This window comes from Bos javanicus, chromosome 12, assembly GCF_032452875.1.
Source record: "Bos javanicus breed banteng chromosome 12, ARS-OSU_banteng_1.0, whole genome shotgun sequence".
In the NCBI taxonomy this organism is placed as follows: Eukaryota; Metazoa; Chordata; class Mammalia; order Artiodactyla; family Bovidae; genus Bos; species Bos javanicus.
In genome coordinates, this window is record NC_083879.1 from 54,576,179 (window position 1) to 54,720,357 (window position 144,179).

A 144,179-nucleotide genomic window follows, 5' to 3' on the forward strand; every position below is an offset into this window, starting at 1 on the left:
TATTACAAGGTTAAGTAAAAAAGGATATAACATTGGATACAGAGAATCACTCACTACGTTTATTCCTCCTTGCCCCTCTAAAAAACTATATTTAGGGAAAAAGACCAGAAATAAATATTTTGTCTTTTTTGTATGTTCAAATTTTCCATAATAAGAAAAATGTTTATGAAAAAACTTTAGTTACTAAAATCATAAAGCATATTTAAAACTTCTTTATGGTCAATATTAATATTTGGTTTTAGAGGAAATCTAAATTGAGATTTTAGGAAAGCTTATTAAAAATTCTCTTGAAAATTTTAGCTATTTATTTTCCCAGATGCTCACTCTGAGAATTAGTTTTAGTTGACTCTGAAGATACTTTTATTTCTAATAAGTTATTAGGTCCACATTCCTTAAAGATATCACTTTACTTATTTATCTGCTAAACAAAATGAAACATTTTTTTTACCTAAAGAGACAAGTCTTTCTGCTAAGTCACTTCAGTCGTGTCCAACTCTGTGTGACCCCAGAGACCGCAGCCCACCAGGCTACCCCGTCCCTGGGATTCTCCAGGCAAGAACACTGGAGTGGGTTGCCATTTCCTTCTCCAAGACAAGTCTTTGGTAGTCCTTAAAATGGAACCCTTTGAACTGACATTTTAACCTCTCTGAGGCTGGCAAATAGATAGTGGGTAGAATAAAAAGTACATGTTTCACAAACTATTTGTCTTCCATTATTGATGTGAGTATTTTATAAGCCAAAAATACCTTTTGGATATGCCATATGTACATGACCTAAGATGACTTTTTCATAAAGGGGGACTACACTGCACACATTAGTCAGGACTTCTGAAATTTATGAAACAGACTTTTAAATTTCTGACTAGCAACATGAATCATTATGTTTCTAGCTGTCATTTATTGAACACTGACTATCTGGAAGGCAGTCTAGTCCAGTGAGATGAGTAATTTCATTTCCATTTTACAAATGAGAAAATTGATATGCAAAAGGGAAATTCAATGTGGCCAAGTCAGTTTCTGTATAAGTGACAGAGCCAACTTTGATATTCAGTTCCACCATGGGTGTTAATTCTGAAGATTAAATAAAAGAGCCCAGGAGAAAACAACCCAAACATCCACTGATGGATGAATGGATAAACTAAGTGTGGTATATACATATGTGTGCTGTGCTTAGTCACTCAGTTTTGCTGACCCCATGGACTGCAACTCGCCAGGCTCCTCTGCCCATGGGGATTCTCCAGGCAAGAATACTGGACTGGGTTGCCATGCCTTCCTCTTCCCAACCCAGGGATCAAACCCAGGTCTTCCACATTGCAGGTAGATTTTTTACCATCTGAGCCACCAGGGAAGCCCAGGAATACCGGAGTGAGCAGTGTATCTCTTCCCCAGGGAATCTTCCTGACCCAGGAATCAAACCAGGGTCTCCTGCATTGCAGGCAGATTCTTTACCAGCTGAGCTACCATGGAAGCCCGGTATACACATATAATGAATCATTGCTGCTAAGTCGCTTCAGTTGTGTCCGACTCTGTGTGACCCCATAGACCGCCCACCAGGCTCCCCCGTCCCTGGGATTCTCCAGGCAAGAACACTGGAGTGGGTTGTCATTTCCTTCTCCAATGCATGAAAGGGAAAAGTGAAAGTGAAGTCGCTCAGTCGTGTCCGACTCTTCACGACCCCATGGTCTGCAGCCTACCAGGCTCCTCTGTCCATGGGATTTTCCAGGCAAGAGTACTGGAGTGGGGTGCCATTGCCTTCTCCAATGAATCATTAATCAGTCTTAAAAAAGGAATGAAATACTGACATATATTACAACATGGATGCGCCTGAGGAAATAATGCTAAGTGTAATAAGCCAGACACAAGAGGACAAATATTGTATGGTCCACTTGTTTGAGGTACTCAAAATAGTCGAATATAGACAGCAAGTAGAATGATGGTGGCTAGGGGCTGGGGGGAAGGGAAAGGGGCATTAGGGTTTAATGGGTACAGTTTCCACCTGGGATTATAAAGAAGTTCTGGAAACGGATGGTGGTTATGATGGCATAACAAAGTATGATTGTATTAATGCCACTGAACTGCTCAGGTAACAATGTGCTGTGTTTAGTTGCTTCAGTGGTGTCCGACTCTTTAAGACCCCATGGACTGTAGCTCACCAGCCTCCTCTGTCCATGGGACTCTCCAGGTAAGAATACTGGAATGGGTTGCCATGCCCTCCTCCAGAGGATTTTCCCAACCCATGGATCAAACACATGTCTCTTATTATCTCCTGCATTGGCAGGTGGGTTCTTTACCACTAGTGCCACCTGGAAAGCCTCAGTTAAAATAATCAAATGGTAAATTTTACATTATTACACAATAAGAAGCAACTCATGAAGACTCTTTAGTAGAGTTCTAGCCTATTATGAGCTTCCCTGGTGTCTCAGAGGGTAAAGCATCTGCCTGCAATGCAGGAGACCCAGGTTCAATCCCTGAGTTGGGAAGATCCCCTGGAGAAGGAAATGGCAACCCACTCCAGTACACTTGCCTGGAAAATCCCATGGTTGGAGGAGCCTGGCACAGCCCACAGTCCATGGGGTTGCAAAGAGTCGGATATGACTGAGTGACTTCACTTTCAGTTTAGCCCGTTATACAACCAGACTGAGTGACTTCACTTTCACTTTAGCCCATTATACAACCAAGTCAAGATTGAGGATCATAAGAGACTCTAATCTATAAAAATAAACAGAAGTGGGAAGGAGATCATTAATGAGATGTCCTTTAAGTGGCCAGACCTAGTTCTATTTACATTTAGGATAAACCAGGGAAAATTTCATAGAGAACTATTAGAGATTTCCTAAATCTCATTTACAAAGTATGATATTTTGTTTTCCTTTTGGAGTATTTCTATGTTGATATTATAGATGGAGAAATATACCATGTTCATGGATCGGAAGAATCAATATAGTGAAAATGAGTATACTACCCAAAGCAATCTATAGATTCAATGCAATCCCTATCAAGCTACCAATGGTATTTTTCACAGAGCTAGAACAAATAATTTCACAATTTGTATGGAAATACAAAAAACCTCGAATAGCCAAAGCAATCTTGAGAAAGAAGAATGGAACTGGAGGAATCAACCTGCCTGACTTCAGGCTCTACTACAAAGCCACAGTCATCAAGACAGTATGGTACTGGCACAAAGACAGAAATATAGATCAATGGAACAAAATAGAAAGCCCAGAGATAAATCCATGCACCTATGGACACCTTATCTTTGACAAAGGAGGCAAGGATATACAATGGAAAAAAGACAAATCTCTTCAACAAGTGGTGCTGGGAAAACTGGTCAACCACTTGTAAAAGAATGAAACTAGAACACTTTCTAACACCATACACAAAAATAAACTCAAAATGGATTAAAGATCTCAACGTAAGACCAGAAACTATAAAACTCCTAGAGGAGAACATAGGCAAACACTCTCTGACAGAAATCACAGCAGGATCCTCTATGACCCACCTCTTAGAATATTGGAAATAAAAGCAAAAATAAACAAATGGGACCGAATTAAACTTAAAAGCTTCTGCACAACAAAAGAAACTATAAGCAAGGTGAAAAGACAGCCTTCAGAATGGGAGAAAATAATAGCAAATGAAGCAACTGACAAACAACTAATCTCAAAAATATACAAGCAACTCCTACAGCTCAATTCCAGAAAAATAAACGACCCAATCAAAAAATAAGCCAAAGAACCAAATAGACATTTCTCCAAAGAAGACATACAGATGGCTAACAAACACATGAAAAGATGCTCAGCATCACTCATTATCAGAGAAATGCAAATCAAAACCACAATGAGGTATCATTTCACGCCAGTCAGAATGGCTGCTATCCAAAAGTCTACAAGCAATAAATGCTGGAGAGGGTGTGGAGAAAAGGGAACCCTTTTACACTGTTGGTGGGAATGCAAACTAGTACAGCCACTATGGAGAACAGTGTGGAGATTCCTTAAAAAACTGGAAATAGAACTGCCTTATGACCCAGCAATCCCACTGCTGGTCATACACACTGAGGAAACCAGAATTGAAAGAGACACGTGTACCCCAATGTTCATCGCAGCACTCTTTATAATAGCCAGGACATGAAAGCAACCTAGATGTCCATCAGCAGATGAATGGATAAAGAAAGCTGTGGTACATATACACAATGGAGTATTACTCAGCCATTAAAAGAATTCATTTGAATCAGTTCTAATGAGGTGGATGAAACTGGAGCCTATTATACAGAGTGAAGTAAGCCAGAAAGAAAAACACCAATACAGTATACTAACACATACATATGGAATTTAGAAAGATGGTAATGATAACCCTGTATGTGAGATAGCAACAGAGACACAGATGTATAGAACAGTCTTTTGGACTCTGTGGGAGAGGGAGAGGGTGGGATGATTTGGGAGAATAGCATTGAAACATGTATAATATCATATATGAAACCAATCAACAGTCCAAGTTCGATGCAGGATACTGGTTGCTTGGGGCTGGTGCACTAGGATGACCCAGAGGGATGGTACAGGGAGGAAGGAGGGAGGGGGGTTCGGGATGGGGAACACGTGTATACCCATGGTGGATTCATGTTGATGTATGGCAAAACCAATACAATATTGTAAAGTAATTAACCCCCAATTAAAATAAATAAATTTATATTTAAAAAAAAGACAGCATCCTAAGAATGGATGCTATGCGTCTATTGAAAGAAGAAAGTATTAATCGCTCAGTGGTGTCTGACTCTTTCTGACCCTATGGACTGTAGCCCACCAGGCTCCTCTGTCCATGGGATTCTCCAGGCAAGAATACTGGAGTGCGTTGCCATTTCCTCCTCCAAGGGATCTTCCCAACCCAGGGATCGAATTCAGGTCTTCTGCAATGCAGGCAGATTTTTTACCTTCTGACCCTAGCCTTGAAACGGAGGCTTCAATCACTTATAGACAATAAATCAATAATCAGGGCCTACTTTGTGCAAGGTCCCATATTGGTTACTAAAAGTAGACACATCGTATCCTCTGCAGGTAGGGCCTGAAGGCAGGAGAAGTCAGTCTCATGGAAAGGTGTGAAAAAGAGAGGTGAGCAGGCCAAACGGCTAAGCCTTTTGAAGGTAATGTTGAAAGGAATAGACACTAAGATGGACAGTCTCATACTCACATGGACAAGCATGTACACTCTCACTCTCTGAAACTAAAGGTCAGATTTAAAAATATATTTAAATAGATGAGATGCCGATGGATAGTTCTGTACCAATGTATTCCTCCTAACCCGATTTTATTATTTATTTATTTATTTATTTGGCTGTGTCTTAGTTGCAGCACGTGGAATCTTTTGGGATCTTTAGTTGAGGCATGCAAACACTTAGCTGTGGCATGTGGGATCTAGTTCCCTGATCAGGGATCAAACCCAGCCCCAACCCCCGGATTGGGAGTGCTGAGTCTTAGCCACTGGACCCTCAGGGAAGTCACTCTTGACTCTAATTTGGAGTATGATTTCCCCACCCTATCCTTCGGCATTTTAAACACAAGCATAAGAGAAGGCGGGCTTCCCAGGTGGTGTGGTGGTAAAGAACCTGCCTGCCAATGCTGGAGACATAAGAGATGCAGGTTCAATCCCTGGGTTGGGACGATCCCTGGAGGACGAAATGGCAACCCACTCCAGTTTCTTATCTGGAAAATTCCATGGACAGAGGAGCCAGTGAGCCACTAGAAGCTAGGGGAGAAGTATGGGATAGATTCTTCTTCACATCCTCCCAAAGAAACAATCCTGCTGACATTTCATCTGTGATTTCTAGCCTCCAAAATTGTGACAAAATAAATTTTTGTTGCTTTAGCCTCTCAATTTGTGGTTCTTTATTACCACAGCACTAGGAAACTAATACAAGTCCCAAACTAGAAACAAACTGAATGCCAATTTACTCAGTAAACAGTTAAATAATGTATGGTATATTCACACAATGGAATACTGTACAACAGCAAAGTGAACTAACTACAACTACTCCAACAATATGAATAAATCAGGACTTCCCTGGTGGTTTAGTGGTTAAGACTTTGTGCTTCCAATGCAGGGGGCATGAGTTTGATCTCTAGTTGGGGAAATAAGATCCCACAAGCTGTGTGTTACAGCAAAAACAAAACCCCAAAACAAACAAACAAACAATAAAAAACAGTATGAATAAATTTTACAAACATAAAGTTAATCAAGACAATCAGACTTTCAGGGAACAAAAGGTACAATTCCATGCAGATAAAGTCAAAAGTTTGTATACAAATATTAAAAGTCAGGATTATGGTTAATATTTGTATAGGAGTAGAGACTGGGAGTGGGCCACGGGGTTTCCTGGGATTCTGGAAATATCCTAGTTCTTAATACGGGTGCTGTTCGCAGAGGCTCAGTTTGTGAAAAATCTTTGTGCTATTCACTTAGGAATTTCATGCTTTTGTGTATGTATGTTTGTTTCAGTTAAAAAAAATTGTTTAAAGTGAGAAAACTCAGCAAATCCCCTTTCCCTCACTTGATCTGTGACCTGTGGTAAATTCCTTAAGATTCTATATCTGTTTCCTGATATGTAAAATTATAATAACAACATGTAATAACTGCATGTGTTTGGTGTGAAATATGTTGCTCAGTCCTGTGCGACCCCATGGACTATAGCCCGCCAGGCTCCTCTGTCCATGGAATTCTCTAGGCCAGAATACTGAAGTGGGTTGCCATTCCCTTCTCCAGGGTTCTTCCCCACCCAGGGATTAAACCCAGGTCTCCTACACTGAAGGCAGATTCTTTACCACCTGAATACCAGGAAAGCCCTAAGTAAAAGCACTTAGTAAAACTGGCAGCTAATTTCAACAGTGTTATCCGTTATTACCACAATTATAAAGTCTGACAATATACTACGGAATAGTTTTACTCCTGGACAACAACAACTGACACATTTTCTACGGTTACACATGCTGTTTGTGGTTGCTGTTCAGTCATTAAGTTGGGTCCCCTTCTTTACATCCCCATGGAGTGCAGCACGTCAGGCTTCCCTGACCATTACCATCTCCCAGAGTTTGCTCAAATGCTTCATGTTCATTGAGTCGGTGATGCCATCCAACCATCTCATCGTCTGTTGCCCTCTTCTCCTCCTGCCTTCTATCTTTCCCAGCATCAGGGTCTTTTCTAATGGGTAGGCTCTTTGTCCAATACTTTGGCCATCAGGTGGTCAAAGTATTGGAGCTTCAGCTTCAACATCAGTCCTTCCAATAAATATTCAGGGTTGATGTTGATTTCCTTTAGGATTGACTGATTTGAGCTCCTTGCAGTCCAAGGGACTATCATGAGTCTTCTCCAGCACCACAATTTGAAAGCAGGAGTTATTATTGTATAATGACTTGTGTAGAGCATAAGTCCAGTCACTTGGGCTAGAAAAATAAGATGTGACCAAGTTGGGAGGCCTAACCAGCTTCTGTGTTTTTAGTCTTCATCTTCCCTACCTTGTGATATTTTAAAAAATATTTATTTATGCTATTTATTTGTCTATGCTGTGTCTTAGTTGTAGCATGTGTGATCTAGTTTCCTGGCCAGGAATGGAACTGTGCTCCCCTGCATTGGGAGTGTGGAGTCTTAGCCACTGGATCACCAAGGAAATCCCCGTATGTTGTAATATTTGTTCCACATGTTAGGTGTAAAAAGTGTTAAACATCACTTTTTTTCTGGCAGTCACTAGAAAATGCAAGAAGGGAAAAGGGCCTTCAGAAACAACAACCTGCTTTATTTGTATGGTTACATTTCCTGTGAACATCAAAACAATCTGTGAGACAGACAGGGAAGGAATTTTTAGTGTTCTGATTTTAAAGATGAACAAACAAGCTCAGCAGGTTAAGTGACCTACTCAGCAGCCTCACTGCTAAGATATGGCATAGTTGGGACATAAGCCATTAGAAAATTGTGTGGCTCATTCAGGAAGTAAATGAAGGAGATTAATTTAAGGTGAATAGTAAGAGAGTTTTTGAGCAATGGTGTCCAATGGAAACTTCAGTGAAGATGCAAATGTTTTTATCAGCACTGCCCAATATGGTAGCCACTAAACACCTGTGGCTAGTGGCAATGAGGAAGTAAAATTTTAATATTATTAATTTGAATTTAAACTGTCACATGTGGGTGCATTCTCAGTTGCTAAGTCCTGTCCATCTCTTTGATGCCCCATGGACTGTAGCCTGCCAGGTTTCTCTGTCCATAGGATTTTCCAAGAAAGAATATTGGAGTGGGTTGCCATTTCCTCCTCCAGGGGATCTTCCTGATCCAGGGATCGAATCCAAGTCTCCTCCATTTTGTATATTGGCAGGTGAATTCTTTACCAGTGAGCCACCTGGGAATCACTGGTTGCATGTAGCTAGGGGCTATTGCATGTATGTGTAGTTATATTGTTTCAGGAATCAAGGTCAAGTCCCAGGGTCGGTGTTGGAACTGGGCTAACTTTATATGGTTAGGTCATCTTCAACCTTACATGAACAGATATATAAGTATGTATGGGGTTGGGATTTTTTGATGTTTAAGCTTATACACATACAACTAATGTTAGGTACCTATTCTGTTTTCAAAGACTATATTTTTGAAGGACCTATTCATTTTATTTTAAAAAGATGTTTTACTTGTTCCAAAGCAGCAACCCCTGAGAGGATTAGCAACTATCTCAGAATTAATCCTTTTGTGGCAAAGCATTTGACCAACACTTCTTCCAAAGAAATTTTGATGTGTCGAGTTCTTGACATGTCAGAGTTCTAAATGTTTATTCTGATTTGTACTGTTTTGGAGGGTTATTTCTGGCTGGATGTGATGGGAACAGTCAGCAGAGTATTTTGGATTGTTTTATGAGTTACCACATTAGAACCAAGCTGAAAGTTGGGTGGTAGCTTTGCAGATAGCCCTTTAAGGTTGCCTTACCTCTCTGAGCCTCAGTTTCCATATTTTCAAAACCAAGGTGTCTGGGTGGGTGATCTGGAAAGTCCCTTCAAGTGCTAGAGTTTTTATAGCTCCATGAAAACAAACATTCCTCTTTTTTCCAAACAGGTGGATTCTAAGGAAATTTCAAGGGCCTGTAGTGAACCAAATCATCTGCCTCATTCAAACCAAGAATAAATTACATTCAATTTTCTACTCTATGTGTATCTCTGTGTGTGTTTTTGTAACACTGATGCTTTTCTTTTAAAAAGTCAATATCTGGATGGTATGGTGTGAATGTTTGTGTTCCCCTAGATTCAGCTGTTGAAACTCTAAAGCCCAGGTTGATGGCATTAAGAAGTGGGTCTTCAGGAGGTGATTAAGTCCAGAGATGGGGCTCTCATGAATGGGACTTAAGTAGCTATAAAAGAATCCCTAGAGGGATCCCTCACTGGCCCTTCTGCCCTGTGGGAACAATGAGAATTCCATACTCTGAAACCTACAAAGGGACTCTGGTGAAAACCAGACCATGCCACACTCTGATTTTGGACTTCCAACCCCCCAAACTTTGAGAAATAAATATCCATTGTTTATAAACCATCCAATCTGTGGTAATCTGTCATAGTATCCCCAAAAGACTAAGACACTGGATAAAGAAGAGGATTTGAACTTGATGTCTTCGTGCTTATTGGGGAAATAACATCAGATTTCTCAATGATCATTCTCTATAAGCATAATTTATATATATTTCATGGAAACTTTATTATTGACAGGTAAACTGGGATACATTATAAGTATTTTACTTATTCTAGAATAAAACTTCCAGATATAAAGGGAATTCCACCACCATCTCTTTTTTTTTCCCCATTATCTGGGCTTACATTGGCTCTGTTAAGCCCTTAGGTTTTTTCCCCCTATTTGAATCTTTTTTTTTTTTTTTTTTAATTTACTCATTTGGCTGCACCAGTTCTTAGTTGCAGCACGTGGGATCTCAGTTTCCTGACCAGGGATTGAATCTGGGCCCCCTGCATAGGACACTCAGAATCTCAGCCACTGGACCACCAGGGACGTCCCTCCCCAGTGTGAATCTTAAGGCTGGGTAATGGGTATGAATTTTTCCCTAGTTCTGTGTGATAAGTCACTCTAATTACTGACATCATTTTGTCCCTTCAGATTTTTTTTTTTAATCCGTGCCCTTTATCCTCAGTACTGAAATGAGACAACTTTGTTATATGGCGACCTTATTGTTAATGTTGTATTATGTTGTTCACAGTGAAGCAGCATACTGACTGCAGGCTACTTAACAAATGAAGCCTGGTGCCTCCCATGAAGAAAATGATGTTTAAAATGGGACGACCCAGAGGGATGGTATGGGGAGGGAGGAGGGAGGAGGGTTCAGGATGGGGAGCACATGTATACCTGTGATGGATTCATTTTGATATTTGGCAAAGCTAATACAATTATGTAAAGTTTAAAAATAAAATAAAATTAAAAAAAAATGTTAAGAACACTTTGATATGTAGAAGACACTTTTCTTTCTTGTATTTTTTACACCCCACCTCCCCCCCACATACAAATAGTGTTTATCTTCTTTTCTTACACGATCATCAAATGTAAGTCAAGGGAAAACTGAATAGGCAATATTAGTGCCAGCCCTGCTCTTCTGTGACGAAAGTGATTATCAGGCTTTCAGAGAAAAAAAGAACAACACAAAAAGTCATGCTTTAGTGTGGTTAAAGAATAGTCTTCCATATTCAAGGTAAAGCAAAGACCATTTTAATAACTTATAACTTGCGTGCTTAGTCGCTCAGTCACGTCCAACTCTTTGCGACCCCACTAGGATTGGTAGCCCACCAACTGGGGTTGGGATTGGTAGCCCACCAGTCTCCTCTGTCCAAGGGATTCTCCAGGCAAGAATACTAGAGTGGGTAGCTATTCCCATCTCCAGGGGATCTTCCTGACCCAGGGATGGAACCAGGTCTCCTGCATTGCAGGTGGATTCTTCACTGCCTGAGCTACCAGAGAAGCCCCAATAACTTATGACTTAGCCCAACTTAAAAAATATGTAATCCTGAAGGCAAAATGGCTGCTGATTTGCTTAGATTTGTTGCTCATGACCTAACAAAGAAAAAATAAAAATTTTAATAAAAAATATTGTTATCTGAAATGTAGCTTATCAAAATTCAAATGTTTTCTGATTGTTGCCTGTTGGTTCCTCTATATCCAACAGTACATGTATAAAATAAAGCTGAGAGGAAATATTTATTACGAAAATTTATTTTAAATCTGTAAGCTAATTCTCTGGTACTTCCTTTCTCTCTTCTGCTTTCCCTCTTCCCTTTATCCTTGATTATACAGAGACAATTTCTTTTTGTAGTGTTGGCAACCTACTCCAGTACTCTTGCCTGGAAAATCCCATGGATGGAGGAGCCTGGTGGGCTACAGTCCATAGGGTGGCAAAGAGTCGGACACGACTGAATGACTTCCCTTTCACTTTTCACTTCATGCATTGGAGAAGGAAAGGGCAACCCACTCCAGTGTTCTTGCCTGGAGAATCCCAGGGACGGGGGAGCCTGGTGGGCTGCTGTCTATGGGGTCACACAGAGTCGGACATGACTGAAGCGACTTAGCAGCAGCAGCAGCAGCAGCAGTGTTTAAAAAACTTGTGATAGTTTGCTTTGTCAACTTGCTTATGCTATAGTCCCAACTATTCAATGGAATACTAATCTAAGCATGCTGTGAACTTATCTTGTAGATATGATTAAAGTTCAAAAGGGGCTTCCCTGATAGCTCAGTTGGTAAAGAACCCATCTGTAATGCAGGAGACCCCGTTTTGATTCCTGGGTTGGACAGATCTGCTGGAGAAGGGATAGGCTGCCCACTCTAGTATTCTGGCCTTGAGAATTCCACAGACTGTATAGTCCATGGGGTTGCAAAGTGACTGAACGACATGACTGAGTGACTTTCACTTTCAAAGTTCAAAATAAGTTGATTTTAAGTAAAGGGGATTATCTTCTATAATCTGGGTAGGCTTTAAGAGCAGAATTGAGGCTTCTCAGAGGAAGAAGAAATTCTGTTTGTAGACAGCAGTTTCTAGAGTTCCAGTGGCCTGTGTGACAGATTTGGACTGGCCTAGCACTCCAGTACTCTTGCCTGGAGAATCCCATGGACGGAGGAGCCTGGAAAGCTGCAGTCCATGGGGTCGCTGAGGGTCGGACACGACTGAGCAACTTCACTTTCACTTTTCACCTTCATGCACTGGAGAAGGAAATGGCAACCCACTCCAGTGTTCTTGCCTGGAGAATCCCAGGGACGGGGGAGCCTGGTAGGCTGCCGTCTATGGGGTCGCACAGAGTCGGACACGACTGAAGTGACTTAGCAGCAGCAGCAGCAAGCCCCCAAAACAGTGTAAGACAATTCCTTGCAATAAATCTCTTTATGTACATCTTCTATTGGTTCTATCTCTTTGGTTGAGCTGACTGATAAAGAACATTAGCTGTGTTTTAGATTCTTCAAACATGCTGGGAAGAGAAGAAAGAGGCAAAGGAAGTAGATACCTGATTCGTCAAGTTGCTCATTTTACAAGATTTCCTCTCTAAAATTATAGAGCTGAACAGATGACAGGAATCTCAGAAACAGTTAAATAAGGAACACTTTGTGAAGCTAAATTGAGGTTCGTGCCTACAAACTGCTTAAGAGATCCACATACATGGTAACAGAGATAAAACTGCAGTAATAAGTATGCTTATTTTTATTTACTAAATGATAACAGTTGATTGTGTTTTCCAAAATCTACTTAAGAATTCATGTACTGAAAATAATGGCTAACGAATTTTTATTAGAGACATAGAAATCTGAAAATGTGTACTCCAGATAGAGAATGTGATTTTACCTCTTTTTGATACTTCTCTAGATAACGCTGTGGTCACACTAACCATCAATAGCTACTGAGGAGTAGTTCTACTGAGTTGGCCAAAAAGTTCATTTGGATTTTTCTGTAACATCATATGGAAAAACCTGAACGAACTTTTTTTCCAGCCCACTATGTTGTATGTTGTAGAGGAAGTGATATAAAAAAACTAAAAATCACCGAAGAAGTAAAATTTGGAGTTTTTCCTGCCTTGATTTAGGCCTCTGTAGATGGTCATCTGCCAGCAATGGCATGTCTACTGCTCTTTAACAGATGGGAATCTCAACAAAATTCCTGCATACCTTGTTAGAGATAAGAGGAGGATGTGGAGGGCTTCCCTGGTGGCTCAGACTGTAAAGAATCTGCTTACAATGCAGGAGGTCTGGGTTCAATCCCTGGGTCGGGAAGATCCTTTGGAGAAGGGAATGGCTACCCACTCCAGTATTCTTGCCTGGAGAATTTCATGGGCAGAGGAGTCTGGTGGGCTATAGTCCATGGGGTCGCCAAGAGTCAGACATGACTGAGTGGCTAACAATTTCACTTTCTTTCAAGGAGGATAAGAACTGGGCTGACTTCTGGAGGGAATTCCTCTGCTTCTGGAAGAATAAGAGGGATTCCCAGTGGGAAGTATGTCCAGGTAAAGGGGCCCTGTGACTTGGCCTGACAGCATCACTCTAAAGAACAAAATCAAAGTCATTCTTAACAGGAAGGCTATAGATACATTACGTCCCCATGAGAAAATGATCACAATGGAGGGTACTTAGGGTTATTCTGGAGATGAAATATCAGTTACGTGAAAGGACAGTTGCACAGTTTTGATAATAACAACGTTCAATTACTTAATTTTTTTAAATTATCTATTTTCTTCATTTATTTTCAGCTGTGCTGGGTCTTTGTGGCTATGTGCGGGCTTTCTCTAGTTTCAGTGAGTGGGGGCTACTCTCTAGTTGCAGTGTGTGGGCTTCTCAGTGCGATGGCTTCTCTTGTTGCAGAGCACAGGCTCTGGGTATGCATGCTTCAGTAGCTGTGGCTCGCGGGCTTGGTTGCTCCGCTGTATGTGGGATCTTCCCAGACCAAGGACTGAACCCATGTCACCTACAATGCAGGCAGATTCTTTACTGCTGGATCACCAGGGATGACCCATCATTTTCTATCTTATAAAAAAAAAAATGCTGACAACATTTCAGTTCTATAAGGATCAAGCCATTAGGCATCACATATCTTAGAGTGTGACCTGAAGGGAATTAAGGACGGAAAACATCAGAAAACATTCTTTGCTTTGGGTATACTGGCCCTTAGTTCAGAAGAACATCTAAGGAAAAATTTCAAAGGACCTCAGACTCTTTCATCTTCCCATACACAGTTAGGCAGACTAAAGATAATTTTAATGTGAGATAGCTGTTCTTTGCGATTAGCAGTAATCTTTTCAGGCTTGACTACGTATTTTTTTCCCAGCAAAAAAAGTTTATAGGTATCCTGGCTCCTCCCTTCCCTCTTCCGAGTAGCTCCTCAGAGCTATCTGACAAGCTGTTTCGGGACTGCAGCCTTCCAAAAGTTCCTCAGGTAAAATTTAACTTACAGCCATTTTGTGCGTTTTTTCTTTCGACTGACCATCTTGGTACTTGTCTAGGTTGGGCTCTCAAGGAAGCAGATACTGTAATGAAATTTTGAGTGCAGGAGCTTTATTAGAGAGTTAACATCTGTGAAAGCACAAAGGATGGGGTGCGGAGAGCTGTCACAACATACTGCAGAGCTGACAAAATCTCTGCTAGTTCAGCAGGGAACTCTGGAGCAGACAGCCCCTAAAAGGGCTCCAGTGTCAGGCAAAACAGTTAGACCTGTGCCCTGGCCTTGTTTAGTCAACAGCAGAGTGCCACCCTGAAAATAGCGGGACTTCAGAGTAAAAAGCTGAAGGAAACCCCAACAAAACTAACAGCTGGATGGCTCTAGGCAGAGGGCACTTTCATGACAGGGAATCCAGACATCTTATCTCCACATCTGCCCCAGTACTACTAATTAAATTTTTGCTGGCACTGTCTTTGGTGGTGAAGAGGTCTTAGTGAGGTGTACTCTAATTCTAAAATTCCACATGAGGGACTTCCCTGGTGGTTCAGCGGTTGAGAGTCCACCTTGCAATGCTGGGGACTTGGGCTCGATCCCTGGTCAGGGAAGTAGGATCCTACATGAATCGGAGCAGCTGGGCCTGTACGTTGCAGATACTGACACCAAGCACTGCAATGAAAAATCCCAGGTGACACAGCGAAGATCCCACATGCCACACCTAAGATCTAATGCAGCCAAATAAATAATAAAGCAAATAAATAAATATTTATAAAATTCCACTTGGGTTTATGGTGGTAGACCACCACCTTAGGTAACTAGATTTGTCACCACCAAAAGATTAAAGATGAAAAATATCAGATGTTGCTTAAGGCCTCTAAAATGATCAGAATATCATTACCCCCATGCCTTCGCCCAAAAGTTGCTCCTATGGGACAACTCTTCTGCTTGTGATCCATCAAAGATCCAGTCTGACTTCCTGAAATACCACCTCCTTGATCTGTGTGAGATCAGAGATTCTCATTGTCCTCTGGAGAGCCATTCTGAGCTCTTTCTGCCCATTTCACAATGAAGTGCAACAGTGGACAGAAAGAGAAAGGAGTTGGTTCGCTGGTTGGATGGTTCATTTTAAGGATGTATTGCAGCATGGTGCTTAACATAGTGGGGGCTCTGGAGTCTGTCACCACTTGTTAGCGATTGGCTTTGGAAAGTTCCTGAACCTCCCAGTGCCTTAGTTTCCTGATTTGTTAAACCTGGATGACAATCGTGCCTACATCATGGAGATGCTGTGAAGACAAAATAACATAGCTCAGGCAGTTCTTGGCTTGGGAAGGGGTCAACACATATCAGCTCTTCTCCTTTTCTTTCCCCTCTTTCTCTTCCTCCTCTTCACTGAAAAGACACTTTCCTGTTGAATTTTGTCACCTGCTCTCTAAATTACCAAACCATTCACAAAACTTGGGAGGAGAGTAAAACTGAAAGATCTGTTACTCTAACAAGATTTAGGATGTTTACTTTTGGTCAGGTCACTGGTTTTCACCATTATGTTCTCATTACTGTTCTGGGTGTGCTAGGTGTAAAAAATGGCCTCCATTCTGTGCAGCAGCTTGTTTGAAAGACAAATGGACATATAAATGATTAATGAAAGTGCAGCTGCATATAAAATTAAGTTCTAAAGGAATGGTATAGATCATAAGCGATGTAGGGCTCTAATTTCATTTTGCTGACACTGGTGGTTGTCTTGATTGTTGAAAGGTAATATCATTTGAGGTGAAATTGTGAGAGTGAGTTCCTGTACAGCTACACAATGAAATGTCATGTTTACTATCTTAGAACCGAAAATGCATTAAGTTACACCTGAAGAAAGCCTGGGCTTCCCCAGTGGCTCAGATGGTAAAGAATCTGCTTGCAATGTGGGAAACTTGGGTTCAATCCCTGGGTAGGGAAGATATCCTGGAGGAGGAAATAGTTACCCACTCCAGTATTCTTGCCTGGGAAATTCCAGGGACAGGAGCACAGCGGGCAAAAGTCCATGGGATCACAATAAGTGGGACAGGACTCAGCGACTGAGCAACTAAGCACAAAGAAAGGTTAAAGACATTTAAGTATGACATTATCGTTGCCTCTTATTGTATCAGCCTATTAATACTTTCCACCACTAGATGTGTCAAGATGGCAGAAATACCAAGAACTGGTCAATGCCTTGAATAAAACAACGGGGAAGGCTTACATTTTTCAGTTGCTCTCTCAATGAATGTCTCTCCTTGTTGTATTTTTGCTGTTTTTAACTAGGTGATGAGGCGCACCCACTAGCCTTTTTCATTGCAGGGAATCTCCTTTGGGGATTCAGGAGGGAAGTAAAATAGAAAAGACAACTGAGCCAAATCACGTGGGATCATAGTTTTCAGTGTATCGAAACTCTTTGGGTTAAAGAGTACGCCACCCCATCATATTCTTTTACTTGCTAGAGAAACATGCTTTGTGTCTGGTGGGAGATACACACGGTAGGTCAAGTGTGGTTAACCGGTTATTGAGATCGTCTTACTGCACACAAAGCGAATCTTTACTGTTAAACCCTTTGGAATTACTGATGTGAATATGACCCTAGAAGAGTCCTATATTATTTCATTATCTTCTTGTATCCTTTCAGTAACCTAGTGCTCTAGGGGCTCCTTTCCTAGGCGAGATACATGAGTATGGCTGAAGACTCCTTGTTGGACTCTTAAATCTCTTATTAGCAAGAAGGGGACAAACAAAACAACCTAAAATGATATCTCTTAACTCACTAATGGTTTTTGAATAAGTCTTTTAGGAGTGTCCTAGCATTGTTCTAGGCTGGGTGGATAACAAGACGTGTGAGGAAACACGGTGACCTGTCCTCAAGTGTTCCTGGAATGCGTCTCTTTTATCCTCGACAACGTGACTCTGCCTGCAAGCAACCCTTCGGACTGAAAAGACCAATCAAGGACGGTGATAATTTTTTTTCTCCGCTCCTTTAGCCACCACCCACTCCCGACAGGCTGACAACCTAGATCGCTCCCCGGGACTTGCCTGACTTTTCCATTTCATCCCACCCAGTGAAACCCCCCCTCGCGACGCGGATGGGACGCCGGAGGACCCAGCGAGCATGCGCGACCATCCCGAGCATGCTCAGTAGCGCGCACGGCGCCCCGGAGCTTCGCCCCCAAGCTGCGGCCGACGCGGAGGTTTCCGCGGCTTCTGCGGCAGCGACGGGAAGTGAGGCGGCCCGGCCGGGCGATCGCGGCCGCAGAAACAGAGGCGGAAGAGTCGCTGAGGCGACGACGTCGTTGAAGGGGGTGGCCGAGGGGGCTGAGTGCCGAGGGGACTCACCCACTCGGAAGCCGGACCCCGAGCCGGGCAGGATGGATCACCACCAGGCGGGGACTGGCCGCTACCAGGTGGTGAGTTTCTGTCCCCAGCCCCGGCCTCCTGCGCCTCCCGGAACCCCGGGATTGTCCCCCCACCCCTCCGCCCCCCGTGGATTCCAGAGCCCCTTTCCACCGGTTATCCCCGGTGGGGCATGTTGGATGATTTGTTTTTGGCTCTTCTGGCAGGACCGTGCTTCCTTCACATCTCTCGTATTGGAGCCTGCCTGTGGATCCTTTGAGACCCTTCTTTCTAGACCCAGGTCGTCTTTTAGGTCCTTATCCTTCCGCTGTTAGACATCGCCCCCCCCCCCCCCCCCGCCTCCTTTTAGAACTTATATCTCTTTTATTTCTCACTTTCTCGATCATTTCGTCATGCCCTGACCCAGTTACTTCAGAGATTTTCCAGTGGATTGTGTACTGGAAATGAGTTAACATACCTGCTGGGAAGGTGATCTTCGTCATAGATGGAGTGGGTGGGAAGGAGGGAGAGGTAAGCACTAGGTGGGGTGGGATGTGGATTTGGCTTAAAAAAAAAAAGTGTGGGTTTAAAAATTGCGCAACTGTAGAGAAAGTCGTGGGGCTGATCTATCTATTTCTTAGTCCTAGTTAACCTTGTCATTTTGGCCTTTTCTGTTTTTATTAGAAAAACGACTTTTTTTTTCCTATTTTTTTTTTTAATTGGTGGGAGGGGAAACAGGAAGTTTTCCTAAAAATGCTCATCGTGTTTGAAAAATTAATTTTCTTTAAGTACAAGGTTTTCCAGTTTAACCATATTAATCCTTTGTAAGTTGAAATGAGTGAAAAGTGCCCCTCTGTGTTTTCCCGTGTCCTTTTTTCTAGTATGTATTTTTCTTCTGACACTAATTCCGATGGTGTCATTGGAGAGTCCTAGGTAAACCCTGTTTAAAAATGGACTCAGCTATAGTTGACTATTTCCTTGCAGCTAGGTAGCATGTTATTCTGTAAACTTTGAGGTGGTAATTTAGTTAAGCCTATTTTCTGAGGGAAAGGAGAAAAACGTTAATTATGGAGCACCGATGGTACAATTGACAGTACTGTTTGTAAGATTTACAAATCTAGATATGTTAGTGCAGATTTCATATTTCAAATCTATTTACACAGGTGAGACTTATTGTGAACTAAGAATTTCTATTAATAAGTGTACTTTGACAAATATGAAGGGTCCTGAAAGTTAAAATCCCAATGTATGTAGTTTTGTGGTATATATATATGTATATTTTAAGATAAAAACTCATTATGCATCAGTTTCATCTGGTTTACATCCAGTAAAACCTCCAAATGTTGTATGTTCATTTGGAATTCTGTAAAATGGGGTGTGGGGGTATACCACAATAAAGTTATTGATCTGAATTCTGTAAAAATTCATCAGTATTTTCAGAATGGTTTGGAAAATATTGCTGCCAGTATGGGAAGACATTTTTCAAGTTGTTAGTGTGTACACTTTTGATGGTTTGTTTTCTTTTTTTAAGGCATATTCCTATTTTTGCAGATGTTAGTAAAAATAAAATATTGAATATTGTTACCAGTGGGTTTATTTCTTTTCTCTAATCACTTTTCTTTCATTTTCCTATTTGTTTCCCTTTAATAGTGTTAGCCGATTCAAATTCTTTCTCTTTGGGGTTTTGCTTATAAGAATCAACCATGTTCTCATATACAGATCTCTACTCAAAACATTATTAACTGACGTAACTATGCTTTAAAGTAATTTATTATAATGTCACATTTGCTTTCAGTAGCTATGGTTAATTGTTATTTTTAAGAATTCCTAAAACCAAAATGTTGGAAATTGCTTTGTGATCTTTAAGATACTTTTTCTCTACAACTCCTTTCAAAATAGTGGACAGTATGATATTTTATTGCCCTTTTTTTTCCCCTAGGTGGATATGTGCCCCACATAGACTTTGAATGGGTGGAGGCAATCTTTCAGAGCAGAGGGCAAAAATCTGCCCTTCTAAAGATACTTTTGATTCAAGTAGGTAGGATATCACCTTCCTTGTAAGGTGAAGTGTTTGAGAATCTTAGTACAATTAAGATTTTAATTCCAGTTCCTGTGTAATTACATGGTAATTTCATCTGTCTAGAGTAGCTCTTGGTTTTGTTGAGAATGGCCTGATCAATAACTTTATCTTGGTATATTCCCCACACCCCTGACCCCTCACCCCCCATTAGAGATGTGTCCTATGCAGACTTTGAATGGGTGGAGGTATTCCTTCAGAACAGAGGGCAAGGGAAAAAAAAAAAAAGGCAGCTGATTTGGTTGGCAGTAAGCTAGGGACCAGTCTACAGCTCTGGCTTGTGTAACTAACACAACTGTTGTGTGGCTGGCTTTTGTGAAAACTCTGGAATGATTAATAACAACGGAGCAATGAGCAGTTTCAGTTGTCAAATGTTTAGAGATGACTAAGTAGAAGACAGGAAAATATGCTTGGTGGCGAAATGGTATATACGATGTTAATTTTCCACTTATTCATAGAGTTAAAATTTAGTTTTCCGTATTGATAATTGGGGCTTCCCTGGTGGCTCAGATGGTAAAGAATCTGCCTGCTATTTGGGAGACTCAGGTTCCATCCTCCATCCTTGGGTCAGAAAGATCCTCTAGAAAAGGGGATGGCTACCCACTTCAGTATTCTTGCTTGGAGAATCCCATGAACAGATGAGTTAATGGTGATGCTTAGGACCATCAGAATGACTTACTGTCGTTAACGAATTCACAAGCTTTATGTGAAAACTACTTTTTCTGTGATCTCTGCTCCATCGTTAAGTGTCTAAATTTTGTTCAGTAAAACAGTGTTTACAATGTACAGAGCTAAACATATAAAAACCTTGCCTTGTTACCCTTCTAATTTCAGAAAAAGCCATGTAGTTCCATTGTGTTATGGGAAGCTGACTTTTGTTTGGTAGGAAATGGGCAGTGGTGCCAGACTGTGAAGTAGTTGACTTGGCTTGGAGCTGTTATGCCACATTCTGACTTTGATGTTCTCTATTTTAAAGGACTTGTGTACTTGAACCACCAAGCTGACTGCTAAGTTTTCAAAGGTATTCTGTGCACAAGTTAAATTGGCACTGTTGATTGCAGCAGTAGTTTTCCAAACTGGAGCGAGCATTCAGAATGAAGATAATAGATGGTTTTAGAAGAAATAGAATACATATTAGCATATGTGTGTGCTAAGTCGCTTCAGTTATGTCTGACTCTTTGTGACCCTATGGACTGTAGCCTGTGGGACTCCTCTGTCCATGGCATTCTCCAGGCAAGGGTTTTGGAGTAGGTTGCCATTGCCTTCTCCATGGGATCTTCCCTGACCCAGGGATCAAACCCCAGGCCTTTTAAATCTCCTGCATTGGCAGGCAGGTTCTTTACCATTAGCGTCACCTGGAAGAACATATATTTGTATATTAAAACTGTGAGAGCTTCTGCCCTGAAGACAATGGTTTGAATTTGTTTAACCTAGCTCTTCCTAAACCACAGATTTTTAGAGACAACTTTGATGAGAGACAACTTTGATTCTATTAACATTTCCAAAACGTTAGTTTTCTATAAGAATGAAGTATTCGTACTATGATATAGATGCTTTGCTCTAACATATGGTGAACTAGAGTTGCTCTTGATAAATCAGCTGGGAAGGAGGTTGACTATTAATGATTAAAGAAAACCCTCACATCTTTAATGTCATCTGAGCCTATAGTTAGGTTGTGTTGATTACAATTTGTGAGACCTTGGCTTAGTTATCTAACATCTTAAAGCCTCAGTTTCCTCATATTAGTACCTACCTCATTAGGATTATTATGAGAATTATATAATGTAATATATGTATAAAATATAGTGTAGAGATGGATATATAATAAATATTATGAATAATGCAAGGTAAATAAACTATAAAATGTTACATAAATTGTAGTTTTTGCTGGTGTCTGTGTTTTTGTCTCTTATTTAGCAACATGAAAATCAACTAGCTCTTTGTTGTCCATGTCAAGAACTCTGAAAAATCTTAAGATTTGATTTTGCCATATTTACAAGCTGACAATTAGTCTGTTAATGTTTCATGGTTGCTGGCAGACAAACAGGAGACTCCCAGGTCAGAAACAAGTGACATTACTAGTCACAGCACTGCATACTCATGAATGTCAGCCTGTTTGTGCTGTCTTTCCTTGTAACCAGGTCCCATGAGGATGATGGGTCTAGATGGATGCACATAGTAGATCACAGCTAAGGAGCTCAGGACCAAGGGGCCAGCACTTTTTTTTTTTAAGCAAGCTGCAGGCATTATAGCAAACAACAAACAAGCTAGTTTACGTCTCCCTGAGAGGCAGTTGTCAGCTGTGGTCACCTTGACCTTCTTTGTTGCCTGGGTGACTTATTAGAAGAATCCTCGCAGTATGGTGAAATGGACAAGCTTTGCAGACTGTCACACGCAGTAAAAATGTGCAAGGACAGTCAGACCCCCAGCTGGCTGCCTGAGCCAAGAGTACAGGTTCTGGGTGAGCTGTGGCTTTTAGGTGCAGCCATGTACTTTTGTTTCACATTTAAAAGAAATATTTCAGTCTTTTACTTTATGTTTCAGTTTTTCCTTCCTCTCTTGTCCTAGCCAGATTACTTGTCACTTGTTTGTTTCCTTTGAACTTACTAATATCTTTTATCTGATCTACATTCTTCCCACACCTCTTTTACATCATCAGGGTCCATTGCTTAATCTAGGTACTTTTCGTTCTTTTCATGCTTAAGTTCTTTTATGTTGACATTGTGAACTTTTCCTTGAAACTCCTTCCTCATTCCTGAAATGAAGGAGCTCTCTCCTCGGCCTGCAGTGCAGGAGGCAGAGGAGATGTAGGTTTGATCCCTGGGTCAGGAATATCCCCTGGAGGAGGATATGGTAACCCACACCAGTGTTCTTGCCTGGAAAATCCCATGGACAGAAGAGCCTGGTGGGCCACAGTCCATGGGGTCGCAAAGAGTTGGACGTGATTGAGCAACTAAGCACTGACTGCCCTGATTTTTCTTCTCTCCATGAACTCACTTTGTACTTACTCTTCAAATGTTGATATCTTCTATGGCATGGACTGTTGTAATAGCCTGCTTAGAACTTTCTTCCTTCATCTAATCATCCTTCAGTATATGCTTGCACTGCATGAATTGTAGAATATAAATTTGATTTTCATTTCCTTGCTTAAAAATCTTCAGTGGCCTCATTGAATCTCCCCCACTGCCCAGTTTAATATGAAAACTTTCAGGGAGTTCCCTGGTGGTCCATTGGTTAGGACTCTGTGATTCCACTTCTCGGGGCATGGGTTTGATGTCTGGTCAGTGAACTAAGATCCCACAGACCACACAATGCAGCCAAAAACAAAACAAAAACTTTCAAATATATTCAAAAGTTGAAAGAATTGTACAGCTAACTTCCATATACCACATACCAGTTGTTGGGCCTACATTTCTCAGTTCAATTCAGTTGCTCAGTCGTGTCCGACTCTTTGTGACACCATGATGTGCAGCCTGCCAGGCCTCCCTGTCCATCACCAACTCCCAGAGTCCACACAAACCCATGTCCATTGAGTCGGTGATGCCATCCAACCATCTCATCCTCTGTCATCCCCTTCTCCTGCACTCAATCTTTCCCAGCATCAGGGTATTTTCAAATGAGTCAGCTCTTTGCATCAGGTGGCCAAAGTATTTTAGTTTCAGCTTCAACATCAGTCCTTCCAATGAATATTCAGGACTGATTTCCTTTAGGATGGACTGGTTGGATCTCCTTGCAGTCCAAGGGACTCTCAAGAGTCTTCTCCAACACCACAGTTCAAAAGCATCAATTCTTCGGCCCTCAGCCTTCTTTATAGTCCAGCTCTCACATCCATACATGACCACTGGGAAAGCCGTAGCCTTGACTAGACGGACCTTTGTTGGCAAAGTAATGCCTCTGCTTTTTTAATATGCTGTCTAGGTTGGTCATAGCTTTCCTTCCAAGGAGTAAGCGTCTTTTAATTTCATGGCTGCAGTCACCATCTGCAGTGATTTTGAAGCCAAGAAAAATAAAGTCAGCCACCGTTTCTACTGTTTCCTCATCTATTTGCCATGAAGTGATGGCAAATTCAGTTTTCTAAATGTTGAGCTTTAAGCCCACTTTTTCACTCTCCTCTTTCACTTTCATCAAGAGGCTCTTTAGTTCTTCTTCACTTTCTGCCATAAGGGTGGTGCCATCTGCATATCTGAGGTTATTGATATTTTTCCCGGCAATCTTGATTCCAGTTTGTGCTTCTTCCAGTCCAGCATTTCTCATGATGTACTCTGCATAGAAGTTAAATAAGCAGGGTGACAATATACAGCCTTGACATACTCCTTTTCCTATTTGGAGCCAGTCTTGTTCCATGTCCAGTTCTAACTGTTGCTTCCTGACCTGCATATAGGTTTCTCAAGAGGCAAGTCAGGTGGTCTTTTATTCCCATCTCTTTCAGAATTTTCCACAGTTTATTGTGATCCATACAGTCAAAGGCTTTGGCATAGTCAATAAAGCAGAAATAGATATTTTCTGGAATTCTCTTGCTTTTTTGAGATCCAGCGGATGTTGGCAATTTAGTATTTGTGTTACTGTATCCATCTTATTTTTTGAGCTTTCAGAACAAGTTGCAGATATCGGTGTACCTCACTGAAAACCACATGCTTATCATTAGCCTACAGTTAACTGTTGCTTTTTGGTTTTTGTATAAAATTGACATATAGCGAAATGCACAGATCTTCCGTGGCCTATTAGATGAGTTTTGACAAGTACATACATATTTGTGTAACCCAAACCACTTTTAATATATAGAGCAGGGACCAGCAAACTACATTCTAACCCTTGTTTTGTAAAAAGTGTTATGGTAGTGCAGCTGTGTCATTCATTTACAGTGGCAGAATTGGCTTTTGAGGTAGAGCCCAGAAAGCCTGACATAATTGCCTTTCTGCCCTCTATGGCAAAAGTTTACTGACCATTGGGACAGAACATTGCTGTCATCATAGAAAAGTTCACTCGTGACTCTTCCCTGTTGATTCATACCCACCAGGTGATTGTTATGCTCTTTTGTTTTTCACTTCAAATTAGATTTCCCTAATTCTAGAATCACACAGCATATGGTCTACCAAGCTTCTTTCACTCTGCATGCTGTTCAGGAGCTTGATCCATGTTACTGTGTGTATTGGTGCATCCCTTTGTATTGTTGATGGTGTTTCATTGTATGGACATGTATGACTGTTTGTTTCTCCATTGCTCTGTTGATCGACATTTGGGTTGTTTCCAGTTTTTGGCTATTACAGTTAAAGCGGTTAGGAATCTTCTAATGCGATCTTTCTGTGGTTATATGTTTTCATTTCTCTTCGGTGAAATTACTGGGTAATAGGTAGATGTATGCTTAATTTTATGAGACATCACCAGACTTTTTTCCAAGTCTGTGTTCCATTTCCACGTGTACCATTTTACACTTAGACCACCAATGTATAGAAGCTTTGGCTGTTTCACCACCTTGCCAAAATTTTGATGTTTTCAGACTTTATACTTTTAGCCATTTTAGTAGGCTTACTGGATTTTGAAGTATAAATTTGTGTTCTTTTTTTAATAAGTCTTTTTAAAAAATTGCTTACTTTTGGTTGTGCAGGGTCTTTGTTAATATGTGGACTTTTCTCTAGTTGTGGTGCTCCAGCTTCTCACTGCAGTGGCTTCTCTCCTTGGGAGAACGGACTGTAGGCGCGTGAGCTTCAGTAGTTGTAGCACACGGGCTCAGTTACTCGGTGGCACGTGGGATCTTCCCAGACCAGGAATCGAATCCGTATCCCCTGCATTGGCAGGCAGACTCGTTACCACTGAACGACCAGGGAAGCCCCTAAATTTAGGTTTTTAACGTGCAGATTCCTTGACTAGACCTTGCCATACCTATACAGTGCTGCATCTTAGCAATCTCCCCCTCCCGCTTAATTTTTATGCAATAACCACTGAAGTCCGGCAGGACGTACTTCTTATTAGCTTCGACCCTAATATCTTCTCTCATGCTTCCCTGACTTCACATGTGTTTGTTTCTCATCTAAAGTTCTGTGCCGAAACCCTGTGGTTTCTTTTGCTCTATAAAATTCTGTTCCTAAATGTAAAAACTCCTATGAAATTATAATTGGAAGAGGAGGCAGGGTGAGTTTCATGGATATGTCATCTCTCCATCACGGCAGAAGGAAAGTTGAGAATCACAGTGTCAGAGAACTTGTTATTCTGAATCGTGTTTTTGTGCTTCTTTGTGTACCTTCTAAGGTGCTTCGGGGTTCTGGGAATGTCTGATTTTTATTGCCTCTTTAATATAGATTTTAAACTTAAAAAAAACCTGTGAGGAAATGCACACTCAGGTGTGTTTAAAACCAGGTTTAATTTGTGTTGCCAGGGTAGTTTGTTTTTGGACAGACCCCACATTAAAGTTTCTCTGGCTGTTTCTGTGCATGTAGCAATAGTGGCTAAGAGTGTGTCATTAGTTTGCTTGAGTACAACTCATTTAAAAAAATTATACAAACAAGTGAGCAACCTTAGAACGCCTGAACAATGCTGAATCAGATGCTAGCCATCACTTACGCATATTTGAGCATTCCATGAGCTAATAATGGTGTAGTGTTTGTGCAGTCACAAGTAATTGCATTGGGATTATGTCCTAAAAATAACATTATAGATAGCATATGTGCATGTTGTATGTTTTGAGCACCTCTTGTCAGATTAATACTTAAAGCATGGGAGCAGTTTTTAGATATCATTATTGATTAACTATGAAACCAAGGTCCTATAACTCATTTATTCAATATTAATTTTAAAGTATCTCTATCTGCCAAATTCTGTTTTAGGTACTGGTGAACAAGACAGTTCTTGTCTCATGGCTCATACTTTGTTGGAGGAAAGGCAGGTAAATAAGTAAGCATAATTTCAGATAGTAATAGGTGGTTTAAAGAAAGTGAAGCAGGATGCTGGAATAAATAATACATTTTATCAATAATGAAGTAGCAATAATATTTTAGAACAATAATATTTTTTTGTGTTATATCAAGAATATGCTGAGAACTCCGCTGTGTGCTTTTACACTTAAGAGCATGTTTATTCTTTAGAATAGTTCTGTGAAATAGATAACGTCATGATCCTCATTTTGCAGATGGAGAAAATCGAGACATAAAGAGGTTAAATAATAGGCATGTGTATGAATCCAGGTGTGATGGATCTGGTATTCAAATCTTGATGCTTTAGTTTTATATTGTTTCATAACAAACTACTCAAAACAAGCATTTTATTATGTTTCAGTTTGGCTGTGATCAGTAGAGTGGTTCTTCTGCTCCATGGGCTGTTAACTGGGGCTCCAGCCATTTGGGGACCTGATTGGATTGGAATATTCAAGATGACTCTTACTCCCTTCACTAGCCGTTGATGGTGCCTAATGACTGGAAGCTCAGCTTTGACCGTTGATCATTTCAGTTCTCCTCTGTGTGTGTCCTCTTCATGCTCCCTCCCAGTGTGACTGTGGCCTTTCACATCACAGAAGGGAAAACGAAGCTGCCATTCCTCTTAAGGCTTGGACTTAGAACTCCAGAATGTCATTTGTGCTGCATTCTGTTGGTTAAGAGACTTCCCTGGTGGCTCAGACGGTAAAGTGTCTGCATACAATTCAGGAGACCCGGGTTCAGTCCCTGGGTCAGGAAGATCTCCTGGAGAAGGAAATGGCAACCCACTCCAGTACCCTTGCCTGGAAAATCTGATGGACGGAGAAGCCTGGTAGGCTACAATCCATGGGGTTGCAAAGAGTCGGACACGACTGAGCGACTTCACTTTCACTTTCTTTCTATTGGTTAAAGCAGCCATAAATCCAGCCCAGATTCCTGTGGGAGCGTCTGTTGCACTTCACGGACTTGGGCTTCTGTAGTTGTGGCACACGGGCTCCCAATGCAGCTAAATAAAGAATGAAAGAAAGGAGGTTTTTTTCTTCTTAAAGAATTTAAAGGTGACCATGGAGCATTAAGCCCCAAGCATGAGGCTCTCCACTGGCTGGGTCCATGTGACTGCCCTGGTCACGTGCTCCTAAAGAGACCCCTGAAAGGCATTTTACTGTGAGGATAGTAGTGGTGGTGGTCTGGTCTAGCGGTCAGCACACGTTCTGTAAAGGACCAGATAGTAAGTATTTTAGGCTTTCCAGGTCATGTGGTTTCTGTCACAGTTGGGTACCAGATTGGCTGTTTCAGTGCAAAGTATCCAGCTTAATATATAAGCAAGTTAACATGGCTATGTTCTAAGAAAACTTTATTTACAAAAACAGATGGTAGGCTGAATTTGGCTTGCTAGCTGTAATTTGCCCACCCTCGATGTAGGTGAAAGAGGAATGTACCTCGTAAAGGCCTTAAGTTTGGGCATGTTGCAGGATGCTTCTGACAGATTATTATTTCATTCAGTCTTGAACTAAACCCTTAGGAACTGTGGTAAAGTTGTTTTGCATCACTTACTTCTTGTAACTGGTAATCAGGCAAGGACCTGGTCTATCACTAGAATTGGTGTGGAGACCCCAATTACAATATAACATTTCCTGTGAAAAAAGCAGAGACTAAGTTTCTCATGTCTCATAGAATCTTCATTCTGTTAGAATGGTCACATCATTGAGGCCATTTAAAACACAGGACCGCCTTCCCAGTACTCTCATTTTCTGTTTCATTTTTTTTCTGTGGTACTTGTCACCACCTGATATTTTCAAATATTTATTTGTTTAATTTCTGCCTCCCCCACCCCCACCGTGTATAAGCTTCAAAAGACAGATCTGTTTTGTTCATGGCCATGTCTGGCATCACTGACTCATGGCCATGAGTTTGAGTAAGCTCCGGGAGTTGGTGAAGAACAGGGAAACCTGGGGTGCTGCAGTCCGTGGGGTCGCAAAGAGTTGGACACGACTGAGCGACTGAACTGACTGACTGATATCTGTCAGTATCTGGCATACGGTAGGCAGTTAGGAAGTATCTGATAAGAATGACTGAGTGATTGGTGTTAGCTCAAGACCAGTTCCATAGATTCAAAACCTTGTGTCTGTGTTTTTATTCTGATTCTCATTTTTATAAGAATTCTTTTGTTTTTTTCATGCTGCTGAGACTTGGACTCTCTCAGGTTGTGTGTGTGTGTTTTGCATGACCTTCTAGCTTAACATATGCTGCTTAGTGTTACGTGTCTCTTTTCCTCTCCCTTCCCCCACTCCTTCTCTACATGCACACGTGCACACACACGCGATTGGTTAACATATGCTGCGTAGTGTTAGGTGTTTCTTTTCCTCTCCCTTCCCCCACTCCTTCTCTGCATGCACGCGTGCACACACACTCGATTGGCCCCCTAGGGTTGTTCAGTAAGGAACTCATGGAGCCGTGCGCAGTGGCTCTGCTTAGTACCTTCACTGACTGTGGAATAGTGGGTACTGCTTTTATTTTCCTTATCTGTCTTATATTGACTACTTACGGAGTATTTTCTTTTTATTCTTTCTTTAATGTCACATCTACATGCTAAAACACTGATTGTATGTGTATTAATAATATATTGTTTTAAAAGTTTATATATATTCTACATGCGGAGGCCTGACTTAAGCTTAAATAACTATGGAATACATTCTGCTGACCTTATTAAATGTAAATTTACTCAAAAGAGCATTGTAGTTAGGGCTAGCCTATCTATCATGTGATTATAAATCATCGTCTGTGTTTTCGTGTTACGGTTTCTTCCAAAAGTTTGGTCACTTAGCTGGAATTAAGGTGTGGGTAAGATTCTTGTTAAAGACATGCCAAGTGCAAGTTGGGAAATGCTGCAGTAGTCTGAGGTTTACTATCAGATTTATTTCAGGGTTTTGACTTGCCTGCTTTTAAGATTTGAACATCAGTACTTTAATATTTTAAAAGTTTAGGAATGTGCTGTGGTTTAGGTTCTCTGTGGTGTTTCTCCAGAATTACCCATTACATTATGTAAAGAAATTGGGCTGTTTGGCAGAGGCTTTGAGAATAAGGAAATAAACTGGATAGTTTTACTTCTTTATGAATTTTGAGGCTCTTGGGACTTGTGGCCTGTTGGATGCTAGACTGAAGAAACCCAGTAGTTTCAAAGCACATTTGTTCTCATTTGGGTAGAGTGTTCATTTATGTCGGGGTGACTTTTTGTGTGATTTCCCCAAAAGGGGAAGGATGAGCACTTGAAATAATACTCGACCCTTTAAAATTTTTGTTTGTAACCTTAGAGAACAGTATGAGTCCCTGTTAACTTCTGTCTGCTTTATTTGTTCCTGCACTGCACACGTGCGTGTTTTGAACGCTAATGTTTTTGTTTTCTTACCTTGCACCTTGCCGGCCACCACTCCACACCATGCTCCCCTTGCCTTCTGGCTTTGGAACATATTATTGCCCTTTTCTCTTTTCATTCTTCTTCTTCCAGGATGAATTTCTATTCTTTATCCAAATCTGTTTAGATGTTCTTTTCTCCAGAAAACCTTCCCTCTTCCTCTGCCTCCCCAGCTCCATTTCCTCCCTTTCCTACCAGATTCACTGTATGCTTTTAACACTGTGCTCTTATCACAGTCTTTGCTCCATGGTATGCATTTTATAAACTCAATGCGAATTAGGGCTTAGGTCTGTCTTATTTATAATAGTATATAGTGTAGTTCTGGGCCCATTATATAGTGCATTGTAAATGCTTATTGAAATAAACATGCTATTTCTGAATGAATTCAAGTATATCCATGAGATTACTGGTATATTTATAAAGTGAATAGATTTCCAGAGTTCTTTTATGTAAAAGTGACATTATATTGCCCAGCCCATACAGTGATATTTTGGATGTCCATAATTAGAGTATATACTTTGCTTTTAGAATAGTGCAGAGAAATCTGTTTAGATGAATTCTGGTAGTTTTACATAATTCCTCATCTGACTGGTGACTTGCATTTGAAAATAATTAACCATGGTTAGATTCTTTGGTTTACTTATGGACAGAAGGAAAATGTTTCCAGATATTGTGAAAGCAGGGATTATTTTCTTCAACCACCTCATTTTACAGAAGACTGCCCGAGGGAGGATCTGTTTAGGGGTTTTCAGCAAAGCTTGGAGGACAGATTTTATTCTCTTACGTATAAACATTATCAGCTGAGTTAAAAGCTGGGAAACAGAACTTTCATTATGGTTGCTTTCCTTTTATTGATGGCCATACCAGACATGGCGATACTGCTGGGCTTGACTGGTATAGGAAGAACCTGGTAGTCACTGGCCAGCCGATTGTCGATATCCCAAAACTGTGTAATCTTTCAGTGGGCTGGATTCAGCTTGTGAGTGAGTTTTCTTTGACCAGCATATGTTTTTTAAAATCAAAACAATGCAAGCATACAGTTTCAAAAGCTAGAGTAGAAAAAGACAATGAGGAACATCAGTCCTCCTTTCCCAGGCCTGGTCCTCCAAGCTTCTCCTCAAAAGAACACAGTCTTTAACTGTTTTAGCTGCTTTGGTTATTTAACTTTGTATTTTTAATGCAATGATATTAAGCTACTACTTGATTTGTTTGTTCTGCTTCGGTTTCTTCCATGACCTACTTTTTCTTCCCAGATCATCTCTGTAGTCTCACCTCATAGGTTCACATCTTGGCTTCTCCCTTAAAGCACTGTACCCTTGAGCTGATTACATAACTTCTCTGTGCCGCTTCCTCACCAGTAAAGTAAGGATATAGTGTAGCTACTTCCCTTACTAATAATAGATAGAATTATTGGGAAGAGCAAATGTGTGAAAGGCTCCTAACATTTGGTTAAGTCGATAATTAGTATTTACATTTTATGACTATGAAAGCATTGTTCACTAGTGAGTCAAAGTGGTGTGTTGTGTATAATTTTTAAAATTTTTCATAGGGTTGCCTAGTTTTTATGTCTTCATTGTTTATTTATTTTTATTGAGATGTAGTTAATTTACAGTACTGTGGTAGTTTTAAGTATACAGCAAGGTTATTTGGTTGTGTATATAGCTGCATTCAGGATATTGAGTATAGTTCCTTGTGCTATGCAATAGGTCCTTGCTGTTTACCTATTTTATGCATAGTAGTGTGTATGTGTTAATCCCAAGCTCCTCTCATTTATCCCTTACCCCCACCCCTTTGTGTATTTGTGGTTAATTCTTTACAGATCTTCTGTCATTTTTCAGAATTTGCTTTTCAGCTGTGTTTTTGGCTTGATCACATGGATTGGATAGGTATTAGTTCCTTTATTTTGTTCTTTGAAGACTTTCTTCCTAGAGCCCTCCATCCTCCAGTTTCTAACTATTAATATTTGTTCTTTTAGGCCTGGCACACAGCTGTCATACCAAGACTCTTCCTCACTTTGCTGTGTTGGATCGTCTGTATCTTGAATTCCATTTGATTTCCATTTATTTGGGATTTTCATATAGTCTTTATAAGATTTTCTAATTTTTTGTGTGTGTGTGTGTGGTAATAGACCACATTCACTGTGGTCTGATTCCTTTTAAATTTATTGAGACTTGTTTTATGGCCCAGTATATTACCTTGGTGATATATTATGTGCACTTGAAAAGAATGTGTATTCTTCAGTTGTTGGATATAGTGTTGTATAAATGTCAGATCTCAGCTTGTGGGATCTCAGCCCCCTAACCAGGATTTGAACCCAGGCCATGGCAGTGAAAGTGTGTGTTCCTAGCCACTAGGCCACCAGGGAACTCCCTATAGATACATATTTTGGGAACAGAAAATTCCTGACTGAGTTTGTTTTCTTTCAGCCCTTTGAGATTTTGTTCAATTTTCTTGCGATGATCGTGGTTTCTGATGACAAACCTGTAGTTATTTGAATCCTTGTTTCTCTGTATGTAATATATTGTTTTTCAGGCTGCTCCATTAATTTCTATCTTTGATTTTTTATTTATTTTTTTCGATTTTGGCTGCACCTTGCAGCATGTAGGGTATTAGTTCCCTGACCAGGGATGGAACTCTTGCCCCACTGCATTGGAAGTGGAGAGTCTTAACCACTGAACTGCCAGGAAAGTCCCTGTCTTTGATTTTTAGAAGTTCTATTATGATCTGTCTAGGTGTAATTTTCTTTGAATTTGTTCTGCTTTAGTCTCACTGAAGTTTAATTTGTTAATTTACTCCTTTTATTACTTTGATGAGTTATGGACATTATTTCTTCAGTTTCTTTTTCCTGTTTTTCTGTGAGTTTGAAGTTACTTGGTTTCTACACCTTTTAAAGGTTTAGAGTTCTTGTGACTCTGTTAGCATATTTATTTTTTCTATTCTTTTTCTTTTCTGTTCTTTAGAATGGATGAATTGTCTAAGTCAATTTAAATTCACTCTTTCTTTGTGCTGTGGATCCCATCCAGTGAATTTTTTGTTTCATGTATTTAATTTTTCCAGTCTAAAGTTTTTATTTGGTTCAATTTTTTGTTTTCTATTTATCTTCTGAGTTCAGTTCAGTTCAGTTCAGTCGCTCAGTCGTGTCTGACTCTTTGCGACCCCATGAATCGCAGCACGCCAGGCCTCCCTGTCCATCACCAACTTCCGGAGTCCACACAAACCCATGTGCACTGAGTTGGTGATGCCATCCAACCATCTCATCCTCTGTCGTCCCCTTCTCCTTCTGCCCTCAATCTTTCCCAGCATCAGGGTCTTTTCTAGTGAGTCAGCTCTTCGCATCATGTGGCCAAAGTAGTGGAGTTTCAGCTTCAACATCAGTCCTTCCAATGAACACCCAGGACTGATCTCCTTTAGGATGGACTGGTTGGATCTCCTCGCAGTCCAAGGGAGTTCTCAAGAGTCTTCTCTAACACCACAGTTCAAAAGCATCAATTCTTCAGCGCTCAGCCTTCTTTATAGTCCAACTCTCACATCCATACATGACCACTGGAAAAACTGTAGCCTTGACTAGACAGACCTTTGTTGGCAAAGTAATGTCTCTGCTTTTCAATATGCTATCTAGGTTGGTCATAACTTTCCTTCCAAGGAGTAAGCGTCTTTTAATTTCATGGCTGCAGTCACCATCTGCAGTGATTTTGGAGCCCAGAAAAATAAAGTCTGACACTGTTTCCACTGTTTGCCCATCTATTTCCCATGAAGTGATGGGACCAGATGCCATGATCTTCGTTTTCTGAATGTTGAGCTTTAAGCCAACTTTTTCACTCTCCTCTTTTACTTTCATCAGGAGGCTCTTTAGTTCTTCACTTTCTGCCATAAAGGTGGTGTCATCTACATATCTGAGGTTATTGTTATTTCTCCCGGCAGTCTTGATTCCAGCTTGTGCTTCCTCCAGCCCAGAATTTCTCATGATATACTCTGCATATAGGTTAAATAAGCAGGGTGACAATATACAGCCTTGACGTACTCCTTTTCCTATTTGGAACCAGTCTGTTGTTCCATGTCCAGTTCTAACTGTTGCTTCCTGACCTGCATACAGATTTCTCAAGAGGCAGATCAGGTGGTCTTTTATTCCCATCTCTTTCAGAATTTTCCACAGTTTATTGTGATCCACACAGTCAAAGGCTTTGGCATAGTCAGTAAAGCAGAAATAGAACCTTCTGAGATTCCCTGTCATTTTATTGGTTTCAAGGTGATATTGCTTTATTTCCCAAAACATAATTGTAATACCAGCTTTAAAATCTTTGTATGTGGTGCTAGTGGTAAAGAACCTACCTGCCAACATAGGTTAGATGTAAGAGATGCAGCTTTCATCCCTGGGTCAAGAAGATCCCCTGGAGGGGAGGGCATGGTAACCCAGTTCAGTATTCTCGCCTGGAGAATCCCCATGGACAGAGGAGCCTGATGGGCTGCAGTCCATAGGGTTGCATGGAGTCGGACACAACTGAAGTGACTTAGTGCACATGCACATAGTAACTATATAATCTGAATCATCCTGGGATTGGCATCTCTTGATTGTCGTTTCCCTGGAGAGTGATTTATATTCCTTAATATTTTTTATTTCTAGTAACTTTGGATTTTATCCTGGATCTTCTGAGTGTTTTGCTATGATCCTCTGGAAAACGTACGTATTTTGTTTTAGAAGCAGTCAGTCCAGCTTCAGATTTTAAGTACTGTCTCCCAGGCCCTCATTCATCTATTTTAGTTCAGTCCTGCACATGCATGGTTCGAAGAGTGGTGATTTCCCCTCATTTCCTGGCCTGCCTGGGCTCCATTTGTTCCTCACTTCCTCTGGATGGAAATAGCAAGGGTTCTATTGGGGGTTTAGTAGCCCCAGCCAAGGTGCCTCGCCACAACTGTGGTTCTGCCTCACAGCAAGGCTACAAAATGAACAGAAAGGAAACACTCTCCTTTGTGCAGGTTGCTTCTCCAAGGTTTAATTTCCCTCCAAATCCCTATTTTCCTTAGATTTCAGAATGTTCAGATAGTTCTTTTTTATACTTCAAGTTTGTAGTGCCTGTCCATGGGAGGGCTGTCCCGGAGGAGGCCTGCCATGCTGGAACTTGAGCCAACTATAGATTGTGAGGTTTTTGTTTTTCTACTCCCTGCGTTAACTTTTCTTCCTATTATTTTTGTTTGTTTTTCTTTCATGTGAGAGGTTTTCTTTAAATTTGGGTGTTCTTTCTTTGCTTATTTATATTCTATAAGCTGTGTTTGTGTTTCTTGACTTGTTCAACCAGGATTGTGTCATTTCTTGGTGAGCCAGCCTTTTCATTGGGGGGGTCTCCCAAGTGTCAGGGTCTGCCATTTAGTTAGGAAGCTATGGCAGTAGTTTAGGTAGGCAATCCTGGTAGCTTGGATTAGGTAATTAGATAATTAGTAGCATTAAAGAGAAGTAGATGGGTGGATTCAAAGATGTGTATGGTGTGGTGGTGGTGGAGTGTGTGTGTGTGTGTGTACTTGAATTAGAATCAGAAGTACTCATGAGGGTAATGCTGTGGCAGAGTAGATTACTACCTGTGAGTTTTTATTTGAGGCATTTTGAAATAGAAAATCTGAATTTAGAGACAGTAAAACCTGAGTCTGAATCTTGTCTTTGCCCCAACGAGGCGTGTCAGTTCAGTTGTTTAAAGTTTGTTCCAGTATACTCATCTCAGAGGGTTATTGTAGGAAGTAGGGTAGATGCTATAAGTAAAGTGCCTTTGTTTTGTTACGTTTTTTAAAAAGTAACATTTATTGGACCTTTACTATGTCAGGCTTTATTTTAAGTGTTTATAGGTGTTAACTTTTGTAATCCTATATGAAAGCTCTGTAAGAGAAATAGACTCCCATTTTGTAGATGATAAAAATGCCCAAGTAGGTCACAGAGTTGGTAAGTGTCGGAGCCTAGGTTTGAGTCTTAAAAAGTTGATTCCGAAGCCTTTGTACTTAACCAGTATGTTTCATATCCTTAGCCCAGTGTAGGTGGTTGAGGACAGTCTTAGAACTGTCTGTCCCAATTCGCTTTTTGGTACATGATGTTGTCCTACACAGTAATTTTTGTTGACTTATTAATTGAAAGCAAAATTACTGTAGTGTCTAGTGAAATATTTTAGGCCCATCTTTATCAATGTTTTACTTATGCTAACTCAGGTTTCTCTTTAAACCAAAATCTGGTCTTTCAAAAGGTAAAGTTAAAATTTTAGTTTACCAGAGGTTTTCCCCTCCAAAATAAATGGTGAGTTTTTTGTTTGTGTGCTGAGATGGCTTTGCTGACAGAATTTGTGTGCCATAAAGAATCACCTATCCAATTCCTCTTGGGATAGGATTTTCTCTCTGGTTTTTTTCAGTGGCACAATTTATAACGTATTTTGGTCTTGTACATCTTTGCAGTAATGAATTCATGTGTGTGTACATTTTTACTAGAAAATGTCAGTGTTGTGGAAAATCTTGTTGAAATAGTTTCTTCTCTTTTTTTAGTTGATAAATACCTTAGAACTGTAGCATTATAATAATCATTGTAATATGAGAATAAGTATCATTTACACAAATAAGGAATTATATAAGGTGAATCAGTTCAGGAGCACATAATTACCAACTTTTTGAGAGAGAGAGTATGTGTGTGTATGTGTTTGGCTTTTGATAGCATGAAGTTATTCAGATCACATATTCATATTTATCAGCCAGCTTTTGAGGCTTTGCTTTGGCAGGTAGCGCTTTAATGGATGAGTCCTTTTAGCTGTCTCTGGCAGTGGCATCTTGGCATTTGCTCTGCTTCCTGGATGACTCACCACCAGCAGCATGTCTAGGTAATTGATATTACTGTATTTAGTTTTGGCTGAGAGTTCTGCTATTAGTTTCTCTGTTTCAGTTGAGGAAAGAATGAAACTTGCTCTGAAGAAGGCTGGTATTTCAGGCCCGGTCCTTGCTGATCTTGGCTCCCTAATTTACCTGTGGTAGAATATGCAAACTTTTTATTTTAATGCCCTGTGTGGCTGCTCTGGTCATGTTGAATTATGCTCTTGTGTCAGAACTCCTAGTTGTTAGAAGTTCTAGGGACTGATGGGTTGGGATTTGCACATATTTCCTACATCCAGTTTAGTATCTCAGACATACTGTAGTAGGCATTTAGTAACTATTGGTTGAGTGACTAATAACTGAATGAAAATGAATGAATCACAGAAAGAAGGCAAGTCTAAAAAACCCAATCAGGATTATACAGGAGGTCGTAAATCTATATCTTAAATTTAGATTTTTTTCCCATCAGACTATCTTCCTCAGTGTGTAATAGGCAGTATCCACGGCTCTGGATTCAATTTTTGCTAAGACTCTTTAAAGTTGGCAGAAGAAAAATAAAGACCCTTAGAAAAGAAGCAGTGAATAGTCAAAGATAGGAGGAAAACCAGAGGAAATACTTCTCTAGAAGCCAGTTCAGTTCAGTTCAGTTCAGTCGCTCAGTCATGTCCGACTCTTTGTGACCCCATGAATCTCAGCACGCCAGGCCTCCATGTCCATCACCAGCTCCTGGAGTTCACTGAGACTCACGTCCATCGAGTCAGTGATGCCATCCAGCCATCTCATCCTCTGTTGTCCCCTTCTCCTCCTGCCCCCAATCCCTCCCAGCATCAGAGTCTTTTCCAATGAGTCAACTCTTCGCATGAGGTGGCCAAAGTACTGGAGTTTCAGCTTTAGCATCATTCCTTCCAAAGAAATCCCAGGGCTGATCTCCTGTCAAAGAAGAACCAATTAGAACTACACTCAACTGTGTTGAATGCACATAGTACCCCCTCCGTGTTCTTTGGTTCTGAAATCCTCAGATACGGAGGCTGGACTCTTATTGTGCCATTTTATGTAGGATTTGAGTATCTGCACCATGGGAGTGAGGATCCTGGAATACCAGGTTATCCAGGGACAGTTGTATTCAAGATTTTTGATAGAATGAGTGGGTTTTTGGACCTAACAATTAGGAAGAAGGTCATTGTTCTTAGCAAGAACTATTTGAGCAAAAGCCAGATGGTAATGGATTCAGGAGGAAATGAGAATTAGAAGTGCACCAAATTTTGTTTTTCTTATAGGATGTTTGTCACTAAAGGAAAAGAAGTATAAGATGGAAGTAGCTCAAAAAGCATGAGATAGAAATTTAAATTTTAGCTGGGAACAGGTTTTTTTCCTAAGTATGGTGTGAATAGAATATACATGTGGGCAGAGAGAAAGAAGTTAGTGGAGAAAAGGAAGAAGAGACATAATGTAAAAAAAAAACAAACCAATCCTTTGGGAGACAGGATCTTTTCTCTGTGGTAATCTCACATTTAGGAGTAAAGCATATAAACGGAAGCCATGTGCTAAATTTAGAGCTACATGGGAGAGAAATTGAAGGAGTTTTTGCTTGAAATCCTGTTTTCCTTTGTGAAGTAGGAAGCAAAAATTTTGACCAAGAGTTCCATGGTTGGAAGTGGGGGCTAGAAGAGTGGTGAGCTGAAACACCTGCCATGGTGATGACTAGTTCTGACGGCCTTGCTGGAATTGGAAACTAAATTTTTACGGTACCCATCTATACAGTTATGGGATTTGCTTCCCTCCTACCTGAAGATAGTAGACAGACTCACTTCAAATTGAGTCTCAGTGGGGTAGATGTGGCAGAGGATAGGGGAGCTAGGAAATTGAGGGTGAGTGTCATTCGAGTTTTCCACTTTATAGTCCAGGCTGCCACACGTAGGATAGAGAGTGAAACCAGGTGACGGTGAGTGGAGGGCCCAAGGAAGAAACTTAGTGGAAGTAAGGGAGTGAAAAAGGTAAAGGTCAGGAGGTTGTGACCAGTAATTAAGATGTAGAAATCTAGTATTTTCTAGTAGAAGCATTTTAGATGATCATTAGGTCAGGGAAGTAGAGAACTGATGGAGTTACTAGACCACGCAACTTTGAATATTATTACTTCCTGTTTCATAGCTCAAGTGTTAAGTTGGTTTAGCTGATGGCTCAGACAGGAAAGAATCTGTCTACAATGCAGGAGACCTGGATTCAACCCCTGGGTCGTGAAGATCCCCTAGAGAAGGGAATGACAACCCTCTCCAGTATTCTTGCCTGGAGAATTCCACGGACAGAGGATTTTGGTGGGCTACAGTCCATGGGGTCGCAAAGAGTTGAACGTGACTGAGTGACGAACTTAAACGTGCATACATCTTATGTTGTAGTAGGAATTAAGGTAGAGGAGACGGTATTGGAGGTGTAGGGGGCTGGCTTGTAAGTTTAACTCCCTGTGGAATTTTATATAAGAACAGGATTAGAGAAAGAAGTCTGGAGGACTGTGTGGAATTGTGAACTTCAGGAAAGATGCTTGATCTTGTATTGGCTATATCCAAGAACATTTTCTTTGTCTTCTTGTTTCCAGATAAGGGGGAGTGGGGTGAGGATTAACATTCTTGCTTGAGAGGCTTTGGAGAGATGTAATGCCATTCAGGGAAAATAGGGTTTTGATGAAATGTGGAGAAATCATTTTGAAAAGTGACCATATGATCATTTTAATGATTTTTAATCATTTTAATGATCATATAGGTTTCTAGTGATAGAGTGGAAATTAGAAGCTGGGATTGTAGAGTTTTAAATTAATCTGTTTATGGAATGTATTTTTTCTGTTTTCTTGTCCTATTGCATTTTGACTTTTAACTTTATTTTAAAATAATTTTAGACTTATAAGTATGGGAAATTAGTACAAAGGATTCCTGTATACCATTCATATAATTTCCTCAAATGTTGATATTACATATGCCTTGTGATATTTTGTTTGTATATATGTGTATATATACACACATGCTATATTTTTCTGAAACACTTGAAAGTAAATGCCAGATATGTTATCTGTTTACGTCTAAATATTTCAGTGTATGTTTTCTTAAAAAAAAAAAAAAAAGACATTCTTTTACAAGCTAATGTGCAGTTATCAAAGTCAGTGACATGAATGTGGTACTGTAATCTATAAATATATTTTACCAGCTTCCCTATTAATGTCTTTTATTGTGGAAAAAAACCCAGCAACTTATTTTTAGATTGGGATCTTAGTCCCTGATCAGCTGTTGTTCTTAGTTATTGTGTCTTTTGGTCTCCCTTAATCTGGAACAGTTCTTTAATCTTCTTTGTTACGGATTAGATTAATGTTTTGGAAAGATTCATGTGAAGTATTTTATAGTCTACCCTACAAAGGACCTTTAATTATACTTTGATGCATTGATTTTTAGAACTCCCTGGTTGTTATTATTGAAAGATTTACAGTGATGGTTGTCAAACGGTGATTTCTGAATTCTGTTGTTTCTTCTGCATTTATTCTGTAGAATTCTGTTAGGAAGAACATTTGTAGCCTCCAGTTTACTTATTCATCTCAGTTAGTACAAATTCATGGATTTTAACTTGGTTAATTATACTCACACTACCATCGTTGTGAGACTCAGATGATCTTAGAGTTGACCATCTGTTCCTATGTCCTTGTGACAAGTCCCCATCCTTTTTGCGCTTTCCTGCCATCAGCGGTTAGATGATGTGAACATACCTGATTTCTGCAGTTCAGTTTGGATGGGGGAAGCACCGTCTACACTTCATATGTAGGGCTGCAGTGGAAGAGCAGTGACTGACACAACCATTGTTGCCACAGTAGTTTACTGCTGGTATGCTGGGTGCTTAATGAGCATTTTCTCAGAGTCATTGGTGGAAAGTTTGTGGAGTTTTAGTTTTTTTTTCAGCTAGGCCATAGAATAAAGCAGTGGGAACGTTGGTGTTGTGCTGCTGACAGTGCTAGTGCCATCCTCACTGAAGCTCTGAGGAGTAGATAGTATTACTGTGGTGGCTCAGATGGTAAAGAGTCTACCTGCAGCATGGGAGACCAGGGTTTGATCCCTGGGTTGGGAAGCTCCCCGGGAGAAGATAATGGAAACCCACTCCAGTGTTCTTGCCTGGAGAATACCATGGACAGAGGAACCTGGTAGACTAAAGTCCATAGGGTCATATAGAGTTGGACACGACTGAGCAACTAACACATACACACAGATTATGTAGACAAATACATACGTGATTAACAACTATTTAAAGCCAGAGAGCACCCTGGAGAATACACTTGTCATAGGTGGGAAAGAGGAGAAGGCAATGGCATCCCACTCCAGTACTCTTGCCTGGAAAATCCCATGGACAGAGGAGCCTGGAAGGCTGCAGTCCATGGGGTCGTTGAGGGTCAGACACGACTGAGCGACTTCACTTTCACTTTTCCCTTTCATGCATTGGAGAAGGAAATGGCAAGCCACTCCAGTGTTCTTGCCTGGAGAATCCCAGGGACGGGGGAGCCTGGTGGGCCGTCTATGGGGTCACACAGAGTCAGACACGACTGAAGTGACTTAGCAATAGCAAATAGCAGTAAGTGGGAAAGAGACAAAGAAAAAGCTTCATGAATCACTTTGACCTCTAGAATGGGTTTCTTTAGAATATCATCACATTTATGGGATCGGGAGGGAAATGGGAGGGAGGCTCAGGATGAGGAACACATGTAAACCCATGGATGATTCATGTCAATGTATGACAAAAACCACTACAATACTGTAAAGTAATTAGCTTCCAATTAAATAAAGAAAAAAATAGAATATCATCACATTCAAATGGATACATGCTGATACTGCTTTATGTGTAGTACTGTTAACTGGTTGATGGACAATAACAAACATCATAGTATCTGGGTTTATGTATGTGACTTTCTTGTAAATACAGTAATGGGGTAATAATTATAAAAGTTTACTTAGTGGATGCAAAGTCTGTGGTGATTTTCTTTTTAGTATTATTGAGAAGTTTTACAAATGTCAGTTTTCTGACTTGTAGAAACTTGTTTCTTTAAAGTGTAGGTGGAAACCTTTTTAACGTATCACATGCTGTCCTACATTAAGAACAAAAAAAAATTGTTTCGTACTTTCTTTGATCTCTGTTCTAGAGAATTTAGAAAAAATACAGAAAAGTTAAAAAAAAAAAACCAAGAGAATAGTTTGCAAGCACCCATGCTAGCCATTTGTCTGTTAACAGTCATTTTGAAACTGCTAACATTTCATCTTACTTCAAATAAGATGAATAATATATGATTTACACACACACACAGTCTTGTTAATTCTTTAACACTGTATCATGAACATTTCCCGTTTCATCAAGTATCCTTTGGCCTCTCAGTCCTGTCTGATTCTTTGTAGCCTCATGAGATTTTCCAGGCAAGAATAGTGGCACGGGTTGCCATTTCCTCCTTCAGGGGATCTTCCTGACCCAGGGATTGAACCCGGGTCTCTTGTGTCGCCGGTGTTGGCAGCCGGGTTCTTTACCACTGCACCTCCTGGGAAGCCCCTTTGGAAGCACCATCTTAAATGGCTGTATTCTATTATGTTGATAACAGTGTTTATTCTTTGGATAAATAGTATGTTTATAGTTTTCCATTATTATAATACTGTGTTGAACAGCTTTATGAAGAAATATTGTTTCTGATTAGTTTCTTTGGATGTAGTCTTATAGTCTTAAAACTTTTCCCAATCACTGGGCTAAAGTATGTTTTTATAATAATTTTTTTATTTTCATAAAAAGGGATACATAACTATTTTTAAAAATACAGGCAGTATAAGTACAGAAAAAGAAGCAAGTTAGGCACCCAAATCTTACTAGCCAAAAATACCTTAAGTTGACATTTGGTGGACGTCTTTCCATTTGTGCTTATAGACAGGAATAATATAATAAGAAAGAGATCATACTATTGTTTTTTAAAAGGAGAGTACAAAATAATTTTGTTTGACTTTAATGGCAAGGAAAGAAATCCTTAAAGAACTGCTGAATTCTAGATAAAGGTTTCTTTCCACAGAGTTGTTAGGTTCTGTAGGATTTCACTAAAATTAAAAGAGTATAAAAAGTCAATAAATAGTGCTGCAAGGATTCTTCAATATTGCTATACTTTAATGTGGCTTTCCAGGTAGCTCAAGCTGTAAAGAATCCGCCTGCAATGTGGGAGACCTGGGTTCAGTCCCTGGAGTGGGGAGATCCCCTGGAGAAGAGCATGGCAGCCCACTCCAGTATTCTTGCCTAGAGAATTCCATGGATAGAGAATCCTGGTGGGCTACAGTCCATGGGGTTGCAAAGATTCAGACATGACTGAGCGGCTAACATACACACACACACACACTTTAATATCTGAGATTTAATTCTTTATTATGAAGTATGCTCCTTAGCCAGTTTGGTTGCTTGTACTTGACCTGGTACTGCATTTGCTGGCTTACTTTGGCACATGCAAATAAGTAACTCTTTGGAGAATCTATGGAAATGTTCTTATTTAATTTGATTATGTAAACAGAAGGGAACCTTTCATTGCATGCTGCCATTGTCACTATACTGATCATTGCTGACGCTGGATAGGATATGTTGACCGAAATAAACATGCACAATGTACATGTTGTGAGTTTGGGGACCTTACTGAGGACTGTAGCCTGAGAGAGGGCCCCTCAGCTTAGAGAAACTCCTCAAAGAGGAGAGGGTAAGGGAGGAACCAGAATGTATATAAGCTTTATTTGCTGGGAAAACCCTACAGTGAAGCATAAAAAGATTACTACTGTTCATCACAAAATCAGACATCTGAAGTGAGTGATTTTAGTACTTTTCTGTGGATAGGAATACGTAAGAATCTGAGATCATTTGAAATGTTTTCTTAGATGAGTATCTTCACTGTCTAAGGGCTATACATCCAAAGCACAGAAAGTTCCCCATCTTTCACCATCCTGAATTCCCCTCAGAGTGCGCGGCCCTTGGGCCACCGCAGTAGCTAATGGCTTGATCCTTGTAGAACTGGAATGGCAGGCCACATTCATTTCTTTACAAATACTGGTATGTTAGCTTGTAAAAATCGAAGCATGAAGCTATTTTGAAAGCTCAGAATTTGAATAGTTTTGTAAGTTTAAAGATCATCATTAAAAATTTCTTTTGCTTATAAAAAATGTGTAGCAGTACTTTCTCCTTTGGGGTTTCTAAATTACGGTTCTCAAACTACTTAAGGGAATCGTAAATCCTGAAATTGCTCTGTATTATTATTTCCACAGCAGTTTTCTATGTTCTCTAAGTGGATAATCTTTGCTTATTTTATTGCCCACCTTTGACCCAGGCACCCTGCCCAGGAGGAGGGCGAGGTTGGTTGGGAAACAGTTGCTGTGCCAAAGGAGTTGCTGTACCCTGACTGATATAGAGTGTCAGGGTATAGTCTTGGAATATGGTGGCTTCAGCCTCACCCAAGGTATTGTAAGGTATCTGTAATGAAAGAGTGATGGACAGGATTTTAGGGGGACAGTCCCATGTCTGCCATAGATAACCTAATTGCTTAAGACTACAGCATAGTCATTAATAAGTATACCTCAAAATGCTGCTTGCATTGTAGAGAGACAAAAACCCAAGTTAGTGACCAGATTTGGAAAATGAGGTTTTTTTTTTTTTTTTTAAGTAAACTTAAACATATTTTATGTTATATAACACATATTTTGGTACAAAACCATGGCAGGCAGGGCTGAAACTACCATCTTCCTGTGATGAAATATATAGACATTTATGGTCTTTTCATGCTGAGTTAATGTGAGCTAGATTGAGAGATTATGGGGAGACTGAGAAGGTACATGGAGGCTGAGAGGCAGCAGTGCTATATAGACAGACAACTTTAGATGTAACAAAGTATGAGAAGCTGCCAGTCCAGTTGGTACACAGATTTTTTCCTCCTTTCTTTTTGTCTTTTCTCTCTTTTTCCCCCTTGATCTATGATAATCTGTTGGTAATCTGTGTTACAGAGAAGGCAATGGCACCCCACTTCAGTACTCTTGCCTGGAAAATCCCATGGACGGAGGAGCCTGGTGGGCTGCAGTCCATGGGGTCGCTAAGAGTCGGACACGACTGAGCGACTTCACTTTCACTTTTCACTTTCATGCATTGGAGGAGGAAATGGCAACGCACTCCAGTGTTCTTGCCTGGAGAATCCCAGGGACGGGGAGCCTGGTGGGCTGCCGTCTATGGGGTCACACAGAGTCGGACACGACTGAAGAGACTTAGCTGTAGCAGCAGCAATCTGTGTTAAGATCATATCTATTTGTTGCTAAAGAGGCATAATTGTAGGGCAGATTTGTAAATACGTGTTTTCTTAGGTAAGGTCTGAGAAAGCCAAATAGAACTTGAGAAAACTATCTTTCTGTTGACATAAGCATTTAAGAATAAGGTCAGGTACTTGTAATTTGAACTTCCCTGGTGGCTCAGATGGTGAAGAATCTGCCTGCAATGCTGGAAACCAGGGATCTATCCCTGGGTTGCGAAGATTCCCTGGAGAAGGGAATGACGACCCTCTCCAATATTCTTGCCTGGAGAATTCCATGGACTGAAGAGCCTGGCAGGCTACAGACCCATTAATTAAAGGATTATGAACACGACTAATGAGTGTAGTATATAGAGAATTTTGTATTCAAAGAGAATAATCTTAGAATCTAGTGTATTTAGGTTGCAGTTTTGGCATATAAAAAGGAATTTAACGGGAGCCTAAATTCTTTTAAAAATAGAAATTTATGTAAGATCTTTATCCCATCTGTTTGGTTTCTTTGTTCGTTGGAGGTCTTTGGGATGTGAATATACTCTTTCTCCTTTAACTTTCTAATGCAATAACTAGCTGTTAGAGACTTCAGGATCGGTTCCTGAGCCTGCAATTGCAGCCTGGATCTCAGCTTCCCTGGTGGCTCAGATGGTAAAGAGTCTGCCTGCAGTGTGGGAGACCTGGGTTCAATTCCTGGGTCTGGAAAATCCCCTGGAGAAGGAAATGACAACCCACTCCAGTATTCTTGCCTGGAAAATGCTATGGGAAGAGGAGCCTGGCAGGCTGCAGTCTATGGGGTTGCAAAGAGTTGGACAAGACTGAGTGACTTCACTCTCTCAGAGACTTCAGAGTACTTGGGTTATAGCAAGGTTATTTCTCCAGTCTTTCCATTTTATACTATTGTGCTGAGTGACTTACATTGCATTTTCTTTTCCTTTTAATCAAGGCTGATTCCAAATACTTTGGAGCTTATTTTCATAGTGTTCAACAAGACAGACATAACATTCAGTTTTGTAGAGCTCTTACTTTAGCTGGGAAAAGAGATTGTAAGTGAATGATTACATAAATACTTTCTATTGTGATAAGAGCTGAGAAGAACAGGATGCTTTAACATTGTGTTGTTTTGTTGTTGTTCAGTCGGAAATCATGTCCAGCTCTGCGACCTCATGGACTGCAGCATGGCAGACTTCCTTGTCCTTCACCATCTCCCAGAGTTTGCTCAAACTCATGTCCATTGAGTCTGTGATGCCATGTAACCATCTCATCCTCTGTCATCCCCTTCTCCTCCTGCCTTCAGTATTTCCCAGCATCAGGGTCTTTTCCAGTGAGTTGGCTCTTCACATGGCCAAAGGGAGGCCAAAGCTTTGGAGCTTCAGCTTCAGTATCAGTCCTTCCAATGAACATTTAGGACTGATTTCCTTTAAGATTGACTGGTTTGATCTTGCAGTCCAAGGGATTCTTAAGAGTCTTCTCCAGCACAGTTCAGAAGCATCAGCTCTTCAGTGCTCAGCCTTCTTTATGGTCCATCTCTTGCATCCATAAATGACTACTGGAAAAACCACAGCTTTGACTATACTGACCTTTGTCAGCAAAGTGATGTCTCTATTCTTTAATATGCTGTCTAGTTTTATCATAGCTTTTCTTCCAAGAAGCAAGTGTCTTTTAATTTCATGGCTTCAGTCACCATCTGCAGTGATTTTGGAGCCCAAGAAAATGAAGTCTGTCACTGTTTCCAGTTTTCCCCCATCTATTTGCCATGAAGTGATAGGACTGGATCCCATAATCTTAGTTTTTTTAATCACAAGCTGGAATCAAGATTGCCGGGAGAAATACCAGTAACTTCAGATGTACAGATGACATCACCCTAATGGCAGAAAGTGAAGAGGACTAAAGAACCTCTTGATGAAGGTAAAAGAGGAGAGTGAAAAAACTGGCCTAAAAAATTGTGTTAGAGTCCTCATCTACTTTTGAGAGATAGGAAAGATTTTCTTGAGAACTTGATTTTAAGCTAAGATCTGAACTGTATGTAAAAGTCAACTAGGCAGTGCAGTATGTGTGTTATTTAACAGAGCCTAGAGCCCCTTTTTGGCCTTTGCTGATGGCTCAGCAGGTCAGGAATCTGCCTGCAATTCAGGAGACACAGGAGATGCTGGTTGGATCCCTGGGTCGGGAAGATCCCCTGGAGGAGGAAAATGGCAATCTAGTCCAGTATTCTTGACTGAAAAAAAATCCAATGGACAGAGGAGCCTGGCAGGCTGTAGGGTCACAGAGTTGGACACAACTGAGTGACTAATGTAGAACCCCTTTGTAGTATGTGATTATGCTTAATTTTAAGAAGTGAATTTAATGAGTGGATATTTAGGTCAGCAGCCCAGAACTGTCCAGTGTGACCATATAAAACTAGTCTTGTATTCTTTAATCACTCTGTTGCTGTTAATTATGCCTCTCCCTCTTTTTTCTTTTCAAAAAACAGATACAGTTGCTCATTTGTTCTTCACATATATTTTTTTGTGGTTACAGTTTCAGATTGTGTCATTTTCTACAGAAGATTGTACATACAGAAACTCAAAGGGGAACTGTTACAATATTGTGATGGTATTTTATGTGGAAAAAGCTTTTTTTATCCTAGGATATCGTGTTTACTTTAATGTTGTTGCTTCTGAGACATGCCAAACCAGAAATTAGAGGATTTTTGCATTTTGGTTTTACTTACTAAAATTTAAAAATTCAAATTAATTTATGTTTAGGGTGAAAAGTCAAATAGTAGAGGATGATGAAATCTCTTCCCTGCCTGCAGCTCTTTGTAGTTTCTTCTGTATCTTTCCAGAAATCTTGATTGCCTATATATATTATACAGATAATCTTTTTCTCTTCTTTAGGGGGAGGGGAAGTTTGTCGGAAATAGCTTTTAAAAATATTTTGTTGATATACAGTTGACTTGCGATGTTGTGTTTCTTCTTATTTAAAAAATTCAGTTATACTTTACATAATTTTTTATACCTTTCTTTCAGTTGACAGATCATGAGCAGACAGTAGTGGTTTACAAATAAAATAAAAGTCCTGTTTATTTAAAAGACAATTGTGTCTTGATAAAATATCTGTTGATTCTTGGCTTTAAGCGTTTGTTTTGCAGACTCCTTCAGGTCAAGGAGACTCTGAAGCCCATGGTGTTACTTGTGGAGCACCATGAAATAATGATATTCTCTCATATGAGCAAGAAAGGTTTTGACCAGCAGAAATGATATTCTCTCATATGAGCAAGAAAGGTTTTGACCAGCAGAAATATGCCTGTATTATATTATGAAATATAAAACTGCAACCAAACTTCTGTATTTTCAAAAGAAGAAGCTAAAAATTAGGCATGCTGCTGCTGCTAAGTCGCTTCAGTGGTGTCCGACTCTGTGCAACCCCATAGACAGAAGCCCACCAGGCTCCACCGTCCCTGGGATTCTCTAGGCAAGAACACTGGAGTGGGTTGCCATTTCTTTCTCCAATGCATGAAAGTGAGAAGTGAAAGTGAAGTCGCTCAGTCGTATCCGACACTTAGCAACCCCATGGACTACAACCCACCAGGCTCCTCCATCCATGGGATTTTCCAGGCAAGAGTAGTGGAGTGGGGTGCCATTGCTTATTTTCCCATTAATATTTACTTGTTGCTTATGCACTCTTTTCTAATAATTTGCATCATTTCCTGATCACTGCTTTATTGTAGGTTCTCTCTCATTAACGGAAAGGTATGCAGACACTGCAGAAGTTTAGTGGGAAAAATTTGGTGGGGAAATAAACCTAAAATTAAGAAGATTCTGTTAATTTGTTTAATGGTGCATGTGTGCATGAGGAAGACTGCTGAAATTCACTTTTATTGGTACAAAAATCTAGTTCCATTTGCTAAGCATCAGTGTCTTGTGTGACTGTTTTCTGAGCTACTGGTTTTAACACTTGGGTTGTTTGTAGAAATTTCTTAGCACCGGCTATTATCTTACCCCTAGGAGTATAGAAACAGCAGCTTACTTTCTTCTTGGGTGACTAAACTCAGTAGCTTGACTCTACAGCTACAGATTGATTTTATTGTAACCCTTATCTGTTTGCTTCTCTAAGTCAGGTGTTGGATAAGGCAACATTGACTGACAGAGATTACCAGAGTTTTTTCCCTAGAGTCCTGTTACCTTACTTAGGGTTAAAAGAAACTCTTATCATCTCCTACTTTTGTAGGAAGGACAAGAATCCCATTAGATGTTGGTTGACTGACCGTGCTATTTTTTTGAGAATGAAAGAAGTGAAGAAAAGTCTAAAATGAGTGGGGCACTGGCGCAACAGGCATAAAGTGTCCTGGGGAAAACAGCTGTGTGGTCATCCTAGTTATACAACAGTCTTGCCAGATAGTCATTCAAAATCTGCCTGAAAGGATTTGTTGCCCCACAGAAAAGCGAGTATTCTAAAAATTAAAAGGTACTAACTAAAAAATTTTTTAAATTTTAAATTGAGCTAAAGTTTGTCTCATTGCAACTACTAACTCTTCTTTCCAGCTTTTGCCCTCTGGTACTAAACGTAGTCAGTATATAGCAGTATACAAAATGTATTAGCGCTTTAGAAATTTAAAAAAAAAAAAAAAAAAAAAGTCACCCCTTACCCCCCTGCCCTGCAATCTTACAGTTCTTCCCTGTAATTCAGTTTCTGTGCTAGAGAAAAAAAATAAAAGACCCTGCTGCTGACTAACCCACCAGGCCCTGGTACTGGGTAGAGTTCACTAAACAACATTTTATAGCACATCCATAATTGTTATCTTAGTATGTTTAGAAAACTTTCAGTGAGATCTCTAGCTTCTCAAAAGCAGACTTTCCAGTTATTATCTTAATGTTTTATCACCTTAAGATAGAATGAAGGAATATGTATAGGAGGCATGCCAATTCCAATTAAAGAAACAGTAGTTTATACACAGGAAGGCTAGACCTCCAGCTAGCTGATCATAATGCTTACAGTTTCCTCATCATTAAAAATACTTAATATACATGTATAATAACTAGCTACAGATATAATCTTCAGACTAAAAAATTGTGTTTTCCTGTACAGCTTTTCATCACTGTGGTCACTGGGTTAAAGATACTTTAATTTTCATGTGCTATTGCCCATATTTTTTTTTTTTCCAGGAGGCCCATAAATAGGACAAGCTAGGAGGATAACTTTTGAGGTGATGTGTGGATGGGACACAGAGCCTGGTTCATTACTGTGTATATGTGGTTCCCATTCCACTCTTCCCCTCTTTTTCTGCTGTTTAGGAAGTTGATACAGAATGTAAAATAGAACCAATGAACAGCATAACAGCATGATTAGGGAAAAATTTCTGCAAATGTCATTGTCTAATTTGATAAACATATTACTTAATTTGAATCCTTGTGTGAATTTAGAGGAAAGGCAGTCAGGTGTCGAAAATATTAAACAGTAGTCCATCTGAGAAAGGAGTGGAGATTCTTCTTGGAGCCAGTCTGAGGATTGGAACTCAGGAGACAGCCTTTCAGAAAGTTGATTGCTGTTAAAAGTAAAAGCACAAATGTGTAAGTTTTTGAGACAAAAAGTTAAGACATCAAAGTAACTGGGCTGGGAAGATGCCCTGGAGGAGAAGAAATGGCAGCCCACTCTGGTATTCTTGTCTGGAAAATCGCATGGACAGAGGAGCCTGGCAGGCAACAGTCCATGGGATCTTGAAAGAGTCGGACATGACTTAGTGACTAAACGACATATTGACACTTTACATGGTCCAACAGGGTAAGTAGTGGGATCACTGTGACTCCTTTCAGGACCGAGAAACCAGTGTTACCTACCTCCTGAGGAGTTACCAGATGGAAATTGCTTTTTTGGGAGTGAGCAGGCATTCCTGTGTCTTCTAAGGAGATCTAGTCTGCTGCTGCTGCTAAGTTGCTTCAGTCGTATCCGACTCTGTGCGACCCCGTAGACCAGCAGCCCACCAGGCTCCCCCGTCCCTGGGATTCTCCAGGCAAGAACACTGGAGTGGGTTGCCATTTCCTTCTCCAATGCATGAAAGTGAAAAGTGAAAGTGAAGTTGCTCAGTCATGTCTGACTCTTAGCGACCCCATGGACTGCAGCCTTCCAGGATCCTCCGTCCATGAGATTTTCCAGGCGAAAGTACTGGAGTGGGTTGCCAATGCCTTCTCCAGTTATTTGTTTAGTAACACTAATTTCTACATATACTAAATATACTCATATAGGCTAAATTACTAAATATAGGCTATTTCTAAGTATATATCTGTACTTTGTTTGCCTTGACTTGTTCATCTGACATTTTTGCTCTTAAAAATGTGGTCAAAGGTGAATAAATGCATCAGGAGCTCTCCTGAGTGCCTTGTAATGGGAAACATAGAATATGCTTTATGACTCTAGAGCAGAGTGTTGCTGGTCAAGAGGTTGCTCATTTAGTGCCTACTCTGAAAAGCCCTGCAAGTAAATAAATGAAAAAGCTCATACAGAGTTGACTTTGTGCTTATTTGAATTCACTTTCTGTGAGTGAATTTTGTTACATAAATTTTGATGCTGTTGACTGAAGAAAAACACATAACCTAAAAATTGCAAGTTATGTTTTATTTGGGGACCTTACTGAGGACTGTAGCCCAGGAGACAACCTCTCAGGTAGGTCTGAGGAACCGTTCTGAAGAGGTTAGGGAGAAGCCAGGATTTGTAGGAGTTTTTTTCTGGGGGAAGGCCAGGGGAGTAGTAGAACATGAGAAGAATACTGTTAATCACGAAAAACAGACATCTGAAACGAATGATTTTTGTTCTTTTCTGTGTGTGCACATGTGCTCAGTTGCTCATTTATGGCTGATTCTTTGTGATTGCATGGACTGTAGTCTGCCAGGCTCTTCTGTCTATGAGCTTTTCCAGGCAAGAATACTGGAGTGGGTTGCTATTTCTTCCTCCAGGGGATCTTCCTGACCCAGGGATCGAACCAGTTCCTCCTGTGTCTCCTGCATTGGCAGGTGGATTCTTCAGCACTGTGCCACCTGGGAAGCCCTTTGTGCAGAGGATGTTAAAGTCTGGGCTTATTGAAATTATTCTTCACATGTGCTTCTTAACTACCTAGGGTCTGTATCCTCTCTTTCACCATCCTGAGTTCCTCTCAGGGTACAGTGAATGTGGTTGGCGGTGTTGGTTGGTAGTTTGATGGTGGACAACCTTCATTGTTTGCTGAATGACAGGCAACATTTTTCCACAGTGTTATGAAAAAGGTTGTCTTCTTGAGATGATTTTAGGTTGATTTGTTAAAAATTATAATATATTTATGAACTTAAAAAAGTGTTTTGCTAGTTTAATCTCTTACTGCAAGACATATCCAAACAGCAATGAAGTAAATTGACCTCCTGTTTTACTTCACATATTTTAAAAAATTCTTCAGTGACTACTTATTAGACTGAAGCACTGCATAATTTCTGTTTTTGAGTTTATAAAATAAAATATATTAAATAAACGAGAAGAAGAGTAGAACTAGTATTTGCTAAATGCCTTTTGTGTGTTTGGCATTATGCTAGTTGATTTTCAAATACTACTTTACAGTCTGTGAGGATTGTGGTTTCATTTAGAATTTACATGTGGAGTCACTAAGGTACAGAGAAAGTAAGTTTAGTGAAGCTTATAGAAAGTGGAGTAATAATTTTCGTGTTCTGAAATTAAAAATGCATTGTATCACAGCATGCAGATTTATTCTCTTGACAAGCTTTTTTTTTTTTTTTTTTTTACTATAAAGTAGGAGATGTGCAGCCACATTGCTTGGATTTGATTCATGGTTTAGCCTTCCTACCTATTGTGATGTTTGGCAGATTACTCTAAGTCTTCATGTCCAGAGTGGTTTTGGTTTGGTTGGTTTGGTGTTTTTTTTTTTTCCTTTTTTCTTTTAGCCTGTCAAATGGGGACAATAGTCTAACAGTCTCTTGTTTGTTGTGAGGATTAAATGAGTTAAACCATAAAGATCTCAGTATATTATCTAGTGTAAATTGGTTGTAATGAAGAACATTTTTCAAAGTTTTATATGCACAGTGACTTATTTTGCTTTATAAGTAATTCTTTTGGTACTTAGGAAAGCCTCAGAGTATTCCACATTTTTAGAATGTTTATAAATTGTTATTATATTTCATTAATTCATTTTACATAAGATACTAGTATAATAGATATGGTGTTGTGGTTGTATTAGGAGTTTTACTTTTCTTTGCTGTATACAGTGATTAATACAGATTGAGCGAACTTGAATCTGTTTGTTATCATTACCTTTTTTCCTATAAATTCCTAAAAATTTGACCTTTATTTGTATTATAAATTATAAAAATTCTAAACTTAATGACTGTGTCTCTCAGAAATTTTATTCATCTTTTTAAATGCTACTTTAGCTTGTTTTTAGCTAAAAAAGAAAAGAAAAACGATTCTTTGCCTGAAATAATCTTTAAAAATAAAAAAAAAGTGTGCTTCACATTAATGTTTTCGTTTTCCTTTGTTCTCTCAGCTTCACAATGAAGAGGATAATTCAGAATCATCTGCTGTAGAGCAGCCATCTACTTCAAACCCAACACCACACACCGTGCAGGCTGCTCCTTCAGCATCTGGACATGAGACTGAGTCTTCTCCTCCCCCTTACAGTAGTATTACCGTGGAAGTACCTACAACTTCAGGTATTGTTGCTCTTAGTATGGAACTACTAGTAATGTTTTTAAGAACTCATTTTTTACCAGTATGGTTTTGTATAATTATCAAGTCTGTTAATGGGCTTCTCTAGTTTTATGATTTTTTAAAACAGATTTTCCTAAAGGTAGTTTATAAAATAATTTACTCTGTGCCTTATGTGTCTCACTGTTTTAAAAATTAATTTAAAAATGTAGCTTGTCAAGCTTTCTTATGCTTGCTAGAATCCATTTCCAGTGGACTAACCTATATAACTTTTGGAAGAAATATACATACCTGTAGATTCATGCACACATATAATGCCTACGGACATGCATGTATTAACATACCCATACCTGTGTGTGTTTACTTGTATAGTCATAAAACCAGGTATTATTCATGATGAATGTGAGTGGGAATGTGGTTAGCATATGTCAATGGAGGTGAAGGGTATACATAATGTTTCCCCCCTGCACATGGTAATATTTCTTGAATACAAGGCAGTGATTCCCACTTACTACTGTTTATCTCATCCTTTCAGGTCATTCTCAAGAATACCCTCATCTGTTTCTCTGGCCACAGTTTATATTTTCCCAGTAATGCTAAGTTAATCATTCTGTGATGGAAGATGAGTGAAAGTCCATTTGCTAAATGCCCCTCTGTTGTAGCTACTATTTGTTTAACAGACTACCTCAAACCTGATGGAGTAAAATAACAATCATTATTATCAATTCTCAGAATTTGGAGGGTGAACTTGGCTCCATGATGAAGTTCTTTGCTAGAGTCTCCTATGATTGTTGTCCGACGGAGGCAATTGCAGGCTTCCTTATTCACACATTTACTGGTTGAGGCAGGCTTCAGCTGGGGCCTCAGCTGAGGCTGTTGGCCAGAACAGCTATTGGTGGCCTCGTCTTGTGGTCTGGGCTCCTCTCTGAATGCAGGCTGGCTTCTAAGAACAAGCATTCTGAGAGAAAGCCAGATGGAACGGGTTACGTTGCCTCAAAAGTCACAGTGCAGGTTGTTAGAAGTGAGTCAGTCAGTTTAGTCTGTCTTCAGGATTATTGAAGAATTAGTCTCCGCCTCTTCATGGGAAGTGTTTCAAAGAGGAGACTGTGGTTTAAACCACCACAGCTATATACAGCCTCAGCCTCTTGGCCACCAGGCCTGCTTCTTTGACAGTCTTCCCTATTTCAGTAAATGGCTCCAGCAGGCCAGAAACTGGGGAGTCAGCCTTTTGGTATCTTATTATAAAATCATGTGGTTTTCTCCTTCAGTTTTTGTTGTCATGAAATATTTTATTAACATATTTCTTCTTGAAGCTAATCCATCCCTATATGCTTGGACTTTTTGTCATCATGTTCCAGTGTTTCCTGGATTTGAACTCATTAATATTTTAGTGTTTTTGCAGCTTTTTGCATGTGATCTGTAACTTTATGTACTGTCTTTTTGGTATGGAAAAAGCAGACTTTTGGAAAGCAAAGTTGAAAGCAAAATTTTATGAAAGCAACATAAAATGAATTGAGAAGCTTCTCATTTTTCTATGATGTATAGTAGTTTTGATAAAGTAGCATGGTATTTTTAAAGGTTAGGTGAATTTCAACTGTGAAACAAGTGAAGCCTGGTACTTAGATGTTCAGTTATTCTCACCATCTGTTTTGTGATTCCTGGTCTTTAAAATTTTTTCACCTGTGCTAAAAGGCCATCCCTGACTAATTGAGAGTAAAAACTGAATAATTCTATAATTTTGGGTCTCTGCTTAATGAAAGCTATTATACTATTTTTCTTTAGCTTTTTGGTCAATGTTATATTTTAGGTATGGACAGTGCCTGTTTTCTGTGGAGATTATGTTCTTCAGTAGGTCACTTTATGACTGTTTTTATAGATCTGAGCAACATCAGTTATAAAAGGTGACATTTGTATATAATGCTTCACTTTTTATGGAGTCCTCTAGAATACTGTTCTATTTTATCCCATAATAGCAAGTAATAGCATTGCTGGGTCAGCTTCATCGATGAGAACGTAGAACTTCATAGGACTTAAGTGATGTGCTTGAGGTTACACAACTTCCAAGAAGGAGGGCTACGGTTGGAACTCCCCAGACTTAACATTCTGTGGTTGAGAACCAACCTCTGCCTTAAAGAAGAGAAGAATAGGAAGTAAAATTGACAAGTGAAAATTAAAGATGCTTCTTCCCAACTTTTACCTGTTATTGTCAGAGGTATTTTTTCTATCGTGGATATTAAAACTTTTTAAAAACTTACATATATATATTTTTTTTTAATTAGAGAATAATTGCTTTACAATGCTACATATCTAGTTTTAAGGTAAAGGATCTCGTTACCTTGGATAATATATGCCAGTGTTCCAGGTTTTTAAATAAATATTTATTTATCTTATTTTTGACTGTGCTGAATCTTCATTGCTGCATGGGGGTTTTCTCTAGTTGCAGTGAGCAGGGGCTACTCTTCAGTGCGGTGTGTGGGCTTCTCATTGTCGTGTCGTCTCTTGTTGCAGAGCAAGCTCTAGGGTGCTTGGGCTTCAGTAGTTGTGGTACACAGGCTTAGTTGGCCCGAGGCATGTCGGATCTTTCTGGACCAGGGTTTGAACTTGTGTCCTCTGCAGTGCAAGGTGGATTCTTAACCACTAGACCACCAGGGAAGCCACCATTGTTTCAGTTTTAAAAGTTTATAATTTTAATGTTATTGCCTTAAACTTGATAATCATTGTTTTCTCTGAAGTTTTACTTCCACTTTAGTCTTCAGAACTAAAGAAATCTGTTTACTTGACTGTGCGCAGTGTTTTTATATCCTAGTAATAAGTCTCTTCTAAGAATTTGTGACTCTTGTGCCTTTTGTTGGATAATATTCAGTATTATGCTGCTACTCACCACTTCCTGTTATTAAGTTAAAAATTGCCTAACTTCAGACCCTTAGCTCTTATTGATAGCATTAAAAATACTTATTTTTAAAACCTATAGACATTAAACACAATAGGAAAAATTTTGCTGGAGTGTAGTGTGTTTTCATGTTGAAAATGCAAGAAAGTCTGATAAAGATAGGTAAAATTATAAACAATATAGAATATGTGAAAATGCTATCATTATAATGGAGGAAATCACAGAAGTAGTGTTAAACACTGTGGTATGTACTACTTTTAGAATCTGCCTATTATTTATGTCAGGAATTCTAGCACATCCTAGTCGACTGATTAACCTATGTGTATGATTTTACTTACACGAAAGTTGGCAATAAATGTTGCAGCTTAAAAAAAATAGTTTGTTGTAGTATACTTCTGGAGATCATATTTCAAAAATAGCTTAAAAATTGGGGAAGGACAAACTCTTCCAAAAAAAGAAAACCTAAGGAGCTAGGTAGATGCAGGGAAAATGGGAGAAGGGATAAGAGTGAAAAAAGAGTTAAAAAGCATTAATCTTTTAGCAAAGAGAAATACTGAGTTTGCTTAGGAGTTGCTAAAATTGACCCATGTAGAAAAATTAACGTCATGTATTAGCAGAACAAAGTTTTTGGAGTCCGGAAATTTCTGGGTTCTGCCACTTCTTGATTGTGTGATCCTGGGCAAATCACCTAACTTTTCTGAACCTCAGAGTTGCTGAGGTTAATGTATTTAGAAGTGGTATAGGAGGTGGCTAGTGCTATTTCAGTGTATATGTGGGGTTTTTTTGTTTTTTTTTAACTATCATTCGTGCTGTTTTTACTTTTTTTGACTGTGAGATGATGGGCAGATAAATTCTCTGAGCACAGCAAGTGGGCACACAGAGTATGTTCACATACGGTGAGTTTCTTACCTCTTTTGTGTTGCACACATTTTCAGAGTCTCCTTCTTGATGCTCTTGTTTTGTGTATCAGTCTCTGGATGATATTTATCAGTCCTTTCTCAATAAATCCAGGACTCCAAGAATATGATGTAGTAATAATTTATATGTTATACAGCTTATAATGTAGGACTACAAATAGCAGTGATCATCCTCTGGCATTCTGTAACTTGTTAAATTGTATTATGGTTATAAAAATGTCATTAGTTTGTTTTAATGGTTATCTTTTTTTAAAACCCTTTTCTTCAGATACAGAAGTTTACAGTGAGTTTTATCCTGTGCCGCCTCCTTACAGTGTTGCTACCTCTCTTCCCACGTACGATGAAGCTGAGAAAGCCAAAGCTGCTGCCTTGGCAGCTGCAGCAGCAGAAACATCTCAAAGAGTAAGACAGTGTTATCATTTCCTTTTGAGAATAATATCCAAGATAGTTCTCTGTGTCCTTTTTTTTTTTTTTTTTAGTATTTTCTGTACTGCTGCTCATTTGTGTCATCGTGTTTTGGCACTCTCTGAGTGAAATAATACCTTCTGCATTCCTTGACCCACCTCATTTCTGTTTCTTTTGGTCTTTTCCTGCACCCTGTCTCAGACTGTGGTCATCTAGGTGTTCTTTTTACCACTAATGTATCATTTTCTAAACTTGATTTCAGGCATCTCCTGCACTAAGACTCATCCCTCCCACCCTTCCCCCTGCCATCCCTCTGACTTCCTCATGCAAATTACCCCCACCCTGTTGACCTCTTCACTGTTAATGAAGTGTCTTTAGTGTCTTTATTTCCTTTCCTATGTAGTTTAGATTCTGTGGTCCATAATTATAATTATAAATCATTATTTTCTATTCATTTTTATAAATTAGCACAGCCAGTCCAGTGACTCTATGAGTGAACTCACAGTAGGTTAAAACACTCACAGGCAAGTCTGGGTTGGTCTCTTGTGGGCTTACTGCTCCTTTCTCCTGGGTCCTGGTGTGCATAAGGTTTTGTTTGTGCCTTCTAAGAGTCTGTTTCCCCAGTCCTGTGTAAGTTCTGGCAGCTCTGTGGTGGGGTTAATGGCAACCTCCTCCAAAAGGGTTTTGCCATACCCAGGTCTGCTACACCCAGAGCTCCTGCCCCTGCAGCAGGCCACTGCTGGCCCTGTACCTCCGCAGGAGACACTCAAACACTCAAAAGCAGGTCTGGCTCAGTCTCTGTGGGGTCTTCTGGTGAGGACAAGGTTTTGTTTGAGCCCTCCGAGCGTCTCTGGCAGGCATGGGTTTGATTCTAAACATGATTTTGCCCCTCCTACTATCTTGCTGGGGCTTCTCCTTTGCCCTTTGACAGGAAGTATCTCTTTTTAGTGTCTGAGGAGGCCTTACAAATGGTTGTCTAAGGAGGCCTTACAAATAGCTGAGAAAAGAAGAGAAGCTAAAGACAAAGGAGAAAAAGAAAGATATACCCATTTGAATGCAGAGTTCCAAAGAATAGCAAGGAGAGATAAGAAAGCCTTCCTCCGTGGTCAATGCAAAGAAATAGAGGAAAACAGTAGAAAGGGAAAGACCAGAGATCTCTTCAAGAAAATTAGAGATACCAAGGGGACATTTCATGCAAAGATGGGCACAATAAAGGAAAGAAATGGTGTGAACCTAACAGAAGCAGAGATATTAAGAAGAGGTGGCAAGAATACACAGAAGAACTATACAAAAAAGATCTTCTTGACCCAGATAACCACAATGGTGTGATAACTCACCTAGAGCCAGAGCCAGACATCCTGAAATGTGAAGTCAACTGGGCCTTAGGAAGCATCACTAGAAACAAAGCTAGTGTAGGTGATGGAATTCCAGTTGAGCTATTTCAAATCCTAAAAGATGATGCTGTGAAAGCACTGCGCTCAGTATGCCAGCAAATTTGAAGAACTCAGAAGTGGCCACAGGACTGGAAAAGGTCAGTTTTCATTCCAATCCCAAAGAAAGGCAATGCCAAAGAATGTTCAAACTACTGCACAGTTGCACTCATCTCACATGCTAGCAAAGTTATGCTCAAAATTCTCCAAGCCAGGCTTCAAGAATACATGAACTGTGAACTTGCAGATGTTCAAACTGGATTTAGAAAAGGCAGAGGAACCAGAGATGAAATTGCCAACATCCGTTGGATCATCGAAATAACAAGAGAGTTCCAGAAAAACATCTACTTCTGCTTTATTGACAATGCCAAAGCCTTTGACTGTGTGGATCACAACAGACTATGGAAAATTCTTCAAGAGATGGGAATACCAGATCTTACCTGCCCCCGAGACATGTGTATGCAGGTCAAGAAGCAACAGTTAGAACTGGACATGGAAAAACAGACTGGTTCCAAATCAGAAAAGGAGTACATTAAGTCTGTATGTTGTCACCCTGCTTATTTAACTTACGTGCAGAGTACATCATGAGAAACGCTGGGCTGGAAGAAGCACAAGCTGGAATCAAGATTGCTGGGAGAAATATCAATAACCTCAGATATGCAGATGATACCACCCTTATGGCAGAAGATGAAGAAAAGGTAAAGAGACTCTTGATGAAAGTGAAAGAAAAGAGTGAAAAAGTTGGCTTAAAACTCGACATTCAGAAAATGAAGATCATGGCATCCGGTCCCATCACTTCATGGCAAATAGATGGGGAAACAATGGAAATAGTGAGAGACTTTATTTTTTTTTTTGGCTCCAAAATCACTGCAGATGGTGACTGCAGCCGTGAAATTAAAGGACACTTGCTCCTTGGAAGAAAACCTATGATAAACCTAGACAGCATATTAAAGAACAGAGATACCACTTTGCCAACAAAAGTCTGTCTAGTCAAAGCTGTGGTTTTTCCAGTAGTCACTTACGGATGTTGAGAGTTGGACCATAAAGAAAGCTGAGTGCCAAAGAATTGATTCTTTCGAACTGTGGTGCTAGAGAAGACGCTTGAGAGTCCCTTGGACAGCAAGGAGACCCATCCAGTCAATCCTAAAGGAAATCAGTCCTGAATATTCATTGGAAGGACTGACGCTGAAGCTGAAACTCCAGTACTTTGGCCACCTGATGTGAAGAACTTACTGATTTGAAAAGACCCTGATGCTGGGAAAAATTGAAGGCAAGAGGAGAAGGGGACGATAGAGGATGAGATGGTTGGATGGCATCACCGACTCAATGGACATGAGTTTGAGTAAGCTCTGGGAGTTGGTGATGGACCAGGGAAGCCTGGTGTGCTGCAGTCCATGGGATTGAAAAGAATTGGACACAACTGAGCGATTGACCTGAACTGAACTGAACTGAGGTTAAAACACAAAGAAAGAATTTACCAGGCCTACAAACTTATGTTTGTCAACTCACTTTTTTTTTTTTTTCCTGTCCTTTGAACACATGCCACCCCAGAATTTGGGAATGATGCTCAAAGATTCCAGCACCCTTTCTCCCCCATCTTCCCTGTCTTAGTAATTGAGTCAGTGATAGATGCATATGTTATTTCCTGTTCTGGTAAAGGAGTGGCTATCTCGATAAAAGGGAATGAGATGTATGTATGCTATTGTTCTTCAGTCATGTAAAAAGTGGGGAATTACATTTTACCATGGCTGCAAGCAGGACTAGAGTTTGTTACCTTTTTTTCTTGCCTTAGACTTTAGAGGTGTCATTTCAAATCTTGGATTCATCCCCATTCTGTTCAGGAAAAGAACACAAAATATTATGTCATGGAGGAAAGCTGGAATGAGGTGAGGGGCCAAGGCGGGGAGGAACGTGTTTGTATGTGCAGCATTCTCACCCTGCCACCAACAGGCCAGCGCCCAACAAGTAGATTGTCTGATGGGTGAGCGGTCGGGTTTCTTTCATCAGTCACAACCGTCTCCACACCTCCTCCCACTCCCGTCCTCCAGCACACACAGAGTTAAACATCATCATAAGTAGTTTTGGGCACATAAGTAAAGATAGTAAACCGCAAATTTATTATTGATGCATTTTCTGTCTGAGAGTTAAGTAAGTTTCTATTAAGACCATGGCATAAAAATACTCAGTCAGTAAGGATATTTGATGTTGGGAGGAGAGAATTATAGAGCAGGAGGACAGATCTGTAAGGTGTGGAGTTTTTATTAGTGCATGTGTGTTTATGTACGCGTTTGTATATACATGCACACACTCTCTTGGTGACATGGGACAGTGGCTCCTTTTCTCAGAGAATGTCTCCCTGGGAACTTTGGAAATGGTAAAGGTCTTTAGGGCTTTCCTGGTGGCTCAGATGGTAAAGAATCTGCCTGCAGTGCAGGAGACCCAGGTTCGATCTCTGGGTTGGGAAGATCCCCTAGAGAAAGGGATGGGTACCAACTCCAGTAAAGAATGTTAAGGACCTTACGTCCTCTGTTGCCCTAACTTCCACTCTATTGGATCAAAACTAAAGAGAAAGTAGGAGTCATTAAGTCTTGTTCTCTGTGTCTTGAGATAGAAGTAATTTTACCTTTTGGAGAGAAAACTGAAGTGTTACTGTTAGAACCCCTCACTGTCGTCATTTCCAGTGTCTTGTTTTAGAAAGTAATTTGATTCTCTGCCTGAATTGGAATATGCCCATAAAGAAAAGTTTTCTGTTTTTACTTGTTTCTGAGACCATTTTAACTCTAGCTTACGAAGATTGTGGAAAATTTTATGGAAAGTAGAAACAGAGTTGTACAAAGAAACTAACTTTGACCCTTGTAAAAAATCTTTCAAATTTGTCTGTTTCTGTCCCCCTGCTCCAGCACCCTCTGTCTGCAGCTTATCATCGAGTATGAGTTTCTATACCTGATTCGGATAAAAAACTGATCTGATTAGCACTTGAGTACTTCAGTTGTAAATAAATCTCAACTGGATTAACTGAAAGTTTATTTCTTAAACCCAGTTTCATTGGGGGAATGTAGGTAGTCAGGACACTTGGAAACAATTTTCTGCTGTTTCTTATTTTTATTGTGTAGGGTTGCAGGTATGATTATGTGATGACTCAGTAGATTTACTGAAATGCATTATCCATTTTTAATATTTCTATGAAAAATAGAAAGAACTAAACAGCCTCCTCATGAAAGTGAAAAGGGAGAGTGAAAAAATTGGCTTAAAGCTCAGCATTCAGAAAACTAAGATCATGGCATCTGGTCCCATCACTTCGTGGCAAATAGATGGGGAAACAGTGGCTGACTTTATTTTTCTGGGCTCCAAAATCACTGCAGATGGTGATGGCAGCCATGAAATTAAAAGATGCTTACTCTTTGGAAGGAAAGTTATGACCAACCTAGACAGCATATTAAAAAAGCAGAGACATTACTTTGTCAACAAAGGTCCGTCTAGTCAAGGCTATGGTTTTCCACTGGCCATGTATGGATGTGAAGGTTGGACTGTGAAGACATCTGAGCACTGAAGAATTGATGCTTTTGAACTGTAGTGTTGGAGAAGACTCTTGAGAGTCCCTTGTACTGCAGGGAGATCCAACAAGTCCATCCTAAAGGAAATCAGTCCTGGGTGTTCATTGGTAGGACTGATGTTGAAGCTGAAATTCCAGTACTTTGGCCACCTGATGCAAAGAGCTGACTCATTGGAAAAGACCCTGATGCTGGGAAAAATTGAGGGCAGGAGGAGAAGGGGACGACAGAGGATGAGATGGTTGGATGGCATTACCGACTCAATGGACATGGGTTTGGGTGGACTCTGGGAGTTGGTGATGGACAGGGAGGCCTGGCGTGCAGTGGTTCATGGAGTTGTAAAGAGTTGGACATGACTGAGTGACTGAACTGAACTGAACTGATGAAAAATATTTGAATTTCACATAATTCACTTTATAAAACTTTTAAACATGGCTTGCCACTTAGTCTCATCTTATAAGAATATAGTGGATAGGATTCATTTTTTTGTACCTTGTTTAAAATTCTATGTGAGTACAATTTTGACACAAAAGCTAGCACTTGATAAATTATGCACAACCCCAAGACTGTTTCTAATACCTAGCTATTACCTAGCACATCCTTGGTGTTTAAGAAATAACAGTTAATTAAGTTAATGAATACTTTCTTTAAAATAGCCAGTGTGGGAAATTAGAAAAAATACTATTGTTGTCCTAAGACAGCTGTTTGTTTTAAATTTTTTCTTAAAAAGTCTTCTAAGTCTGTGTTTAATGTAATTGAAATTATTGTGTAGCTTCCATCTTTCATTTTTTAAAGCATTTTATGTATTTTCTGTTATGTTAATGGTTGAGTGAGATTCCATGGAATCAATATACTCTAATATAGGGCCCATTCCTCTTTAGTGAACAGTTAGAATCTTTTCAAGAGTGTGTTTTCCAGTGTTAATGTTGTAAAGGATATCTTTGTGTATATGTCACCTATCTTTGTAAAAATGATGTCCCTATGGTAAAATCTCTTGGACTGGACTGGTGTTTCAGAAGAATATGAAATATTTTGTGCTTGCCATTATATTGATAGTGTGTTTTTGGAGCTCCTACTATGCTTTAGTGTTTATTTTCTTGAATTAGCTTAAAATGATACAAAATTTATTAATATGTATTTAATCATTGCTAGTGATTACACTGACCATCAGAAGATTGCCTTGGATATAGGATTGCAGAGTTTAAGGGATCTTTTTGCCTAAATAATGAGCAGTATGGTTTTGAAAATCTTTTTCCTTCAGGAAAGCAATATATATAGTGAGACAGCCATGCTTGGATGGAAAGAACGTTGGTATCCTGGGTTCAAGTCCTGCCTTGACCTAGCTAATTATGTGATCTTGGACAGGGTACTTAGCTTCTCTGAGCTCTGTCTGTACCAACACAAAGTTGAAACAAAACATCCAGGAGAGATTACGTGTATGTAACATGGAGATAATATATTTGTAGATCAGATCATGTCACTTATTTGTTAAAAGTTCTGTGAGACCTCCTAGTTCACTCAGTAAAACTCTGGGTCCTTTCGTGGACTCTGGCATTTCTTCCTGTTTGCTCTCATTGGTTTCAACCATGTCAGCTTCCTTGCTATTTCTGTAACATGCCAGGTCTGATTCTATCTTAGGACCTTGGCACTGGCTTGTCCCTCTGCCTGAAACACTGCTCTATGAGATATCTGTATAGCCACCGTACCTTACCTCTCCTTTCGATGTATAATAATTTGTTTCATTGGTCTCAGAATTATCACTGGTCTGAGATTTTACCCTACTTGCAAGCTGTCTAATTAGCTTGTCACAGTTTGGTGGATGCTCACAGAAGACATCAGACAGAAACTTTATTATTCACAGCAGCAGTAGTAGTCAGAGTATTATCATTTGCTCACCAGTTTCCCGAGCTTCAGGTCCCACAGGGCAGCTCAAACAAGGCCAGCAATGTCTCCAGTTGCAGTGTGGAACCCTGAGTTTAGGGGAACCCAATATTTTCTAATGGTCAGTAAGCACAACTGCCTCTCTGCTCTGGTGAAAGTCACTCAGTCATGTCTGACTGTTCGTGACCCCATGAACTGTATAGTCCAGGAATTCTCCAGGCCAGAATACTGGAGTGGGTAGCCTTTGCCTTCTCCAGGGGATCTTCCCAACCCAGGGATCGAACCCAGGTCTCCTGCATTGCAGGCGGATTCTTTACCAGCTGAGCCACCAGGGAAGCCCAAGAGTACTGGAGTGGGTAGCCGATCCCTTCTCCAGGGGATCTTCCAGACTCTGGAATGGAACTGGGGTCTCCTGCATTGCATGCAGATTATTTACCAACTGAGCTACCAGGGAGCCCTGCTCTGGAGAGAGATACTGTTTGTCTGACTCAAAGCTGTATACTATATAAACATCCTTGAAAAGATAATACACAGCCAGTGCCTCTACCTGGAAGATGTAGAAACATCAAAGACTCACAGATAATTGTCTCCTGACAGTAGCCCACTACTGATGGGCATTTATATTTTGTCTGATTTTTTACCTTTATTAACATTGCTGCAGTGAATTGTCTTTAATACATCATTTCTTACAAGTGGTTTTCAAGAGCTGCAGTTACTGTGTCAAAGGATGTATACATTTTAATTTTTGATAAATATTGCCAGATTGCCAACCATGGAGTTTGTATCAGAGTTCACTGTTGATTATGAAAAATCCTTTCTCACTTTGACACTAAGGTAGCAGTGTCACATCTTTCTTTTGTGATGATATTTTCATTAATACAGTGTTACTCAGTTTTTACCTTTTTTGTGTTCTCTTTCAAAGTTACTCTTTTCAAGGGTGCCCATGGAAACTAATAACTACTGACATTTTTTGAGTACTTATTATGTGCCAGACATTGTATCATTTCATTTTGCTTATACATTACATTGAGGACATTAGACTTTATTTAAATTTTTATCTTTTCACTTAAGGTAATAAAGTTGTAATTAGTTTAGTGAACTAATCTAATGGTGAATTTTTTACAGATTCAAGAGGAAGAGTGTCCACCAAGAGATGACTTCAATGACCCAGACCAGCTCAGAGTGGGTAATGATGGGATTTTCATGCTGGCATTTTTCAGTAAGTAATATTTCATTTCCAGACCTTTTTCTTGCAGGTGTTAGTTGTCTGTGTATTTAATGTGGGCAGTGAAGGAAGACAAGTATTGTCAGTGTGTGTTACATTGTTTAAAATGTAAATTGCTCTTGATATTGAACTAACTGATCATATGTTATGATGCAAGTCCTTGAATTTGTTCAGCACCTAGCAGGTAACTTTATATTGCAGTTATTATGCTGGATGCTTACTATATAGAGATGCATATAAGCATATTGAAAGCTAGATATGTTTTTGTATGTGAAATTCTACATGTCCATTTGGGGCCATAGGAATATGTATAATGAAATGGTAAATTCTGTTTTTGGAACAGAGAACATCCACTTGAGTGTCTTAAAACAGGAGGTAGTCTGGGCAAATGGGACAGTGTGATTTGAGACATAGAAATATGAGTTTGTCCTATTTGTGGAGAATGGCGAATCACTAGAAGACCAGAAACCTGAGTAATAGTTATTTTAACATTTTGCAACATTCTTAATTTAGCATTGGACTTTATAAAGTAGATTATGCTTTAAGAAGACTTCATTATAGTCTTCATTATTCCAATTCCTAACTCAGGAATTGGCACATAGTACACTCAGTAAATAATAATATGACACTCAAACTGTTTAAATTACTAAAATAATTCTTAGATTTATCAGATTTAATAGGATAAGTAAATTTATCAGATTATGATAGGGTTAATTTCTGCCCTCAACTAGTTAAGTGATCAAGCTTTCATACCTTCTTTGATAGCATGCTGACTTAATGTATTTCAACTGTATAGTTAATTTTAATAATAAAACTGAGGAATGTTTTACCTAAAGTACCACATTCAACTTTAATAATAGGCAGTATGGAAAATACATACTTCCCGAGTTGAGTTACTTCTGAGTCTAAAAATTCAGTTACCTTTTCCTCCATTTTGAAATGGTTTCTTGCTTCTTTTCTTTCTTGCATTTCATCTTCTGAAGAATGGAAGTATCAGAAGTATGTGGGTGGATGTGCATACAGTTATATTTTCCTCTTCAGATTTACTAAATTATATTCAGGTTGGCAATCAGATAATGTATATGCAATATTTATATCTTGTGGTTTTAGTTACAATTTGTCATTAGATATGTTAAGTACGGGACTTGCCTGGTGGCTCAAAGGGTAAAGAATCTGCCTGCAATGCAGGAGACCTGGGTTTGATCCCTGGGTTGGGAAGATCCCCTGGAAGGGAACAGCTGCCCCACTCTAGTATTCTTACCTGGAGAATTTCATGGACAGAGGAACCTGGTGGACTACAATCCTTGGGGTTGCAAACAGTCGAACACGACTGAGTGATTAATGCACACATGTTTAGTATGATGAAAAAGAAAATCACACTTTGGCTACAAAATAATTCTTCTTTGTACTATTAGTCTAGTAAACCTTAATTTTTTTCTTAGTTCACCTGGTAATTCTTTATATTAATAACAGCCTTCCCACATATTTTATTTACAAAAAGAGTAGCGTAAACATTAATTCCTTTCATGGTTGTCTTTTAAGAAATCTTAATTGGTAAAGGAAGAATTTAAATTTATTATAATTACTTGTAGTACAAATACCTGTTTCTTACAAATAAAAACATGTTATTTGACACCATCTAATTATTTGACTTGAGCTTAGTTATCATCTCTGCATTTCTGTATTTCACTTAACTGTGCTATCTTCTTCTCAATCTGTGTTTTTAGGTCTGAAAGCATTTTCCTGATACACCAGTGTTGTAAATGCACAGTAACGTAGGCACTTGGTTGGCTCTGTTTTTGGTCAGTGGTGGTATATTAATCAATATGAATGTAAATGTTTACATTTAATGTGTTAATGTGAATTATCTGCCTATTATTACAGTTTTCCTAAATTAAATTTATACAATTTATATCTTTATGCTTCCTATTAGAATAGGAATCTTTGTAGACAAATACTGCACTGATATTTTAAGAGTAAGATTATATAAATTGTCACCTTCATTTCCTGATACATTCTTTGGGTAAAGGCCATAGGCCAGTGCTTCAGATTTATTTGTAGTCACTGCCATCTAGTGGCTGTCTACAAATTGCAACATGCTACATTTTCCACACACTAAACTATACAGTAGCTAGGCAATGGCAACCCACTCCAATACTCTTGCCTGGAATATCCCACGGACAGAGGTGCCTGGTAGGCTACAGGTCCTGGGGTCACAAAGAGTCGGACGTGACTGAGCAACTTTACTTTAACTTTTCACTTTCATGCACTGGAGAAGGAAATGACAACCCACTCCGGTATTCTTGCCTGGAGAATCCCAGGGTCAGAGGAGCCTGGTAGGCTGCCGTCTATGGGGTCGCACAGAGTCGGACATGACTGAAGCAACTTAACAGCAGCAGCTAGTTGAGCATGACTTAGCGTCTAAACAGCAACAAGCTATTGCTTAGATTCTGTTCTGCTGTCTATTTCTAAGGTCTGGAAATAGATTTTCTTTAACATGGTTTATAATTTAAACATTTCAGATTATATAAGTTGTGCAAATAAAACTAGTGATTTTCAGGAAGAATATTTCAATTTAAACCTTTTGTTGGTTTAATTTTACTTTCTCTGTTTTCACCATCCACAATTCAGTCTCTTACTACATGTAACCTTAAAGTTTACACGTAAATTTGGTAAGATAACTGCTTGCTCATGTTCAGAAAATGTAAAGAAAGAAATGTGTATATTCCCTGATGATGCTTTGCTTCTCATAATCCTTTGAAGTGTCACCGCTCTGAGCCTACTTTTAACAGATTTTCTCTCAAAGGGAATGAAATAGAAGTCAGTTATATGTCCGTTAGTTAAAAGCTAGAAATTAAGGTTTGGTTCATTGGATAAGTGACATTCTGTGGAAATTACTTGAACTCTCGTGCTTAAAAACGTAATCTATATTCTACTTAGAAAACTTTTTCTGAGGTTTGTCCTTTTGTACCATGTGTGAGTCTTCATATCAGCATGCTATCATAATAATTAATCACTTGGATTATTCCCATTTTAGATTTGAGGGAAACATAGTTAAAGAGATACTAGGTTATTTGTAAATTGGGCTTCCCTGGTGGCTTAGACGGTAAAGAGTCTGCGCTGCAGTGCTGGAGACTCGGGTTCAACCGCTGGTCATGAAGATCCCCTGGAGAAGGAAATGGCAACCCACTCCAGTATTCTTGCCTGGAAAATCCCATGGACGGAGGAGCCTGGCAAGCTACAGTCCATGGGGTCGCTAAGAGTCTCATACAGCTGGGCTACTTCACTTTCACTTTCAAGTAAGTTTAAAAAGAATTAGAAAGATGTTTTGAAATGTGAACTCTGATTTGTAAGAAATTCTTCCGGTTCCATTCTGCATTCCCACCAGCAGTGAATGAGTGTTCCTATTGCTCCGATCCTCATCAGCATTTGGTACTGAGAGTTTAAAAAATTTTAGAAATCTAATAGTTATGTGGTGGTATCTAGTTGTGGTCTAATTTGCATTTCCCCAATGATTAGTGATATTGAATATCTTTATTCAGTAAGTACTTTCAAGTACCTACCATGGATGAGTCATATAAACGATAGTTCTTAAAGAGGTTATCTGGGTACCACACATTGATTGCCTTGTTAGGCATCAGTGACTTACTCTCTTCATATAAAGCTAGGTTTTTATACAGCTTTGGGCTCATGTATTGTAATTGCATCTAGAAAGGGGAGATATATAAGAGTTGTAACTGTACCTTAAGAAACTCATAATATTTGTGAAGTATTAAATTTTATTGAATTTGTTCTGTTTATAAGGAAAATAATTTTTTGGTCATTTCATTACTTGTAGTTTATTGGAAATGTCTGAAAATTAATACATTGTTAGCTTCATGTTTTTCTCAACTGTTGATAGTTTAAATAAAGAGAATTGCATAAGGATGAGACAGATTTGCCTTTATGCAGTTCAGAATCAAGTATAGTAAAATCAGTTATTCTTTGGGTCTATTTGAAATGTGGTGCATTCATATATAATGAGGATTTTTCTTTGATAAAATTAATAAGTGCTTAATGTTAGTATTATATTGGTGTTCATTCATTTGTAATATTCACTTGTTTGTTTCCAGAGCAAGTATCAAATTGTTTAAAATTTAAACATTTTAAACTTTTCATTTTTGAAATAATTTCAAATTTAGGAAGAAAAATGCAGAAACAGTACAATTGGCATATAGCTTTCATCCAGCTTTTCCAAGTGTTAACATACATAACTTTAGTGATCAACATTGGGAAGTTAAATTAACATCATGAAATAACACTGACTAGTTTGTAGACCTTTTTCAGATTTTCCCAGCTGTCCCACGGATGTCTTTTTCTTGGTCTAGCATCTATTTTGGGATTACACATTGTATTGTGAAGTGAAGTCGCTCAGTTGTGTCTGACTCTTTGCAACCCCATGGACTGTAACCTACCAGGCTCCTCTGTCCATGGGATTTTCCAGGCAAGAATCCTGGAGTGGGGTGCCATTTCCTTCTCCAGGAGACCTTCCCGACCCAGGGATTGAACCCAGGTCTCCTGCATCGTAGGCAGAGGCTTTACCATCTGAGCTACCAGGGAAGTCATTAGCCTCTGTGTTTCCATCATCTGCCTCAATCCAGAACAGTTTGTTAGTCTGTCTTTGTTTTGTAACAATTTTGATTCTTCTGTAGAATCCTGGTCAGTTATTTTGTGAAATGTCTTTCAATTTGGATTTAGCTAATGTTTCCATTAGATTCAGGTGGTACATTCGGCCCCACTTTGCATCGCCCGCCCACCCCCGCCCAAGAACACCACAGAAATACTGTGTTTTCAGTGCATCATATCAGAAGGCAATGATCTAGATACCTTATTACTGGGTATCTTATTACTAGAATTCTTATTACTAGTGATGTTAACTCTCATCAGGATAAGGTGGTGTCCGCCAGCTTTCTTCACTGTGGAGTTACTCTTTTCCCTTTATTATTAATACATATCTTGTGGCTATTGAAAATGTAAACGTGTAGCCATACTAGTTAATGGATAAACTATAGTATATAGTATTGCTTTCTGATTACCCAACAAATTCTTTGGGTAGGTAGAAGGTATATATATAAAATGATCAGTGTATACAGGTGTAAAAGACTTGGTTGCAAAAAAAAAAGAAAAAGACTTGGGTGCCACAGTCCTACCTACAACGCTTCTTACTTACCTTGTGACTTCGTGTGTGGAGCCTAACTGTTCTGAGTCGTAATTTGCCCTTCTGTGAAAGGGAATTAATTCTGGTCTCGGCCTTCTTCAAAGGCTAATGTAAGGGTCCCATGAGTTAGTATACGTGAAATGCCATGAATTATGAGTGCTGTTAAGAGCAGGTGGTGTTCTCCTTCCTCTCAGTTCCAGTAAGTCAGTTGATTGGCAGCCTTCTTTCAGATGCCATTCACCTGTGTAAACCTGCCTTATTTGCTCTTAAAAAAAAAAAGGACCGCAAGCGGAGAATTATAATTGGAGCAACACTAAGCATACTTTACCAACTTTCCTGTGCTAATTTTCCTACTTCCCTGTTATTTACTCCCCCAAATCTTACTTTTCCACAGGAGTATAGCTTATATGAACCTGTTGCTTCTCTGGGTTCCATCTTGGGCCTTGCTGTGTTGGGAATAGGTGACCGCCACCTTTTAAAAAAAAATTTTTTTGATTTATTTTGCTGTGCCGGGTCTTAGTTGCGACATGCAGGATCTTCAGTTTTCACTGCTGTCTGTGGGATCTTTTCATTTGTGGCGTGTGGATTTTTAATTGTGCTATGTGGGATCTAGTTCCCTAACCAGCCATCTGCAAGCCAGGAAGAGAACCCTCACCAGAAATGGAATTTTCTGACTCATTGATCTCAGACTTCTGATTGGAAGTGTGGAGTCAAAGCCACTTGACCGACCGGAAAGTCCCATCCCCTACACCTTTTAAGCTTCCTTATTTTGTTCTAGCTCTCTAGCGGAACATGCATGAATGAAGGTGGAGCTGAAAGAAAAGTATTCATGTCTTGTCTCTTAGGCATGTATTGATATCTGTTCATCTGTCTCTACTACACATTCTTTTATGGATTTTCCATACCTGAGGTTTAGTGTATGTTTATTAAATCCTTTTCCTGACGATTCAGACGTGTCTTAGCAGTACTCAACGTTTTGGCACCAGGGACCAGTTTCATGGAAGACAATTTTTCCACAGACCAGGGAGGAGGGGGCTGGTTTTGGGATGATTCGTGTGCATTGCATTTATTGTGTACTTTATTTCAACTGTGACATCAGCTCTACCTCAGATCATCAGGCATTAGATCCCAGAGGCTGGGGACCCTGTGAGGATCCAGAATGGAATGCTCTGCCCTTTCTGTACCTTAAAGACTTACTCATCTTTACTTTCTGTCTTATAGGCCAAAGGGCATAAAAAGTGAATCCATCTATGCTGCAGTAGTCACAGCTCTGTTTAACTAGTGCCTGTGTATGTGAGAGCAGTTAAAGGTGATTAAGTTACATGTTTGTCTGTTCAGGCTGCTGTAACAAAATATCACAGTCTAGGTGGCTTAAACAATGAAAATTTATTTTCTCACGGTTCTGGAAGCTAGAAGTCTGAGATCAGAGAGCCAGAAAACTTGGTTTCTGGTGAGGGTTCTCCTCCTGGCTTGCAGATGGCTGTCTTCTTGCAGTGTCCTCACATGGCCTCGCCTCTGCGTGTGTGCACAGAGAACTCTCTGCCATCTCTGCCTCTTCCTGTAGGGACACCAGTCCTGTTATATTACGGCTTTACCCTTATAACCTCAGGTACTCGTAACTCCCTCTCTGAAGGCCCTGTCTCTACATAAGTCACACTGGGGGGTTAGGACTTTAATCTACAAGTTTCGAGGCAAGTGCAGTTCAGTCAGTAACAAATTATATCACATGAGCACAGTTTATAGGAATTCATACTGCTGGTGGAGCCCATAAAAAAAACATGACACCTCATTAAGTACTTTTTCGTCCTTTTGAATCTTGTTCCTCTTTGGGGCACAATGATATGTCTAGTAGATAGTGGTAGGTCTGATTTTGAAGAAACTGGACAGTGTTTAAATGCTTTTTCCCCCCAAAGCTAAACATATACATGCTCAGTGGTACAAAAAAAATAACACTTTTGAAATATTTTGCTGTTTTGGATTTCTCTGTCAATGCTTCCTGTGTTTTGATATAGGAAGATACCTGTGACATGAGATACTTGCAAAATGATAGAATGTTCATAGCACACTGGGATGGGGTGCTCAGGACTGGAGGTGTCTGTCCTCTGCCCCAGACCTCTCCTGCCTGCCCTAAGGGTTGAGGAGAGAAATACCTCAGCTTGTCATTAGCACATATGTAGCAACCAGTTGGGAATCTCTGCTGCTGCTTGATAATGTCAGTTCTTTAAATAGATATGAAACTGGTTTTGTTATCTGCTTTCCCCACAGTTAACACAAATATTAGCCAGTTAGTTAGAGAGCTGCTATATGCAATAGATTATTCTAGAACGATGGAAATGTTCTATCTGTGTTGTCCAGTATGGTAGCTAAAATTAGAGAATAAACAAGCTTTATATAGTATAGCTTCCCTGGTGGCTCAGATGTAAAGGGTCTGCCTGCAGTGCCTGAGACCCAGGTTTGATCCCTGGGTCGGGAAGATCCCTGGAGGAGGACACGGCAACCCACTCTAGTATTCTTACCTGGAGAATCCCATGGACAGAGGAGCCTGGCAGACTACAGTCCATGGGGTTGCAGAGTTGGACACCACTGAGCGACTTCCACACTTCCACACTCTTTATTTATAGTAGTGTCTCCTGAAATGTTTTTGGCAGGAAAGATGGGGCCCACTCTAATGTGAAGAGATCGTTTTGTATGTATAGGGATGGTGGCAGACATTTTTTAGCAACCACCGTGTGCCAGGTGCTGTGCTAAGCTTTTTCATTCTCATTTAATCGTCTTATCAATCTCATGAAGTCGGTGCTTAAAGATCAGAGAACTGTGGCTCAACAGAAGTCAGCAGTGAGTCCAAGGTTGTATATCCAGTGAGTGAGTTGTGACTCACACACATCTCTTATTTCAAAATTGATTTTTCTGGCTATTGCATCACCATGTATTATAGCTTCCCATTAATGATCAAAAAGGTTGCATCTAGAAAGTTTTAGGAAGGAAGAAATGATAATAGTAGGGACATTCCCTCAAAGAAATAGCCATTTCATTTGAACTTACCTTAAAACATTTCCTCTAGGTCTTTAGAATTTTGAAAAACCAGAATTTCTCTAGGTAATTTACTTTATTCTCCCTGGGGCTTGGTTGGAGATATTTAGGGTGAGAGGATGAGCAGTGAACAAGACTTATGTTCAAGTTGGTCTTTAGTTTTATTATTATTATTGCTGCTATTATTGTGATATTGTTGATATCTTGAACATAAATATGGCACTCTGATTATATCTCAGGGACCTGGGATAGAATCGCAGGTCAGAATGCTTTATGCTACAAATAGTAGAAAACCCTCACTCAGCCATTGTAAATACATAGGAGACTGTCTCATAAAAGCAGAAGTCTCTGGATAAGCAGACCTCAGGCACAGACTTGCTCTGCTTTGCTTTCTTCTTCACCAAGACAACACACACACACATACATGCTCACATGCACACAAACCCACCCACCCACCATCTAACCATCCACCCCTCCACAATCCACCCCAGCAGACTTAGAATGGTGGTTTAGTTCTCAGGCTGATAGCAGGATCATGGCAACAGTTTCAGGTATGATGATTAAATGTGACATCCAGTGGAAGAAGAAGGGCCTCTACTTTTTCTTCTTCTTCCTTTTTTTAAAGCTTTTATTGTAGAAATTCTCAAACTGGATGAGAGTAAATTAAACATCTCTGTAGGATTTCCTTGGTGGTCTAGTGGTTAAGACTCAGTCTTCCAGTGCAAGGGGGTGCAGGGTTTAATCCCTGGTTGGAGAACTAAGATCCCATATGCTTTAAGAAGTGGCCAAAAATTTAAAATAAGCACACACAACATTGTAAATCAAGTCTATTTCAGTTAAAAAAATTAAAGCATCTGCATATCCATCACCCAGCTTCAATAATGATCAATTTAGAGCTCCTATCATGTAGCCTAAATTCCATCCTCTCTCTCCTTGCTGTGTTTTTAAGAATGTTTTTCAGAAGTCCTATTTACAAAATAAAATCACTGGCAGGGGATTTGGGCCTCTTGTGATTTTCCCAGACTACTCAGGACTCACCTTTGGGGGCTAAGTATGGAGTCCAGCCACCCGTTAAATGCAGGCTGTAGAAGTGGGTGGGTTCCTGGGAAGGGGAATCACAGGTTTTGTTAGGTAGGAGGAGGCTGTGAACAATATTTGCTCCTGGAACATTAGTATAATTTATTTATTATTAAAATACATACTTTATTCAGCTCATCTTTAATACTGCTTTTTTAAAAAGCCGATTTGGTCGGCTGGTGTCTTAGACTAGACTTTTTGGGTAGGATTGCATGCCAGCCACTTTGTGACTTAATTTTTAACTGGTTTAAAATTACAATTTCATCTTTTGGGTTGTAAGCTCTAAGGTATTGATTCTTGTTGACCAAACTGACAAGAAACCAAGCTTACCCATTTGTTAATGGATGGTAAACAACTAAATAGTTTGAAAAAGGTAGACTACAGTCTGTAAGGAAGACTTAATTAATACAGAGTTAAAAGAAAGAGAACTGCTATTTCCATTGAGCAGTGCAGTATTATTTATATTCCACGAAGTAGTAGTGGCGTTAGTCGCTCAGTCATGTCCTACTCTTTGAGATGATGACCTGTAGCCTGCTAGGCTTCTCTGTACATGGAATTCCAGGCAAGAATACTGGAGTGTGTTGCCATGCCTTTCTCCAAGGGATCTTCCCAACCCAGGGATCAAACTCAGGTCTTCTGAATTAGGTCTCTGTTCATTTGTTTCCAGTGTCGTCTTTTAAAAGAATTATTTCTCTTGCTTTCAGTGGCATTTATTTTCAACTGGCTTGGATTTTGTTTATCCTTCTGTATCACCAACACCATCGCTGGAAGGTATGGTGCCATCTGTGGATTTGGCCTTTCATTGATCAAATGGATCCTTATTGTCAGGGTGAGTGTCTTGATAGCCTCTACCACTTTTATCGCTAAAATTAAAGTACATGAAATTTCCTGTGTGATTCGTAAATGTTCATTTTGTGTATTTTGTGTATATGATTTCAATTATTTTGAGACTTAATTCTTAACTTCTATCCTTAGTTATCATAGTGATCTCTGTGGTGTGAACATTTTCTGACTATATTGTATGAGAACTTGTTAGTATGTGGAAAGAACTTTGAAATCAGATAAATTTGAGTTTGAATCTCATCATTTTTATATCATTGTTCTGACTTTTAAGTTTTTAAATTGTTCAGAGCGTTAGTTTCTTCATAATAGATAATAGGTGCCTTTCAGTATTTTTGTGAGGTAAGAACAGGACATATTTTGAGTGCCTTGCCCAGTTACTGCACAAGTGTATGTGCTCAGTGAATCATGGCTGCCACTATTGTGATAAAGCATAGGTCTGCCTGGAATTAGTTAAGACGTAAACATTTCCATTGGCTAGTGAAATTATCATGGATTTAAATATTCTCTTACTGAGCCACTGGGAAGGCCCCAAAAAGTAAAAGTACACGCCTTTAAGGTAGTTATTAGAACTCATCTTTTCCTTTATCGGCTTCCCTGATAGCTCAGTTGGTAAAGAATCTGCCTGCAGTGCAGGAGACCCTGGTTCGATTCCTGGGTTGGGAAGATCTGCTGGAGAAGGGATAGGCTACCCACTCCAGTATTCTTGGGCTTCCCTTGTGACTCAGCTGGTAAAGAATCTCCCTGCAATGTGGGAGACCTGGGTTCAACCCCTATGTTCCTTCTAAGCCTTTCTTCTCATTTTCCAGTTGTTCCTGGAAATCACCCTGTCTCCCTCATGTTGTTTACAAAATGATGTGTAGGGAGATAACAGTAAGTTCTTACCTTTCTCCCATCTCAGCAAAAAAATAAAATTTTTGTAACCATTGCACAGGTAGTACTATTGTTAGCATAACCTTCCCCCGCTCTTTTCCTTTGCCTCCTGAAGGCCCCTTTGGCTCGTTTTTACAAGGATTTTCCCCTGGTTTCTTCAGCTAGGAAAGTGGCTTTGTTAATTAGTTACTCTTATTAAAAGTAACCCACACATATAAATGCTATATACAATTAATAAAATATATACTTTCCACAAATCATGGTTATTTAAACAATGACTTCAAATTGAATGAGTCAAGTCCTCCTGAAATTTTCAGTAGAACCACATACTAATATGTCAGCTTCAGTGCTTCAGACACTTCATTTACGCACCTACATTATCAAATATCTTAAGAAAATCACCCATTAAAAAAAATATTAAAACTGAATTTTATGTGTTTTTTCATTAATTTTAAACTTACTATATTACTTCCCAGGGTTTCAGTAATCTTGTCAGACCGTGTTTCTGTTCAGACCAGATTATAGGCTGTGGTTATTAAACAGTCCCAGATTCTTGGTGGGACCTGCAAACTGGCTTCTTTTAAGGTGATGAAAACCTGGCCATTATAAGAACTGCCCCCTGGCAGTTCCTTGTTTTAATTTCATTTGAAAAATGTAAAGTAGGTTCTCACCACAAGCATAAATCTGTTAGGTGTTATGAGGCATGCAGAGATAAAGAGACAGTCCCTGCCCCTGCAGAAGTTACCAGTAGGAAAAACTCAAGAGTTGGAATTAGATAATCTAGTCCAACCCTGGTTATATTAGTAATAGAATTAATGACTTTTAATCAAATGGGATTTCTTGTCTGAGTCACAGAACATGGAAAATGATTTGACTTTCTCAGTTTTCCTAAGGTTATTGAATTGCTAGTATCATTCTAGAACATAAAAAATAAATCAATGCATAATATGCAGTGTTCGACTCTAGTATATTAAGGCCCAATTCTCTCATAGAACCCCAGGTTGCGAAGGAGTTAGATTGTTTTCTCATCAACTCCAGTCAGTGTGATAAGATGGGACCTTAAATTCAAAGACTGGAGTTTCTCAAAGTTTTGTAAGGAATTTAATAGAATGAAGTTTAATCCATGGGACTGTTTAGTCCCCCCCTACCCCGCCTTTTTTTGTTTGTTTGTTTAGTTTCCCTTTAAAATACCTTTACTGAGTTAAGGTTAATGTTATACCTGTAGTGTATATTGAGAATTGATATAAGAAAAGGATTTTAAGGAATCTTCTGTTTTAAAATAATAGCTGCCATTCAGTGAGCACTTACTATGTTCCAGGTATGATTTATTATAAACACCGAATAATCCTGTGTCGTCAGTGATGCTGGAGACAAACTAGCCGTTTTATTGATGATGAAACAGAATAAAAAGTCTAATAGCTTGCTGAGTGTCCCACAGTTTGTGGATTAGAATCTAGCTTGACTTCCGTTCAGTGCCCGTTTCCCTAATTTTGTACTGCCTCTGTAACTTTGACTATACTTTGACTTTTGTTACAATGCTCCAAGCAATAAATTCTCCTTGGAGTTCAGTGCTGAGGGAAAGGTTTTTTCCTAAAAGCCCGGCATTTCCTTTTATTAGATAATAAGTAATTTATAAATCACATTGCTGCTTTTCTTTTTGTTTCTCTTTTCTTTTCGTTTCTGAATTGCTGTGAGCCTCACATTTAATGTAAATATGTTTAGCCCAAGATTCTCTCCAAGGCTTTTAATGTTTTTATTATTTGTTTAAAATTGCATATATATTTTAGTAAAAGCTGACAATTCCTTTTAAAAGTAGGCAGGAAGTAAACAAAAAAATACTGGTGTCATATTAACAAAATAAAATCATAATTATTTCAAAAATTTAAGTCAGATTAGTTCTTACTGTTCGTTAATTTATTTTCCAAAATTTGATTTCTTGCAGCCTGTGGTTAACTACTAAATATGAGTTATTAAGAAAACCCAAAACACAACTTGACTGAGCCCTCTGATTTTTTAGTATTTTGAAACACGTTTGATAACTTACTAATGAGCCCCAAGGCTTATTAGTTTATTCTTTTTATGTAGTGAGTTTTCCCTTTGACTTCAAAATGAAGATAATTATATTCTTTAATTGGGAACAGATAAAGAACAGCTGCAGGTCGGTACTTCTGGTGAAGAATTTCTTTGTTCTTTTCTGGTTGCCTGTTGTTGGCGATATTGTATATTAAATATATTTTAAGAATTAGGTAAAAATGTATGGTTTTAGTTCTTTATTCCTTTTGTTCTTATAATCTCTAAAACCTATATGAAAGCCTTTTGTTTCTTATTAATCATTTGATTAAAAAGTAATACAGCTGTCCTACTTTACAAGCTATATTTTCAGTTTTCCAATTCTTTCATTGTACATATTTTAAAGGTGTAGGAATACATGGGCTTTGTATCTACAGTGGTACTTTGAAATCTCTATTTTTTGAAATTTCTCAGACTCAAAGCTGAGAACTTAGATCATGGTTCATGTATTATACATACTTCCTGGGAAATTACTTTAAAATTTAGATACCCTTTAGTGGATGTGCTTTCCCACACAGTAACGTTATTTAAGTTTGTAAGCGTTTTGTTCGTACCAAACCTGTAAGATTTTTTTTTAAATCTTTTGTGGAAATTACCAGTGAAAAGTTGGAAATAATTATGTACAAATTTGGAAATAGATACATCTGAGGACGAATGTGCATACATCTGAGGACAAATATGCTTTTAACAAACTCATTTTTAGTTCAATTCAGGTTGGAGGCTGGTAGAAACAGTAGATAAACAGGAAAATGAGACTGATTTAAAAAGAAAACTTTTAAAAAATAATAAATCATCATGTCCACAGTCAAATCAAGTAAAAGATACCTGTGTTCAGTGTCATCAAACCCTACCTTCCATCTGTCTGTTCACATTCTCATTTCATAGAGAATTTATAAACTGTCTGCCACAGCCACTAATAGGAACTGTTGAAATGCCACTTCAAGGTTCATTTAGCTGTTCTCAGCTCACTGTTGGGAAATGAATGCTGGAGCATCTAGTTTGAAAATAAAAAAGACTCTAATGAGTTGGGGGTCTTTATGTGCCTAGTATTCTTGGCAGTGATTAACAGTAGGGGGTGTGCAGAAGGTCAAAAGCTCTTCTTTTTAGAGGTCAGCAGAACATCCCCATCTGATAAGATTAAACTAATGTGGCTTTTGGTGTTAATATCTAAAGCAGCGGGTTGCTGTAGTGTGTTTGGGATGGTAGTTGTGGCTTTGAGAGATTATGAGAAAAGAACTGACATGTGAACTCTTTAATGAGAAAAATGTTGGATTCGGATACATAGCACTTATCTTTCTTCCTTACAGGCAGTTTGAAACTAATTTTTATTTCTTAAATATTTTGCATAAGTTTGTTTGCTGATAAAAAACTTCTAAAAGTTTTTTTTTCTTCAAATAATTTTATGTGTAATTTTTTTCTTTTCTCTTTTTGTGCTGTTTTATGTGCTGACGATTATTTGAATTAAATCATTCTGAAACTGAGGTTAATCTATGATTTTCAAATTTAGGTCCATAAATACAGTAAATATATTTATGTTCATTCCATAGTTTTCTGATTATTTTACTGGATATTTCAATGGACAATACTGGCTTTGGTGGATATTTCTTGTACTTGGTAAGTTTATTCTTAATGCATTTCAGTATGACTAATTTACATTTAGTTTAACTTTGGTATTTCCTAAAATTGTAAGATATAAATATACTGTGTTATTTAAGTGAAAGAAAAATTTTCTATTGAAAAATTCTCATATCCAAACACATGTCATCTTGGCTATCCAGATAGTTCTACATAACACTCTGGTTTCTGATTTAAAATTCAGAGCCTGTCAATTTAAAGAATCAGTGGTTGAATGAACTGAATACTGCAAAACTTGAAAATCATAAGATGATTAAAAAATAATTGCCTTCAGCATTTATTTTGGAAAATAGACATGTGTGAGTTTCTTTTAATGATCGTAGGAAATGTTGAGAGGAGGCTAATTGGATATTCTACCTATTTTATTTTTGGATCATTGAAACATTCTTTACACTTTTGAAGTGCACTCTGCATTAATCATTAATCAGTCAGGCGTAAGGGAAGGCTTCATGCTTAATGATCACAGTGCTTCTGTTGAGTTTTCTTCTTACCAGGCGTATCGTTTATTATTAATATTGATGAATTTTATGGATTTCCAATCTGTGTTTCCTTGTGTATTCCTCTTTAGATGTATGATAATTAAGTTAACCTTAAAATCGCATTATACTTGTAATCCACATTTCAAATTTATTTACCAACATGAAAAATACAGGTTGTTTCTCTTTAGGTTTAAGAGCCCACATTTCTGTAGTAAATTACTTGTACCGGAAAACAGCACTTCAGCAGGTGGCAGTGTTCTCCTGGTATTTTTATTTAGTCCTGCTGTTGCATCTGTAGGATCTTTCAGGAAACAAAATCTTAGTGGTCAGCGAAGGTCACTAAAGAGCCTAGATTCTTTTTCTGATAATTATAGTGAAATTATTCCAATTATTTGTATATCTCTTGTGATTTTGTTGGGGAGTCAGATTAGACAAAAGTTTAACTAGTTTTTTTTTGAATTGTTACTGGTTTTCTGACTGATTCTGTGCTTGACTGAGTTTCTTACTCAAAAGTGAAAACATTTGTAATATCTTTTAGGTGTTTAAGCACATTGAGTGAGATTCTTGCTTATAAATATTAGGGGATTGAAGAGTCTTACGAAGACAACTGTGGAACACAGTAGAATGCAGGCACAGCCCCAGTTCCTCATCAGAGCCATAATCTAGCATTTAGGGGAATGTGAAAGCTTAATCCGTGATGGGAATGTTGCTGTCATATACCCAGAAGAATGTTGCACACACCCCAGAACGCTGAGAAACCATAGCTGCTGCTTGATTGGTTTCTAGGTGGGAATTGGCTAATTTGGGGAAATGCCTGAGCAGAGCAAAATAGGTCTTAGCAACAGCAGCTTCATAGACTAAAGAAGGGATTTCACAAATAATTTTGGTTTACATCTTTCAGTAATACTTTTATGTTTGGATCACAATGTCATTATCTTTGAATAGCATCTGGAAGGGCATAAGGGCGGAATTCAGAGTGGGAGTCACACATGGAAAAGAGGATATGGGAAGCAGATGGGATCAGAGTTAGGTGGAATTTATACCGCTTGTTTTAAGTCATTTGTGCCTCTCTTCTGTCTTCTGTCTCTAATTTATTGTAACCATGCTTCTTATTTTAGGGCTTCAATTATTGTCTTAGAATTGGGTTACAAATTTCATTTGAGACTTTGAATTTAAATTGACAGGCTCGTCCTCCTGGTGAGGAAAGTTCCCTGCATACATATCATCTGCTTCTTGCCCCAACTCCACCTCACCCCCTTATTACCTGGTTAAAAATTGACTAGAGTTAATAAATATTTCCCTTAGAATTGTATGCTTAAGTATATCAAAGACTTCACCTAATAGTGGTAATGCTTTTGACACTTAACTAATATTTTTCATCTGAAACTTGATACATTTCATAGGCTTTATCGATTACCAAAGATACTTTTGATGTAAACGGTTATTATTTACAAATACTGTTTTACAGAGGAGAACACTGAAATAGAAGATGTATTTCAAGTCATTCAAGAACTCACTAGAGGCGCTACTTCCAAAGTCCCTTGTCTTGATTTTTCTCAAATTTTTTGTTATAAATTAATCTACAGTTATTACTTGGAAATAAGAACTAATAATTGAATTATTTACATAATTCACGTATCTCTAAATGTAGATTTTGCAGATGACAGGCACTCGATCTGGCTAGACAGGCTTATTACTGGTTTTATCCTACAGTTGTTAGCAATTACATATGCTGCATATGTTCTCTCTTGAATACTTTATATCAGTAAATATGTCTTAGTCTGCTTAGTCATTATAGTGACTTAAAAGTTTCATGTAAAATGAGGTATCTATGAGTTGAATCAGTTTAAACACATTAGGTAGCTTTCCTTGTTAAAAAATTATTTTAATAAGTGTGAATTTTTGTGTAAGTTAGGACTTTAATGGCTAGATTTGCTTTACTTTAGATCCGTCTAGGCTTAACAAATTGAAAGAATTTGGAGGTAGCAGTAAAATTTTATTATATTTCCTTACAATAGAGCTATCATTATAGTGTAAAATGTGGAATGAATGGAATCCTACACATTAAATTCCTTCGACCAAGAGGACCTTGTTTGTAATTGTCTATTTCAAATTTATCATATCCCCTTTCTTTGTAAGAGCATAATATATCCATATATTTCAACCTCCTCAGGCCTGCTTCTTTTCTTCAGAGGATTTGTTAATTATCTAAAAGTCAGAAACATGTCTGAAAGTATGGCAGCTGCTCATAGAACAAGGTATTTCTTCTTATTATAGAGGTAAGAAATATTAATATATTAACTGTTTACTCCCTTTGTATTCAAATTCACCCCATGCATTTGTTGTTTAGTCACTAAATCGTGTCTGACTCTTCTGAGACTCCATGGACTATAGATCGCCAGGCTCCTCTGTCCATGGGATTTTGCAGATAAAAATACTGGAATGAGTTGTCATTTCCTCCTCCAGGGGATCTTCCCAACCAAGGGATCAAACCCTTGTCTCTTGCATTGGCAAGCGGATTACTTTACTACTGAGCCACCAAGGAAGCCCTTCACCCCTTGCATATTAAATGCTTAATGTGTATTCATGTTGTTTACTCAAATTTAGCGTTTTTAATAGATTTTTAATAGTTAACAGTATTGAAATTTTAAAAATTGCAAACTTCTAAGATAACTTCCATTTAAAAAATTGAATTTCATTACATTTTAGTTTTAAAAAATACATTATGAGTAAACTAAAACTTTAAATCAGACCTTTAAATTTCTGTTTAAAGCTTGGCTACACGTTATATATGAAGTAACCACCAGCACAGCATCTAAAGGCTTGAAAAACAATATGACAAAGCACTTACACAGAAAGAATAGGCATTTTGCATCACTGAATTTCACACAGGTATCTGCAGGCTAAAACAGACAAACAAAAACCCAATTCTGCTACTGAAAAGCAATTTGCTATGCACTGATCTTTAAAAAAAAAAACATTTATGATTTATCGAGGTTTAGCTGATTAACAATGTTGTGATAATTTCAGGTGAACAGCTAAGGGACTCAGCCATACATATACATGTATCCATTATCCCGCAAACTCCCCTCCCATCCAGGCTGCTACATAACATTGAGCAGAGTTCCCTGTGTTATACAGTAGGTCCTTGTTGATCATCCATTTTAAATAGAGCAGTGTGTACCTGTCCATCCCAAACTCCTTAACTGTCCCTTCCCCCTGGCAACCATATAAGAGATGTCATATGCTATTTCTCCTTCTCTGACTCACTCCGCTCAGTATGACAGTCTCTGTGTCCATATCTGTTGCTGCATATGGCGTTATTTCATTCTTTTTAATGGCTGAGCAATACTCCATTGTGTGTATGTACCACATCTTCTTCATCCATTCCTCTTTCAGTGGACATTTAGGTTGCTTCCATGTTTTGGCTATTGTAAGCAGTGCCATGCACTGATCTTAACACACTGGATCAAGGAGTAAAGGTTGTACGAAGAAAATAGGAGCTCTGTTACTGTTTTCTTATTATGTACCAGTTTATATCAACAATGGAGGCTACATCTTGAATAAATGGAAAAATAAAGAAACAAGCAGAGATTGTCTTACTAGTTATCAAGTAAGTTTCTGGAGGCTGTGTATATAGTACAGGCATTTATTTATTGTGTGGCTAGTAGATCTTCAATGAAGAGACCTCATACCTCACTGTAGTACTTTAAAAGCAAGTACTATACAGTTCATTGTTTTGAACTTTTCAGGTATTTGAACTGCATTAGCCAAAGGTCTGCTAGAACACTTAACTTCCTGCTGTGTCTCCAAGTACAAGATGTTTCAGGGTTGCTATGACTAAGTATACATAAATTATATGGTTTGTGATTTGGTTGCTTAAATTTTATGCTTATATGACTGTTACATAAGCTAACATAATTTACTTAATTCTGCTGAAGATGATTGCAGTTACATTTCTGGATTGTATTTAAGTATTATTTTAAATGTTCCATTAATGTTTCTTCCTTCCCCTTAAAGATGTCACATTCTATCTTTAACTTGTCTACTGTGACCTTAAGAGTTTGTAATTTTACTAATTTAAATGATATTCTGTGAATATTCAGTGTGATTATCTTGTTTTCCTTTTCAGGAGTTTAAAATATAATGTAAATATTTTTTAGATGCTCTCCTTTAGAAATTTACTTTAGAATATATTTTGATCTGTGCTACTTATGTCATTCTTAACAAAAGGCTATTATATTCTTGATGTCATACTATAAAATGGGTTTTCATTGTACTATCATTTGGATAATTGGAACTTAATACATTTTAAGACTAATTCTTTCTCTGTCCCTAGACTGCATCGACCAGACATTCCTTTCTTATATCAATGTGAAATTTCCAGATCATCTGTAAACCTGCAACTTCAATGGATAGAAGACTATTAAACACAGAAGACAAATTTGTGAAGAAAAGATAGAGTTTCAAAATTGAATGGCAGAGTGGTTTATGCTTTAAAGCCATTTCTGTTCATTCTTTTAAATATTTATATTTCATTGGTTTTGCAGAATTGCATATGTGCCCATTTAAAAGATTTGCATAGACTTGAAAGAAACCATACAGTTGTCCCAGTCAAGTCCAGTGACATTTGATTAATCAGTGTTTGATATAATTGAAAGAGTTGAGTGATAAACAGTCTTCCAGCATGTAAATGCCATTGACTTCTGACCTGACATTTAGTATAATAAAAATGAAAATTATTAACCATGTCAAATGCTTTAGTTTCTGGCTCTCAGATTTATCTAGTAACTCTACAGAGGAAACATTCTTTGTTATATATAAAGTTTTTTTGAAACCTGCAGTGCTGATTATTAGAAAGGATTTGTCAGACTTTTGAACGTGATAGTTATATCATTATTTAGCAAAACTTTCTGTAAATAACCATGCAAACCATGCATAAATTACTTTCTGCATTGTTTTCTTAGAAATTGTACTAGGTATCTTTTCCTTAATTTAAGTGGACTTAATATATTTAGAAAATTTGGATGTTAAAGATAGTTTTAGGACAAATTTTAGAAAACGTGGGTATGCCACATTTGCTTTATAAGAAAATCTTTTTTTCTTTTTTTAAAAGGACATGCCAAAAATGAGAAGCTTGGTTTTTAGCATTGTCCATCTTATAGATTCTTAGAGGAAGAGATTGTATTAGATATTATATTTATTTCATTTAAGACATTTTTGAAAATTAATTTTCTGAATAAGATATTCTTATTTGCATTTTATCTTTTAAAAAAACAATAAAAATATCTTTCAGTATCATTGTAATATTTTTTCCTTCAGATGTTTAGCTTAGCGAATAAAAACTTGTGCTTTTAATATCTTCTTGCTTTCTGATTGTAAGGTTAACTTGTAAAAATCATTTCCTGAATCGAGATACATGAAATATTTGTTTTCAAGTTATGGAAATGTGTCTGTGGAATATGGGGGTGTGAGTGTGTTGCGAAAGTGTATGTGAATATGTATTATTACAACTGGAATCTATTTTGCATTCATAAGCTACTACATTTTGTAAATCATTTTATGGTTCATCTGTCTTTTTTTCAGTTATATCTTTGCTTTTGAATGCCAATGTTAAAAATTACCTTTTAAACTTAAAAATCAGTTAATACAACTATATAGAACATTTAAAATTGATTGCTTGTTTATTATTAGACACCAACTACTAAAAGATACATTTAAAACTATTCAGGGTCATTTTCCACTTCTGAAAAAATAAAATTTATTATTCTTTATAACTTTTTTGTATTTCTCTGTGTTTTCTCATTTTACTTCATTGTCTTTAGTAAATTAAACATGCCATTTTGTTTTTCTGATTGAGCCTCCTATTTTGTTTCCATCATTTATTCTCCTCCCCTGTATAACCTTTTTATTATTGATTAAAATATCTTGAACCCTTGATTATTGATTAAGGTACCCTTTAACAATAGCCTGGGATAAAGAAAAAATATTTGATTTAGTTGCCTGTATTGGAAATTAATTAGGATTTATTTATAAGAAATGTGAGCTCATGTTAGAATTTTTTATTGTATATTAATTTCCTATAAACTTGTACTTTGTAATAGTTTTCAAATGACATTAAGCTATGATACAGAATAAGTTAAAATTACTAGATCATCTATCATACATCAATTTATTAAATTTTTATTTTTGTTTTTGTGATCTTAATGCTTGGTTTATGCATGTAGATGTTGACCCTTCATCAAAACTTCACTTTTTGTTTTGATTTTTATCCCCACAAATCTGTAAGATTCAAGTGTGTTGTTACTTAATCCTCTTTTAATTGGTAGAGTTCATTGGTTGTCTTAAATCTCATCATCCAATGAGGAGACTCAGAATATTCTTTTAGGAAACAGCATTCTCTCCTGAATTTATCAGATCCTACACACTTCCCTTCATTTCCTGTGAGCTTGGACAGCATGGCTGCTGCCATGTTTCGGAGACACTTAACCGCCTTTGTACTCTGCCTTAAATAAATTGAAAATCAAAACCCTTGTTAGGGTACCTATGAACAGTTTTTGAATGAATGTGAATTGGAGGTTGGAAGCTAATACAAAAAAAAATGTATTACATTATTTCTGTTATATTTGAAATAGCTCATTATGACCAGAAAAATCCATCTTTATGTTTTCATGAAAAAAAAAAAGCCTGAATTTAAAGTAAAAATACATTTTCTATACAGTGTGTCCAGGATACATTTTAGGAATTTAAAACGCAAATTCTATTATACTTGATTAAAATGAAAATCTCTTTTTAATAGGAAAAAAATACTAATGCTTGCCTTTTGAGTCTATAAGCTATATCCCATGCCTTTGAAGATCATAAATGTTAACCTAAGACAATAATCTCTAATATTACAAGCAAAACCTCTAATGACAGGAAAAGTGGAGTTCCAAGGGTCTAGCTGAAGAAGAATTCAGGGTTTCTTAATTTACCACAGTTTTTTTCCAACTGGTCTATCCACATAAAGCACAAAGGTAATGATAGTGGATCTGGTAACTGTATTTAACTAGAGTGACATATATCTTGAGTTTGCTCATAACAGACCTGGTTATTACTATTTCCTGAGCTTAAATCGTGCCTCCTTTCTCATAAGTGTCCTAATTTGGAGGAGAATTTGTATGATCACCCTGTATATAACTCTCCACTGTATTGAAAAGTGACTGCCTAAATCTACTGCCTTGAGAGAGGGAACTGTATGTAGTATTAGGGCAGGAGTCAATTACTGTTGTCACAGCCTTGCCTAGACAACTGTTAGGCCTGTAGAAGATACAGTACATATATTTTTTTTCCTTTTTTTTTTTTTTTTTAAATAGAAGTATTGAAATGATTCCTCTTATGGTAAATAGTAAATAGTGAGCTTTTATATATTAAAACTGCTATTAAATTGTTTTTTTTTTGTTAATTCTTCAAATAGTCATGAAATAATGTGTATTATTTTTTAAAACTTCATTCTTGATAAAGTTCAACTGTTAGATGATAATGTGCCATTTATTATTGAATGTCCTTTCCCATATATAGAACATGTTAATATGTGTTTTACTTGTTAATAAAGTTCAGTAAATGTGGAACTGTGAACCTGTCATGCATCCTTTTGAAAATCAGTTTGATTGACAATATATTAGCAACACCTTGGCCCCACAAAATGTTCATATGCTTGAACTTAACGTTATGTGGAAAACAACTGGCATAGAATTAGGTTGGAGAGTGAGTAATTTGTATGTTTGGAGTTAGGTTGCAGTTTAATTTTAATAAATGCAAATAACTTATGTTTATTTCTACTTTGCAAAAGATTAGTGGTCACCATAGATCAGACTGCTTATGGGTATATTCTCATTAGGGAAAGAAAGGAATGGAAAGTGAAGTCGCTCAGTTGTGTCCGACTCTTTGTGACCCCATAGACTGTAGCCTACCAGGCTCCTCTGTCCGTGGGGTTTTCCAGGCAAGAGTACTGGAGTGGGTTGTCATTACCTTCTTCAGGGATCTTTCTGACCCAGGGATCGAACCCAGGTCTCCCTCATGGCAAGCAGACACTTTATCCTCTAAGCCACCAGGGGCATACGACCTAAAATGCAACCTACCCTGTAGTTAGAAAAAAAGAAAAAACTCATTCCCTGCTTCATAAAAGTTAAAAGGAAAATGTTTATTTAGAGCTCAGTATGTTTTCTTGTTTTCATTTTTCTTGATGTTTTTAACTTAGCTTTCCATTTTTGATTTTAAGAGGTTGAGCTATATGCTTTTAAAAACCCCACTTGGTTTTCATGGAAACCAGTGAAAAATCCAGCAGCTAAATAAGAAAGTTGTTTAGTTGCTAAGTCATATCCGACTCTTTCAACCCCATGGCTGTAACTCTCAGGGCTCCTCTATCTGTGGGATTTTCCAGGCAAGAAGAGTGGGTTGCCATTTTCTTCTCCAGGGGATCTTTTGACCCAGGGATCTAATGCGTCTCCTGCATTGGCAGGTGGATTCTTCACCACTGAGCCACCAGGGAAGCCCCAAATAAGGAAGAGATAGTTATCGCCCCTTTAACAGCTGAGATTATAGTACACCCAAATCCCATACTGGTTCACAAAACCTTTTATAGATATAATTTTATTTGCTTGTTTTTGGCTGTGCTGGGTCTTTGTTCCTGTGTGGGCCGCTCTCAGGTTGTGGTACGCGGGCTTCTCATTTCCATGGCTTCTCTCGTTGAGTTAGGGGCTCGAGGGCACATGGGCTTCAGTAGTTGCACCTCCTGAGTGCTAGAGCACAGGCTCAGTAGTCATGGTGCACAGGTTTAGCTGCTCGGCGACATGTGAGATCTTCCCGGATGAGGGATTGAACCCTTGCCTCCTGCATTGGTAGGTGGATTTTTTTTTTTTTTTCTAACCACTGAGCCACGAGGGAACCTTGGAGGCAGTTTTCCTCTCAAGCGTCTAAAACAAACCCATTTTAAAAATTACATTCCTACTTCTTTCATGTTTAAATCAGTGTTTTACCTTTAGTGACACTGGTTATCCTTCCTTAAAGCTGTGTCATCTTGTAGCTTCACCAGAGCATCACGGGATCCACAACTAAGACCAAAGTTTGTTCGAAGCTCAGAAGAAACCCGGAGGGCAGCCTCTGCTCTCAGAATGTGAAAAGCAACAAATTACCCTGTTGGAAAGTATGAACCCTTCTGTGGAGGTATAAGAACTGTACTTGTGCAGGAATCCCTAGTGTAGAAATACGTTGTTTCTTTTCCATCAAACTTAGCTTCTCAGCCATCTAGATTCCTGCATAGTAATTTGGTTTTACTAACTGTGGCATTTGGGCTCTAAAATTTTAATTCCCATTTTATTCATTCAGAGAGAAGACCTGAAGACCATTAATTGCTAGCAAGCATTGACCACTCATCCTTATATGATAGGTGATGATAGAGGAAGTAAAATATCACTTCTTAAATCTAGGCTTTTAAAATGATGATTACTATGGAAAGCATCAGTTCACCTAATTAATGAAATCCCCCCACCCCAAACTGGATAAAATCGAACAAAAGTTTAATAATATGTAAACATGGGAGAGACCCAGAAAGATTGAGAAACTTGCCAAAATGGCAGAAACCCTCACCTTAAATCTTCAGCTGAGAGTTACAAACTTTTAAGAGACAACTGAGTCATAAATTTCCCTGATTCTACGGGATGTCCAGGGATGAATTCCTCATGGAATGATTCTTGGAACCTTCCTTTAGAGCTCTGATTGTCATTCAGTATGTGTGTTAGTCACTCAGTTGTGTCCCAACTCTTTGTGACGCCGTAGACTGCAGCCTGCCAGACTCCTCTGTCCATGGGATTCTCCAGGCCAGAATACTGGAGTGGTTGCTATGCCCTTCTCCAGGGAAATCATCCCAACCCAGGGATTGAACCTGGGTCTCCTGCATTACAGGCAGATTCTTTATCATCTGAGCCACCAGGGAAGTCCGTTATTCAGTACAGTGCATTATAATCAACACAGAATTTGGGGGAAGTTAACACCCCAGCCTCGATTTCCAGAGGTTCCAATACTTCTGCTCCATGACTGCACATCTTCCCATAGTTTGAAGTGGTGGGAGTACGATCTAGCAGTACTGCTGATTCCTCTCATCATGTGTTCCTCTCTGTATCTAGCTCCTTGTATACTAAGGATAGAAAGCTACAAGTGTCAGGATCAACACATCAGTCAGACTTTTCCAGGGCAAGGAAAAGGTACATAAAACAGATCTTACAGCATTAATGATCTAGAGTTTTTGTGTTCTGACCTCTCTCACTGAGAGCCTTGTGATGTTCCTGCCTTTAAACATACTACATGGCTGTCTCTGCAAGTCTGTGTTTCCAGGGTCATGTGGGAGCCTTGGGACAGAAAAGAACTGTTTGTGCTGAGAAGACAGTTTCTTTCTCCATCTTCTGGAGAAGAATTGGATTGATCGTCCAGTTGATTTTTTTTTTGCTTCAAAAAAATTTTTTTTCTCACTTGTATCTTCCCTTCTCTATCCTCAAAGAGCCTGTGGCTGATTAAGGGAGGTGGCTTTGTGTAACAGAAAGATAGGGTTTTGGAGCCAGGCTAAACCTGGACTCAAATATCAGCCCTCATGCCAGCTCAGGCAGTTTCTTTAACCAATACCTCAGTTTCCTCACCTATTTGTTGGGAAGCACAGTGTGTATGTACCTGAGGATTATGTGAGGTTTATGCAAAAGAGGTAGACATTATATTGTGTGTTTGCTGACCAGGCTGCCAATTAGTGTTAGCTGATGTCTCCAGGACTTGAAGCAGGGCCCTGCCTGGTGTGGGCATTTGATCTGCCAGACCCTCTGACAAGAGTGATTACAGCAGGATCATGTGGACCCAGTACTGGCTCCTTGTATCTTCTCTGAAGCAAATGGGAATTCAAGCAAACGTTGCTTAGATGACCATCGGTTTTTAAGGGGCATAATCACACACAGAGTGGAAGGGAGGTACCTGTGTGCCAAGAAGTGAGGTGCTCCAGCTGGTAGGGGCAGAGGAAGCACGCACGTGTCTCTCTGGGGTGAAGCTTGGAGGCCTGCAGGCCAGTCCCTCAGAATTTCACGATGAGATGCTGTTACTTGATCATTGATGACTTACGGCTTTCACTCAGGGAGCCAGTGCACTGCAGTCATGGCTGGGAAGTGATCAGAAAGTAGGTTGGTGGGCAGCTTGATTCTGACTCTAGGATAGGTTATTTCACCAGCTTCCTCTTACAAATGATAGGTTCTTCGTCTTGGATTTATTTATTTTTTTAATGTCTATGACTGGGACTTCCCTGATGGCCCAGTGGTTAAGACTCCACGCTCCAAAGGCAGGGGTTCGATATTCAATGGCTGGTCAGGGAACTAGATCCCACATACTGCAACTAAGACCTGGGGCAGCCAAATAATTCATAAATAAATAAAAATGAAAAGCAGAAGCTGTCTAGTGGGAGTTGGGACTTTCACCAACAGTGATAACAAGGCCACCCTTCCTCAGGGTGAGTGGACACCATGTGAGGAGCTGGAATGCTCTTCCCTCCTCAGCAGTAATGAGGAGGTCCCCTTCTTGAGCATCAGAGCAGTCCAAGTAGGGGATCTGGGTTTCTACTCTGCCTTCAATACCAAGACCACAACTCCTTTTCCTGGCTAGAGAAAGCCAGCGAAAATAGAAGGTATTCATCAAGATCCAGAGTCTCGTAGTTTAGCGTGAAAGGTATAGGTTTCATTCAAAAATCTCTTGTCATATAACAAGGATTTCAGCTGTGGAGTTACTAAAATCTAAACCAGGAAAAAAAAAGTCAAGAAATGTTCATGTGACTGTTCAAGTAAGTACTTAAATCCTATAAGTCATTTAGATAGGAGGAAAACCCTACCAGTTATAGTCATTGGTTATTTATTTCAGTGTGTTTCAAGAATGCTAATAGAAGCAGGTAAAGCTTTATGATTATTAAGCCTTAAACTTGATGCTGTGTGAAACATAGAGCCCTGGTGATGGGAGCTTGGAAAGAGAATGAAAGGGACATGTTACCCAGAGAACCATGAAGTAGTGACCTTAAATCATGAGACTAAAGAGTCCAGGTATACAATGGGGCCTGCAAATGCTGAAATTTTTCCAGAAATATCTGGAAAATAAAGCTAGCAAGATTCTTGGAGGTAGGAATAGTTTTTAGCATTTATTGGAGAAGGAAGCAGATTATATAGTAATAGTTGCTCATGTCCGTAAAAATTTAAAATGCTTTAAAAAAAACCTTAAACATTTCTGTCTCTAGTATATATTGTTGCTAATGATGCCACAGATTTGGGGGTGACTTTTGAAAATCTTTAAAGATGGAAACAATGACATTCTTCAGTAAAGAAAAAAGTACCACTAATTCCTTAAATAATTCATGGTACATCACTCTTTTCCCCCAGGTCCAGCACTCTTTAGCATTCATGCACCAGTAAAAAGGTGCATGAGAAACGGATAACAGGTTTAGTTGTATAACTGAGTTTGTCTCCCTTTGATTTCCTGAGAAGGAAAATGGCAATTAGATGTGTTTACTTAAGGGGAAGGAGTAACTGAATGCTCATTGAAGGGCTGGAAGAGTATTTGAAAGAGCAATGGGCTGACGTGCATACACTCCTATGTACAAAATAGGGCTTCCCTAGTGGCTCAGACAGTAAAAAATCTACCTGCAACGCAGGAGACCGGGGTTCGATCCCTGGGTTGGGAAGATCCCTGGGAGAAGGGCTCAACCCGCTTCAGTATTCTTGCCTGGAGAATCCCATGAACAGAGGAGCCTGGCGGGCTACAGTACATAAGGTTGCAGAGTCAGACACGATCACAGCAACTTAGCACACATTAATGTATGAAATAGACAACTAATGAGAACCTACTGTATCTCAGGAAACTACTCAGTGCTCTGTGGTGACCTAAAAGGGAGGAAACCCAAAAAAGAGTGGATATATGTACACACAGAGCAGATTCACTTTGCTGTACAGCAGAAACTGACACAACATTGTAAAGCAACTAGACTCCAATAAAAATTAAAATAGTAAAAGCTGAGATCTGAATTTAAAAGAAGAGCACCAGTTTATGTAAGCTTTCAGTTCTGCAGATGCTTCTGCCCACCCAGAATGCTCTATAAAACCTTCACTCTTGTTCTAGTGATGAGCCTTCCTGAATTTACCACATAAACTTTTTTTTTAACCACATAAACTTTTAATGAGTGACCTATTGCAAAACTCTCTTCTGGATTAGCAAATACAAGCTGATAGAAACTTTACCTTGTAACTTTTCTCCTGTATTTCTCCCATCTGAACTTTACCAAGGTAGGAATCTTTGTCTCACATACCGCCCCCCCCACCCCCATACAATGGCATTAAACTTTTTTTTTTTTGGTGTTAAACTCTTAAGCAAAAACCAAAACCAAACCCAAACCAAACACACAACCCCTCCCTCCAAAAATAACTCCCCAGCATTCACAGCAGCCATCTACCGCATTTTTGTACTGTGATTTTTCTGAATGAAATTAATGAGGCACATTGGCTTTGAAATACATTATCTGCTTTAACCTAAATAGGCTTTTTAGATAAAACAAAAACTTTCTATTCAATACTAGAGCTTACCTAATTGTTGAAGGAAGGACAAAGTAATATATGATGATACTTAGAAGCAAAAGGAATAAAGACCTAAATATTGATTTAAAGTAAGCAACTAGAATCGTTAATGCTATTATCCATTTTTAAAAGGCAATTTTACAAATGGAGGAAATGTTTATTACTTGTCCATACAAAGCAAGGCCACTTAACTCTCCATGTTATTTCCTTCTCATTGTTTGCCTTTCCTCAGGAATTTATGTACAAGATGTAAACTAAATTCAAATCTGGATGAATGAAGACCAAAATATGAAAAAATGATTATTCAATTTTGTTGAATTAATAGAGCAGGCATTATGACAATCCCTAAATGTGCATATTTATGGGAAAGAGCAGTACAATAAAAACAAAGTACTTGGCAATTCTTTTTGTTGTTCTTTACATGCTTTTCAAATATTGAAACCCTAGCAAACAATACAAGTATACTTGACTATGTCATTAAAAAGCTATAATGTTCTGAGAAAAGCAACTATTTCCCCATATACTCTTTAGAGAATAAGAATAAATACCTTTTCAAAGAAGAAACTAATGTGCTCCTATATTAGAAAACTTCAATGCTCTTTTTAAAAATTCCAGCAAAATTTAAAATTACATATTTTTGGGAAAAAAATCAGAATCTCATTATCTTGATACACTTTCCATTTTGACACTTTCCACCCAGGTCTCGACGTCATATAGAGTGCCTACAAGTTTTCAGCCAAGTTGTGTTTCTTTTTTTTCTTAACGATAGTTTACCCTAAATTTGAATTCTATACAGTTGTCATAATTATTATTTGTGATAGTTTTAATAATGTCATTTATGGGAATTTATCATGTGGAAAACATTCAAGTGAAGAAAAAAAGGTAGCCTTATAGGTGATAATAAAATGACTGTGATCACTGTCCAGCAGTGATAAAGCATGACCTATAAACTGTACAGAATATGACCTCAGAGCTTTTTTCAACAGTAGCCAAAAGGATCAAGGTTCTGATTGTGGCTCTTTGGTCAGCTTCGGGGACCCTAATGGTCAAGCTGACTGTCACAGCGGCCTGAATAGTCTTACAGCAGTGCTTTTTGTGTTATGTCTTGAACAAAAAATTCACTTGACTGACAGAATGGGAGGAGAAGACTCATGAATAAGGGAGCCCCAGGGATGGCCCAACTATTCATTGGCATTGAGAGCAGAACAGAAGTGAAACACTCCCCCAAATTTGGCAGTGCCACAGGCAGAGAGGAGCTGACAAGTTGTAGACATTGTTCTTTCCCATCAAGCTCTCCCTTAAGGAAGCACGATTGTGTGGAGCTGACCCCAGTCACCCGGCTCTGGAATCCAAACTAGGAGAAAGTAACCTGATAGGAAAAGAGTGCAGACGGCCTGGGCCAAACTGCACTGAAACCCTGGATGCAGGCAGCCTGGAGAGGCTGGTCCCATAGAGGCCACATTTCCAGCTCCCAGTGCAAACTGTAAATGTTCTTTGATAGAAAGAGCCAGGCTTGTGACTGACGCTCATGGAACCCTTGCAGTTCTGACCTACATCCATCGGATTGGCTGGACAAACTGGGACTTTGGGTCTTTGTTCGATGTGGTTGTCCTATTGGAAATATACCTAAGAAATGTTCAGACCCCCGTCTTTAACAAAGAACCCGCACATTATGTCAAAATTAAACTGAAATGAAAATAAATCAGGGTTTTTATGAATAGATTTGCTGCTTATCAGTACACATTAATAAATGTTCCATTTCACTTATTTAGGATAAGTTAAAAGAAAATCTCATACCTTTTACCATATGTATTTTACCATACTTATTGTGAAATGAAATAGCAAAAAATAATTGCAGGGATTCCCCCAGGTGGTCTAGTTGTTAAGATTCTGCGATTCCAATGCAAGGGGCACTAGTTAGATCCCTGGCTAAGGAAATAAGATCACACAATGAAAACAAAAACAAACAATAAAAACAAAAACTTTATCAATTAAAAAATTATTTTAAAAAAGCAGCTGCAGAATTTTCTTTGGTGAGGCAATAACCTAAAATATGAACCTATACTTCGTTCCTTGGCTGCCTCATGAGTCATACAACATGTTCTCCAGTCAGACAACAGAGAAGGTAATACTAAGGGTCTCGCCAGCAGATTTTTTACCATCTGAACCACAGGGAAGCCCCAAAAAGTGAAAATGAAAGTTGCTCAGTCGTGTCGCACTCTGGACTGTAGTCCATGGAATTCTCCAGGCCAGAATACTGGAGTGGGTAGCCATTCCCTTCTCCAGGAGATCTCCCCAACCCAGGGATCGAATCCAGGTCTCCTTCATTGCAGGTGGATTCTTTACCAGCTGAGCCACAAGGGACGCCCACTAAGGGTCGCAGTGTCTGGTTATTAGAACAGCAATGCCAGGACTATCAAATAAGGGCCTTGACTTATAACAAACAAACAGGCAATTTTTAGTTTCATGTTCCCAAATGCACATATGACATTCATGGCAGGGGCAGTAGCTGAAGATAAGAGTTTTCATTGGAAGAAAATTAGTGTCAAAAATCAGAATTCTGAAGAGCCCAACTATAATTACAATATGAGCTTCCCAGGCAGCACAGTGGTCAAGAATCCACCTGCCAATACAGGAGATGGAAGAGACACAATTCGATCACTGGGTTGGGAAGATCCCCTGTTGGAGGAAACGGAATCCACCCCAATATTCTTGCCTGGAGAATCCCATGGACAGAGGAGCCTGGTGGGCTACTGCTTGTGTGGTCGCAGAGTTGGACGCAACGGAGCACAAGCACACCCACGTGCCACAAATAAGAGGCACAGAAGAATACTGGACAGATCCAGGCAACTCCTCACCCTTGAGACTCGATACAGTAGCCACAGTTGGGGGGATAAAGAGTAGATAAGACAGCTGTGGTGAAGGGATGCACAAAGTTGTCATTTATTCCTTGGTGTTTTTTGCTTCAGCTTCTCTTCTGTTGAGATGTGCTGTTGCTTTGTAGTTTTGGTTGCAGCCTTAAGGATCTAGGTCAGCATGTTATTGTACATTTTTTTATATGCTGCATATATATTTATTTTACATTTATATATATTGTCTATTAGCTGTTATCTAGAAGATAGAAACTTTTTTTTCCAGAACCACCAGAAGTTATAAAGCTGCTTATATTCTAGCAGGACAAGCTTGTGGAACTGTCAGAAGAAGTAAACTTCCTTCCTAAGTCACCATTTCCATTCCTCAGACAGAGAATGATAATCCTATAGGAAATAAGCCCTTTAATTACGATTTTTTGCCCGGGAACAGAGCATTTACTATATGCTACGCACTCCAGTACTCTTGCCTGGCAAATCCCATGGACGGAGGAGCCTGGTAGGCTGCAGTCCATGGAGTTGCTAGGAGTCGGACACAACTGAGCAACTTCACTTTCACTTTTCACTTTCATGCATTGGAGAAGGAAATGGCAACCCACTCCAGTGTTCTTGCCTGGAGAATCCCAGGGACCGGGGAGCCTGGTGGGCTGCCGTCTCTGGGGTTGCACAGAGTCAGACATGACTGAAGCTACTTAGCAGCTTAGCAGCATATTGTGTATTATTTGTAAGTATTTAGTCCTTTTGTTTCCTCTCTCCCATCTACTCCCTTTAATGCCTGGGCTTTGGACCCACCATCTCTCATGGGTTCATTTCTTCCTCTGTGGCTACAATATTCAGGGGCAGGAAAAGGGAGAGTTTCCCCTGGCGTGCTTCATTCATTTGTAAAATGTTATTATTGGAGTAGAATTGCTTTACATCATTGTGTTCGTTTCTGCTTTATGACCAAGTGAACCAGCTGTAAATATACATATATCCCCTCTCTCTTGAGCCTCCCCACCCCACCCCACTGATCGAGGTCGTCACAGAGCACAGAGCTGAGTTCCCTGGGTTATCCAGCAGCTTCCCACTCGCTATTTCACACGTGGTCGAGTATATACGGCAGTGCTGCTCTATCGATTCCTCCCACCCTCTCCTTCCTCCACCGTGTCCATTCTCTGTCTGTATCTTTATTCCTGCCTTGAAAATAGGTTCATCTGTACCATTTTTCTAGATTTCTTGGTGGCTTTTAACCACTCTCGCGGTCTATCAGAGATGTCTCCTCACATTTCTTTGTTATTCCCAAACCAGTCACCGGCAAAGGCAAGCTCATCATCATAGCTGAGCTAACAAGACGGCAGAATTATCCACCTTCCCCTGCAGCACATGCTTCCCAAAATGCAGGTTAAGGTAAATGTCTCCCAGAAGGAAGTGGAATAAGGAAAGAGGGCACTTGGCACACAAGCAGTATTATGGTTGAGATGATGTGAGAGATGTGAAAGAACAAAAAAATGTAAGATATTATAGGTTGAGCACGTTGAAGCATAAAATATGGGACATTTCTAACTACTAGCTTCTCAAGTTTCAAGGATAACTGTGAACAACATTGAAAGGATTACTCTTTTTGTAGAGTTGGACATGACTGAAGTGACTTAGCATGCATGCATGCATTAGAGAAGGAAATGGTGACCCACTCCAGTGTTCTTGCCTGGAGAATCCCAGGGATGGGGGAGCCTGGTGGGCTGCCGTCTATGGGGTCGCACAGAGTAGGACACGACTGAAGCGACTTAGCAGCAGCAGCAGAGATGTTCTATGAAAAGCTGACATTTGAAATGTCCCTCATCTAATAACCCCTGTCCAGAATCCAGTGGAATGTGGGATTTATGGGGGGCTGTAGCAAGAAAGAAAGCTCTTGCAATTTCTGCTGCTTTACTGTTGTAATAGAAAGTTTCATGTCCTATATTAGACATGGAAACTGAAACAGCAAACTAAAATTTCTGTTCTTCTTTGTGACCTTGGAAAAATTAAACTTAGGAAGAAATTTCATAAGATCCTCAAGAGACTTATGTCTCTGAAATGGAGAATTTTCTCTTTAAATACTGTCAAGTTGTTTTTAAAATTTGAATTTAAATTTTAGCCTTTCCTTTTCCTGCAAATATTAACATGAACAAAAATATTGATGACAAAATTCATCCATTTGATATGTTCTAGAAAAGATTACCTTGGTCAAATAATTTGAGCAAATCATAAGCATTATACTATATATAGTAATTCTATAATTATTAATTGGTAATAGAAAGATGGTCATATTAAGTGTAATAGACTTTATAAATATTTATATTGTCTGATATCTAGATAAAATTAGAGAGCACTTTTATCTTAATAGGGTATAAAGATTTAATTTATGTAACATAGGAAAATATGTTTCTACTGAGAGGAATTTTATATTGTGACAAAAGACATTTTGGACACATTTCTTTTACTTTGTACTCAGAGCAGAACTTTTGGACTTGATAGTGTTGTTGTCAGTATTATGTATCCACAAAGTCTTTTGATGCTAGAGTATAGAATGGAAAAAACATTAAAATTTTTATGATAGAGTTTTATAAAAGAATGGTGGTGGCTGGGAATCAAGGATGGTGATAAAACTGAGCAACGTGAGTGACTGGCCCATATGCTGTGTCCATTTAGAATTTAGAGAACATAAAAAGAAAGAAATCAAATTTCTTATCATCTTTCAGTTCAGAGATTCTTTTTTTTTTTTTTCTGGCTCACTGTTTAGCATGTGGGATCTTAGTTTCTTAGCTCCTCCACCAGGGATGGAACCCATGCCTCCTGCAGTGGAAGTGTGGGGTCTTAACAAATGAACCATCAGGGAAGTCCGTCTGTTCATAGATTCTTAGTTTTTCTTTTTCATCTGAAGAGGAGAGGTAGAGAAAGGAATTACAGACAGAGAAAAGTAAGGGCACTGGTGAGATGGTAAGAGTAAAAACAGTTCAGTGTTTCTGAGCAAAAAGTCAGAGCGTGTGATGAAAGAAGAACATGGAGACTTAAGTTGTGACAGGTGAGGTGGGAGCCAGATGAGCTGCAAGAGGTCAAAATATGGGAGGAGAGAGGAGATTTCTGATGCATCAAATTTCCTAATAAGACAACAGGTGGTAAGAGTTAAGATTCCAGGTGGTGGGGTGTCCTGGGTGTGGATGTAAGAGACTTTGTGGAGGTTGAACAGGTACATGCTCAAAACCATTCATCTCATTCACTGAAGACTTCCAAATTATAGTATACTTACTGATGGCAATAATTCTAAATGGTGTGTGGATGAATATTTTGAATAGTTGTGTTACAGAAAAAATATCTTGTATAGCACAGATGAGACACTTCTGGATGTTATTACCAATAAGTAAACAATTGAAAATTAAATGATTTAAAGGGATATATTAAATGATAGACTGAGGGTAAATGATTAGAGCAAAAATCATGAAGATGCAATGTGAATGAAGGAGGTTGGGGAAACCTTGATTTAAAAAGTGAAGTGAGGTGTTGAACAGAGAGAACCCAGGAAGTTTGAAGGGCTGGAGGGTTGTTGTGAAGGTTTGGAATAGCCACTGCATGCATGGTGTATGGAGTTCTAGAACAATGGAAATATTATGGGTGGGGTGGGCCCAGCGAGGCTGGAGGCATGTGACTTTTGTACTCCAGCCTATCTACATGGCTGTACAACAGCCTCCCAGCCACCTGCAGCAAGGACAGTGAAGGCAGCATGGATCCCAGGCTGGGGTTTTGCTTGGGAAGCTTTGAGCATGGACTGGAAATGCAGGAGAGTTGAGACAGACTCTGATAAAGGCGTCTCTGTAATTGTCCATGTGGTACTATTCCATTTCTGAGTATACACCCTCTTGATGAGGGTAAAAAAGGAGAGTGAAAAAACTGACTTAAAACTCAGCATTCAAAAAATGAAAATCATGGCATCCGATCCCATCGGTTCAGTTCAGTTCAGTTCAGTCGCTCAGTCGTGTCCGACTCTTTGCGACCCCATGAATTGCAGCATGCCAGCCCTCCCTGTCCATCACCAACTCCCGGAGTCTACCCAAAGCCATGTCCATCAAGTCGGTGATGCCATCCAGCCATCTCATCCTCTTCCATCCCCTTCTCCTCCTGCCCCCAATCCTTCTCAGCATTAATGTCTTTTCCAATGAGTCAACTCTTTGCATGAGGTGGCCAAAGTACTGGAGTTTCAGCTTCAGCATCAGTCCTTCCAATGAACACCCAGGACTGATCTCCTTTAGGATGGACTGGTTGGATCTTCTTGCAGTCCAAGGGACTCTCAAGAGTCTTCTCCAACACCACATTTCAAAAGCATCAATTCTTCAGCACTAAGCTTTCTTTATAGTCCAACTCTCACATCCATACATGACTACTGGAAAAACCATAGCCTTGACTAGACGGACCTTTGTTGGCAAAGTAATGTCTCTGCTTTTAAATATGCTATCTGCTGCTGCTGCTGCTGCTAAGTCGCTTCATGCGTGTCCGAATCTGTGCGACCCCATAGACAGCAGCCCACCAGGCTCCCCTGTCCCTGGGAGTCTCTGGGCAAGAACACTGGAGTGGGTTGCCATTTCCTTCTCCAATGCAACTAGGTTAGTCATAACTTTCCTTCCAAGGAGTAAGCGTCTTTTAATTTCATGGCTGCAATCACCATCTGCAGTGATTTTGGAGCCCTCCAAAATAAAGTCTGACACTGTTTCCACTGTTTCCCCATCTATTTTCTATGAAATGATGGGACCAGATGCCATGATCTTAGTTTTCTGAATGTTGAGCTTTAAGCCAACTTTTACACTCTCTTCTTCACTTTTATCAAGAGGCTTTTTAATTCCTCTTCACTTTCTGCCATAAGGGTGGTGTCATCTGCATATCTGAGGTTCTTGATATCCAATCCCATCACTTCATGGCAAATAGATGGGGAAACAGTGACAAACTTTATTTTCTTGGGCTCCAAAATCACTGCACTCCAAAATCACAGTGATGAAAGCCATGAAATTAAGAGACATTTGCTCCTTGGAAGAAAAGCTATGATGAACCTAGACAGCATATTAAAAATCAGAGACATTTACTTTGCTAACAAAGATCTGTATAGTCAAAGCTATGGTTTTTCCACTAGTCATGTATGGATGTGAGAGTTGGACCACAAAGAAGGCTTAGCTGCTTTTGAACTGTGGTGCTGGAGTAGACTCTTGAGAGTCTCTTGGACAGCAAGGAGATCAAACCAGTCAATCCTACAGGAAATCCACCCTGAATGTTCTTTGGAAGGACTGAAGCTAAAGCTCCAATACTTTGGCCACCTGTTGCGAAGAGCTGACTCATTTGAAAAGACCCTGATGCTGGGAAAGATTGCAGGCAGGAGGAGAAGGGGATGACAGAGGATGAGATGGTTGGATGGCATTACCGACTCAATGGACATGAGTTTGAACAAACTCCAGGAAATAGTGAAGGAGAGGAAAGACTGGCATCCGTGGGGTCACAAGGAGTTCAAAGAGTTCAGTAGTGACTGAACAACGACCAGGGAGTAGTGGCACTTTTATGACCCACCAGGAGGCAGGGAAAATGAGGGACATCACCCCACGCCCTGTGCCCCTGGAGTGCCCTGGGGGGTGGGGTTCGCCCTCTGTTCTCACTCCCTTACAGGCTGGATTAGTCTAGCCTGTGGGGAGGCTTGGCCTAATGAAGGGGGGCCTTGCTGGGCATGCCTGACCCTGGGAATCTTACAGAGCAGGTGCCACTGCTTCTTAGGGAGCGGGTGGTGAGATAGACCAACCAGCCCCTGTCTCGGAAGGCCCCCATTGGACCACATTCCCTGCAGGAACCGAGACTGAAATACAGCCAGCCCTGGCATGGGACGCTGATACCCATGTCAAACCCCGTGGTGGGCCAGACATTTACGACATGGGGGTGACCCACTGCTGATCTGGGGGAAACTGATATCCTGGGAACAGGTAGGGGCTTTGGAAAAACTGAAGACAGAAAGGGAGCTTTAAAAGCTATCCCAAACAGCTGTTGAGGATCTGGTAAAAGGATTAATAACCTGAAAGCAAATGTTTGACCTCATGGCTGCCAGGACCCACCTGAAATGCTGCGCTGGTCTCCTGTGAAAAGCTGGACAGTGCAGACCTACCCACCTGCCCTGACCATCTCTGATGCCCCACCTGCTCCATCAGAGGCCTCAGGGATACAGTCCTAGTCAGGGTGGGTACCCCCCGCACCCGGGGTTTAGGGTGGAGGCCAAGCTCACCTCCATCTGAGGGCCACTGGAGCCACAGAAGACCTCATGTTGAGGTCACTATTCCCTGACCCCCTAGAAATAAACTCAAGGTGACAGCTCTGGCTGACACTGCGGCTCTCAAGGTGTGGGTTAAAATATGTTCTGTTGCCCCTTCTCTCTCATGGCTCAAGCTCCCACACTGACTGACTGACACGCCCCTTTGTAGCATGCTTCCCTAGTGGCTAGGACGGTAAAGAATCTGCCTGCAGTGCGGGAGACCTGGGTTCGATCCGTGGGTTGGGAAGATCCCCAGGAGGAGGGCATGGCAACCCACTCCAATATTGTTGCCTGGAGAATCCCATGGACAGAGGAGCCTGGCAGGCTACAGTCTGTGGGGTTGCAGAGTCAGACACAACTGAGCAACTAACACTTTGTAGTACAAGAGTGCCCTGTCGGCCAGCCCATTGTCTGTAGAAATGGGGGGTGCTCCTAGGCCCTGTGTTGGATGGGCATTCTCCAGATGCTCACCCCCCATTCCCCTGCAGCCCATGGGGGTGGGGGAAGCTCCTGCTGATGTCTGGTGTGTGAAGACGGGCAATCCGTCTTCCATGGACTGCACTCTATTAGCCCAACAGTGACACCATCTGGATGGAAACAGGAATGAACCACAGCAGCCCATGGGCTGAACTGAGTGGTCTGGGTGGTGCTCACTCCACTCGGGAGTCCTGGTCCTAGCCCTTGGCACTGAGAGCTGGGCTGTTTTAAAGGGATTAACCCTGTGGCTAGGACAGGGGGAAGCCAAGGGACAGATGATCGTGAACAAGTCCTTGGGGGTCAGAATGTGTGGAAAGACACGCTTATGCTCTTCCTTGCCCTGGCTCATAAGACGCTGTGCTGTGCTGTGTGCTTAGTTGCTCAGTCGTGTCCGACTCTTTGCAACCCCATGGACTGTAGCCCACCAGTCTCTATCAGTGGGATTCTCCAGACAAGAATACTGGAGTGGGTTGCCATGCCCTTCTCCAGGGGTTCTTCCCAACCCAGGGATTGAAACTTCTGAGGCTGTTTCATTGGCAGGCAGATGCTTTACCACTGAGCCACCTGGAAACCCACCATGTACGAATCCCCTTATCAAATTGATGATGATCAAGGGTCACATTTCAAAAGTCATGATAGGAAAGATTGGGTAAAAGAACATGACGTTGAAGTGGTTCCACCTCCTTCAAAGAAAAAACCACTCTTCTGATTCTTACCGTGGATCACTGTCCATATGCTGAGAACATCATGTCCCATCGTGCTGGGAAAGGCGTTAATCCACCAGAATGTTCGATGGGATGTCCCACGGGGATGGATGGGTTACTTTGCACCCTCAGGTGAGGGGGAAGCACTCAGTCTTTACTGGGATCCTGTTGTCTTGCTGCAAACAGGACCTGCTGAGATGCTGGAATGGCACATTGCACCACTGAGAGAAGGTGGGGACCTCCTCTGGCCTCCCCACCTCCGGTGCATCCCCTCACAGTGCTGCCTTACACACACACACACACATACACACACACACACATATATATTATATAGACTTAATTTTATTTTTGGCTGTGCTGTGTCTTCGTTGCTACGCAGGCTTTGCTGTAGCTGGGGTGAGTGGGAGCTACTCTTTGTTGCAGTGCACAGATTTCTCACTGCCGTGGCTTCTCTCTTGTTTCAGAGCACAGGCTCTAGGGCACGGATTTCAGTATTTGTGGCAAAAGGGCTCAGTAGTTGTGGATCCTGGGCTCTATAGCACAGGCTCAGTAGTTGTGGCCCATGGGATTAGTTGATCCATGGCTTGTGGGATCCTCCCAGACCAGGGATTGAACCTGTGACTCCTGCATTGGCAGGCAGATTTTTTTTACCCCCGAGCCACCAGGGAAGCCCACACAAGTGTAATTCTTATAGAAGTGGAAGACCTTCCCGTACAAGTTACTGATCTGTCTTTTCAGCATTAGACTTCTGCTCCTCTTATGGTGTTTGGTCATGGAATGGATCAAGGATGGAAATACCTTTCTACAGGGGGCCCACTTGTACGCCTGGCAAAGGAATTGATCCATCTATTGGGTGTGTGGGCAGCTGCCCCCTCTCGCTGGTCAGGATGGTGGGTATCACCCTTCCAGGAAGGGGTTGGGAAAGCAGTAAAGCACGTAAGGGAAGAACAAGCTGGAACCAGCATGCTTAATTTGTCTGATATTAGCCATGCTGATCTGGACACCCGGCCTGTGACACATGCTAATCACTGTGTCTGGGTATTCACTTTCTGTCAGTCAAACTACACAGGCAGCCCATCAGATGGCTGACCAACAGAGTCCTAAAAATACCACCACCAGCGCCATGGGTAGCTACACAGATTTGGGGCATTCATGTCAGTCATCCAGGTAAAAGGCATTTGAGCCCCTGGGCACCCCTATTTTGGGGATAGAACAATCATGCTACCAACCTAATTGTATGAGGAATAGGGGATGAATATCACTGGAACCTTGCAATCATTCTGTCACATCAGAGGATAGTGACAGGTGTGGCACTAACTGGCTGTGCCATCCACACCTGGGTATTTATTGGGTCACTCCCAAAGGGACTCAGTGGTTACTTGGCACAAATCTTTGGCTGTGGCTTCCACCTGGGATGTTGGGCTGACGGTCCCTGGGTTTTCCCTGGGTACAGGACAGAACCCACCCCATAGTAACAAACACTGCCAGCCTCCCTCTCCTCGAGGCCAGATGAGCATGTTTTGTTTACCATGAGTACGATCATTTGGCCACAGTCTTTGTCCCTTCTGCTGGCCTGGAGCAAGACTTAAATGAGAGCTGGCAAAGCCTGTCATTACTGAATACTGTAATCTCTAATGAGAAAAGCTGTCCTCCCAAACAGGATGGACTTGGACATTATACAGCCCTGGAGGAGGCACCTGTGTCAGGATCCAAACAGACTGTTGTGTGTTCACACCTGAGGAGTCTGCTAATGTGTCATCTTTATTAAGTCACACGAGAGCACACGTGAATGTTCCAAATGAGCGGAAACCTGGCCTAGGGGACTTAAAAAACCAGTAGTTTGGATGATGAGCCTTTTTTTCAAAAAAGCCTTCATTGAATTTGTTACAATATTGCTTCTGTTTTATGTTTTTTTTTTTTTTTTTGGCCTCGAGGCATGTGAGATCTTAGCTCTCTGACCAGGGATCGAACCAGCCCCACCTCCTGCATTGAAAGGCGAAGTCTGAATCACGGGACTGCCAGAGAAGTCCTGATGAGACTTTTAACAGGAAAGCATGTTACTTATTTTGGGAATCATTATCTAAACCTGTGTTTTCTCCTGCACCTGCCTATACTGTTACTGATTCCAGTGCAGCAGAGAGTCACCAAATTAGTAAAACCCCTTGATGACCGCTCAGGTAAAAATTGTGGGGGGCGGGAAAGAGGACGTGTAAAATTGTAAGAGCCGGTCATGGGGGTGGTGTGATCGCTGGTTCACCCTTGAGCTGAATCCGAACGGGGGAGGCTCTTCCCCTCCTTCCGCCCGAGTCCTGTGAATGTGCATTTCACCTGCTGTTCCCACGCTGGGAGCCATTTTCAAGGACACAGGCCAGAGAGGGAGCAGTGTATTGCTGACACTGTCTGGATGCACACATAACTGAGCCCCCTTAAGGCTTCTGTATAAACTGTTAAGATGCTTGCCTAGTGTGGACAGATACCCATCTTGTGGCTGCTGAAGACAAGCCTCGTAAGTTCCCTTGCTTGAGAAAACTGCTACCTACCCACCTGGGGTGGGCTGCCTGCTTCTTGGGTCTCTCCCTGTACCTTCATGTACGGTGCCCATTTTGGATATCTCTGGGATGCCAAGTTTGTGAAACAACATCTAGAATAGTAAAGTTAGCAGAGACAGAAAGTAGAATAGAAGTTACCACAGCCAGGGGGTGCAGATGGGATGGAGTTGCAGTTTGGGATGATAAAAAAGTTCTGGAGGTAAATGGTGGTGATGGTTATATGATATTGTAAACAGACGTAATGCCGTTGAACTGCACACTTAAAAATGGTTAAAATGGCAAATTTTATGTTACATATATTTTATCATAATAAATACTCGAGGCCATGAATACATTTGTTCAATGAGAAATAACTGATACGGTAACACAGGGCTTGATGTTTTTAACATCTGGCCACCCTGAAACAGCCCCGACCCCTCTGAGGATTTCGCAAGCTCCTTCAGGAACTTAAGTCCATTTTTCAATTGACTCCTCTCTCAGAGGGACTCAAAATCAAGCCCGGGGTGTGTTACAAATGCCAACCTTCATTCTGTATCACTTTATCTGCTCAGGAGCATCTGTCCACTGAAAATAAAACCTCTGCCTCCTCTTTAGGTACTTTTCTGTCCCACCATGGCAAGAAAAGCCAGGAGACCACATGTCAATGAGTTTTAAGAGGTGCTCACAGGGGTTGCCAGCTCCCTATTTCAGGATCCAAGCCTGAGCCAGCAATTGTTGCTAAAATTTGACCTCTGTATACCGGTGTGGGTTCAAATCTTGGAGACAGAGCTTTGGGTGAAATAGAAAAAAATACTATTATTAAAAAACTTTTTTTTGGCCACGCCAAGTGGCATGTGGGATCTTCTCCATCCAGGGATTGAACCAGTGCACCCTGCATTGGGCGCAAAGAGACTTAACCACTAGACTGCTACGGAAGTTCCCAAAATAGCTTTACTGCCAAGCATGGAGTCCAGAGTAGCTAGTGCTTAAAAGACTTGAACTCTCCCAAAGGCGTTCAGGGAAAGGTTTTTTAAAGATAGGGTGAGGAAGGGAGTTTGGGGGTATGTTATCAGCTCATGGACATTCTTTTGATTGGTTGGCAGTGAGGTAATTGGGAGTCACCATCATCAACCTACTGGTTCCAGCTGGTCTGGGGTCTATGTGCTTGTGGACAACATACAGTTAATTTCTTCCACCTGGTGGGGGCTTTAGTATATGCAAAACAGCTCAAAGGACATGGCTCAGAATATTATCTAGAGACCTTGAAAGTGAAAGATGCACAGTTGTGTCCGACTCTTTGTGACCCCATGGACTGTAGCCCGCCAGGCTCCTCTGCCCATGGGATTTCCCCAGGCAAGAATACTGGAGACGGTTCCCATTCCCTTCTTCAGGGGATCTTCCTGACTCAGGGGTCAGACCCAGGTCTCCTGCATTGCAGGCAGATTCTTTACCAACTGAGCCACTAGGGAAGCCCTTGAGGAGGAACTAAAGGTCCTTGAGTTTGTTTAATGGCTAAATTATTATCATTTTGTCTTGCTTGACTATTTTCCTTTTGTTCTGCATTTTCTAACTTCTCTGATTAAGTTTGTTATATGAGTAAAGTTTTTCTACAGACAAAAGGCAGCCGGAGATCATGGGTGGGAGGGTCTATTCCGGGAAGGCCTCATAGGGTCCTGCTGAGTTACAGAAGGACTCACCAGTGTAATAAAAAAGTTAGATTGTATTATTCTGAAATTAACTGTTTAGTGTTTATTCCCCTTAAAGGAAGCTAGTAGAAGGGAGGGCATTGATTCAAGTGTGTATATTACTAGCCTCTGGGCTTCTCTGGTGGCTCAGATCGTAAAGAATCTGCCCGAAACGTGGGAGACCCGGCTTCGATCCCTGGGATGGGATGATCCCCTGGAGGATGGCATGGCAACCCACTCCCGTATTCTTGCCTGGAGAACGCCATGGACAGAGGAGCCTGGGGGGGGTCCATGTAGTTGCAAAGAGTCAGACACGACTGAGCAACTAACACACACACATTCCTAGCCCCTAAAACTGTGCCAGACATATAGGAGTAGATATTCAGCAAATTTTTTCAGCTGGAGATATTCAAGCCAATTAAACCATTTTAACATTTAGTTACAACTCTATTAGTTATCTATTGCTATGTTGAAAATTACCTGAAACTCAATGGTTTAAAGTAAAAATAATCATATATTGTCTTTTACAATTTTGATGAGTCCAAATTTTAGGCATAGCATAGGAGAAATGGGTTCTTAATGACTGGGGGCCCCACGGGAAGGCTCAGAGGCTGGGGGCTGGAATTGTCCGAAGGTTCATTTGTTTACATGTCTAGTGCTTGACAGTGGGTCACCACACGTAGCCTTTCCATGTGGCCTGGGCTTCTTCCCAACATGGTGGCTGGGTTTTGAAGGTAAGTATTCTAAGAGAGAGAGAGAAAGCCTTCTATAACTTACCCTCAGAAATCACACTACATCATTTTTGTAACATTTAGGATAGTTATAAGGTATGTCTGTGTTCAAGGAAAGGGAATGTCAGAGGCATGTCAATGTCACTTTGTAAGAAGAGCGTGGGAGATGGGTTTGTGAGTTACATATGCCACAGTGGCTCAGACGGTAAAGAATCTTCCCACGATGTGGGAGACCTGAGTTTGATCCTTGGGTTGGGAAGATCCTCTGGAGGAGGGCATGGCAACCCACTCCAGTATTCTTTCCTAGAGAATCGCCATAGATAGAGAAGCCTGGCAGGCTACAGTCCATAGGGTTGCAGAGGGTGGGACATGACTGAGGGACTAAGCCCAGCACACAGCAGCACAGTGTCTATAATGGGTCAGATACTGTGTTAATGCCTTTTCCCTTTAGAATATCTACTTCAGTTTCTTTAGTTCAGAAATCAACGATGACAACATTTTTTGCTCCGTTCTTCTACTTTGAGTTCTCATAAATCTAAAAAAGCAGAATATAACTGGCTGTCTTTTTCATGATTCAAGGTTGATTTACTTACTAATGTGCTTGTTCAACAAATCTTGATTTGAGCACCAACAACTAGATGCTAAGTTAGGTGCTAAGGAGAGAGGTGAACAGAACAGAATTGGTTTCTACCCAGGTGGACTGGTTGGTGGTGGGAGAAAGCCTTGTGACCATTATTTTATTTACGTGTAGATTTCCCACAGAGTCAAATAATAGAGTCATAGATTGATATGACATTCACGAAGGCCACCCTCCTTTCTTGGTAGGGTCGTGGCAACCAAGTAGTGGCTGACCATTCTAATTTTAAAACTATCCAGGGGATAAGAGAGAAAGTTCCTGATGATAAAAGTTTATGGCAGTTTAAGCTCATTTATCTTTTGTCTAGTTTTCTGTGAAGCCACAAAAGTATTCAGGTCTCTCTTTACAAACATTCGTTACACATTAAGTAGTTATTATTGATCACTTGTTAGCTCTTTACTTTCCTGGCTAATTTTTCTCAACTTTTAACTTTTCCTTAAGGGGTAATTATCTATTTTTAAACATTTAAATGTTTTGTCTTCTTCCTGAAGGGAAATTCAAAGTGTACACAGAATTTTGGATAACGTCAAGAAGCTAAGAAAGTGAGAGGATAACTTTCAGACCTACCAATGCTGTATTTCTGTGAGTACACACTGATAATACTGGCTTTTAATGTGACACCACGTTGTTCGTACTTATATTGAATTTGTTGACTCTGATTCCTCTTCTTTGTAAGGTAGCTCCCAACTCATGTTTGTAACCTTGCTCTAGTTTGTTCTTTGTTCTTTTAAAAAAGGTTTTTGTTTTTATTGAAACAGAGTTGGTTCACAATATTGTATTAGTTTCATACATATAGCAAAGTGATTCAGTTATATATATATATATATATATTTTTTTTTTCAGATTATTTTCCGTTATAGGTTATGACAAGGTATTGAATATAGTTTCTTATGCTCTATGGTAAATCCTTGTTGTGTATCTACTTTGTGTACAGTAATTTGTGTTTTTTAATCACATCCTCCTGGTTTATCCCTTCCCCCTGCCAATCCTTTTTCCTTTGGTAATCAACAGATTTGTTTTCTATTTCTGTGAGTCTATTTCTGTTTTATATATAATTTCATTTGTATTATTTAGATTCCACATGTAAGTGATATCATATTTGTCTTTCTGGTTTACTTAGTGTGATATTCTCTAGGTCCATCCATGTTGCTGCAAATGGCAATATTTCATTCATTTTTATGACTAATATTCCATTGTATAAATATATCCACCACATCCTAAACCAATCATCTGTCAATGGCACTTGAGTTGCTTTCCTGTGTTGGCTATGATGAACAGTGCTGCTATTAACACTGGGGTACGTGTGTCTTTTCGAATTAGAGTTTTCATCTTTTCAGTATGTATGCCCAGGAGTCACACTGCTGGATCATACAGTTTGTACTTTGTCCTTATATGTCTATGTTAATCTCTTATCATCAAAATTAACATCTTGAATGAAATTACTGGGATCCTATTTTCTTATTTTGATATTTTAAATATTTTAGCATTCTTCCTGACCTGGGCTTGAATGTTTGAATTTAATGTGTTTAGATAAAGCTGCTCTAAATACCCTAGTATAATACTAGTATAATTCATTTAGCATTATTGAACTCCTATTATGTGCTAGGCACTGTGCCAAGTTGCAGAGATCTGATGCCCAGTAAACAGGCATGTGGAGAAGGAAATGGCACCCCACTCCAGTACTCTTGCCTGGAAAATCCCATGGACGGAGGAGCCTGGTAGGCTGCAGTCCATGGGGTTTCTAAGAGTTGGACACGACTGAGAGACTTCACTTTCACTTTTCACTTTCATGCATTGGAGAAGGAAATGACAACCCACTCCAGTGTTCTTGCCTGGAGAATCCCAGGGATGGGGGAGCCTGGTGGGCTGCCGTCTATGGGGTCGCACAGAGTCAGACACAACTGAGGCAACTTAGCAGCAGCAGCAGCAAACAGGCATGATCCCTGCCTTCTCAGAATCGAGTGTCTGGTCAGAGAGCTAGACTTAATCAACTGAGTTACATACCAAGAAAATGCTTGCTTAATAAGACACAGAATTGTGTGTTATTATAGAAAGAGGTTATGCAGAGATGTTGGGCATTTTAGTCAAATGAAATTTTAATTTTTGGACAGTTTTAGATTTACAGAAAAATTGAGAAGACACTACCAAGCATTCATTCTTGTATCCTGGGCACACAGTTTCTCCTGTTACTAACATCTTATATTTGTATGGTATATTTGTTACAGTTCATGCACCACTGTTGGTACATTATCAGTTAAAGTCCATCATTTATATTTATTTATTAATTTTAATGTATTTATTTTTAATTGAAGGATAATTGCTTTACAATATTGTATAAGTTTCTGCCATACATCAACATGAATCAGTCACAGGTATGCATATGTCCCCTCCCTTTTGAACCTTTCTCCCACCTCCCACCCCTTCCCACCCCTCTAAGTTGTTACAGAGCCCCAGTTTGAGTTCCCTGAGTCATACGGCAAATTCCCATTGGCTATTTATTTTACATATGGTAGTGTATATGCTTCCATGCTCCTCTCCATTTGTTCCACCCTCTCCTTCCACATGCCCATGTCCATAAGTCTGTCCTCTATATCTGTATCTCCGTTGCTGCCCTGCAAATAGGTTCCTCAGCACCATCTTTCTAGATTCCATATATGTGTGTTAATATATGTTTTTCTCTTTCTGACTTACTTAAGTCTATGATAGGCTCTGGGTTCATCTACCTCATTAGAACTGACCCAAACGTATTCTTTTTCATTCCATTGTACATGTGTACCACAACGTCAAAATCCACAATTTCTTCAGATTTCATGACCTTTTCCATCTAGATTCCATCAAGAACATCACAGTAACTTTAATCATCGTGTCTCCTTAGGCTCCTCTAGGCTGAGATGGTTTCTTAGACTTTCCTTGTCTTTGCTGACCTCGACAGTTTTGTAGAGTGCTGGTCAAGTGTTTGTAGAATGTCCCTCAGTTGGAATTTGTCTGTTTTTCTCATGATTAGACTGGGGTGATGGGTTTTGGGGAGGCAGACCGCAGAGGTAAAGTGCCACTCTCGTCACATCCAATCAAGGGTACATACTGCCCAGCCTCCCAGAACTGGCTGGCCCCATCCAGTTCTTTAGCCCCAAGGGTGGCTACTCTTTCTAGTCCCTTTGAAGCTGCTCCCCTACCACCAGGGTGCTGCCCTGGGTAGGTATGTTGTTGTTCAGTCACTCAGTCATGTCTGACTCTTTGTGACCCCATGAACGGCAGCACACCATGCTTCCCTGTCCTTCACCATCTCCCGGAGCTTGCTCAAACTCATATCAGTTGAGTCAGTGATGCCATCCAACATCTCATCCTCTGTTGTCCCCTTTTCCTCCTGCCTTCAATCTTTCCCAGCATCAAGGTCTGATTCTAATGAGTCGGCTCTTAGCATCAGGTGGCCAAAGTATTGGAGCTCTAGCATCAGCCCTTCCAATGAATGTTCAGGGTTGATTTCCTTTAGGATTGACTAGTGTGGTATCCTTGCAGTCCAAGGGACTCTCAAGAGTCTTCTCCAACACCACAATTCAAAAACATCAATTCTTCAGTGCTCAGCCTTCTTTATGATCCAGTTCTCACATCCATACATGACTACTGCCCTGTGTATACAGAGGTGAATTTGGTGTCGGGGAAACTCCCACTCTGAAATCCACAGATGTCTTTGGAGCAGATCCCCTCTTCCCATCAGTCACTCTGGCCCAGACTCTGAGCTGCTCCCTAGAGTCAATGGGAAGGGAAAGTGGAGACACTGCAAGTGTGAAAGTGGCATCTGAGAATCTCCTCTGGGGGCACCACCTCTGGCCTCTTTCTAGGTTCTGCTTAGAGGCCAAGCCCCACTCTCTCTCCCCCCATCACAGAGAACAAGAGTTTATTCTCTTCTGGAGGACAGAGAGCTTCCCCACTTCATCCTGGTGGAGAGTGGGACACCGAGTTCCCCCTGATCTCCCACAGTGGGGAGGGAGCATCCTGGATCCTGTGCTCTGCTCTAAGTGGGGACCCTGGAGGGTCCTGCATGGCAATTCTTGCTGCTCTGTGTTCCCAGAGGCAGGGGGAGGCTGGAGTGAGGAATCTGAGGTAGCAGAGGGCTTGCTGGGGGGAGTCAGGGAGGCCTGGCCTCTGCTCCGGAGGCCTCTGCCTCACCTCTGCCTTTTCCTAGGCCTAGGCCTAGGACTTCACCTCCATCTCCACTATATCTACTAGACCCTTATGAAGGACCCTGCTTCTCTCCTCCCCTTCCCCCACCAAAAAAAGGTACGTACTGTCTACATGACATATCCCAGTTGACATTGACCTTGACCAGCTAGTGGCTGAGGCTTCGTCAGTTTCTCCACAGTGCAGTTACCCCCATGCGCCCATGCCATCCTCCGGGAAGGCTGTCACCATGTACTGCCCACACATATGGAGTGGGTGGTTCTCTTCCACCTCCCTTGAGCATCTCCATAAATTATCTGGAATTTTTCTGCATGATTGATTTGTCTTTTCTCCCCCAGAAAGTTCATGTTTATAACCAGTTGGGTCATTTGCAAGCCATGTGACCTCTAGTGAGCTGCTTAACCTTGATGAATTTGTCTCCTTATCTTTATTATTTTTTAAATTAATTAATTTATTTTAATTAGAAGCTAATTACTTTACAATATTGTAGTGGTTTTTGCCATACATTGACATGAATCAGCCATGGGTGTAAATGTGTCCCCCATCCTGAACCCCCCTCCCACCTCCCTCCCCATCTTATCTTTAAAATCTGTCTTCCACATCAATTTTTGAGACATGGAAGTCCAGAATACTTTGTGCTTTATGAACTGTGACTCTACGGTTGTTTCTCTTAGTTCAGATTTCTTGTCCCCTGAGGCAGTCTTTCCTGGAGGTTATCTGCATGGTGCTCCCCACCACCTCTGGCTCTGGGAGGGGTGAGGGGACAGTGGAGGAGGGTTTGTGGTTCCAGGGTGTGGCTGCTGGTTGGGGACCCAGACCCTCGGGCCCTGGTCGGAAGTTCTGCATGGCTTGAAATTCTTCACCTTCCTGCCAGGAAAGCCCCTCACCTGGGTGATGGCTGTGGTTAAGATTACCCAAGAGCAAGCCGTTTTAGGACTGCGAACTGGGTCAGAGGTATGAGGAAGGGAAGGGCTTTTTCTAATCCGGGGACAGACAGGGTGTCAGGAGCATCTGGGTCCCAGGATTTCAGTGGAGGCTGCCTCCGCTCCCCTTTTGAGCATCCTCCTTTTCTCTGCTCCTCTGTGAGACTCTCTTAGGAGGATTTTTGCTTTCAGTTTTGTGCAAGTTCCTCATGCGGTTGCCCGTTGTGATTGGAACGATTGTCTTTATAAAAGACACTTGAAAGTCAGGTTGGAACAAGGCACGGTCTCTGCAGAGGATGTTAAGCATGTTGACTGGAAGCCTGCCTGCCAGGACAAGATCCCTCTGAGAACACCGCACACAATCTGCTATTGTCTCCGGGGATGAGACAGTGCCAACAAAAAATGCGAAGTTCCAGCCAAGAGGAGGAATCCTGCCTTAACTGCTTCACCACTAAGAGTCATTACGGGAAGGGATTGTGAGTGTGTGCGTGCCCTCAGTCGTGGCCGACTCTTTACGACCCCATGGACTATAGCCCAGCAGGCTCCTCTGCTCATGGAATTTTCCAGGCAAGAATACTGGAGTGGGTTGCCATTTCCTGCTCCAGGGGATCTTCCTCACCCAGTCATTGAACCCTTGTCTCTTGCATCTCCTGCATTGGTGGATTCTTTACCAGCTGAGCCAGAAGGGAAAGAGAAGGCAAAACCCCTGTCCTTGGTTTAAAGCCTGCAGACCCCAGAGCACAGATGGGACCAGAGCAGAGCCTGTTAAGTGTCCTGGTGCCATGGAGCCGGTGGCGCCCTCCCAGGTGGGCACTGGTCAGCACCAGAGCCTCGCCTCCATTCTGAGCTTGCCTGATGCTGCAAGTGGGAGAAGTCAGTGCCCCCTCACTTACTTTTCCACCTTCTTGTTGTGGTCCCAGAAGTGTTCCTTAGGGCTAACCCTGTGCCAGGACTATGGGGTAAGTTTGGGGTAGCCGCATAGCTTTTTTGGGCATCTTAAGGAGAGAGGATAAAATGCAATATGCAAGGAAAGAACTCAAGAAGAAGAAACAAGACAGAAAAGAACAAAGCAATTATACTGAGTTAGGTAATGGAGGCTCCCCAGGTGGTACTAGTGGTAAAGAACCTGCCTGCCAACGCAGGAGATGTAAGAGACACAGGTTTGATCCCTGAGTCAGGAAGATCCCCTGGAGGAGGGCATGGCAACCCACTCCAGTATTCTTGCCTGGAGAATCCCATGGACAGAGGAGCCTGGCAGGCTATAGTTCACAGGGTCCCAAAGAGTTGGATATGACTGAAGCGCCTTAGCACACACACAGGTAGTGGAGAGATTTGTCCTAATTTTATTAATTCTTTAATTTGCAACTTCACGAGTGTGGGGGCAGTATGAGACAGAAAGGGGAACTAAAATTCTCAAAGCCCCTTTTCCCACTTTCTCCCAGCTTCTGATGAATAAAAATAAAGGGATAATAATTAATTCTACGCAGGAACTCATTTTCATTTTTTGATTCTGTTTATTATTTATTTAGTTTTTGGCCATATGGCATGGGATGTGGAATCTTGGTTTCCTGACCAGGAGTTGAACCTGTGCCCCCTGCATTGGAAGTGCAGATTCTTAACCACTGGACTGCCAACGAAGTCCAGGGGAACTTCATTTTCTTTCTTCTCACAGCCTGTGTCAAGGTTTGAGCCTCACTGCCACTCACAGGAAACTCATCCTTGCTATTCTGAGCTCCTGTTCTTCACTTGCCTATGAACGCAGTCCATCCTCTCCTATCCTTTCAATCAGTTCAGCTTTACTATTTAAAAATTCTAGTGCTGTGTCCTAATTCAGGGCTCCAGGCATTTTGGGAAATACTGGCTTCATGTGAATAACCCCTCAGGGATAAAGGACTGAGTCTCTGGGGCAATGGTCAGTATTCCATCCTCTTCCCTCAAGGCCACTCCATACAGAACTACTGTCTTCAGAGGAAAAGCCTGTTTCTGAGTCACCAAGATGCTTAGCCAGGTCCATTCTAGTTTCACTCACTAAAAGTTTGTCTGTGATCCTTTAGGACTTGTCTGTGGTGAAGGAAGGTGGACATCTGCTCAGGTCTTAAAGTTTGAGCCTGATTACTTTGATATCTGAATCGCAACTGGGTCTGGTTCCATGATGGATTTTTTACCTCCTAGACCTCTCTCTCAGAGAAGGCAATGGCACCCCACTCCAGTACTCTTGCCTGGAAAATCCCATGGATGGAGGAGCCTGGTGGGCTGCAGTCCATGGGGTCATGAAGATTCGGACATGACTGAGTGACTTCACTTTCACTTTTCACTTTCATGCATTGGAGAAGGAAATGGCAACCCACTCCAGTGTTCTTGCCTGGAGAATCCCATGGACGGAGGAGCCTGGTGGGCTGCCATCTATGGGGTCGCACAGAGTCGGACATGACTGAAGCGACTTAGCAGCAGCAGAAGCAGCAGCAGTCCTTTCTCTCAAGTGTATCTGACCATCTTCCAGGGAAGCCTGGAGCTCATGTATGAAAAACTGCAGAAGGTCTCGAAGATATTCTCTTTCTCCAGAGAATTTCTTTAACTTCTGGAAGGCAGTTAGAGGAGCAGATCCCGTTAGTCCAATTAGGGGACAAGCTGATTTGAGCCCAAGTTTCGATCTTTATGGCTTCTTTACTTGAGATTTGCTTTTACTTTAAAAGTATAGGACATCTCACATGAAACCCTGAAATGACTGCCTGAGCATCTCCACATTGGCAGCTGCTATACTTTTTTTTTTTTTAATCTCCCAGCACAGTGAGGCCACCAGTAGCCCTCCTCAGTGTTTCAGCTGCTTAGCAGAAAAAGCACTTTTTGGATTTGCTTCCCCATCTCTTGGCCTGTACCATAGACAAATGGATGAATAACTCGAGAGCAAAAGTGGCTTATTTTCCTGAGCTTCCCTTCTCTCTAGGATCTTGCATGTGTGTGTGTGCTAAGTTGATTCAGTGGTGTCTGACTCTATGCAACCCTATGAACTGTAGCCCACAAGGCTCCTCTGTCCATGGGATTTTCCAGGCAAGAATACTGGAGTGGGTTGGCATGCCCTCCTCCAGAGCATCTTCCCAACCCAGGGATCGAACTCAGGTCTCCTGCATTGCAGGCAGATTTGTTACCGCTGAGACACCAGGGAAGCCATCTAGGATCTTAGCTTCTTGCATCTTTGTCTCCTGATGATCCTGATGCAAGAGACTGCTTGCTGGTCTCACTGTATGTATGCGAAAGTCACTCAGTCATGTCTGACTCTTTGCGACTCCATGGACTATACAGTCAATGGAATTCTCCAGGCCAGAATACTAGAGTGAGTAGCTGTTTCCTCCTCCAGGGAATCTTCTCAACCCAGGGATAGAACCCAGGTCTCCTGCATTGTGGATGGATTCTTTACCAGTTGAACCACAAGGGAAGCCCAAGAATACTGGAGTGGGTAGCCTATCCCTTCGCCAGTGGATCTTCTTGACCCAGGAATCAAACCGGGGTCTCCTGCATTGCAGGCAGATTCTTTACCAACTGAGCTAACAGGGAAGCTGTTGGTCTCACTGGTTGAGCTCAATTTCTCTGCATCTCAGCAGCTACTTTCTCTCCAGCCCCTCAATTAACTTTCCTTCTGCCAAGGATCTTGACCTTCTCAAGCTTTTCACTGCCTTTATAGTCCTTCAGCATCATTAAATAATGTGTGTGTGTTGTCCTTCTTTTCTGGTTTTATACAATTGGTCAGCTGTCAGCCAGGTAGCAACATCCTGCCCTTGTTTTAAATGCCACAGATAGAAATAGGCCACAGTTTCCCTTTCTTCTGCCTTGTTCTGAGCCATTGGTTTTAACCTGAGGAAACAAAAATATACTTGTTTGATTTTACTTACAGCTTCAACATAACAGGTCTCATATTTGGGATTGCAGATGTGTTTTAAAAGACAGGGGTTCATATTTCCAGCTTCTGCCATTGTGACCTGGGCTTCCCTGGTGGCTAGGTGGTAAAGAATCTGCCTGCAATGTGGGAGACCTGAGTTCAATCCCTGGAGGAAGGCTTGCAACCCAGTCCAGTATTCTTGCCTAGAGAAATCTCCGTGGGCTACAGTCCACGGGGTTGCAAGAATTGGACATGACTCAGTGACTAAGCACAGAACACCTACAGGGTGGTACTCTAGAGTAAATGCATTTTATAGCTACCATCTTACTGGTGAGAACTTCTCACTCTCTGGGAATCCAGATGAATCATCTGGGGTTTCAGCCAGACAGAGATTTCCGGCCCGGGTGAGAACAGACCATCTGTATCTCACTTGAGACAAAGGAGAAAGGAAGCCAAGGATAGATTCCTTCGGTTTCTTCAGCTGTGAAATGAATAGGAGGACACTGTGTGTGTGTTAGTCGTTCAGTCATGTCCGGCTCTTTGCGACCCCATGGATGGTAGCCCACCAGGCTCCTCTGTCCATGAAATTTTCCAGATGAGACTACTGGAATGGGTAGCCTTTCCCTTCTCCAGGGGGTCTTCCCAACCCAGGGATTGAACCCCGGTCTCCCACATTGCAGGCAGATTCTTTACCAGCTGAGCCACAAGGGAAGCTCCAGGATGACACTAGATGATCTCAAAAATCCCTTCTGATGGTGAGCCCACCTTCATTCTTTGGTCCCTTTATCGAGGATTTTGTTAAAAACTGCACATTTTTGTTTCCTCCAGCTGCTCATTGGTACTGTAGTCTGGGTTCTGACATTTGCATGAATTCTGTGCATCACTAAGTTTCTTAGGGTTACCATCACAAAGGACCACATTGTATTAAGAAATTCATTCTCTCGACAATTGAAGGCCAGGAAATCTGAAATCAAGCTGTCAGCAGGGTTGGCTTCCTCCAGAGGCTGAGGGAGAAGTCCTGTGCTGCTGTCTTAGGTTCTTGGGGGTGCTGGCAACTGTTGACTTTCTCTGCCTTATAGATGCATGTGTGTGTGTGAGTGCTAAGTCACTTCAGTCATGTCCAACTGTGTGCGACCCTATGAACTGTAGCCTGCCAGGCTCCTCTGTCTGTGGGGATTCTGCAGGCAAGAATACTGGAGTGGGTTGCCATGTTCTACTCCAGGGGATCTTCCTGACCTAGGGATCGAACCCATGTCTCCTGTATTGCAGGCAGATTCTTTACCACCAGTGCCACCTGGGAAGCCCGTGATGACTTATATAGGGAGAGAATCTAGAAAAGAGTGAACGTAGGTATATATATGGTTGATTCACTTTCCTGTACAACTGAAACTAACACAATATTGTAAATCAACCTACTCCAATAAAGAGCAAAAAATAAGAAAAAATGGATCTGGAATGTAAATCAATACATAAACAAACATATTTAAAATAAATATATATTTCAATAAGACTTAGATAAAAGGACTCTCAAACATTTAGATAGATTCAACTTTGAAAAAAGAATGATACTTACTTACCGAGTTTATAATGTTTCCCTGAAGAAAGAAGTAGCTCATTTTGTATTTTAAATTAGTCATTAGAGAAAAAGAATTCCATGTTTTCCGGCATCCAGTCTTTTAAGGCATTACTGTCTGCATCTCTTCTATTAAACTAGGACATAAAGAGGGAGGTGACATTATACATGATAAGCTGCTCGCCATCCAACTATGAAATCCTTTCTCATGCCGTTTCCGAGGGGTGAGATTGTACGGTTGCCTGCCAACATCTCAACTAGCTGCACTGTTTAAACATCGCTATTACCTTTCCGAACTTCAGATCTAGCTCTTCGATTTGTTCTCTACAGCTCCTTAAGGCTTCTTCTGCACCAGTTTGGATTGTATTTAGGAATCTGGATGGATATGCTCATTATCTAATACAAAGTGACATAAAACACTCCTGCCGTGAACTCTGCCACATAACCATGCCCCGCTGTACTCCTGTGATTCATTTGGTGCTAGATTAATAGCATTTATGTTATTCATAGATCTCAGTTGACCTTAATCAGCTAGAAACTCCCTCCTTTTTATCTCTTTCTATACTGGGGAGGTTTTGTCCCACACAAACAATGGTTCTTTTGTACATCAAAGCACGTGCATCCCGCTACAAGATCTCAAGTTTTAATTTTCCTTGCATGCATAATATGTACCCCATCTCTGTTCAAACTCTGTTACTTCTTACCTATCTTTAATTGATGGGTAATAGAATTTTCTATTTACTTTGCCAAAGAAAAGTACTTAAAAATTAACCTTTCAGTGTCTGAATAATAAAAAAAAAAAGACTAAGCTTTGTGAATGAAAATGTTTGCAAAACTGATTTTTCCTTCTCTTTTTCAAATTTAAAAAATGCAGAGAAAAGCAGAGATCAGGTCTCACATATCTTTATTTGTCCAGCATCTCTCAAATAATAGTCTATTTGTTTTGGAAAACAAAAGAATTTTAAACACACTGAAATATCCATATTTAGGTTAAGTATTAAATATATATATATATATATATATATATATAAACACACACATACAGTCTTTCTCTGAGAATTATACAGATGTTGAATGAAGGTTTATGGGCAATAACTAAGAGTTTAATTCAGTGAGTCAATTCTGCCATTCCTTTTAGAAAACTTCTTTGAAAAGTCCTAATCAAAAACCAAACAAATATGCACAAAACAGAAAGCAAAATCTAAAAACAAAATTCTCATAACCTAGGAGTTACTCTGTAACACGGATCTTCCCTACTGTCAATAAGATACCTTAATTATAAAGCACTCCCTTTAATTAGCTTACTTTTTTTGTAATCAGTGAACACTTACCTGGTATTTAGTAGTTCTGTGTAAAATATTTGTTCTCCAGCAATTACTTTAGTGGCAACAGTAGGTGGGTAAAATCTTTTAAAATCTTCTTTCAAGGAGTCCAATTATTATTGGACTATTATTGGAGTCCAAATAAGAGTCAGCCTCTTATTTTCACTTGTGAATTCAAATTTTTGTTGAATTCAAAAATTTATTGAATGTATCTATTGTTCTGGTATGTTACTTCTCCATGAGAAGGCATAGCATAGCTATTTCTGACAGCAAGATGTATAGTGAGATTTGTCTACCTTACTTAACGGATACAAATTCTCCAACTTTAGTGTGACAGATAGCAACCTTTTCCAAATGTAGATTCCTGGATCCCATCTTGAGAAATGCTGACTTAGTAAACCTGGAGATAAGGACCCAAGTCCGTCTTTTAAGCAAGCAGCCCTGTTGATTCCAGTTTGCTGGCCTCAGATCATTCTTTGAAAAACCTTATTTTAAAACCTTACGGAGCGAAGAGCTTAGTTCTTTTTTTAATTGTTTTAATTTTACTGATGTAGAATTGCCATACAATGTTGTATTAGTTTCTGTTGTACAATGAAATGAATCAGCCATATGTACATGTATACCCTCTCCCTTTTGGACTTCTTTCCCACACTCTCCCTCATCCACCCATCTAGGTCATCACAGCACTGAGCTGAGCTCTCTGGGCTTTATAGCAGGTTCCCATAGAGTAAAATAATTCAGAAAGAGAAAAACAAATATCACAAAAGAGATATGATAAAAGAGAAAATCATATATTAATGCATATATGTGCAATCTAGAAAGATGGTACAGATGAATCTATTTTCAGGGCAGAAATACAGACACAGATGTAGAGAATGAACATGTGGACATAGGGGAGGGGAAGAGAAGGGTGGGATGAATTGGGGAGATTGGATTGATATATATATTCACTGCTGCTGCTAAGTCGCTTCAGTCATGTCCGACTCTGTGTGACCCCATAGACAGCAGCCCACCAGGCTTCCCCGTCCCTGGGATTCTCCAGGCAAGAACACTGGAGTGGGTTGCCATTTCCTTCTCCAATGCATGAAAGTGAAAAGTGAAAGTGAAGTCGCTCAGTCGTGTCCGACTCTTCGCGACCCCATGGACTGCAGCCTACCAGGCTCCTCCATCCATGGGATTTTCTAGGCAAAAGTACTGGAGTGGGGTGCCATTGCCTTCTCCAATATATTCACTACCATATGTAAAATAGCTTACTTCTATTGCTGGGAAACTTACAGTCTGAAGGTTTGAAGGATGTAATGGAAATGTTTTCTGGAATGCTAATATTGTACCTAGAGATGCAACAAAGATGCATAAAATATGTAAATTAGGTAGAGGAAGTATTTCACAGGTCTAGTTTTTAATACTTTGCCAAAAGTAGGGAGGGAGAACCCTTACAGGGCTAGGTGTCAAGGATAATACAGGTTGCCAAGTATTGGTTGAGCTGAATGTGGTTGGGCATTTTCCTTTTTCTCTCTGTTGGGCTTATTTAAAATGAGCTGGGCCCCATGATTACTCATTGCAAAGACTGGGACAGGCTAAAACTCCTCCATGGTAATAAAATTATTCATTCACCCATCTATACGTGTTTTTGTTTTTAAGTCTTCCCATAATTGTGCCATGCAAATACTTTGGAAATGAAACTATTTGAAATCATTAGACAGTTCTTAACTCCTCCAGGGATAAATTGCTCATTTCCCTAGATGAATAGATGTGGGCTACTCATAGCCTGGATTAACACAATTAGTGTAGTGCCTACTTTAAAATTAAATCATATAGTTAATTTTTTTAATCTACATTTGGCTTTAGTTAATTACGTGAGCTAATATGTGTGAAAGTGCCTGGCACAGAATTTGGCATATGTTTATACTTAGATCCAATTGCTTATTTAGCATCTCCTTTTAGATAAATTGCAACTACCTTAAACTCGTGTAAGTCAGATTGAACCATCTTCTCTGCCTCCTCTCCAAAGTTTCTCTAAACCAACCAGTGACTCAAGCCAGAAACATTTGTTTCATCCTTAGGATTCTTCTCCCCTCCAAGTTTGATCAACTACATGTCTTATTGATACATACAAATCATTCACGTCATACATTTATTCCTCAGTGAAACAGTTATGACTTCTATGAAGTTTCTAGGCAGGTTATGTGTGTTCGACCTCAATGTCCAAAGAATTTAGAGCAGTAGATGGGTAAACTCTTTCAAATATTTCAAATGGTACAAGGAACAGAGAGGGTCAGTGCGTAAGAGGGCAGAAAGAGGCATCCAGAACATGAAGGGTCCTTTAATAAGCCATGTTAAGAGTTTTTGAAATTTTATCCTGAGAACAATGGGAAATATTGGAAGAGTCTCAAGTGTGAGAGTGATATAATCAGATTGGAGTTTTACAAAGAATGCTCCCTTCCTTTCTCTGATTCCATCTGTCACAACACAAGACTAGATCCCAAGCATTTCTCGCATGGAGTATCACATCTAGTCTCCTCCTTTCTCCTCTCAAAAGCTTGCTACACACTGTAACCAAACAAACAGAGGAAAACCAACAAGCACAAGCCCTAGAAATCTGATGCTATCACTCTCGTTTCAAATCTTTTAATGATTTCCCAATGCCCCCAGGATATAATCCAAATCCTCTGACAGGTGTTCCAAGGTTTAGGGTTCCTGTTTGTCTTTCCATCCTCTTCTCTCACCACCTTCCCTCTCACATGCTCCAGGTACACTGAACTTCTTTCAGTTATTCTAACGAACCGTGCTCTCTCACCCAGACCTTCCTGCTCTCCATGCCCAGGCACCAATCCTGCCCAGCCCACCTCGGGCGGCCAATGCAAGCTTCGCTTCTATAAATTTTGACTCTCTGAGATCTCCTGCCACTGATTGCCATCTTTCTCAGTTGTAACATTTATCACGTTTCCCCACTGGTCCTGGTTGGTACTCCAACCACAGTTCCTCATATGGCCCTTACCACCCAGCAGGCTCTCAAGAAGCTGGCAGATTCTTAGTACATACCTGGAGAATGAATGAATGAGCTAATACCTAATAGCTTCCTTCCTTTTGCTTTTTCATCATATCTTCCTTCAAGAGTTCACTGGGGAAAGGAATGTCTCCACAATGGCATACTTGCTTTGTGTTTAGATGACAAATACCATGTTTGGAATAACGGTTTGTTGTTCAGTTGCTCAGTCGTGTCTGACTGTGATCCCATGGACTGCAGCATGCCAGGCTTCCCTGTCCTTCACTATATTCCGGAGTTTGCTCAAACTCAGGTCCATTGACTCAATGATGCCATCCGACTATCTCATCCTCTATTGCTCCCTTCTCCATCCCTCAATCTTTCCCAGCATCAGGATCTTTTCCAATGAGTTGGCTTTCCACATCTGGTGGCCAAATATTGGAGCTTCAGCATCAGTCCTTCAAATGAATATTCAGGGTTGATTTCCTTTAGGATTGACTGATTTTAACCTCTTGCAGTCCAAGGAACTCTCAAGAGTCTTCTCCAGCACCACAATTTGAATGCATCAGTTTTTTAGCACTCAGCTTTCTTTATGGTCCAACTCTCAGATCCATACATGACTACTGGAAAAATCATAGCTTTGACTATACAGAATAATGGTAACCAAGTTAAATTTTAGACAGAGATGTGAGACCTGATCGATTCTGGCAAACAAGGAAAGGCTTAAGGGAAATTATTTCTAATCTAAAAGAGGGATGCTAAATGATTGTTATATAAAATTGATTTAATCATTTGCTTAAGGTTTTCACTTATTCCTTTCACAATCATAATAATTAATATTTCAAACATGCTTTATGTTTTATAAAGTGCTTTTCAGACCCCTAATCCCATTATCCTAACAACCCTATATCATTATTACTGAGCTCCAGCATTAGGAAATTGAGGCCTCACAAAGAGAGATGGGTTCAATCCCTGGGTTGGGAAGATTTCCTAGAGAAGGACATGGCAACCCACTCCAGTACTCTTGGCTGGAGAACCCCATGGACAGAGGATCCTGGCAGGCTACAGTCCACAGCGTTGCGGAGTCAGACATGACTGAAAGGACTTAGCAGGCAATGAAGCAAAGTGACTGTCCAGCATAGGCGGTAGACAGGGCTTAAACCCACATCCTGCCTTCAGATCCAGAGCTCTTCTGCTATCTGTTCGTCTTCCCTAAACATCTGAAATGAAAATCAAAGTAGTTGGTTACTTCTGAGAATGGTTTCACATGCATCATTATTGTATTTTAAACGTAATTTTATTAACGTGTTTACTTTTGACTGTGCTGGGTCTTCATTGCTGGGAGGTCTTTTCTCTAGTTGCGACGAGCAGGGCTGTTCTCTAGTTGTGGTGCATGGGCTTTTCCTTGCAGTGGCTTCTCTTGTGGAGCACGGGCTCTAGGGCAAGCGGGCTTCAGTAGTTGTGGCACGTGGGCTCTGCAGTTGTAGTTTCTGGGCTCTAAGCACAGCTCAGTACGCTGGGCTTAGTGAGCAACAGTGGATGGGCTTGGTTCCTCAGTGGGATATGGGCTCTTCTGGACCAGGAATCAAACCTGTGTCCCCTGAATTGGCAGGGTGATTCTTTACCACTGAGCCATCAAGGAAGCCCGCATCATTATTTAATTCAGTAAAAGTTGAAACAAATGGGAGGAAAGGAAAAACAAGAGGTAAAATACTGCTTTGGCTGGGAATGGAATCCATTTCTGCAACATTTGCCGGTAGAAGGAGCCATGGCAGTATGGCTATGTGCCCCACCTCATGGATCTGGTTCTCACCAAGCAGGTTATCACCTGAGGAAGAAAACTCTAAAAGAGGGAGACTTCCAGCTGCTGTCAGAGTTTTCAATCTTTAATAGCCAATCAGTCAACAGAAGAGAGAGATTCAACTGGGCCCTTAATGAGATGAAAGGAAAGCTAGAAGGCAGAGGTTAAAAAACCAGTTAGAAAATATAGAGATAATTCTGGTCCTGAGGAAGCTGCTAATCTTTGAAGGAAATATATAAGCTTTCAAAACCTCTACCAACACGATGAGAATAGGTAAAGTTAATTAAGAACAGATAATTTATGAAGAGTCTATGGCATCGGTTCTCAACCTTGGCTGCACATTAGAACTTTAAAATTCAGTTGTCCAGACTGCAACCCAAACCAATTAAATGAAGGTGGGACTCAGGCATCAAGAGTGTAAAAAACTCCTGGTTACTCCAAATAATTCCAGTATTCAGGCAAAGCTGAAGTGTGAGAAACAGTGCTCAGAATCCTCTTCTCTGCTAATTTAGAAGGAGTTATTCCAACCAAGGCTCAGGTTCAAGGCATGGATCAGGAAGATCCCCTGAAGAAGGGAATGGCCACCCACTCCAGTATTCTTGCCTGGAGAATCCCATGGACAGAGAAGCCTGGCCGGCTACAGTCCACGGGGTCACAAAGAGTCGGACACACTGAAGCTACTTAGCAGGTACTCAAGCACGCATTCCAGTCTTAGTTTTATGATCCCTTATGCAGTATTTTGGCTTTCCTGGTGGCTGAGGACATGACTAAATGACTAACACACACACAAACACATGTGGTATTTCAGATTATTTTAAGAAGTGCTGAGAAATTTCCAAGCTATTGAACCAAAAGTTTGTTTAAATCTACTTTAAGTGAGCATGTTACAACCAACATCCTCTAGTGTGTGTTAGTAGCTCAGTCATGTCTGACTCTTTTTGACCCCATGGACTGTAGCCCACCAGGATCATCTGTCCACGGGATTCTCCAGGCAAAAACCTTCCAGTGGGTTGCCATTTCCTTCTCCAGAGGATCTTCCCAATTTAAGGACTGAACCCAGGTCTCCTACACTGCAGGCACATTCTTTACTGTCTGAGCCACCAGGGAAGCCAGCATCTATTAGAGCACTCATTAAAGCCCAGCACAAGACTAATGGCTTTTTCTAATTTATCTCATTTAAACTACTGTCCTCCCTTGTTACCGTGGGGTATTGATTCCAGGACCCGAGGTGGATATCAAAAGCCATCGGTACTCCATACTCAAGTTCCAAGGTGGGCCCTCTGCATCCAGGATTCTGCATCTGCAGATTCATCCAAGGGAGGGGAGAGTGGTACTGTAGTTATTGAAGAAAATCCGAATATGAATGGACTCCTGCAGTTCAAACCTGTATTGTTCAAGGGTCAATTGAAATTGAATTCTCACAACCCTGAGGTTTCATTATTATTTTGTTTGATAATGAATAAGCTGAGGTTCGAAAATACATTACCTGCTTAAATTCATATAGCTCTCAAGGAGTAGCAGAGACAGAATTTGAACTTTCTGCCTGACTTTATGGTTATTAGTTTTTAAACCATGCTGCATATTCATTAAGGGAGAGAAGAGATGATATTAAAGCAAATAACAGCAAACCTTGTATCCAGGTAGGCTGGGCCTTGCTGGGACTCACGTTACAGCTAGAGAACATAGATTGAAGTTTCATTTCTGCTACTGCTTTCAAAACCTTTAAAATTTTAATTTTTAGGTTTCAGTTTCTTAATAAAAAATGGAGGGTGATGTTATTTACAAATATTATATGGTTTTTTCTATACACGCTTGTTCTTATTGAAAAATTTAGAGTTCAAAGATGCTTTTAGAGAAAAGTAAATCTCTTTTCAGTCTCCATCCCCCAGCCACTGGTTTCCTCCAGAAATAGTGGTCTGGAGATGTTATTATATTCCAACAGGGAGAATGGAATAACCATGATTGAGTTACACTTTTCAAGACTAATATATCCTAGTGCTGGGGAGAGAATTAGTGAAATATGGACTGTTAGCACAGTAAGTGGTGCCAGTGATAAAGAATCTACCTGCCAATGCAGGAGATGCAAGAGACACGGGTTCCACCCCTGTGTTGGGAAGATCCCCTGGAGTAGGAAATGGCAACCCACTCCAGTATTCTTGCCTGGAAAATCCCATGGACAGAGGAGACTAGTGGGTTACAGTACATGAGGTCGTGAAAGAGTCGGACACAGCTGAGCACACGCACACACACATACCAGAATAGATGTTGGGCAATAATCACTGGATAGATAAGAATGCTGCCATGGTTGAGATGACTTGTCACTTATTTAAGTGATGTCTTAACTAGTTGCAATTTCAAAACTTTTGCTAATTTGTTGTTGCCCTGATGATCTTTACGTAGGTATCTTTTTGCACACACATAGTTCTTTCCATTGGATGAATTCCTGGAGGTGGAGTTTCCATAAGTATGCACATGTACATTTTGATAGATATTGCCATTGCTTTCCATGAAATTTGGATTCATTTTCACTCCACCAGGAACAACTTAATTCTTGATTCACTGTACACTTGAATCACTATTCATCATAAAACTTTTTAAACTTTGCTAATCTGGTAGGTGAAAAATGGAATTTCAGTATAGCTTAACTAGCATTTTAAAATTATTCTTTATTGAAGATTTTTTCATATTTTTAGGAGATATTTGTATTTACTCTTCAGTGACTTACTGTTTCTAAACTTTGCTTACGTTTTGTTGGTCTTTACTTACTGATATTTAGAAGCTCCTGGTATTAAAGAAATTATACTTTTTTTCACATGAATTGCAAATTTTATTCTAAGTTTGTTTTGGGCATCTTACTTATTTTCTTATTTTTCTCCTTAAATATTATCTCTCTGATTACTAGACAGATTGCAGGTTAAAAGCTTTAACTCTACTATGGACAAATACATATAAGGAAATACTTTCTGCAAGTTTTTTTTTATATCAACTAAATATTCAGTGGCCCAAATATATGTTTAATCATCCACATCCATAAAATCTGTAGTTATCTTTCTGTAAGATGAAGTTTCATACTCAGTTTAAAATTTTTTTGATTTAAAGTTATTTATTATAACTCTAACTTGGATTTCCTTGGTGGCTCAGATGGTAAAGCGTCTGTCTACAATGCGGGAGACCTGGATTCGATCCCTGGGTTGGGAAGATCCCCTGCAGAAGGAAAGTTGCAATCCACTCCAGGACTATTGTCTGGATAATCCCATGGACAGAGGAGCCTGGTAGGCTACAGTCCATGGGGTCGCAAAGAGTCGGACACGACTGAGCGACTTCACTATAGTCACTATTCCCTGGTTGCTCAGATAGTAAAGAGTCGACCAGCAATGTGGGAGACCTGGGTTCAGTCCCTGGATTGGGAACATCCCCTGGAGGAGGGCATAGCAACTCATTCCAGTATTCTTGCCTGAAGATCCCCATAGACAGAGGAGCCTGGTGAGCTATACAGTCCACGGGATCACAAAGAGTCAGACGTGACTGAGCGACTAAGCACACAGCACAAGCCCAGATCCAAAATTAGTTCCTTACTACCATAGGTATGATGTCTCAAAAACATTTTCCACAAACCATTTTACATCACATCACATAATAAATAAGTTTACCTAATGTTTTTATCTCTCTACTTCTTGTGAGTATGCAGCTTATTCCAAGAGTGCTACGTTTTTGTTTTTTTTTTTCTTTTACTTAATGACTCCTTCCTTCACTCATTTCTCCCATTCCCCATCCCCTGTTTCTGCTCTGGCCACCATCAATCTATTCTTCGCATCTATGTGTTTGGTTTTTTTCTGTATTTTTTATTTGTTTTGTTTTTTAGATTATGCAGATAAGACATCTGGTATTTCTATTTTCTGATGGACTTATTTCACTTACTATAATGCCCTTCAGGTTTATCTATGTTGTTGTGAATGGTAAGATTTCCTCATTTTTTTTGACTGAATAATATTCTACTGTGTGTGTGTGTGATGTATATCTATATCTCAGATTTTATTTATACAGTTATCCATGGATAGACTGGAGAAGGTGATGGCACCCTACTCCAGTACTCTTGCCTGGAAAATTCCATGGATGGAGGAGCCTGGTAGGCTGCAGTCCATGGGGTTGCGAAGAGTTGGACGTGACTGAGCGACTTCCTTTCACTTTTCACTTTCATGCTTTGGAGAAGGAAATGGCAACCCACTCCAGTGTTCTTGCCTGGAGAATCCCAGGGACGGGGGAGCCTGGTGGGCTGCCGTCTATGGGGTCGCTCAGGGTCAGACACGACTGAAGTGACTTAGCAGCAGCAGCAGCAGCACGGATGGACACTTAGGCTCTTTATCTTGGCTATTGTAAATAATGCTGCAATAAACATAAGGATGCATATATCTTTTTAATATGTTTTAGTGTTTTCACTTTCTTCAGATAAATACCCAGAAGTAGAATTGCTGAATCATACAGTAGACCTATTTTTAATTTTTTAAGGAAACTCCATACTCTTTTGCATAGTGATTGTATCAACTTACTTTCGCATCAACAGCGTAAAAGTGTTCCTTTTTCTCCACATCTTCACCAACACCTTATTTATTGTCTTTTTTGATAATATCCATTCTAATAGGCATGAAGTGAAAAAAATAAATTTACTCTCATAAAGTCTTGTGAATACTTGGTCCTGAAAGTCTGAACTGGTAGAAGAGTTTTAGCAATGCCAAGTTTGTTTTTCGTCTTAAGACACTTGGCTGGGAAACATAAACTCTGAATTCTAACTAAACAGTTCTTGCGATCTCACAGTGGTATTTTGCAAATTCTGCTAGTGAGTCCTGTGGCTGTAATTCCCAAAGTTTAATATATCTTATTTCGGCCTTGAGACTTCAATAGCAAGGCCAGGTCATCCAGTTCAGCTAACACCATTGTGCTGTGCTGTGCTAAGTTACTTCAGTCGTGTTCCGCTCTTTGTGACCCTATCGACTGTAGCCTGCCAGGTTTATTGTCTATGGGATTCTCCAGGCAAGAATATTGCAGTGGGTTGCCATTCCCTTCTCCAGGGGATCTTCCTGACCCAGGAATTGAACCTGTGTCTCTTAGGTCTCTTGCATGGGCAGGTGGGTTCGTTACCACTCGTGCCACCTGGGAACACCATTGCAGTTGGCATATTAACATTTTGTAACCAACCTCACTCCGTGCCAACATGCCAAAAGGACAACCTAAATAAATACTTATTTGCTTGTATAAATCCTGTGTTAAATTCTGCAAATGAAGCCTGAATGTTTTCAAAGTCAACTTGGTGAGTAATAAAAATATTCTTATCAACATGGAGCATGTGCTGTAATCACAGTGTCATTGTTTTGGAAAGTACTTAGATTATGGCCAAATAGTCTTTTCAGTTTGTAAGGAGCCACTGTGCAATCTTGTGAAAGAGTTCTGCCATCTTTGCATGCTCTGACTTGCCATGAAGTAAAGAACTTCCCTCCATAGCTAACCGAATTTTCTTGATTTCTGACTGCAGTAAGCTTTAGAGTGCTGTTTCTTAGAGATGTACTTGTTTCAGTTGAAATTATTCCTTTTTGCATCATATATGCCAACATCTCTATTTTAGGGATCAGCATTTTTTCTCTTTTTAAAAAAATATGTTTAATTGATTGTACTTTGGGGACAAATGGAAAGTTTGAGGTTAGTAGTAACTTAACCTCATTAATTTGTGCAGATATTTAATTTGGGGAAAATATCCTGAAATGTATTTGCCACATTTTAATATTTTGCTTTATTGCTGCAACAGGTCCAGTCAGAATCTACCAGAAGTAAACCCGAATTTCATGACCAGATAGGAGGAGAGCACCGTCTGCTCTTCATTTATTTGATGCTTTGTAACTTTGAGGAGCTCATTCTGCTATCTGCCCATTAACCCGCCTAAGTGTTTTTGTTGTTTGTTTATTTTGACTTGATTGGTTTTATGTTTTGGTCCTTTTAGGAAGAATCAGAAAGCAGTGATTGGTGGTTTTGGCGACTTGGTCCAAGTGCAAAATAAAGCAGGTTTATGGGATGGAGAGAGACTAGAGGATGAGGATAGCTGGTGTGTTCAGGGAAATGTAGGCTATCTGAGGAGAGACTTGGATTTCTGAGGGAGTTGGCCATGTAAAGACTCGAGGAAAAGCCTTCCTAGGCAGAGGAATAGCTCAGGTCAGGTGCTAATGGAAAGGTGAGTTTGGTGCATTCAGTGGAAGATGGAGGATTCAGGACAGACATCAGTGCTCAGCAGCAGCATCAGTGTCCCTACTGACCCACTGCTGCTGGCCACTTCTGTGAGCTCGGGGTGTGGAGCTGCCATTTTGGCCTCAGCAGTGACAGGAGCTGTCACCACAGAACAGGAGAGAAAGAAAATGGTGGATGCCAAATTGTAGCCATTCTTGGGGACTTTTCTTTTGCTGAGGAATTTAAAATAGGTTGCACTGAGACTTCCCTGGTGGTCCAGTGGTTAAAAATCTACCTTTCAGTTCAGGGGACACAAAATCAAACCCTGATTGGGGGAACTAAGTTTCCGTGTGCCAGGAATCAACTAAGTCTGTGCTTCGTAACTTTAGAGAAACCCATGAGCTGCAATGAAGACTAAGCTCAGCCCCCCAAAATAAAAAAATAAAATGGGTTACATTTTCTCAAGTGACATAGAACTGGAGAATTCTCATGATCCTATTTTTATCTGCAGGATGTGTTCTCTGGAAGCAAAGATGATATAAGCAAGAGTCATTAAAGAGGACTTCTGTATTTGTTGAAAAACTGTTGTCAAGAGCTTTATATACAAATATGTATATAACAATACTAGGTGATATTATTATTGTTTATTAGTTTAGTCAAGCCACTGATGTGCTCCCACTTCTACATTCAAAGGATTGACGTAGATGATTGTGTTTCCTGTTTTAGCCCTCCCTCTCAGGGTGCTCACAGATGAATTTCACTCTCAGTTATATTTTTGGAATATTTGCATCTTCCTCAATAATTAGTTTTTATTTCATAATTTCATTTCTTAATCATTGTGAAGATGTCTTTTTCTGTTGTTCTTTCAAGCTTTTTTTTTAAAATTTTGAGAGAGATGAAGGACTTTAAAACATTTTAAGGTAACACAATATGGTATTGCAAATGTCCTAAGTATTTTCCATATTATGCAATGTGGCACACAGATTTTTCTACATATCACTAACCTTTTACTTTGAAATATTTCTCATTATTAGATAGGAAAAAAGAGAAATTCAAATAAAGATTAATTTTGCTTTGCCTCTGGCCCTTTTTTCTCAACTAGGGCATTTTGATAACTGAGTGCTTTTAGAAAAATTATACAGCCTTGGAGAGATTAGAGGGGTTTGAAGTATGAGAAACTTGTTAACTGAGTAAAAAGAGTTGATAGGAAGTTCTGAACTAGAAATTAGCACATTTGCTCCAAATATTTCCTCTAATATATTTAGAATAAAAATTTCTATAATGTAACATTGAATTCTATTTTATCCAAACCATTCTTTTCTTTTAACAACTCCTGGTATAGCATGTGATATTGTTTTTCCTAAATGTAGTATTTATTACCTCTCATATTATTCATGAATTAATAACCAGTAAACTTGATGGCATAGGAAAATATTACTATTTCTTACAATTTCAGATGTGTTAAGATGAAATTACTAAATAAGTACTAGGAGGTATGCACATTGTATTATGTCACATTTAAAGACATCTTCATAGATGGGATGACCTTACTTGTTGACTTTGCACTTAAACTTAACTGGTTTTAAACTCAAGTGAGAACTTATTTTCCTTATTTAGAAACTCTAAGGGCACAGTCTTGCTATAATTTCTAAATAATAGTTTGAATAATTTCTACAGTATGAATAACTAGCTGAGAATATATTTTTTCTTTCTCCAAGCTTTCAGACTGAGTTAGTAAATTTTCTTTCTCCAGTTCAGTAAATCTCAAAAAGACAAGGTTATACTATATAACCAATTAATTTATTGATGGAAAACTCCAGATTTAAGTTGCTAGTTTATATTTGTAATGAATGTGCTTAATTCGGGATTATTGCCTAAAGGAATTAATGAGCAAAAGAAATAATCTTAAAATGTTAAAAACTCTGACACTTTCAGGCCTGGTTCTTCTTTTTTAAAAAAATGTAGATATCATCTTTTTTTTTTTTTGGCTGTGCTGTGTGGTATGTAGGCTCTTATTTCCATGACCAGGGATTGGACCCATGCCTCCTGCAATGGAAGCAGGGAGCCTCAATCACTGGACTTCTAGGGAAGTCTCCAGACGTGGTCTTACATTTTTGTTCATTACAAATTATAATTTCACCTGATTATAATATTCTCAGGAATATTTCCCTTATAGTCTGAAGCATAGTTGACCGACGACTTAAGCTACCTGAATGTGACTTTCAGGTTTTATAATCAAACTACAACCCTATAGACTTGTGGTAGATCTGGTGTGGGCATTCTGTCTCTCATCAGCTTCATATGTATGCTAAAAATGTCTGAAGTGATCTGAGATAGGTTTTATACTGAGTCTTGCCTTGTACAAATTTAGTCTAAACAGATCTCTTTAGAATGTTACTATGTAACATGGAGACATACTGTAAGTCACCCAAAGCCACAAGTGTCTTCAGTTAGGCATTAAACATTTAAGGATAACTTTTAAGAACTTTGCAGTGTATTTATTCTCAATGTTATAAAAATTGGCACTGTGTATGAACATGAACCAATTTGTGTATGTCTACAAAGAATGTTATAGCAGTTTCACTTGAGGTAGAATTCTCTTGAAAACCAGCAAGTAGTATTCTTTTTGAATGTTATGTTTGAATGTAACAATTAGAAAGTTACATGTTCTGCTTAGATGTACTAAACACACTCAAGAAACCTTGAGTATTTCCTGAAAGTAAATCTGAACCACAAACCTATGTTATGATCCATCCTCTTTTAGAATATGCTCCATCTTAGAACACAGCACCATAATCTGTCAACAATTTTTTTCAGTTTGAGCTCTGGAATCTTCCTTGTTTTTCAAATTAAGGACTTTATGAATGATCAGGTCAACTGACAATTTTAACAGGTGGAAGGAAGTCACAGTTGCCAACTTAGAGGCTTTTAGGATGGAATCAGCTCCCCCAGTTTACTGACCCAAGGATACAATGAACTTCAGGGATTGGTTTCAGTATTTTGGAAGAGCTTTTGTGATTTGGGAGATTGCTGTTTGTGCTGGCCAAAGCAGGATTTGAAAATTTTACACTAAAACATTACATTTCAGAGTTCATTTGCCATCTGAATGAAATCATTAGCTCTGATTTCTCTTCTACAAAGTGAAGGAGTTAAACTGAATCCATTCCCAAGTCCATGTGAGTTCTAAACTTCAAGATTTTAAATATAATGTGGCTCCCATTGCAATCTTAAAATTTATAAGATATGGTGCTCTTTTAAAAATTTTGGTGTATAATTGCTTTACAATGGTGTGTTAGGTTTTGCTGTGCAACAAGTGAACCAGTGTTGCAGTAGACTTTCTTATATTTTTAACTGGAGGATAATTGCTTTACAATAGGTGTGCTGGTTTCTGCTGTATATCAACATGAATCAGTCACAGGTATACACATGTCCCCAGGAGGGTGTTCTGAGATCTTCATGAATTCCCCAGTTCTTGAATATGGAAATACATCACGTTTCCTAAGTGTAGCTTTATGATACCATCACATCAATATTAGCTGAAATTTTATATTTCATCTAATAAACATAACAAACATTGAGTGTGTGTGATGACTGGTAGAGAAAAAGATTGATTCAGATAGGAGTGCTGGATTGTTTTCTAGATCTCAAATCTGGCTTTGCATGGCTTTGATCTTGGGAACTGAGAATAAAAAGATACTGAGTCTCAAACTTTATCTTAGATCCGTTGATTCAGAATCTGACAGGTAGGTAAGTACCCAGAGAGCTGTAGTTTTAAAAAGCTATGGTTCTGGCACTTCCCTGATTGTTCAGTGGTTAAGAGTCTGCCTGCCAATGTGGGGAGCATGGCTCAGTAGTAAAGAACCTGCCTTGCAATTCAGGAAATGCAGGAGACTCGGATTCAGTCCATGGGTTGCTAAGATGCCCTGGAGGAGGGAATGGCTACCCACCCCAGTATACTTGTCTGGAGAATCTCCTGAACAGATGAGCCTGGTGGGCTACAGTCCATGGGATTGCAAAGAGTCAGACACAACTGAGTGCACATATATAGTATACATTTTTATTCCTGACCTCATTTGATATATTATCTTTAGCTGACTTTTGCATGACTGATCCATTATCTATATCATTTTGAAGGGATATTATCTGTTTTCACATTAGAGTATAAATTATCCCAATAACCATGATGATAAATACAATAAAAGAAGGTTGGGCTTATCACTCTAAAATACAAACATTTAATAAAATTCTAAGGGCTTGTTTATTTATTTATTTTTTTGAGATAAGCGCTAATTTCAAATAGCGGTATAATGGTGGCTCAGCTGGTAAAGAATCCGCCTGCAATGCAGAAGACCTGGGTTCAATCCCTGGGTTGGGAAGAGCCCCTGGAGAAGGGAAAAAGGCTACCCACTCCAGTACTCTGGCCTGGAAAATTCCATGGAAAAGAGTCGGACATGACTGAGCAACTTTCACTTTCAAGGTGTTTGCTGTGACAACCTAACATCTAAAAGAATGTCCAGCCCATAGGAGAGGCTGAATAATAATTTATGGAATGACTTAATATGTTTGAATGGAGTTTTGACAATGAATACTGTTTTGAAAGTTTTTAAAATTCCATTTGTGTTCATTCAACAGTTTTGGGGGGATGAATAACCTGAATGACTGAACAACAAACAACCTGAATGACTAGGGATGTGTCTGGCCCCAAGGACTTCAGAGACTAAAATAATGTTGGGTCTGCTCTTGGGCTCTGCTCGTCTCTGTACGTTGGCCACATTGTTCCTCTTACAGATGTGCTTCCTTTGTTTGGTGAAAGCAGGAGGTCATGGCCACAGGCTGTCTTAGGTTAGCAACCCCCATGGGGAGAGGGAGCACCTCCCTATGCCAGCAGCCATATACAGTATCCCAGAGAAGAACTCTTATTGGCCTGGGTTGAGTCACATGTCCATTCTTGGACAAAGCATGATGTCCAAGGAGACTCATTGCTGGCCAGAGCTGGGTTACATGCCCACTTCTGTGACTAAAGGTGTATGTGATATATGTGACTAATGAACTGTGATTAGCAGCTGGAGCCACACAGAGTGGGGAGCAGGGAGATAATTTATTTATGTTTTTATAGATTTATTTATTTATTTTTTACTATATATGCCTGGCAGGTATTTGCCATATCAAAAAATATTTGTTACATAAATGAATGGACCTATTAAGCTCACAAGACTCAGTTCCTCCCACTACGTTCCCTTTTAAATACCTCTCATTTGAAAGGACAGACACGATGGCTTTCTCACCATCCCCCAAATATGACAGCCATTCACAGCCTGTGCAGTCATTCCCTGAAGAAGCAGGAGTGTTGCTGCAAGAATGTTGAAGATGAGACTAGGCAAACAAAAGAAATGGTATCTGCAACACAGCTTCCTGTTTACTGGGGTCTGATCTACAGGGTGGTCTTCCTGCTCTGATTGTACTCAGTCAATTGGAAAGACATGTAAACCAACAAATAGCAGTTCAAAGAGGAGGTGTCTAGAGGGAAAGGTTCAAGGTGCCATGCCCAAAGGGCCCCACTTATCTTGGGGAAGACTGGAACCCCTTCTTAGAGAAGATGCCATAAAGAGTGAATTGGAGTTGGCAGGGAGTGTTGTGTGTAGCACTCAAGAAATATTTGTTGAGTGAATGGATGAAAGAAGGTTGAGATAGCATTTGAGGCAGAGTGATCAGTTTATGCAAAGGTACAGACTGTGAATGGCTGTCATATTTGCGGAATGGCGAGAAAGTCATTGTGTCTGTCCTTTCAAATGAGAGGTATTTAGAAGGGAGGGTAGTGGGAGGAACTGAGTCTTGTGAGCCTACTATGTCCATTCATTTATGTAACAAATATTTTTTGATATGGCAAATACCTGCCAGGCACATGTAATTAAAAAAAAATAATACATTTAAAACAATGAGATTGAATTTTATTTGGTATGTGAGAAGGAAGAGTCATGTGATCAGATTTGAATTTTAGAAAATTCTGGCATCCATATGTAAATATATCTTTCCAAGGAAAGGGAAGATATTTATTCATTCACTTTTACCATTTATTTATTCCACTCTGGCTTGCTCATGTCTCTGAGTCTTTTGACTGTTTTTTACTATTAACCATGATAGCTGTGATGTTTCTGTTCATTCAGTGAGGGCTGTCACTTTCTTCCCAGAGCCAGCCTAGCTATGGATTAGTATTATCTCCGCAGGCCTTGGCAGGGGTGAAGTGCTCTGTCACAGAAGGTTCCTGCCATCATAGAAACTCTTTCTAGTCCAGGTGTATGTCCTGCTCCTACCGATGCGGTACCCAGAATTCCACTGTACTCCTCCAGTTTCTGCTGGTACATCATGGGGTCTTGTGGCAATATTAAGGTTTTATCTCTTTGCTTGTTAGAAGATCCTATACTTCATTAGGATTTTGTTTTGACTTGGTCCTAGTTAGTCCTTAGTCCTTGTCTGGTGGGCAGGAGGTTGGAATAGATCAAGAATGCTGTGTGTGTGTGTGTGTGTGTGTGTGTGTGTGTGTGCACACGCGCGCCTGTGATCTTGTAAGGCAGAAGTTCCTTTATAATTTTTAAGAAAGGGAGGTCTGTCACTACTGATGACGTATTTAAAGTCATTTAAAAGTCAAACGGATAAACTGTGGCTCAGGCATCCAAAATAGAGCCATGGATAGATATGGCCATTATGGATATGGTTTCAGACTTGTTTCTGCATCAGTGAGAACTTGAATTTTCTGAACTGTTTCAAATTCAAGGACACCAGCAGCCATTCTCAAAACAATTATCTGCGTCCAGCTGCAACCTTATGGTCTGTCTTGAGGTCTCCTCTCATTACTGGGTGACCAGTGCTTGTTTAACAAGCATCCTTACTTCTAGCCAGCTCTTGACAAACAGTTTATGAAATTTTGCAGTTTTTGCCTGTGTAAGTCTCCTCCATTTTGTAGTCCAGTGGAACACAATTTAAGTGCTTCTTGAATCTCTGTCTCCTGGGCTAGAGTCCTTGGCTCAAATAAAACTTTCTTCTATTCCTTATCATAGATTGTTTAGTGACTATTTGCATTGACACTAGCGTTTAACAGGGAGGAGTGAACCACTTATGCAGGCCCAGATGTCTCAGGAAAGCCTTAGAATTTAAGATTTTTAATGTTTTAACTTAGATATCACCACCCCCTATCTTACATTCCCATTCCATCAGAATCAGAATCAAAGCCCTGACTTTGGAGTACTGAATGGCTACATGTTGAGAATACAGCCTCTCCTGGGGCTTTGCTGCTCTTAAATTAAGTTCTGGATTGGATGCTAAATTTTTCTTGCCTTCTGGTTGTGAAAGATGAGAGTCTGTATATAGCTTAAGGAGGTCCCCGACTTGCACAATTACACTTTAATTGGTGATCAATCACAATCACTCTCAGGAGTTTATTGTCTTTCCCCCAAGTATCTATTGATCCCATCATGCATCCAGATGTCTGCTATGCTGCATCAGCCCTACTTCCCTTGCGTGGTACACAGGCCCAGAGCTCCATAGGTGAGAGTTCTGACAGCTGCTCTGCTGCCTGTGCCAGCTTCTGTGCTTCCCCCAGTGAGGTGGTCCTTATGGCCAGCAGGTCAGCTGTTCATCTATATGAAATCCCTCCCAAGAGAGTTTGGGATGGACATGTACACACTGTTGTGTTTAAAATGGACCTACCGTAGAACACAGGTAATTCTGCTCAATGTTATGTGGCAGCCTGGATGGCGGGGGTGGGTGGAGAAGAGGGGAGAATAGATACATGTGTATGTATGGCTGAGTGGAACACCTGGGTTCAATCCCTGGGTTGGGAAGATCTCCTGGAGGAGAGCATGGCAACCCACTCCAGTATTCTTGCCTGGAGAACCCACATGGAGCCTGGTGGGCTACAGTCCATGAGGTTGCCAAGAGTTGAACATGACTGAGCTACTAAGCACAGCACACAGCAATATAAAAGGGGCTTCCCAAGTGGCTCAGTGCTAAAGAATCCACCTGCCAGTGCAGGAGATTCAGGAAACTCCGAGTTCAATCTCTGTTGGGATGACACCCTGGAGGAGGAAATGGCAACCCACTCCAGTATTCTTGCCTGGGAAATAAAGTTTGAAAAAAAAAAAGATCCCTTCCCAGGTAGGATTATATTTATGGTCCTTAAATATTTTATTTAAGTGAGAGACCCTTCACAATTCCAAAGACTTCTAGCAGAGAAATCATAAAGTCTGAATTACTGATAGCACTTTTTTCACATGTAGTCATTTTGTGACTTTATTATTTCTAACAAAGCCTGAATTATTATAAAAAAAGAACAAAGACGTACTTTATATCATTCCTTAGCTGTTACAAATAATCTTGTGTACTCTTCCTTATTTTTATATACATTTCCTTATTTTCTGTCATTGTTCAGTTTTAAAGATGTGGGCACAGAGGCTTTTAGAAATGAAGTGAATTATTCCACAAGTCCACACTTGAGTTTCCTAAAGGCTCTGACCTTTCCAAATCCTACAAGACCTTGGACTTATTTATGATCTCTTGCAGTCATATCTTTCTGTGTTGTTGGGAGTTGTCCTTATAGACATGCCTGAACCGGCTAAGTCTGCTCCTGCCCCTAAAAAGGGCTCTAAAAAAGCTGTGACCAAGGCCCAGAAGAAGGACGGCAAGAAGCGCAAGTGCAGCCGCAAGGAGAGCTACCACGTGTACATGTACAAGGTGCTGAAGCAAGTCCATCCGGACACCGGCATCTCGTCCAAGGCCATGGGAATCATGAACTCCTTCGTCAACGCCATTTTTGAGCAAATCGCTGGCGAGGCATCACGCCTGGCGCATTACAACAAACGCTCGACTATCACATCCAGGGAGATCCAGACTGCCTTGAGCTTGTTGCTACCTGGGGAGCTGGCCAAGCACGCTGTGTCCGAGGGCACTAAGGCTGTCACCAAGTATACCAGCTCCAAGTAAATATAATATGCCTAAACCGCTGTTAACGGAGAAGGCAATGGCACCCCACTCCAGTACTCTTGCCTGGAAAATCCCATGGACAGAGGGCCTGGTGGGCTGTAGTCCACGGGGTCGCTAAGAGTCGGACACGACTGAGCAACGTCACTTTCACTTGCAGCCATATGGCCTTCCCTGGTGGCTCAGATGGTAAAGGATCTGCTTGCAATGTAGGAGACCTGGGTTTAATCCCTGGGTGGAGAAGATCTCCTGGAGAAGGGAATGGCTACTCCAGTATTCTTACAGCCAGATAATTTAGCAGTGTATCTATAATTCAGGAGCCAAAGGGGAGTGGGAAGGGGAGAGGAGAGAGTGTGAGCCTTTTTGAAATGAATCCAATTACATGCTGTAAAAGAAAAGAAGCCTCATTTTGCCTTGGGCAATGAAATACCTTGGACCCAGGCTGGATGTAGGCAGGGGGGGAAAAGACCAAAGGGATGTGAAGAATTCAAGAGATTTACCCCGGGGGTAGGGAAGCGATCCTGCTGAAATGGCACTGAAAACCACATTTGTTCTGGGAGCCTGAGACCAGGAAAGACAGAGACGTTTTCTTGGAAAATGTTCAGACAAAGAGTCAGGAAAATGATTGAGGGGGTTGGAGGCACTGACTCAGGAGGGCAGGTAAGGGAATGAAATAGGTTCACCTTGGCTTAGAGACAACAAAGATAGGCCTTGATAACCATCTGCAATTATTTGGATATATAAATACCAGGGAAGCTAAAGGGCTACTTGGGGTAGAACAAGGAAAGTATAATTACCTGATAATTAAGGTAATGAAAAGTAACCTGAATATGAAACAATTCCTATTTACAACAAAGTTCATGACATTCTATTATGGACTCTGTGGCTTTCAAGAATCAATTTTACCAAAGATAGAAACTGTAGAACATAGTTTATTAACTCCAAAGAGAATCTGGTTTTAATGCTATAAATTGTATTGTTATTGTTTAGTCTCTCAGTCGTGTCCAACTCTTCGAGACCCCATGGACTGCAGCCCACCAGGCTCCTCTGTCCACGGGATTTCCCAGACAAGAGTACTGGACTGGGTTGCCATTTCCTCCCCCAAGAGATCTTCCCAGCCCAGGGATCGAACCTGTGTCTGCACTGGCAGGCGGATTCTTTTAACCGCTGAACCGCGAGGGCAGCCCCCAATTGCATTGTACCTGAATGTAACTATTATATAAAAGAAAAAAAAAAAAAAATTCTACAGGGTTGCACTAAGCAGATGACATGGTTATTCAGGTGGTTGCCAAAGACACCCTTTTTGCCATTTATTCTTGATCCGTGAAGTGATCCTAGGTG

General features: G+C 40.1%; 2 protein-coding genes and 3 long non-coding RNA genes across 5 annotated transcripts in view; 4 read left to right on the forward strand and 1 right to left on the reverse strand.

Annotated features, from left to right (window-relative positions):
- The first annotated feature begins 17,421 nt into the window (after positions 1-17,421).
- NDFIP2 (Nedd4 family interacting protein 2) lies at positions 17,422-88,804 on the forward strand. The gene is made up of 8 exons (XM_061435187.1): positions 17,422-17,834; positions 53,797-53,962; positions 58,033-58,166; positions 66,157-66,250; positions 76,265-76,389; positions 80,891-80,957; positions 83,631-83,736; positions 85,797-88,804. The coding sequence occupies exons 1-7, from the start codon at positions 17,514-17,516 to the stop codon at positions 83,732-83,734; spliced, it is 1,011 nt and encodes a 336-aa protein (XP_061291171.1). The 5' UTR covers positions 17,422-17,513; the 3' UTR covers positions 83,735-83,736; positions 85,797-88,804.
- LOC133258504 (uncharacterized) lies at positions 17,841-34,802 on the forward strand. Its single transcript, XR_009740054.1, has 3 exons — positions 17,841-18,291; positions 26,659-26,717; positions 34,776-34,802. It is a non-coding gene; the product is annotated as an uncharacterized LOC133258504 (long non-coding RNA).
- Positions 47,208-50,301, forward strand: LOC133258503 (uncharacterized). Its single transcript, XR_009740053.1, has 2 exons — positions 47,208-48,515; positions 48,560-50,301. It is a non-coding gene; the product is annotated as an uncharacterized LOC133258503 (long non-coding RNA).
- A 29,744-nt stretch (positions 88,805-118,548) lies between the features above and the next one.
- On the reverse strand, positions 118,549-122,082 carry LOC133258505 (uncharacterized). The gene is made up of 3 exons (XR_009740055.1): positions 121,834-122,082; positions 121,551-121,683; positions 118,549-119,948 (listed from the first exon to the last, which is right to left on the reverse strand). It is a non-coding gene; the product is annotated as an uncharacterized LOC133258505 (long non-coding RNA).
- Positions 122,083-142,460: 20,378 nt separating this feature from the next.
- LOC133258030 (histone H2B type 1-K-like) overlaps positions 142,461-144,179 on the forward strand; it is a 1,921-nt gene continuing 202 nt past the window's right edge. The window contains exon 1 of the mRNA XM_061434370.1: positions 142,461-142,786. Coding sequence (XP_061290354.1) covers positions 142,461-142,786 — 326 coding nt within the window. The remainder of the gene's footprint in view (positions 142,787-144,179) is intronic.

What these genes read in the sequence shown, in the direction of transcription:
- NDFIP2 (XM_061435187.1), top strand. Translation starts at nt 17,514, where the DNA reads ATGGGACGCCGGAGGACCCAGCGAGCATGCGCGACCATCCCGAGCATG. An exon ending in GGACTGGCCGCTACCAGGTG is followed by an intron (nt 17,835 to 53,796) that starts GTGAGTTTCTGT and finishes TTGTTCTCTCAG; the next exon opens with CTTCACAATGAAGAGGATAA. An exon ending in AATGGATCCTTATTGTCAGG is followed by an intron (nt 76,390 to 80,890) that starts GTGAGTGTCTTG and finishes TTCATTCCATAG; the next exon opens with TTTTCTGATTATTTTACTGG.